Source organism: Apodemus sylvaticus, chromosome 21 (assembly GCF_947179515.1).
Source record: "Apodemus sylvaticus chromosome 21, mApoSyl1.1, whole genome shotgun sequence".
Lineage (NCBI taxonomy): Eukaryota > Metazoa > Chordata > Mammalia > Rodentia > Muridae > Apodemus > Apodemus sylvaticus.
Window position 1 is genome coordinate 55682761 of NC_067492.1, and position 142781 is coordinate 55825541.

The 142781-nt window shown below is 46.9% G+C and overlaps 3 protein-coding genes across 7 annotated transcripts; all 3 read right to left on the minus strand.

The window, feature by feature from the left end:
* Positions 1–7329: 7329 nt before the first annotated feature.
* Positions 7330–14831, minus strand: Hmox1 (heme oxygenase 1). Its single transcript, XM_052166695.1, has 5 exons — positions 14662–14831; positions 12416–12536; positions 11084–11575; positions 9295–9394; positions 7330–8052 (listed from the first exon to the last, which is right to left on the minus strand). The coding sequence occupies exons 1-5, from the start codon at positions 14682–14684 to the stop codon at positions 7919–7921; spliced, it is 870 nt and encodes a 289-aa protein (XP_052022655.1). The 5' UTR covers positions 14685–14831; the 3' UTR covers positions 7330–7918.
* Positions 14832–39407: 24576 nt separating this feature from the next.
* Tom1 (target of myb1 membrane trafficking protein) lies at positions 39408–74367 on the minus strand. Of its 3 annotated transcripts, none has more exons than XM_052166418.1 (15): positions 74223–74367; positions 59156–59240; positions 56973–57051; positions 55832–55963; positions 55412–55546; positions 55174–55320; positions 52804–52920; positions 49980–50113; positions 48873–48906; positions 48451–48544; positions 46135–46255; positions 43099–43174; positions 40821–40880; positions 40373–40412; positions 39408–40248 (listed from the first exon to the last, which is right to left on the minus strand). In XM_052166418.1, the coding sequence occupies exons 1-15, from the start codon at positions 74272–74274 to the stop codon at positions 40094–40096; spliced, it is 1461 nt and encodes a 486-aa protein (XP_052022378.1). In that variant the 5' UTR covers positions 74275–74367; the 3' UTR covers positions 39408–40093. The 3 variants fall into 3 exon arrangements, with proteins under 3 accessions (XP_052022378.1, XP_052022377.1, XP_052022379.1); XM_052166417.1 differs by having other exon boundaries at positions 55814–55963; positions 74223–74366; XM_052166419.1 differs by having other exon boundaries at positions 55814–55963; positions 59156–59251; positions 74223–74334.
* A 1880-nt stretch (positions 74368–76247) lies between these two features.
* On the minus strand, positions 76248–115139 carry Hmgxb4 (HMG-box containing 4). 3 transcript variants are annotated; one of them, XM_052166314.1, is made up of 11 exons: positions 115051–115139; positions 109772–109875; positions 109002–109150; positions 108819–108897; positions 107132–108066; positions 86987–87068; positions 85477–85541; positions 84256–84361; positions 83444–83613; positions 78592–78714; positions 76248–78244 (listed from the first exon to the last, which is right to left on the minus strand). In XM_052166314.1, exons 2-11 carry the CDS (start codon positions 109800–109802, stop codon positions 78200–78202), a joined length of 1785 nt encoding a protein of 594 aa, XP_052022274.1. In that variant the 5' UTR covers positions 109803–109875; positions 115051–115139; the 3' UTR covers positions 76248–78199. The 3 variants fall into 3 exon arrangements, with proteins under 3 accessions (XP_052022274.1, XP_052022277.1, XP_052022275.1); XM_052166317.1 differs by lacking the exon at positions 109772–109875 and having other exon boundaries at positions 115051–115117; XM_052166315.1 differs by lacking the exons at positions 109002–109150; positions 109772–109875; positions 115051–115139 and adding an exon at positions 108597–108711.
* Between the last annotated feature and the right edge of the window lie 27642 nt (positions 115140–142781).

Sequence of the window (142781 nt, forward strand, 5' to 3'; positions counted from 1 at the left end):
AATTATGGAGACTGTAGAACTTTTTTAATTCCTTGGCAATGCTTGGAAATCTTTTTTTTTTTTTATTTGGTTTTTGAGACAGGGTTTCTCTGTGTAGCCCTGGCTGTCCTGGAACTCACTCTGTAATCCAGGCTGGCCTCGAACTCAGAAATCTGCCTGCCTCTGCCTCCCAAGTGCTCGGACTAAAGGTATGTTCTACCACCATCCAGCACAAATGGAAATCTTGGGGGGGGGGGGGAAGACAGATTTAACATAGCAACAGTAGTGTAAATTTTTCTTTGTTGAGGTCCTACCATCCACATGAACAAGTGTAAATCTCTTTCCTGCCACATCCATTCAAGCAAGTATTTACAAAGAATAAAGTTTGAGCATTTGGGCAATTTATAAAAAATATCAAGTGAATCTAAGACTTGATTTTCTCAACATTTCATGGTCATCCCTGTGTGCCAAGACAGGTTTGCTTTATTATCTTCTTGACCAAAATCTAGGCTGTTCTCAACAATTGTCACCAACAGCAGGGCTGTAATTCCGCATTGTTGGCTGGGGCCTCCCCTCAGGTGCAGATGGAATACTGGACTTATTGCACTGAACAGAATTTTAGGTGAAGCAGACTCAGCAAATTCACTGGTTAAAAGACTTAAGATTTATTATGTTTTAACTTCTTTCTTTCTTTCTAGCCACTGGAGACATGGCTAAGCAATTAAGAGCACTGTCTGCTGCTCTTATAGAAAATCAGAGCCAGGCGGTGGTGTGCACGCCTGTAATCCCAGCACTTGGGAGGCAGAGGCAGGCAGATTTCTGAGTTCGAGGCCAGCCTGGTCTACAGAGTGAGTTCCAGGACAGCTAGGGCTATACAGAGAAACCCTGTCTCAAAAAACACCAAAAAAAATTTTTAAAAATTAAAAAAAAAAAAAAAAGAAAGAAAGAAAGAAAAGAAAATCAGTTCTCAGGATATATATGGTGGCTCAGAACCATCTGTAACCCCACTTCAGGAAATCAGATTCCCTCTTCTGGCCTCCATAGGCACCAGGTGTGCATGCAGTGACCATGTGTAGTAGATGCAGCATGCAGTGAACACGTGTAGATGCAGGCCAAACACTTAATTATATCTTTAAACATAAGTAAACTGCCAGCTGTGGCAGCACATGCCTTTGACCCTAGCACTTAGGAAGCAGAGGCCAGCAGATCTCTGTGAGTCTGAGGAGTTCTGTGAAAGCCAGGAATACAAAGAAACCCTATCTGGGGGAAAGAAAGAAAGAAAATAAAACATAATAAATCTTAAAAAGAAATGGACAGATACACTTAAGGAGAGACAAATGAAGGCAGAAATACTTGAGATCCATTAAACAGGCAACTTGGGGACTTGGAGTTGAATGAACCTAAACTAACCTGGTGGGAGAGAAGAATATGTTGGTCTATTTGTTTCCTTAACAAAAGGTTTTCTTAACATGGCAAAAGGGGATTTATTAAACTGGTGAATGGATTTTATTTTATTTTTATTTTTATTTATTTTGTTTTTTTGGTTTTGGTTTTTTCAAGACAGGGTTTCTCTGTGTAGCCCTGGCTGTCCTGGAACTCACTCTGTAGACCAGGGTGGCCTCGAACTCAGAAATCCACCTGCCTCTGCCTCCCAGAGTGCTGGGATTACAGGCGTGCGCCACCACCCGGCTGTGAATGGATTTTATAAATGATGATTTATTTTATAAGGTGATTTACGAGGAAGACAAAAATTTGGTTCAAGGAGGCAGGTGAGGTAGCTCTGAGTTCAGATATGACTACCACACAAAACAGGAAGGAGGCAGATTCAGAAAGGCGTGGGCTGGGCTGCAGCTTGCGTTGCAGATCAGGACAGCCTTGAACCCAGAGAGATCCGTCTGTCTCTGCCTCTAGGATTAAAGGCATTTGACATCAGGCCATGGGCACCACTATGATGTGCAAGTATGTGGTAGAGAGAGGGGAGAGAAAGAGAAGCAGAAAGGTTTGAGCACTATGAAGAAAGACAGAACTGGAGGTGCAAGAGTGATGAGGAACAGCCAGATGTGAGGCCTGCACTGTGAGGCCATGGCGAAGTCCCAGCCTATTCTGACGCTAAGGGCCATGCCTGGGTCTGTGACCATGCAGCAACAGGGGTCTGTGTTAGTGTCCATGGCCCATGTTAGCACCAAAGTCCATGCAGATATCCCTGGTCTGCACTGCCTCCTGGGACCATGTTAATGTCAGGGCAGACCTGTCCCTGCCCCTCGACTGAGAAGCAGGAGTAGAGTTGGCCCCAAGGGTGTGAGAGCTGGCCCAACCGTTTGCCAGCTGTTAAGTGGAAATTTCAAGTTCTTTAGAAAGTTAGTTGTATCAAATGATGTTTTGCAGGAGCACACAGATGAAAGGGTGTCTTGCTAAAGCAAACAAGTGAAAGGCTGTTTTCCTGAAGCAGACACGGGTGAAAGGATGTTTGGATATAGTAGACATGTGAAGGATGATTGACGAAGGAATATAAATATGACCCCACAGACAGTCGGGGATGATCTCTGAACCTTGGCTTGATTTGCTCCACCTTGCTGTTTTTCGCTAAAGACACCCACGTATTCGTTCACCTTACACAAGTTGAGCTCAACTTGTGGTCACGCTGCCATTGAGAGAAACTCGCCTAAGAACTGCTCGTGAGGTCTCTGCAGCAGCTTGCCACTTCTGTGGCCTTGCCTCGGGCTAGTTCGTGAGTGAGCCTGGCAGTTTCTTCAGGATTGAGCTACAGTTGCTGGTTCCTACCGCACGTCTGCTTGCTGGAAAGACAGGACTGTAGCTGCCTGTCCATTCTTGATGTGTGCCTGGTGTCTGCCTGTCTAGAGGACTGGTCTGCAGCTGCTGAATCTTACTTGGTGTTTGCTACAGGACTGAACTGCTGCCAAATAAGATCGAGCTTGCCCCAAAGAACTATCGCTAAATCAGTCCACTTCCCCCATAGCCTTATAACTTTTCCCTTCTACTACCTCTGCTGAGTGCTGGGCTAGAGGAGAGGTTGAACCCTTATAAAAAGTAGGTCGCATAAAATGTATGTTGACAGGCTGGGGCACTTGAGTGAGCTAGCCAGAGCAGTGCTGGAGAGCTGGCACCTGTGGTGTGCTTGTGAGAGTGTTGGCCCAACTGACTTGAGAACAGGAAAACTGGTCTTACCTCTTGCCTGGGCAAAGGAGGGGAACTGGCCCTACTGGCTCAAGTGCAGGAGAACTGGTGGGCTGAGCAACTCAGATACCAACCTAAACCCAAATCCAGGGCTTGAGTTGGCCTCTACCAACATCTACTCCATCTCTGAACTGCTGGAGCTCCTGAAAGGGTCTATCCTGCAGAACCAAAGCTACAGGATCTCCATGACACAGAGCAACAACAGGATATCCAAAAGTAGTCCCAGTGAGGATCCAATATTGATGGTGCAGCAGAGGCCAGAGGCCTTGAACCAGACTCATTGCAATGAACATTTATTTGCAAGAAATGTGGACAAAAGGGTATACTGCGGGACATTCAGTGACATGCCGCAGTTTCCATGCCGAGATGGTTTTTGGGTTTTTCTTTTTTAACTTTTTTTCAGGGGCAGAGGTCAGATAGGAAGGGATGGGGAAATGAGTGGGATTGGGGTACACAATGTGCAATTAACAAAGAATCAGTAAAAAGTTTTAAAAATATGTACATGGATCTATTGACAAACTCTTCTCTGTGTAGCCCAGGTTGTCCTGGAACTCACTCTATAGACCAGGCTGGCCATGAACTCAGAGATCCCCCTGCCTCTACCTTTGGAATGCTGGGAGTAAAGGCGTGCATCATCACCATGCAGATCCATTTTTTTGTTTTTGTTTTTGTTTTTGTTGGTTTTTTTTGTTTTGGTTTTTTTTGTTTGTTTGTTTGTTTTTTGGGTTTCTCTGTATAGCCCTGGCTGTCCAGGAACTCACTCTGTAGACCAGGCTGGCCTCAAACTCAGAAATCCGCCTGCCTCTGCCTCCCAGAGTGCTGGGATTACAGACGTGCGCCACCACCGCTCAGCTTTTGTTTATGTTTTTGGTTTTTGCTTTTTTTTGGATTTGTTTTTTTCAAGACAGGGTTTCTCTGTATAACCCTGACTGTCCTGGAACTCACTCTGTAGACCGGGCTGGCCTCGAACTCAGAAATCTGCCTGCCCCTGCCTCCCAGAGTGCTGGGATTACAGGCGTGGGCTACCAACCACCACCCGGCAGATCTATTTTTTTAAATCAAAATAATTTTTCCATACACAGACAACACAGAGAAGTCAAGGGGTCAGGGAGGAGACTCGTTCAGTCAAACACTTGCTGTGCAAACACGAAGACCTGGCTTTGGTTCCTCTGTGTCACTTAGAAAAGATGGGTCCAGCATTTCCCAGTCTGGAAAACTGGAGACAGAGTGAATCTCCAAGGCTTGCTGGTCAGCTAGTCGAATCAATTGGCAAGTGTTAAATTCAGTAAAAGACCTTGTTCCAAAACTTAGCACAGCGCTGGGAATCTAGATCAGTGGTAGAGTGCCTTCCCAGCATGTGTGAGACCCTGAGTTCACGTCTCACTACTAAAACCAAAATAATTAAAAAACAAAATGGAGAATGACTGAGGAAGACACCCAACATTGACTGTAGCCTGCATAGATTTGTGTGCACCACCCCACACATGTGCACCTATGCATATGTGCACATGCAAGACTTTAGACGCACGATGACTTAAGCATGGGTCACTAGTGTTCTTAATAAACCTGTTGGTGATATTTTTAGGTAGAAATAGTGTCTATGGATGGCGTCAGTCTCCAGTCACACGTGTTGAAGCTGTTTTAATTTAATTCTATTTTATGTGTACAACAGTGTTTTTCCTGCATGACTGCTTGTGCATCGAAAGGTGCGAGAGCCCCTGGACTGGATGCTTGTGAGTCACCATGCGAGTGGGAACTAAACTCAGGGAGTGAGCCATAATCTCCCCAGCCCCTCTGTTGAAACTCTTGCCCAGTAAACTAGAAACATGAGCCGGATCTGGACAGGTGATGGCGGCTGGGCCTTACCTGCCTATCCCTGCGTTGCCTCTCTCTGTAAACACTTGAATAAGCACTAATATTTGGAAAGGCTCAAGGCCAGAGAAAACAAAAGGTGACAAAATCTCAAGTCACTGTTTGCTCCAGTCAACCCTGAGGACAGAACCTGTTGCCTAGTCTCTAAGATTCTCTGAAAGGCTCAGGGCAGGCTGCGATTGTGGCTTTAGTAGAAGAGCACAGATTTGGCATGTGTAAGGGTCCTAGATCTAATCTATAGCACCCCATGTTCTGGAAAGTAAAATGTTCGTTCGCCATCATACAAGTAGATGGTGAGGTGTGGCCCAGTGGTTAGCCTCACCTAACGCGAACAAAGCCCTAGATTTGATTCCCAGCGCTGAAAAGAAAGAAGGGCCCGAGAGTCGGTTCATGCTGGGTTCTTTTTCCTATTAATGTTGTTTGTAAGTCTTTCCAGTTTTAACTAGTCTCTGGCCTTGCTCATCTCTTGACAATTGCCAGTGCATTGCATGTGTGCCTGGTGCCAAAGAGGACAGGAAAGGCCACTAGATCCCCTGGAACTAGAGTTATAAATTGTCACAAGCCACCATGTGGATGCCAGGAATCAAACCAGGGCCTCTGGAAGAGCAGCCAGTGCTTTAAGCACAGAGCCATCTCTTTAACACACACACACACCCAACTTTTTTCACTTTATCTCAACACAGATTTTCACAGATGAGGAAACTGAGCTTGGGGTAGGAGAGCTACCCGTGCTATCTGACATCTATGCTTTGCGTATAGCCATACCCTATCCTTAATTTCATTTTTCTTTCTCCTTAATTTCATAAAGAATGACTTCTGGACCTGGCTGTATGTCTGAGTCTTCTAGAATGCCTTTCCTGTATGGTGACTCTGGGACACCACCTGTGAGCTCTGTAGCAACTGCCTCCATGGAGTTTCTGTTGCGCAGACTAGTATTTTGACATCACTGTATTCCCTCTTCAGCTGTGAGAGACAGATGTATTGCTCATTTTTCCAGTGAGCAAACTGAGATTTGAAGCACTGTGCCCAAGACCTGGTAATAGAGCCAGTGTGGGGGACAAAGATCTCCTGACTCCCAGCCCTCTGGTACTGGTGGGACATAGTAGATTCCTCATCCCGGTTCTGCCTGCAGTGAAGTTTTCACCTTCCCAGAGAGGGAGGTACAACGATCAGAAGACACTAAGCCTTCTGTGCATAAGTGAGCTAGCGGTGATGGGAGGCCTTGGGATTGAACTTGCTTCTTATTGGCTTCTCAAGACACACAGGTGAGGTCAGCAGCATCACTGTATTGTCACAGGTGGCGAATCTGAGGCCCTGAGGGCTTAAGTGACCAACTCCCAAGTGGAGCAGTGGACGGGTCAGCAGGTAAAGTGCTTACTGCCCAAGCCCAAGCTCAGCCTCCAGAAGATGGAAGGAGAGAACGGTCTCCCCACACTGAGCCCTGTGGCTGTGCATACCAATATACCACACTCACAGTAAGTGAAGTTACAGAGGGAAACCATGAAACCAGGCGTTTGCCTCCTCTACGTGTCGGTGCTCAGCGTATCAGCTTTACCCTAGAATCTGCCCATCTCATGCTCATTAAATATGTCTTGGGGCTGAAGAGATAGGTCAGTCAGTAAAGACCTGAGTTGGAGGCCATGTAAAACAGGCATGACGGTGTATGCTTGTAATCCTAGCACTCTAAAAACAAAGTGGACTCACCAGGTGTGGTGGTACATGCCCTTAAACCCAGCACTTGGCAGGGAGAGGCTGGAGGATCTCAGGGAGTTCAAGGCCAGCCTTGTTCTACATAGCAAGTTCCAGGCCAGCCAGGACCACGTAAGAGAGAACCTGTCTCCCACCAAAAACCAAGATGAACTGTCCAGGCGTGGTAGCATACATAAGTAATCTTAGCATGAAGGCAGAGGCAGGCAGATAGTTGTGAGCACAAGGCCAACTGGTCTACATAGTGAGTTCCTCCAACCAGGGTTACACAGTGAGGTCCTGTCTAAATAAAATAAAGGCCAAGGTGGACAGTTCATAAAACACCTCAGGTTGATCTCTGGCCTCCACATGCACACACACACACACACACACACACATCTGTGTACATACAAACACATACCCCCACACCCAGTCAGTAAGATCCGCCCAACTCCTTAAGGCTCACTTCCGAATCTCAATAACTGATCATCGCAGCTACCAATGCCACCTTCACCTGCCTTCCTCCTGCCAGACGCTGAAGGCACAAGAGGAGCAGAGCCCTGCTCAGGGACAGTATAGACATGAATGCTCTTCTAGTGACTTGTTAGATAATGCCATTTATTATTTCAGACAGAAGTTAGAGACCAAGGTTACAACTATTAAATACCTCTTTCCCACCCACCCCTCAAAAGACAGCCCCACTTTGTTAGGAAAAAAAACTAAAAACAAAAACAAAATACCGTTACTCTGGCAGAACTAGGAAAATATTAAAACAAGACAGAAACACAAGACAGAAATGTCTGCACACAGGTATAAAAGTGGTCATGACACAGGTGGAGGTGGGGGTGGGGTGGGGTGGGAAGCAGTCGTGGTCAGTAACCATGGATGCCAACAACCATGGGCACCACGCTCAGACCGCTGCCTCTACAGGCCACAGTTTTCAGGCTCTGTCGCAGGATTTGGGCCGCTGGTTTCAAAGTTCAGGCGACTGGCTGGATGTGCTTTTGGTAGGGAACTGTGTCAGGCATTTCCCTCCATTCCAGAGAGAGAAAGGAAGACACGAGGAGGGGACTCAAACCCCAAAAGCTTTCTTAGAGGCCCAAGAAGAGAGCCAGGCAAGATTCTCCCCTACAGAGAGAAGGCCGCATTGGACAGAGTTCACAGCCCCTGGGGGCCAGCAGTGCATTTACATGGCATAAATGCCCACTGCCACTGTTGCCAAGAGGAAGCTGAGAGTGAGGACCCATCGGAGGAGTGGCGTCTGGGAGGAGCTGGTGCTGATCTGGGGTTTCCCGCGGGGCGTCTCTGCAGGGGTAGTATCTGAAGGAGAAGGAAGGCAAGGTCAGACTCGCACAACCTGGATGTGGTGGATGGCTGTAACATGCACAGAGCAGAGGACACTTCGTGTCTGCTACAGTTCCTGTCCCAGGCCAGAATCTGCTACAGCTCGAGCCCCCAGCCACTGCTTAAGTAACTTCAAAGATAGGAGCTCACTAACCCCCAAGCTGCCCAAGTCTTCTGAGCTCAGCCATGCCACATCAAGTCAAAGCCCCCTGATCCCGACGGGTAGCTAACTCTATCAGGACTGACCACATTTCAGCCCACCAGGAACAGTAGACTAAACAGTGTTGGGGGCCCTGCCTGTAGGGAGAGCCTTGGGCAAAAAGCGGGTCCATTCAAACAGTCAGGCTTCACAGAACTGCCCGCTCAGTGTCCGGCTCAGTGTCCATCAGCCGCACTGTCCCGGGGACAGGCTCAGGGAAGGCGCATTTTGCATCACTTTGGTCTTCTTTGGAACTTTTTTTCCTGCTCCAAAGGTACTGCAGCATGGCACAGGAGAAGGGCTGACACCCAGAGTCAGGTAATTACAAGTCTTCTTTGTGTGCCCTACAAGGTCAGCACTAGAAATAGGTTTCCAAATCCTTGCCTTATATGGGGGCCTGCTTTAGTGGGTCTGAAAAGGTAAACACACCCTAGCTTTTTATGAAGGATCGAAACAGGAGGATTGGGGTTGGAGAGATGGCTCAGCGGTCAAGAGCACCGACTGCTCTTCTGAAAGTCCTGAGTTCAAATACCAGCAACCATATGGTGGCTCACAACCATCTGTAATGAAATCTGATCCCCGATCCCCTCTTCTGAAGACAGCTAGAGTGTACTTACAGATAACAATAAATAAATCTTAAAAAAAAAAAAAAAAGGATTGCTTGACCCCTGGAGTTTGAGGCCAGCCTGGGTAACACAGTGTGACTCTGCCAGGGGTGGGGTGGTGGTGGGGGCAGGAGTGGGAGGAGGGATATAAATGAAAGAATTTCTGTGCCAATAACTTCTACAGGTTTTATATGCACCTCAGCCAATGAGCTACACAGTCCCCAACCTCCTGATTTTCCAATGTGGAGAAACTGACGTAGGAAAATCTTATAGCTCACCCATAGTCACATATTATAGGCCTACCCTGAGATCTTTTGTCTGCACCCTATTTCTAATTTAAAACATTCAGCAAAGAGGAGAGTAAAGAAATTCCAGCTGGGCAAAGGAGACCCAGAAACAAGAGGCCACTTTTACCTTGCACCAGGCTAGCAGGCCTCTGGCGAAGAGACTGCGGCTGTGAGGGACTCTGGTCTTTGTGTTCCTCTGTCAGCAGCACCTGCAGCTCCTCAAACAGCTAGAGGACAAGAGAGAACATACCGCCCGTTAATTACATTCACGGTGTGGGGGACCCCAGCCAAAAGGCAGGACTTGATACATGTTGTGAAATGCTACATACAAATGACACAACTTAAGGAAACTATCACATAGCCACGTATCTCTTTCAGTTACCTCAGGAGAGAAGTGGCAGGTTAGTTGGCTCCCGGCCTGTGCTTCCCCAGGGCTGCCTGTACCCTCACTTGGACCCCACGAGTTAACAGTCCTGAATCGACTTCAGGATCTTACTTGTATCCCAATGAGGAGAACCGGTTTGCTCCTCTGAAATAATGCATGAATGTATGGCTACAGTGCAGCCTACAGCCCGTTCTCTCCTTGACGGTGCGTGGGTGAGCTCCTCCCTGCTAAGTGGTGTACTGTGGAGTTTGTTAGCTTGTTTTTGCAGGTGAGGAAACCACAGCTCCTGGAGTAGGCTTGCTGAGACTGACCAGAGGTCAGGATGGAGACCCAGTTCTCCGCTGGGCTTGTGTCTAATCACTTCTTGGCATTTTGTTTTTGGTTTTTTGTTTTGTTTTGTTTTTTTGGATTTCGTTTTGGTTTTTTCGAGACAGGGTTTCTCTGTGTAGCCCTGGCTGTCCTGGAACTCACTCTGTAGACCAGGCTGGCCTCAAACTCAGAAATCCACCTGCCTCTGCCTCCCAGAGTGCTGGGATTATAGGCATGCGCCACCACCGCCCGGCTTGTTTTGTTTTTTAAGACAGGGTTTCTTTGTGTAGCTTTGGCTGTCCTAGAATTAGCTGTATAGACCAGGCTGACCTGGAACTCAGAGATCCACCTGTCCCTGCCTTCTGAGTGTTGGGATTAAAGGAATGTGCCATCACTTCCCTGTTTCTAAACTCATTCTTTATACCACATCCTCAGATGGATGATCCAGATGTAGTTGTATTTAAGAGATTTGAATGATTACTTTGCTAACAGGTGTTCACTTGGTGGATCTTTGAAAGTATCTCAGGGCTCAAGTGGGAGCCAGAGGTCACATGTTGGAACCTTGACCACCATGGCGCCCACGGTGTCAACAGGACAGTCTACCCCTCCAGCTCTGACTTTCAGGGCCTTGCTCAAAACACTGAGCTAAAAATAGTTCAAAGATTCAGAGCATTAGTTGCTCTCCAGAGGATCCGAGTTCAATTCCCAGTTCCCACATGGCAGCTTCCAGCTGTCTGTAACTCCACCTCCACTAGATCTGACATCAAGCAAATATACACGCAGGCAAAACATCAATGCTCATCAAATAAAAATAAGCAAATGCCACCTGAAGCATTTCAGCCTACGAAACCCGTACAGTGCCAACCTAGCTATGCACAAGTACACAAGCACCTCAGGTCCAGCTACACCACTGTCATAGGATACCATCTCCCTGAGGGTCACAGCCCACAGCTCAGGAGACATCCATCAGGGAGCTATACCGTGGATGACTCCTCCCACAGGGACTGGACCGTGTCCACTTGCTTGCACCTCACACCTTGAAAATGCATGCTATTATTATCCCTAGTTTAGAGATATAGAAACTGAGGATGAAGAGATTTGCTCACAATCATCCAGCTAATAAGCAGCAAAACAGGACCCTGGCCCCAAGTCCTTGTACTGTGACTCCAGGACCCTCACTCCCATGAGCTGGGATGTGGCTTGAAGAAACAGTGGGGCTTACCTCAATGTTGAGCAGGAAGGCAGTCTTAGCCTCTTCTGTCACCCTGTGCTTGACCTCAGGTGTCATCTCCAGAGTGTTCATACGAGCACGATAGAGCTGTTTGAACTTGGTGGGGCTGTCGATGTTCGGGAAGGTGAAAAAGGCCAGGCCCTCCCCAGAGCTTGGCAAGGCCAAGGCCTTCTGTGCAATCTTCTTCAGGACCTGACCCCCTGAGAGGTCACCCAGGTAGCGGGTATATGCGTGGGCCACCAGCAGCTCAGGACAAGTGGACCCCACCTCGTGGAGGCGCTTTACGTAGTGCTGTGTGGCAGGCGTGTAAGGGATGGCTTCCTGCCAGTGGGGCCCATACCAGAAGGCCATGTCCTGCTCCAGGGCAGCCCTCCGGTGCAGCTCCTCAGGGAAGTAGAGGGGGGCGTAGACTGGGTTCTGCTGGTTACGCTCTATCTCCTCTTCCAGAGCCGCATAGATGTGGTACAAGGAAGCCATCACCAGCTGAAAAATAAGAGTCGACTCGTCCCTAGAAGACCCGACATGACTGCCTTCTGAAAGGAAGGCCTCCTGTCCCCACCACCCTCCCCTCCCCACCACAGCCTGTGTACTCCACCCTGTGTCTGAGGTTTGCTACTGGCATCATTTCCGCAACTGGCAGGAAACAGCAAAATCAGAGTCTGTTATATATACTGTGCATTTAAGCCTGGCTGTCAAACCCAATTTCTCAGGCAAGATGGCTCAGGAGGCTAAATGAGGTAGCCAATCTCACTGTGGGGACAGGACACTGCAGGGCTAAGGCAAACTTCTCCTTGGGTGTAGCGGTACATGCCTGTGGTCCAAACAGGAGGCTGATGCAGGAGTATTGAGAGTTCCTGGACTCTGTGGTGAGACCTTGTGTAAAAGCCCAACAGCCTGGATTGTCGGTCAGTGGTAGAGGCCCTAGCCAGCATGTAAGAGGCCCTGGGTTAACCAGGACAAGAGCACAGGTTCTGAAATCAGGCCATCTTTGTTTGGTTTTGGTCTTTTCCACCTAGAGCTGACAGGACGACCTCTTAACCTCTCTGTGCATTCCCCTAAGTACTTCTCAAGGTTGAGATAAGAACGTATGTAAAGTGGCCAACATAGACTGCATGTTCACTTAAACATCTGCTGCATTAGCTCCTCCGCCAGCATCATACATCACGTCCTTTCCTCTCTGAGCTACAGGGTCAAAGTTAGTAAGACGACTTCCTGGACAGGCCTTCACCATTCCCGGCTCCAACCTCCCCATTACATCGTTGGCTTAAGCACTGGGCATACCTGCTACACCCCAATGCTCTGGTCAGCCTACATGTCACATACCTTAAAGCCTTCTCTGGACACCTGACCCTTCTGAAAGTTCCTCATGAACTCAGCATTCTCTGCTTGGATGTGCACCTCCTTGGTGGCCTCCTTCAAGGCCTCAGACAGATCCTGGGGCATGCTGTGGAGGAAGAGAGGAGAATCAGCAGAGGATCATGGGATGCCTGTAAATGATTAGACCTGCAGAATAATAGCTCTAGTCTCCTGTGTAGGACAAGCCATGGTCTTAACCATGCAAACAGATGTCAGCCATTAAATACTATGGGATAGGCCCAAACCACAGGAAGAATTCCTACCCTAGTTACTCCCAGCGAAGGGGAGGCAGACCTGGCCTGGCCACAGGAAGAGCCACACCAGTCCAAGGACCATGCTCAAAGGCAGATTGTTTCTCTGTGTGGCCCTGGCTGTCCTAGAACTCAGAGATTTGCTTAGCTCTGCCTCCTGAGTGCTGGGATTAAAGACATACACCACCACTATCTGCCTAAGGGTACATAATTCGGTGAGCTTTTAGAACCAACCTGAAGACATTTCTTTAAAATTTCAGTTACAGATTTTACAACCAGCGGGGTGTGATGGTACACACTTTATTCCAGCACTCAGGAGGCAGAGGAAGGCAGAGAGTTTGAGGCCAGCCTGGTCTATCTACATAGTGAACGAATTTCAACACACGGCTATATAGGAAGAGTCTCAAAAGAACAACAAAAACCCCACCAAATCCATCTTACACACACACACACACACACACTACTCAAAGTGTCTGCATTAAACACACACACACACACACACACTACTCAAAGTGTCTGCATTAAACAGTCTCTGTAATCCAGCGTCATTCAGAGAGGATCTGCTGCAGGGAAATTTGAGCCCTCCAAACCAGCCCGGACAACTCTAAGTTGGCACTGTCTTTAAATCAAAAAGGTGCTGATACTGTTCCGTAGTGGTAGTGTTTGCCTAGAATGTCTGAAGTCCAAAGTTCAGTCTTTACCGCTAAGTCGGGGTGAGGCTCAGACAGTGTCTGATGGCTCGGCCAGGAAAAGCACATGCCACCATGCCTGATAAGCTAGTCCACATGGAAGACTGAGGCTCTCTTCAAGTCCTCTGACCTCTACATGCTTAACGTGTCACATATGCGGCTACTCTACATGCACAATAAATAAAATGTAACGAGACACTTTTAAATAAAAATATAAAAATAAGATTGGCGAGCTGGAGAGATGGCCCAGGGGTGAAGAGCACTGACTGCTCTTGTAGAGAGGTCCTGAGTTCAATTCCCAGCAACTATATGGTGGCTCACAACCATCTGTAATGGGACCTGACACCTCCTTCTGGCGTGTCTGAAGACAGCTATAGTGTACTCATATACATAAAACAAATAAATCTTTAAAAAAAGAAATGAAACTTTAAAAAAAAAAAGATTGGTTTTATTTAAAAAAAAAAAAGAGCTGGGTGGGTGGAGTGGCGTATGCCTGTAATCTCAATCTCGGCACTAGGGAGACAGAGGCAGGCAGATCTCTGAGTTCTAGACCAGCCTGAACTACAGAGTGAATTCCAAGACAGTCAGGGCTACAAAGAGGAACCCTGTCTCAAAAAGTCAAACAAAGAAGAGGAGGAGGAGGAGGAGGAGGAGGAGGAAGGGGAGGGGGAGGGGGAGGGGGAGGAGGAGGAAACGTTGGAGGAGGAGGAAGAGAAAGAGGAAGAGAAGGAAGAGGAGGAAGACAAGCGGTGGTGGTGGTGGTGGAGTGAACTGGAGTTCAACGCCAACCTGATCTACATAGGGAGTTGCAGAGTTCCAGGACTACACAGACCCTGTCTCAAAAACAAAACAAAACAAACGAACAAATAAAAACCCCTCCTTTCCCGCTCCCCAAACAAAAACAACCCCAACCTCAACACCCTCTAGCTCTGCTACTGCTGCTGCCTCCCTGCATCTTACAAATCGTCTGAGGTTGGAAACTGATGTGACCGCTCCGCGCCAAGAGCCAAGCTCTCCACCCACTAGAATGGTGAGTCCAGGATCCAGGACTCACCAGTGTGTTCATCATCCCTCAAACCTGGATACTTAACAAGACACTCCCATCCCGTCACCTCCAACGTGTCAGAGGGGTGAATCACATTCTCTCCCTCCAGATGCCCATGGCTACAGGTAGGCTGGGCGGTAACTCGTCCCCCTGACCCGGCAGTCTGCATTCCCAGGCAGGACAAGGGACGCCGCTCGTCACAGTTCCCGTCCCCACGCAGTCGCTTGCCTATCAGGCTGTGGACGCTCCATCTCCGGGCTGAGCTAGTTCAGGCTGGCGCTGCTCGATTCAGGCTCCGGGCTGTGTTCGAGATGGCTCTGCTCCGGCGGGCTCCACTCGCTGCTTGCTTGTGTGCGGAGACTCTGGAGGCGACCGGCGACCGTGAGCGAGCAGCTGCCCGCGCCAGCCCTTTAAGTACGCGGCGGGTCACGTGGTGGCTGCCCAGCTGAGCCGGCGGCGTTCTCGCTGCGGTTGCAACATCCTGCCCCGCGGCGGGCTGGCCTGCAAGGGAATCAATCATATGACTCTGGCAAGTCTGCTACAAAAAAAAAAAAAAAGGAAAGAAAAAGACATCTGAGTGAGCTGCTGCCTTTTGGGTCCTTTCCAGAACCCTCTACTCTACTCAGAGACAGAGTGACAGGAAGACCGGAGTAGCCCTTCAGGAATCTGGAAGGTTCCAGAACTAGAAGATAATCCTAGATGTGAGATGCTGGTGGGCAAACCCAGGGATTGACCCACCCCAGCTCTGGGTCTACCAGCCTTCCCAGAACTCTAAGGAGAGAGAGCTGGTTTTCTCAGTCCTTTATAAGGTACACAGCCCTACCTGGTTTGTTAACACCTGCCTTGGCTAACTTTTCCATGGTTCACCCCTATGTATCAGGGTTTGGGGGATAGAGGCTCCAGTTTTACCAGGGGGTAGGGGTGGGGGTGGGGGGTGGGAATCTGAACTGGAGGATGAAGTGCTCCTCCCGAGGTCGCAGAGTGCAGCACTGGTGTCTGGTTGCCTCCTCAACGCTCTCCCAGACCCTGGTCCACACTGTGACCTCCTGAAGCCTTAGGTAAGGAGACTGTGAAGTCGTCGGAACACATCACTCTGACACATCTATCACCGCAGATACTCACTGAAGCCTAGCAAGGGAGGGCTTGGATAGTCACCTGAGCTGGACCCTTCAGTACAGGACAGAGGTTACACAAACATACTGGGTGGTTCTTCAAAGCCTCCATAGTTCTATATGTCCTTTTTGTTGTTGTTAAAAGTATTTACTTAGCCGGGTGGTGGTGGCACACGCCTGTAATCTCAGCACTCTGGGAGGCAGAGGCAGGTGGATTTCTGAGTTTGAGGCCAGCCTGGTCTACAGAGTGAGTTCCAGGACAGCCAGGGCTACACAGAGAAACTCTGTCTCGAAAAAACTAAATCCAAAAACCAAACTAAACCAAAACAAAGCAAAAAGTATTTACTGAGGCTGGTGAGATGGCTCAGTGGTTAAGAGCACTGACTGCTCTCCCGAAGGTCCTGAGTTCAAATCCCAGCAACCACATGGTGGCTCAGATCTGATGTAGTCTTCTGATGTGTCTAAAGATGGCTGCAGTATACTTACATATAATCATAAATAAATCTTTAAAAAAAGTATTTACTATTTGCCAGGTAGTGATGGCACATGTCTTTAATTCTAGCACCCAGGAGACATAGGCAGGCAGATCTCTGTGAGTTTGGAGCCAGCGTGGTCTACAGAGTGAGCTCCAGGACAGCAGAGGCTACACAGAGAAACCTTGTCTGGAAAAGACAACAACAACAAAAATATTATTTATTTTCTGTGTGTGTATAGGCCCCAGTATATGTATGTATGCATTCATGCCACATGCATAGAGATGTCTGAGAAGGCCAGAAGAGGGCATTGGATCCCCTAGAACTGGGAGTTACAGGTGGTAGTGAGCTGCCCATGTAGGTCCTTGGAACTGAATTCAGGTCCTCTGTAAGAGCAGCAAGTACTGTCAAACATGGGCCATCTCTCCAGCCCCAAAATGACTTTTGATATCAACAAAGTTTTCGGGTTTTGTTTCTTTGTTTTGTTAATCCTGAGATGCTCCAGAAAAACCAACTCCAACATTTTGGGCCAAATTAGAAGCAAGCTTTAGCCGGGCAGTGGTGGTGCCACCTTTAATCCCAGCACTTGGGAAGCAGAGGCAGGCGGATTTCTGAGTTCGAGGCCAGCCTGGTCTACAGAGTGAGTTCCAGGACAGCCAGGGTTATACAGAGAAACCCTGTCTCGAAAAAGAAAAAAATAGAAAAAGAAGCAAGCTTTAAATATTAAATACTAACCAAGGGATGGACTTTAGCCTGGTACATTCTCTGGGATTTCCCAGCTAAAAATGGCCTTGAGAATCACGTTGTAGAGGTTACAAGGACAAACATGTAGGCCCCATACCTTCCCATGAGGCTTTGTTATTTTCTCATGAACTACAAACTCCCAGCATTCCCGTAGTTACCTCTGGTGTTCCTGGGCGGGTGGGATTTACAGGTTAATTTGGGGACATTACATTCTCTCTTTCTCTCTCTCTCTCTCTTTATTTCTTCCCTCCCCGAAACAGGGTTTCTCTGTGTAACCCTAGCTGTCCTGGAACTCACTTTGTAGACCAGGCTAACCTCAAACTCAGAAGACCAGGCAAGGCTCAAACTCAGAGACCTACCTGCCTCCCAAATGCAGGATTAAAAGCCTGTGCTACCACGACTCGCCCTTCTTCTGTTTTTAAGGCTGAAATGAAATGGTGTTTGTAAGTCCTTGGTTCATCAAGGGTTGACGCCCCACAGAGGAGAATGGGATGGCCAAGTCTCACCTGCATGTACCCAAGAATCTGTGGCACGTGGTGAAGGCAGCTGCGTGGCTCTGCCACAGGAAGCAATGACAACAGAACAGCAGTAACTGGAGACCCCCCACCCCCCCGCATGAAGACAACTCATTTCACTCAGCAACTCCACCAAAGAAGTACAGGTATTAACTGACTTTACAAACCAAGAAACTGACGCTTAAGATAAGGAATTCACTGTAACAGGAGGACTGTCACATTCCCTGGAAAGCAGGTGGCACCTCTTCTGCCTTCGGATGGTGTGGGCAAGAAAAGCAGCTATGACCACTGCCGACAAGCAGGTGCTTCTCTGGGTCTCTGGGCAGGACCATCTTCTCGGGGTGACCTGGAAAGCAGGTCCATTTTGCTTTGTAAATCCCCAGGGCTGGACCTGTGCCTGGCAGGTGGCTGGCACTTAAAAATAACTGCCAGGATGAGCAGGCGCATCAGGTCTCCCGTGGGAATGGGGATGCCACTGAGCAGCCAGGAAGGGCTGAAGCCACGCTATGATCGGGAAGTGCAATCCCAGCAACCTTTGCACCTGGAGCCCTTGCTGTATGCCGAAGCTCTCCTAGCCCTGACAGCAGCCCACAGGGTCTGTGCAACTGCCCTTATCATCTCTGTTGAGTCTGATGAGGAATATTGTCACACAGCAATATTGATGGCAGAACTAGAACTCCAGTCCTGGTAACAGAAAGCCAGATCTCCCCCAGTCACCCTGTCCTATGCTCTTTCCCAAAGGGTCCAGGACTTTAGGGGGATAATGAAAAGTCTGTAGCTCTAGAGTCTATCATTCCAAAGTCCCCAGGAAATGAAACTTGCAACATGAGTCCCCCTTTTCACATGGGGAGCTGGGGCACTAACCCAGGCTGTGCACCTCTCACACATGTTTGCTGATCCTGGGTTTCTGACTCCTGGTGTCTGGCGTGTTCTCTGGGAGCCCCAGACGTAGCTAGAAGATAAACTACACAGGATTCGGGGACTGAAGCAGCCATGCTGAGCTGTTGTGATCCCCTCCCCTGTGCACACACAGACTTGGCTTCTGGACTCCTTTGCCTCCCGCACCAGAAAGATTCCCCCACCCAGGCCCTTCTTCCTCCTGCAGTGGTTGGCTCAATACCCCACCACACCCTGACAGTCAGGACCACAGAGAGATTCTGAAGATAGTCAGAAGGTCCTGCAGATGTGATACTGTCCTGGATTCAGGATCATCACAAAGTGCATGATGGGTTTAGACATGGTTGATACGGCTGGAGAGATGGCTCAGCAGGTAAGAGCACTGACTGTTCTTCTGAAGGTCCTGACTTCAAATCCCAGCACCCACATGGTGGCTCACAACCATCCATAAAGAGACCCGATGCCCTTTTCTGGTGCATCTGAACACACCTACAGTGTACTCACATATAATAATAAATAAATCGTTAAAAATATTTTTAAAAAAGATTCCAGGACATAGACATGGTTTATGTCTAACGATAACCCTGTCTCCTCCAGATGGGGACACAGACACAAGTTGAAATGTACTGGTAGCCTCAGGAAGCTAGAAAGTGCCCAACACTACCCACACCCCTGAGCCCATCTCACAGCCCCCCATGGTGTATTTCAGAATAGGACAGACCTAAGAGAGGAGTCAGTCATAACTCCGAAGCTTTCCATTAGACAGGTGGAATTGCCAGCCTCTGTAACTGAGAGGCACAGGGGAATAGCAGCAACTCTGTGTGTGTGTGTGTGTACACGCGTGCACGCACCAGTTCGAAGTGTTTCAGATAGGGCTTTGAAAACAATTTAAAACCAAACAAGAAGCCTCTGTAACGTTCTAGAACTTCCACTTCCTTCTGCCTGACTTTAAAGCAGTCCCCTTTTACCAACAGAGGAGGCAGCGGAAACAGAGGATGACTCAGCAAAATCTGCCTTCCCTTTGTCTGCTAATCACCCCTCCCAACCATGACACAGCAGAAAAGCAGCTTGGGGCGGTGAAGAAATCACAACTCAGCATTCCAGCCGCAGCTGTGAAAAACAAGGTCCCGCTCCAGTGGGGGCTGGAATCCTGGGCGGGGATGGCGGGCGCTCTCTGTGACTTTTGTCCCAATTAGATGGCTGTGAGGGAATCTGTGAGGTGTCTTCTGGCAGGGATCCTCATAGACAGCAAGCATACTGACTACACTCTGCCTGAGACAGACCGGGAGGGGGACATGTCCCTAGCCCTGGAAGGCAGGGGGGTTCCAGGGGGGCTTGCAGCCTACTGTACACTGTGTGTCGACAGGGCAGACAGTCCAAGGCTGAGAAAATACCCAATAACTGATCTGAAGACATGGAATCCCTCTAACAGAAGCATCTGTGAGTAAGGTAGAACCGCTCTGACAGGCAGACAGATCTGTACTGCCACACATGTAGGAGAGAAAAGGAGAATGCCTAATAAAGCAGCTGCCCAAATGACAGCTGCCCTGTTAGTCTAACAGACAGCAGCTGGACAGGTGGAGCCCCTGCTCGGCTCCATTTTCTCGTCCTCCTGCCCAGTGACTCAGAGGACAGTAACAGAGGGAGCTGCCCACCCCTGGTCAACATCTTTCAACTGCTCTTGGCTGCCCCTTAGGTAAAGTGTCTTTATCCTGGCACACCTGGCCCAGCTTCCTCTATTGCAGAAAGAGGGTCCTCACTCCATCCCCTCCCCACCCCTACCAAGTGTGCCAGACTCACAGGAGAACCTTCCAGCCCTGAACCAGGAAGACTCTTATCCTCAGCCTTTGCTAGCCTCCTCTAGAATACTTTTGTACAGACTCCTGTAAGTGCATGTTTGTAAACCAGCCCATAGGAGATGGACGCAGGAGGAACCGGGAGACATAGGATTACCCCCAGATACACACTAGGATGAGAAAGAACTCTGTGAAATGCAAATTCAGACCACAGGGAGATTCCCTCACACTCATTAGAAGGGCTTAATTAAAGCGCTGGGCACTGGAAGCACCCATCTTTAATCTCCACACTCAGGAGACAGAGGCATGTGGATCGCCAGCCTGCTCTACAGAGTTCAAAAAAAAAAAAAAAAGAATTAGCACAGAATTATTTTGAACTGAAGAAAATGAGCCCTCCCCCCTTTGCCCTCCCTTCCTCCTTTCCTTTTTCCCTCCCTCCCTCCCTTTTTCCCTCCCCCTCCCTCATATGCCCTGAAGCAGACTTAGTATTGTCATAGTTTATAGAAATATTAGATCTTTCCAAACCCAGAGAAAGATCCTTTATTTCTTTTTAAAGATATATTTATTTATTATATGTAAGGTCACTGTAGTTGTCTTCAGACACACCAGAAGAAGGTGTCAGATCTTGTAACAGATGGTTGTGAGCCACCATGTGGTTGCTGAGATTCGAACTCAGGACCTTTGGAAGAGCAGTCGGTGCTCTTAACCACTGAGCCATCTCTCCAGCCCTTTCTTTCTTTCCTTTTCTTTTCTAAGATTTACCAGAGAAAGATCCTAAGGAATCTTAGGTGTTTGGGTGTTTTACTTACACGTATGTTGGTGTACCATATTAGTACCCGGTCTCCAAGGAGGCTAGAGGAGGCTATTAGATCCCCTAGAACTGGAGTTAGAGATGATTGTAAACTGACATGTGGGTGCTGGGAATGGAACCTAGATCCTCTGCCTTCTGAGTGCTGAGATTAAAGTCATACTTTGCCAGGCACAGCTTCATTTGTTTTATTGTTGTTGCTTTATTGTCAGCCAGGGAGCCTAGGAGGCAAAGGGAAACAATGGGTTCTAGACCAAACCACTCTGATAGTTTCTTTAAGCACTAATCATACCCCTGCCAAGCAAACAGGGACTCAGCTTGTGAAGACTGTGCAGGGATGTTCATGGCATCTTTATCTGCCACAGTCTCACAGTTCAATAATATATATATTCCTCAGCAGGTCGCTGGGTCAACATGACTACTGTAAACAGAAAGGACTAGCCGGGCGGTGGTGGTGCACGCCTGTAATCCCAGCACTTAGGAGGCAGAGGCGGGCAGATTTCTGAATTCAAGGCCAGCCTGGTCTACAGAGTGAGTTCTAGGACAGCCAGGGCTATACAGAGAAACCCTGTCTCGAAAAAAAACAAATCCAAAAAACAAACAAATAAAAAAAAAAAAAGGAAAAGAAAAGAAAAAAAAGAAAGGACTACTGACTCACGCATCAACACCCACGTCTTCAAGATAGCTATGCTGGATAAGAACAAAAAGATGTGCTGCTTCTCATCCCAGCATTCTGGCGGCAGAAGCAGACTGGACTTGAATACCAGGGCTTCAAAGAGAGACCCTGTGTCAAAAAATTCCCCAAAGGGGGTACAGAACTTGCTCTATAATTCTATTTAGATAAGAACTGTATGAAATATATAATGAGCATAAGATGACACATATATAACATATAATAAACCAACATAAAAAATCTAGAAAAATGAGCTGAGCGGTGGTGGTGCATGCCTGTAATCCCAGCACTCTGGGAGGCAGAGGAAGGCAGATTTCTAAGGTCGAGGCCAGCCTGGTCTACAGAGTGAGTCCCAGGACAGTCAGGGCTACACAGAGAAACCCTGTCTCGAAAAAACCAAATCAAAAAAAAAAAAAAAAAAATCTAGAAAATGCCAAGTAAGTTAATCAGATAGTGTGTCACCTGGTAGAAGGTGGGACTCACCAAGGTGAGAAAACCTTTAGGAATGACGACCGTGCTCAGGACCTTGGTGGCTAGACGATTTCATAGAGTTTGAACTCTATGAAACTCTGAACTCACCAGGCTTTGTAAATATGTAACATTTGTTACAGCTCAGTTATAGCTCCATGAAGCTACAGACTCAGCTGAGGCCTTCCTGCTTTTTCCTATCTTCAGTGATCTTATGGGGCTTGCCTTCTGGGACCATGTTCCCCAGACACCCTACCCCACCCAGCTGTGAACAATGCAATATTGGGAGCAAGATGGTATGGGCATCACCTTTCGAAGCCAGAGCTTGCTGGTACTACATAGGCATTGTCGGCATACTTAATGTAGGAGGCTTGGAATGTGAGGCTCAACTCCTAGCAGAAGGCCACACACTCACCTAAAATTTGGAGCCAGATGTGGCTGGCATCCTGTGGCATCCTGCATATTCACAGAAACTCACTGAGTCTAAACAGTTATGGATATAGATAGAGCCACACCTTTACAAGTATCATCCAGCCTCCCTCAGCATCACACAGGCTGGAGGTCTGGTGTTTGCATATCCAGACCACAAGGACTATATTGCCATAGGAAAGCCAGCTATAGCTCCATAGTCCTGGGTCTCCTTGGCTGTACTGGAGGGACTCCTAGGACAATGCAAACTGGTTAACAAAAGGGACCTCAAGCAACGGTTTGCCACTCAAAGCGAGATCCCAACAAATAACCATGTGCACTTGAACCCCCTGAGCCTCTACTTCCTCATTTGACAAAATGTGGATTAAAAACAGCATCCACACAGGACATGTGCAGAGGGCTGGAGCAGTTAGGACCTGTAAGACTTGGAAGTGGGCGTGGCTCAGGGGAAGAGCAAAGGAAGTGCCCATCATGACTTGTGGTCAGAGAGTCAGTTCCCCTTTCATCCTTCCCCTTTCACCCTTCCAGCCAGTGCTTCTCAAATGTAGAATTTCCAAAGGGTTCTGTACTCGGGTGAAGCAGTCACAGTGTCTGGCACTGCTTTGTCCTCCACCACAGTTATGAATATTAGCTTCGTTCTGTCTTTTTTCTTGAGTTTACCTGGAAAGATGTCTCAGTGGGTAAAGAGCAAGCCCGATTACTGAGTTTGTTCTCTGGAACCCATGCAAAGATGGAAGGAGAGAAGCAACTCCATAGAGTTACCCTCTGACCTTCCCGTGTGTTGGGAGGGATCTACCAGAGAAAACTATGACATACGTCTAAACCAATAAAAAGTCTTTATTAGCTGGTCAGTGACTACACTGGTGTTCAGAATCCCAGGGTAACCGTTCTTAGGCTGAGCTTTTAAGCACAAAGACCATGTTCTAGGTTGGTACACTAAAGTGAACAAGACTGTTAGCCAGAAGCAGAGCTACGGAAACTAAAAAGCAAGGTTAGTCCATGAAGAGACTTTCACAGACCTATGGGCTTTGGTGGCTTAGGTCTTTTTGTTTTGACCGGTGGTGCTTGTTATCTCCGTGCTCAGTTTCCAACATGGACTCAGTTGTGTTAAGGCCTGAGGGCCTCTTATACATCTATCCTACACAGAAAAGCAAACCTTTCTTGGGAAGTGATTTCAAATGTCCAGAAAAGCATCAAGAAAACAAAAAGAAACGAACAAACACCACCACCAAGGAATTTCTGTACACCTTTCTATAGGTAGAGTTTTTTTTCCTGTTTGTTTCTGTTTCCCCTTGCCTCAGCCCTTCACCAAAGAGTAAAGTGCAGACCACTTAAATTCTCTACCCAGTCATGCCCAGATGACAGTTTCCTTGTAGTCCTTCCTGTACAACTGCAAACAACAGGAGAGTCAACTGGTATGGTTCATTATATTGTAAGTGGAGGCAAAGTGTCCTGGGAACAGACCTTTCAGCCGTGTCTGGGAGTTAACTGATAGGATTGACTAGCAGGGCGAAAGTATGCAAGTGTATGTAAAATGAACATACACATGAGTACGCGTGAATGAGTGCGGCAAAGGAGCAGTCAGGGAAGCAGAGACAGGACCCTCTTGGAGCTAGGCATGATTATGCTGAGTTAGGCTAAGAGGTAAGGAAATCCATAACCAGACAAGGAGGAGGGTCAGGAAGAAAGAGTCCATGCACCAGAACCCGGAGATAATAGTGTATCCGTAACTCCTACTTCCTGACCTCCAGGAGCCCACTGCTGTCCTCCTGGCCTGTGAGTGGTTTCCACCACATGGAAGCTGGATTTCCTGCCTTTGTTGTTTTGTGGTTTGTTTTGATATATACAGTTTTGAAAGTGGTCCTTGACATGCAGTCCTGGCTGGCTCAGTTCTTCTCTCTAACCCAAGCCTAGTCTTGAACTAGCTCAACCGCCTTCTGCCTTGACTGCAGACTCCCAAGCACTGTGAGTACAGCTGTAAGCCAAAAGGCCCTGCCTTGGTGTTTTGTTTTGTTTTTCTTTTTTTATTTTCTTTTATTTGCCTTTGTGTTTTTTAACTAAGGTTTTTATTCATTTGGAAGGTGTCTTTAATCCCAGTGCACAGGAGGCAGAGATAGCTGAGTCCTAGGCTTGCAAAGGCTACATAATGAGAGCCTATCTTTTTTTTTTCTTTAAGCCTTTAGTACTAAATAATCTTTATGCCAAGGGCCTGGGAAGATGGTTCACTAGCGTTAAGTGCTTGTAGTATAAACCTGAGCACCTGAGGTCAACTTCTGGAATTCTCGAAAAGGTAGAAAGAGTAAACTGACTTCACAAAGTCATCCTCTGACCGTCATTCAATCGTCCTCCAGCACGAGCGCACACACAGACAACGCATGTTTGTAATGAAGAAAAGGCATACTTGGGGATGGTTTGTTTCAAACTAACTTATTAATTTAAAGGCAAAGGTCTCCGGTAGCTTCGACCTGATCCTCTTACAGCTGCCCTTTTTAAAGATTCTGTATATATACATTATATAAACTAGCTGTTTGCTTGATGTCCCTCTATAGTTCCCTGCCTTTCAGTGCTGGATCCGAGCCTGGACTCCTTGTCCCTGGCCCACAGGGAGGACGTGTTAGGCCAGCACGTCCGCTCTGCTTCTCGCCAGGACTCCGCCCCTAGGGTTTCCGCTGAGCAAAGGGAACTGTGACTCAGCGAAAACAGACCTCGGGACCGTGACTCAGCATCACACAGCCCGGAGCTTGACTCAGCAGAAAAGGCACAGCTCCGGATTGCTGAAGCCTGCAGATCTGGAGCAGCTGGCCGGCTGTGCACCCTGGCCGCCGCTCCTCCCCTTTCGGCTCCCCTGGAGGCGCGTTTGGGAGAAGTTATCTGGCGGACCCTGCCTACAGCTTCAGGACTGTGGGAACCAGATGCTGGCACCACTGAAAATTCAACACACACACTTGTTTTCCGTAAAACTGTTAACAGCTGCTCATAGTGGCACTTGCCGTTAATCCCAGTACTTTTGAGTTCAAAGCCAACCCGGTCTACAAAGTGACCAGGACAGCTAGGAAGGACTACACAGAGAAACTTTGTCTGGAAAAACACCCTGCTAGACTAACACCCTGCTCAGAAGCTGAAGAGAGGGCTCAGCAGTTGAGAGCACTGGCTGCTCTTCCAGAGGACACTGGTTCAATTCCCAGCACCCTCGTGGCAGCTCACAGTTGTCTGTAACCCCTGTTTCAGAGTTATGACACCCTCGCACAGACATACATGCAGTCACATCACCACTGTACACAAAAATAAAAATAAATACATCATTAAAAAGAAAGCCCTACCTAACGGGGAGGGGTCTGCAGATAGCATTTAGAAATAGCACCTGGAAAAGAGAAGGGAGACTAAGGCACCAGCACCCAAGAGCCTGAGGAGAGAGTGTATTTGGTGTATTTGGTGATACCTTTGTCCGTGTGATAGATTTCTGGCAACGAAAGTAAAGACTGATCTAGGTGAGTCCTCTCGACATGTGGCCCTGTGGCTGCCCGGGTGCAAGGAGCTGGGCATCACTGCCCTGTATATCAAACTCCGGCCACAAGAGGCGAAGCAGGACCACGACCTGGAGCAGAGTCAGTCCTCAGAGCTCTTGCTCACTCAGGGATGAAGATGGGGCAAATTGAGGATGTCACCCCATCCCCTCCGAAAGGAAGGGGGGTCATTGAGGTTGAACAGGACTTCTCACGTTGTTTTCTGTTAATAATTTGCTTTATGAGGTGCTAGAGAGATGGCTCAGCGGTTAAGAGCACTGACTGCTCTTCCAGAAGTCCTGAGTTCAAATCCCAGCAACCACACGGTGGCTCACAGCCATCTGTAACAAGATCTGACGCCCTCTTCTGGAGTGTCTGAAGATAGCTACAATGTACTCACAGATGATAAATAAATCTTTAAAAAAATTGCTTTATGTAAAGTAAAATAAAAAAAAAACTGCTCAACGAAGACTGTTTTCCTTCCACTCAACTCTAACCTTGGCTTTTACAAAAAAAAATTATAAGTACATGCACGAAGTCCATGCTCCATCTCTAGTAGAACAAAAAGGAAAACATTCAAACAAACAAAAACCATTTCAGACCCACTAGTTGTGAAAATGTGATACTTGATGGGGTTCAGGAGTTGGCTCGTGGGTCAGATCTACAGGAATGCTAGGACTGAAGGTGTGCGCCACCACACCCAGCCTCTTATCTTGACTTCTTATCTTTATTCCCCGCCTCTCTGTTCTCACCAGAGAAGCCTCTTTTTTTGTAGGAGATGGAGATTAACACAGAGAGTAAGGACAGGTCACTGAGCAGAGTAAAAGATTATATGGGCAAAGAAGGAAACAGTGAAGGCTTTTGGAGCAGGAGACAGAGACAGTGAGTTAGGCACATCTACACAGCAGGATCTTGTCTCAACCAGATAAATCGCACACCAGATGGAAGAAACAACCCTACGCCTGGCTTTGCGCCCATTCGTAATAGATCATGGGGTTAAACAGGACTTCCTGGGCTGGAGAGATGGCTCAGCGACTAAGACCCCTGGCTGCTCTTCCAAAAGGACGCATGTTCAAGTCTCAGCACCCACATGGCAGTTCACAACTGTGTGTAATTCCAGTTCCAGGGGATCTGACACCATCACATAGACATACAGGGCGGCAGAACACTAACGTCATTAAAAACAACAACAACAAAACAAAAAGCACAAGACTTCCTTTCCGCTTCAATTTTGTTTTGTTTTGTTCTGTCCCCGCCTTTGCCTCCCTCCCTCCCAGACAGGGTTTCTCTGTGTAGCCCCAGCTGTCCTGGAACTCCTCTGTAGACCAAACAACTCAGCGATCAGCCTGGCTCTGCCTCTGGAGTGCTGGCCTAGTTGCCACCACCGCTTGCTCCTCTTCTTACAGTATATTTGTTTATTTGTTGGGTGGTGCAGTGGCATGCATGTGGAGGTCAGAGGACAACCTGCTGGAGTTGGCTCTCCTTTTCTTCCTCATGTGTTCTGGGGACTGAAGTCATGTGAGATCAGTGGCAAGCACCTTTACCTGCCAGCCCATCTTCCTCCTCTGGTGCCACAACTAGAAACCAGACTCGGCTTGGGATCAGCAGGGGCTTCAGCAGCCCAGAGTCCCACACCCTCTCCAGCCAGCCCCTGACAGACACAGACACAGGTGTATTCAAAAAGCAAACCATGCTGTCTCCTGAGCCCTGTCCAGCCCTCCCCACACACCCTTCAGCTTCCAGGCAAACATGTCAAGAGTTCTTGCTATCGTAAGCACCATGTTCACAGCAGAGCCATTAGGCTCTTAAAGCAGGGGCAGAACTGGGGTCAGGATCAATCGCGGGTGGTGTGAATGGGGTCGTGTGGTGGTGGTGAGAGGCGCGGCTATGGGGATTATTATGGGGGGAGAGTTGGTGTTGTCCCCTCCTGTTTCCTAGGGGCCTCTGCTGGCTTCCCTGCACAGGTGAGCCCACCTTAATGCCCATTAGACTCCTGGGAGATGTTGGGAGGATTTGAGTGGGTGTTGGGTGCCCCCATACAGACTCTAGATCTTTCTGTTCCCAAATGAGTTACTTACTTCTAAGTTATTTCTCTGTTGGTGAAATAAGTCAATTCAAGCCAGATTAAAGTGTATATATATATATATATATATATATATATATATATATATACACACACACACACACACACACACACATACGCAAGTTTATTGGGAAACTGCTCTTGGGTGGGCAACTTCATTTGACCCCAAGGAAGGGAGCCAAGGAAATTGCCATGGGAAGGGAGGCAGAGGGCAGGGGAAAGAGAAAGAGAGAAAACACTAGTGCAGAGAGAAGGAAAAAGGGACAGAGAGCCCAAAATGTTTGGATTCTATAGGGAAGAGCTTCTCAGGGAAGGGCAGCCCAGTCCCATGACTGGAAAGTTCAGGGCAGTGGACTTGGTTGGCTAGCTAGAGACTTAGGGATGCTGAGGGAATCTAGGAAAACCCAGGTCTGCTCTGGGATGTAACATATGTACTTTAGTTCTTTGTCCAGGGTCTGAAACGCCGCACTTGCTATCTGCGTGGCCTTGGGAAAGCTGTTTACTCATTAAACACGTTGGTGGTACCAGAATGTTAGATTAGAATTCAGGGGACACAGGGAGAACAGGCTATGTGACTGACAGGTATTGATGTGCAGGGACTGTGGCCTTAGGGAAAACAACGACCCTCGATTCATAAGATGAGTATTGGAGACTCAGCAGCAAAATCGAAGCAGAGTTTTTCAACTTTGCAAGTCAGATGTCAGCCTAAAGAAAAGGCAAAAAATTCCTAGGACTTGAGAGGCAATCAGATTTCTGAGTTGATGCCAATTTGGTTTTCAGAGGGAGTTCCCTCTGGATATATAATAAAAAGAAGACTAAAAAAATTAAAATAACAGAGGGAGGGAGGGAGGGAGGGAGAGAGAGAGAGAGAGAGAGAGAGAGAGAGAGAGAGAGAGAGAGAGAAGGCAAAATGCCTGACAGCAAGTTAGCACAAAACAGTATGTAGTTTTTGTCTTTGTTTTTTGTTTTGTTTTGTTTTTTCTTGATACAGGGTTTCTCCATGTAGCCCCGGCTATCCTATACTTACTCTGTAGACCAGGCTAGCTTTGAACTCATAGAGATCCTTATGATTTTGCTTCCCAAGTCTGGGATTAAAGGCATGCACCTCCATTGCTCTCAAAATAGTGATTTTTTTAAAATAGTTCCAAATCGCAAAACATCTTTCCCCCCTTTCCCCCATAAACTGACATTCCAGACGGTGAGTGACAGTCTCTCCTGCTCATCACCCAGCACACTCCCCACCTGAAATCCCCCATCTTCCTGGGGCCCCACTTCCCTACCTTCTTCCTAAAGGACTCAGTTGTGTAGCTGACTAACTTTTCAACTCTAACCAAGGCAAACAGCTTCCAGCTGCTGGGGATGCTAGGGCTCTTATGCCCCCAGCTTGCGTTACTCATTGATGAACTGTAAATTTACACCACACTGGAAATCAGAACACTTTGTTTCCTACACCCTGATGGAACTCACATGCCTCTATCAAAAAAGTGGCTGGACTTCAGCTCCAACCGATTCTTGCCAAGGTCTCATGAGGCCCAGCTGGCCTTGAGTTTCTTCCAATCTCTATCAAAGCCAGGTCTACTTCCCTAGTCCCTATTTACAATCTCTAATAAAAAATTAGAAATCTTTCACATAAGATATACAATAGATTAAACTAAAGAATGAAACAAAACAGGCTGGTGAGATAGATCAGCAGGTAAGAGCACTGACTGCTCTCCTGAAGGTCCTGAGTTCAAATCCCAGCAACCACAGGGTGGCTCACAACCATCTGTAATGAGATTGGTGTGATCTGGTGGGTCTAAAGACAGCTACAGTGTACTTACATATAATAATAAATAAATCTTTAAAAAATGAAACAAAACAAAACAAAAACCAAGTCAGTTGGTGGTGACATACACATTTATTTATTTATTTATTTATTTATTTATTTATTTATTTATTATCTTTTGGTTTTTCGAGACAGGATTTCTCTGTATAGTGCTGGCTGTCCTGGAACTCACTCTGTAGAGTAGGCTGGCGTCGAACTCAGAAATCCTCCTGCCTCTGCCTCCCAAGTGCTGGGATTAAAGATGTGTGTTGTCAGGCAGTGGTGGTACACTCCTTTAATCCCAGCACTCAGGAAGCAGAGACAGGCAGATCTCTCTGAGTTCAAGGCCAACCTGATATACAGGACAGCCAGGGCTACATGGAGAACCCTGTCTTGGAAAAGAGAGAAAGAGAGAGAAAGAGAGACAAGGAGAGAGAGAAAGAGAGAGAGACAGAGAGAGAGAAAGAGAGAGAGACAAAAAAGAAAGAGACGGGGGGGGGAGAGAGAGAGAGAGAGAGAGAGAGAGAGAGAGAGAGAGAGAGAGAGAGAGAATGAATATCTTCTAAAGGCTGGTAGTGTGAGGTTTGAGGCTCTGGACTAGCCTGTACCTTATGTTCTCTAGTTGGCTATGCCCATGGGGTGTGGATCCTGAAGTGGTGATGGCTTCAGTCACTTACAACTCTAGCCCCCTCCCCTCTTCTTTCGCATATGCTGCTCTGTCACCTGACATTCCCTAGAGACCAATACAGCGTGGGGCTCATATCATCCTGTGCTTTTGCTGTCTAGGTGGGCAGGCAGGCCACCAGGGCCAATATCCAGCAGGTCAGCAGATTAGCTGGCCTGCGTGGGGATAGGAGCCCTCAGTTTCTATAAATCCATTTACTAGTTCCACTTACTTGTCTCCTGGCTGTCCCCGTGTCTATAGGGTCAAGGACTGTGACTCTTTTGTGGGTACATTCCCAGCACCCATCTTGGGATCACAGCACAGGAGGGTGATGGCAGGACAGCCCCTGGGGCAGGTAATAGAGACACGATTGTAGCTGTTGTGAACATAGACGGCAGGGCTGAGAACAGAGAAGAGGTGGGACAGGTCTGCACTGAGTTAGCTCTCTTTGCTCACTACCTGTAGTGCTGGCGATGGAACCAAGGCCTTGCCTCTCCTGCTTGCAAGCAAGGCAAACCCTGCTCTTCCGAGCCACATCCCCCACCTTCTGTCATCGCAGAGCCTTCATTTCTTCTCCAGCTTTCCATGTGGACAAGAGATCCAGGGATGGTGACAGAGTCACACATATCCAAGGTGGTGTAAGCTAACTGCCTTATGTTCTCCCTATTCATCTTGTTATTATAATGACAGAGAATTCCATGATGGGTGAACGTCAGGTCAGGACGGCAGGAATGACGTGAGTGGAGGAGGTGACACACTGAAGAACAGGTGAGATAATTTGTGGGAGGAGCATAGTGAGAACAGCAAACATCTTGTACAGAGGCTATAGAGTCAGACCACAGGACTCTGAGGGATGTGTATGTGTGTGTGTGTGTGTGTGTGTGTGTTGTAAAAACAGGCTGTATTCTGGGTGTTTCTGGGGACAGACCCAGGAGCTTTGGCCAGGCCAGAAAGTGAGTCTTTAACTTGGGTGAAGGATTTGATTTTGTTAAGGTTTGAGGATGCTAGTTATCTTAAAACTGTGACCACACAGTCAGTGAGATGGCTCAGCTTGTAAAAGGGCCTGCTGCGAAGCTTGAGGACTTGAAGTAACCTGAATTTGATCTCTGGGATTCACACAGTGGAAGGAGAGAACTGAGAACTGTCCTCTGACCTCCCCTAGCAGGCGTGCACACATACACACATGTAGACAGACAAACAAATGTAATTTTAAAACTAAAAACTCATCCAGGGGTTGAAGAGATAGCTCAGCTATTATAAGAAATCACCCTGTGCTCCCAGAGGGCATAGTTTGGTTCCCAGTATCTTGATCCAACATCAGGTGGCTCACAACCACCTGTAACTCTAGTTCCAGGAAGTCTAATGCCCTCTTCAAACATGCACTATGCTCACATGCACATATCTGTACACATTTTTATTTAATTAAAAAATTAAAATAAGGGACCAGAGAGATGGTTCAGAGCACTGACTGCTCTTCTAGAGGTCCTGAGTTTAATTCCCAGCAATCACATGGTGGCTCACAACCATCTGTTTTTTTTGTTTGTTTTTTGTTGTTGTTGTTTTTTGTTTTTTCGAGACAGGGTTTCTCTGTGTAGCCCTGGCGGTCCTGGAACTCACTCTGTAGACCAGGCTGGCCTCGAACTCAAAAAACTCACCTGCCTTTGCCTCCCAAGTGCTGGGATCAAAGGCGTGCTCTACCACTGCCCATCGCACACAACCATGTAATGTGATACAATGTCCTCTTCTTGTGTGCCTGAAGACAGAACACTCATATAAATAAATACATAAATTAGTATTTTAAAAAATTAAAATAAATATGTGCCAATAAAATATTTGTAAGAGCATTCTTGCTGTGTGGAAACTCCCATCTTGCGGAGGGCAGTGCCCGGGCTCTGTGCTTTGGTCTACAAACCCTAACAGCAGTTCTTAGTCCAAAGACCTCCAGGCGGGTTGGAAGGCTGGGGTGGGGCACTTCTGCCCTCACTGTGGAGCCCAGGGGCCTCCACCCTTCACAGGCCTTCCTGCTCGGTGCTGTGCTCTCTCAGGCAAGAAGTGTTACTCCTTCTCCAGCTCCACGAAGCACCACTCTTGGCAAATATTTATAGGCAGAGCATGTGGGTCCCTGGGAAGGTTGACAGTGAACTGCCGGGGAAGCAGAGTGACATGGGACCTTAGGTTCCTTTGGATGGCTTTGTTCCATCGGTCAGTTCCTGAGCCTTGAGACGATTTGTCTGATCTTAGCTCCCTGGTCTCTCCTAGGATAGATAGTGTGGACATTGCCCCTTTCCTGGCAAGAGCGTCCGCTCTTCCCGCTTTGAGCTTAAAGATCCTATAGCAAGATTCACAACTTGAGTTGACTTGCTTCTAGTCTTCTAGTCACTTCCTGGACATGGCCAGGCTCTCCGAGCCTTTGCGTGTGTTTTGTTACAGCTCAGACAATGCCACTCACTTTCCTGTCCCTATGCAGGAAAGGGTCTAGCCTCAGCCTTACAAGATAGTACACGTCTGTGAACCAGTTTAGGCGTTAGAGGAGAAAGGATCAAGAGTTTAGACCAGAGTTAGCTACACAGTCATTTGAGGCAGCTTTTGCTACATGAGATCATGTCTCAAAAAAAAAAAAAAAAGCCAGGAAGTCTCTGGACTCACACGGTGGACAGAGAGAACCGACTCCTGTAAGTTCTTTTCTGACCTCACATGCTCACATGTGGCACATGTGCACACTCTCAGATTGTGTGTGTGTGTACTTGAAAGCGTTTAATGTGCATAATAATAATAACAATAACAATAATAACACTGTTAAAAAAAGATACGGGGGGGAGGGGGCTGGAGAGATGGCTCAGTGGTTAAGAGCACCGACTGCTCTTCCAAAGGTCCTGAGTTCAAATCCCAGCAACCACATGGTGGCTTACAACCATTCGTAATGAGATCTGACTCCCTCTTCTGGATGGAGTGTCTGAAGACAGCTACAGTGTACTCACATATAATTAATTAATTAATTAATTAAAAGAATATTTAAAAAAAGATACAGGGGCAGGAGAGATAGCTCAACTGTTAAGAGCACTGGCTGCTCATCAAGAGGACCAGAGTTCAGTTCTAGGCAGCTCCCAGCCATGTGTAAGCTACTCCCAGGACAGATGCTAACTTCTGGCTGCCATGGGCACTGTATGCAAGTAGTGCATAGACATTCATCAGGAAAAACCACCCATACACATAAAAAAATAAATGGCTTTTTAACAAATTCAGCTTCTAGGGTGGAGAGATGGCTGAAAAGTATCTTTTTTTTTTAAAAAAGATTTATTTATTTATTATTATATGAAGTACACTGTACTTCACACACACCAGAAGAAGGTGTCAGGTCTCATTACAGATGGTTGTGAGCCACCATGTGGTTGCTGGGATTTGAACTCAGGACCTTTGGGAGAGCAGTCAGTGCTCTTAACCACTGAGCCATCTCACCAGTCCCAGTATCTTTTTTTTTTTAAGATTTTTTTTTATTCATTTATTATATGTGAGTACACTGTAGCTGTCCTCAGACACTCCAGAAGAGGGGTCAGATCTCATTACAGATGGTGGTGAGCCACCATGTAGTTGCTGGGATTTGAACTCAGGGCCTTCAGAAGGAAGAACAGTCAGTGCTCTTAACCGCTGAGCCATCTCTCCAGCCCCATGAAAAGTATCTTTTGCTCTTACAGAAGACCCAGGTTGAGCTCCCAGCACCCACACCAGTGGCTCGCCAACACCTGCAAAGTCAGTCCCAGGAGTTTCAATGTACACATGTGGTACACATGAACTCACAAAGGCACCCATACACACACATAAATAGAAATAATAAAATCTTCTTTTGCTAGTTGCTTTTTGTTTTTCAAGACAGTTTATCTGTGTAGCCGTGGCTGTATTGGATTTGCTTTGTAGACAAGGCTGGCAATCAGATTCACAGAGATCCACCTGCCTCTGCCTCCCTAGTGCTGGGTTCAAAGGTGTGTGCCACCATGCCTGGCTGGAGATAATCTCAAAAATGTAAAATCTCAGGTCTCATGAGTGCCCTCTTCCTGTGCTCATAGCACCTTAGGCTATGCCAAGAGGACTCCAGCTGGCTGGAGGTGTGAGGGCCGCTGGGTCTGTGCACTGCATGTGATGGCAGTCACTGTGATGTGTCACTGCATGTGACGGCAGTATGCCAAACGGACCAAGGCTGAGCAGAGAGGAGCCTGTACCGAAGAGGAGGGCGGGACGCATCACCGATCCTCAGGTGCAGTCTGTCTCCTCCAGGTCTTTGCTGTTTGACGAAGTGCAGATGCTTGCTCCTGCTAGCTGGTGGACTAGAGGTTAGGTTCTTGGCACAACAGTGACTGAGGAAGGGGTCAAGGCATGGTTTCCAGGAGGGGACAGCCGGGACAGTGACAGAAAAGTGAGAAGTGAAAGTACTAGCTCAGCACTCTGCAAAGCCAGGAGCAAAGCTTTCAAGGAGAGAGCAGGAAGAGAATTTCCTGACTAAACGCGTTCATGAGGCTGGGGCCAAAGTCAGCAGGAGTGTTTCAGAGCCTGTAGCCCCGTGAGGCTGGTTATCCTCACCTTCTGTCCTTTCGGGTCAGGGGGTCTGCCTCAACCAGCAGCAGGCCTTCATAGATGGAAGCTGGCCGGCTAGAGTGTCTTCAGTGGGGAACACTGGACCCAGTCTGATTACTGATGTGCCAAAAGGGAGAAATAGGAAATGCTTAGCATATTGCAAAGTATGATGTAGACAAAAACACAGAAGGGAGTATGTATACACACATATCAATATCAATGCACCCACAAAGTGCTGTTCCCAGCCTCCATGCAGCCCTGGTGCTAAGTCTGGGTGGGAGTTGCCCCTTCCCAAAGCCAGGTTGAGAGTGGTTTAGGTAGAAAACTGAGTTCAGAGGTTGCCTGACTCCTGATTTTTGTATAGCCCCCCCCCCTCTCCAAAGATTGTACCAAAGACACATAGTTAGAAATAAAAATAGAGACCAGTTATTAAGAAAGGACAAATAGCCGGGCAGTGGTGGCGCACGCCTGTAATCCCAGCTCTTGAGAGGCAGAGGAAGGTGGATTTCTGAGTTCGAGGCCAGCCTGGTCTACAGCGTGAGTTCCAGGACAGCCAGGGCTAGTGAGCAAGTGAAGAGATCTGATCCAACGGGACTACAAGGCCCCTCAGCACAGCGGCCTGAGCAGGCCCCACTTAGTCATGAAACCTAGGCAGGGAATGTTTCCAGTCTTTGTCACCTGTTTTTCTGCTATGTTAATGTTTTTTAAAAATTATTTTATATGTATGTGTTTTGTTTGTATTATGTCTGGGTACCATGTACCCACAGAGGCCCAAAGAAAGCTCCAGATTCCCTGGAACTGGAACGTGCAACTGTGGGGACTGAGGCGTAGGGTGGCCTCTGGCAGTGGCAGAATACAGATAGGCTACGCTGGGGAGGGGGCGGGGGCTTGCTCGCTGCTGCTACTCGGTGCAGTTCTTTTTTTTTTTTTTCCCGAGACAGGGTTTCTCTGTGTAGCCCTGGCTGTCCTGGAACTCACTCTGTAGACCAGGCTGGCCTCGAACTCAGAAATCCACCTGCCTCTGCCTCCCAGAGTGCTGGGATTACAGGTGTGCGCCACCACCGCCCGGCTCGGTGCAGTTCTGAAGTGGGTAGGGAGTCCTAGGGAACAGCTAGAAGCCCCAGACAGACTCCCCCAATCCGAGTCCTTTCTCTCTCTTGTTCTGCTCTGACCTCATGGCTGGCTCTTGGTGGAGTCCCATGTCTCTGGAGATGGTCTAAGTATGATCTGTCAGTCATTGCAAATCTCCATGAGGATTGGTGGAGGCGGGTATTATATGCCCCTGCCCTGAACGGTGGAAGGAATCTGTGTGTGGTAGCCACGGGCAGGATATGTCTTTCCAAATGTATATGTTGAAGTCCTTAGGACCTCACAGTGTGACTGTTTTTGGAGACAGTAACTCTAAAGAGGTGACTAAGGTACAGTGTGGTCATTAGACGAGGGGCTAATCCAGTATAACTGCTGCCTTTCTAAGAGAGGAAGTCGGGGTGAAGATTCGTGGCCAGTCACAACACAGGGTGAAGATGGCCATGTGCAAACCAAGAACATTCCTGCCACACCTGGATCTTAGACTCCCAGTTCCTGGTGTGAACAACTGTGTGTTGTTCGGCCAGCTATGGCCCTTTGCTGGGAACTGTGCAGGGGAAGGCATGGACCAAGGACTTCATGGGGCTCTCTGATGTTGGAGGTGGGGAGGCTTCGTCCAGGGACAAATCCCAGAACTCCCGGATGGACAGTAGGATGAGGAAGTCACTCTACCTGCCTCTCCCCTTCCCTCCCTGTCCCAAAGCTGTAAGGTGAGTGGCAGAATGGCCACTGTCAGTGAGGGGGACTGCAGCAGGCCAGAGGGGTTCAGGAGCTTGAGTTGAGGGAAGACTGGTGTTTGGTCAGGGTCATGGGGTCCAGCAGAAGACGGCCTGGAAAACATCAGATGGGGACAGCAAGGAAGGTGGTGATGGGACGGAGCAGGAATCAGTAAGAGTGGAGCAAGCCAGGTGTGGGGATGACGCTAGAGGCTACAGCACCTGGGGTTTGAGGAGGCAGGTTAGGGAGTCTGCTTGCTCAAAAAGAAACAAAAACAAACAAACAAACAAAAAATAAGCTAGGCAGTAATGGCATATGATGCAGGGGCAGGTGGATCTCTGAGTTCGAGGCCAGCCTGGTTCAGAACAGCCAGGGCTACACAGAGAAACTGTACCTACCTCAAAAAGAAACACAAACCAAACAACCCAACAACAACAGAAAGCACAGTGGGGCTGTTTCAGTGCTGGAGAAGAGAACAGCACAGGAAGCTGGGATCTGAGAACTGGGCTGGGCTGGACTCGGTGCCGTGGTGCAGTCCCGACTTCTTGCACCTAGCAGCGGTTCAGCTGTATGCTTGGCAGGAGCCTGCCGGACTGCATACCAGGCTGTCAGGACGACCAGGAGATGGGTGCTACCTGTCTGAAGCTCCACAGTCTGTTGCTAGCTCTGGTGTGGCTTTTCTTTTTTCCTTTTTCTCTTTTCTTTTCTTTTCTTTCTTTTCTTTTCTCTTCTCTTCTCTTCTCTTCTCTTCTCTTCTCTTCTTTTCTTTTCTTTTCTTTTCTTTCGAGACAGGGTTTCTCTGTGTAGCCCTGGCTGTCCTGGAACTCACTCTGTAGCCGAGGCTGGCCTCGAACTCAGAAACCTGCCTGCCTCTGCCTCCCAAGTACTGGGATTAAAGGCGTGCGCCACCACTGCCTGGCTGGTGTGGCTTTTCTATACAATTCACAAGTTAGGTAGAGTGAGGGCTGAAGTGAGGGTAGGGATAGGGAGTGTGTGTGTGTGTGTGCCTGTGACACGTACTTGAAGGGAAAGGTGCATTTCCTCGAATGCAGCGCTGCTGCCACCTTGTGGTCACAATGGGACCTGAAGCCAGGCCCACAGAGCAGGATAGCCTTGCTTGGAAGGTTTCATGAAGTGCTGGCCTCGGCAGAACTAGAGCCAAGACCTATGGCCAGTCCCTGCTTCACTCCCATTGCTGGGATCCAATCTGCGGGCATCTTTGCACAGGCACCCAAGGCGGGGCGGAGACTAGTGCTGCCTTCGAGGTCTCCAGCAGTTGTCCTGAATGGACACACTGGGAGTTGGGAAGCAACAGTACATGCTGAGCTGAGGAACCAGGGCTTACTACTGGGGTCTGCAGCCAGTGCCTAGTTTCCCACCAGCTTTGTCTCGTGAGGGCAAGCCTTGATTGATCGCTCCGCTCTGTCTTGGTGGAAATCTGGGGGACTGATCACTTAATCCCAGCTTCAGTAAGCCCAGTGCCCCCCTATCTCAGCTCTGGTCGGCATTGCCCCTTCCTTTCTACAAGTCCTCAGGCAGGCACATTTGTCACATCCCTATTCGTATCACCTGCACTACACACCATGTCTGCCGCACAACTATCAGCCACAATATCAACCTTGGGTAACACACAACCTGGTAGTGTAGCTATTGGAAGGACTCTAGGCTTCTGGAGTGGTCATGGAAACTTCCCTATACTTTCTAGCTTACACAGGAAAGTAACAGCCTTGCCTTGAACATTTACAGAGTCAATTTCTCTAACGGACTTTAGATATGGAGAGAATAAAGGAAGTAGGTAGGTGGTGGGGGGGGGGTACCCCTCTTCTCCATTCCTTGTTAATCAGATAAGGCCTTGCTTATCCACATGTAAAGGATAACCACACCGTGGATGCTGTGGCATTAGGCCAGGGGTGGACAGGCCTGACTTGGACATGCACTCTCTGCCCTTCTCCTGCTTGAAGATGGAATATCCCAGGTCTATGCAGACTGCCCCTAATCTGCTTCCTTTACCCAAGTGTCCTTGGAGAGCTGGGCTAGGCCTCAGAGCACAGGTACCAGATCCTGTGTGTGACCACTGCTTCCTGACTTTGGAGAAGACAGTGTCTCTAGCATTCTGCTCACTTGTTGCTAAGGGCTGGGTCAGCAGGTGCCTGTATAAGGCCTCTTGAGGGCTGTAAAGAACCAGGGAAGGTCTGGGTGTCCACAACGATTTTCATGGCCCAGTGTGCCCAGGGCTGTGTGCCGAGGCAGCCATGAGTTCCAGTCAGCAGCATGCAGGGCTGACAGTGCAGTTACCTAGGCCATGGCTGGCACCAGCACACCCCCTTTGGCCTCCTGCCCCAGTGCCATCATTGTCTACCAACACTAGGCTCCCTCTCTTGACCAACATGCTACTGTTGTAGGATGGGCAAAAGCCAGCTGCTAGGGGTTGTGGTATATGAAGGAACACAAACAGGCAGATGGCTCTCTTGTGCAGAGCAGAGCAGAGGGAGGCTGGATTTGTGTGATGAAGCAGGGATTGTAACTGTAAGTACAGCTGTAGATGCCCACCACTCAGATGGCCTTTAGGTCAAAGCAGATGCCCTGCCCCCAGCGAGGTCAAAATGCTTTCTGCCAGAGCAAATCATGCTGACAAATGGTTTTCTACTTTTATTTGGGGATACAAAAGGCACCTCTCCCTGTACTTGAGGACCAATCAACAGGTGAGCCCCAGGTGGGCGGAGCCCTGCTGGAGGAACAAAGCAAGGATAGGGGAAAGGCAGCAGAGGAACTGGGGGGTTCTGGGTACCCAGAATCTCTGAGGTCTCATCTTGACACCTGGGCAGTGAGGTCTTTCCTCACTGGGTGCAGCTTCGTACCAGGACAGTGGGCAGCTCAGCAGGAGTCACCATGGCCCATCCCAACAGCCACTAAAGCCTTCTGCAGGCCCCACTCTGCAGGGGTGGGATAGGGAGGCTGTGGTAGTCTCCTCTATTGCCTAGACTGGTAGTGTAGATTCTGGAGAGCTCCTGTGGGCTTCTCTGGGGAAGAGACCAGGGGAATTTCATGGAAGCAGCCTTATTCCAGGTCAATCAGGTCAGCTTGTCTGGGGCCCCAGGTCTCCGTAAAATCATAGTCGTTAGCAGGATGGGAAGAAGGCAGGACCAGTCAGGATACCAGCGGAGGGCTGACTTGTTCCTTCAGTTCACCCACTGCTGCCCAGGCTCTGGGAGAAGAGAAGCGGGGTAACAAAACACCCCAAGCAGCCTTAATACCAAGGGAGGGAGGGACTCCAGTGGGTGTGAGAGTGTCAGGCCCTGGGCTGCAGGGTGCCCGACTGCATTCATAAGGCAAACAGCATGTCATCGTCCTTCTCCTGGGCCTTCCTCCGAGGGGCGGTTCCAGGAGCCGGTCTGGGGGGCCCTTCGGCTGCAGGGCTGGCCAGGTTGGGAAGCCGGTCGGCAGCTTTGGCTCGTTCTTCCAGGAATTTGTCAAATTCTAGAGGGAAACAGGAGGCTTGTAGGCTAGAGCTCAGGGAGAGGGTGGGGGGCAAAGGGGAGGGAAGGGGACAGGGGCAGGAGTCACTTTCAGGGGAGGAGAAGGCAGATGGGTGGGTGGTTACCTTCACTGGTAACACCAGACGGTTCCTCAGCACTGTCCCCCTGAGAATGCAGAGGGAGGAAATGGAGGTTATCAATGCTGGCCACCCAGTGGGCTGGCAAGGGCTGGGGCTGGAGGTCCAGTTCAGGAGTGCCATCTGCTGGTCACACCCCTTTGGAAAGTGGTGGTTGTGAGCTGGGCCCCTGGCAGTTACCAGGCTTTTTGATGGGAATGGGACAATGATGATACCTGCCTTTGAGGGCCTACTGTGGGGAGTTTAGTAACCCCGCCCCTGGTCTATAAGCAATGACATCAGTGCTGACTGATATGCACAGGGAGGCTGTTGCATGGGAGAGGATGGTGGGTGACTAGATGAAGACAATACTTCCCTCTCCTCCAGTCACTTACAAGGCCCTTCTACAAGACAAATGGATCCCTGCTTGGCAGGAAAGGCGCAAGCTTTAACTTACCACATCGGTGGACAGCCATTGTTCAATGTCCTCCATGATGCGGGCCTGGGTGGCCGGGATCTGGAAGGCAGGCAGCAGGGAGGCAGGGAGGCAGTGGGTGAGTGACAGGAAGGAAGCTGAGCATTCCTCAGTCACTCCTCCACCCTGATCTGAGTTCTCCTGTGTCCTACTGGGGTGCAGATCCTGGGGTTACCTCTTCCAGCTGCATGGGACCATTCTGCCTAGGAGCTGGAGCAGGCCGAGGGGTAAACAGGAGCCATTCCCCACATGGAGAAAATATATGTCTGGTCCCAACACTGAGAACTGTGGGGAGGTGTTCCAGCTGGACAAGGGTTCTAGGTCATGGTCCAGGGCAAGGACGAGCCTGGTCACAGGGGCTCAGAGCAAACAGGGAGACTCAGTTAATGGCAGACATAGGAATGTAAGAGGAGGGAGGCCCCAAGGGTTCCAGAAAGTCCAGGCTGGCGGTCACAGAGGCAGCTTTCTAGATGGGAGTATTTGACTCTGGGCTCAAACACATGGGCTCTCCCATGGTGGCTTCTAAAAGGAGCAGGGCTGGGGGTTTCCTCTGGGACAGTTTCAACAGTGTCACTCTGGCACGAGCATAGCCATGCCCTGCTCTGGACCTCCAGGGACTCCTGGCATCTTACATAGGTCCTCGTGCTTGTCGCCCTCACCTGGCATTATGACTGCCATCCAGAGCGCTGCCAGGAGGCGGTCAGGCCAGCAGGGCCTGTATAGAGGAAGGCTGGCAGCTTACGTTCTGAGCTAGAGTCTCTGACCACAGCAGGTCAAGCGTATCACCTAAGCCAGCCAGGTGCCTCACTCTGGGTGGGTCATAATGGCACGCCCTTTCTGACAGACTGGGCACAACTCTTTTAAATGTCCCCAGAGGGAGGCCAGCCAGCCAGGCAGGTGGAAGGCCACGGCTGGAGGGCTGTGGCTGGTCCCTGGCTGCTGGGAGATGGGACAGGGAAGAGCTGTGTGCTGTGACTGACGATTGTGCTCAGAAGCTTCCGGGTTGGGGCAACGTGGAGAGCAAAGTAAACAAAACAAAAACAAAACACTCCCCACATTCCTGTGGGACCCCAGAGGGTGGCCCCCACACTCTAAGCTGAAGACTAACACCTAAATGGCTTATCTTCAGAAATTACACCCAACAGGTGGCTGCCCAAATAAAGGGTGTGGGGAGTGAATGCACATGGGCAGTTCTACATGTGTTGTCCACTGTGGGCTCCTGCATGGTGCTGTGTGAACCTGGAAACTCAACACTGCTCCTCCTCTCAGCTGCTGTTAGTCCCGGGAAGATATCTCTGTCTCTGTGTGGCAGCAGGAATGACCTGTGCGGTGATTCCCACAAGAGGAACATGAGGGCAAACACAGAGAATAGGCTCAAGAAGTGATAGCTGAAAAAGCATGTAGAGGCAGAGCGGTCCGGAGCATGTGTGCTGAAGCACCCAACAGAGGCTCTTGGACTCCATGAAGCCCTACTGCCCAAAACTGTTCTGTGCCTGTTCTGCTCTGAAAGGGACCCCAGGCCAAGAGCTAGGAGGTATAGGAGCACGGATGGGGAGTTCCTGGGAGTCATCAGATCCTGCCCTGTGTGAGCAGGACCTCAATGCTCAAGGCTTTCAAATAGTGTCTACCTCACCTAGGACAGTGTCCACGGTCCCAGACACCTCCTAGACCTCTTCCACCTCTCAGGCCTCTCTAGCTTCTGAGAGGAGTGTGCTGTATCTGGCTTGTCACTCCCAGTGCCTTGGCTCACTATGGATGATGCTTGGAATCTTGCCACTGGAAGGATAGCCTAGAGGGCTCAGTTCTGGGCATGTGGCTGTCACTCAATACACAGTCAAGGAATTAGCTGGACTTAAAAGAGTGTGTAGGAATTCTGACTGTTGTTCTAGAGTCGCCTTTGCTCCCCTTTGCCCATCCTCCTATTAGGGAAAGGTATCTGGAAAGGCAGCGACGGGGAACAATGACAGGCTGCTGTGCATGTCCACTGCTGTTAAGCGTTCCAGGTAAAGATGATAAAACTGGTGACCCTTAGCTGTCAGGTGATGAAGCAGGATGGGAACCCAGGACCACACTGGACACCAGCTCCCGAAGCAGGACTGGGTCACTTGTTGGGCAGTGCCTCCTTGGCTCTCAACTGGGAATAATCACACTAGCCACAAAGGACCAACTGAGAGCCAAATGGAAGAGAGCTGGGCCAAGACGGTGCTGTAAGGCTCTCCTTTTTGGAAGGCTCTGGGTAGAACAGGTCCTCTCTGCTTACCGCTCCGGTGCTCTGCTGCCGGGCATCCAGGGCCCCAGCCAGGCCATCGGTGGTTTGGGGAGCTTCATATTTGACCCTGAAAGACAGAGCAGTATGACGTTAGACGCTGCTTGACCACATTAGCCCTGATAGGCAGCATAAGGCCTGAGGCTGTCAGGTGAGCCTGACTTGGGTTGGCCTGGGCAGGAATGGCTTAGGTCATAGAAGGCCTGGTCTGATGCTCCTCCTCTCCAAGTGTGGGGCAGGAAGAAGAGGCTCCATTTTTTTTTTTGCTAATGAAGACTATGTTCAGATATGTGCCCCATAATGACATACATCAATGAAGCGTAAGACTCTAGAGACAACATGTGATCAAAGACCAGAAACAAGCTCACACATGGCTGTGACTACAATGGACCAAGTTGAAGGACTAGGAGATAGATTGTGACTCCCACGCTCATGGATGATTTTTATAGGCTCCTTTTTGAGCAGTTCCCATCTGAATTCCATCAACTGTGGTTCTATGTAAGGATGTATTTGAATAGGGGAGTTCCTTCTACCACCAAGATGAGTGTGCAAGCAGGCCAGGGCTGGGAGGGCTGCTGGCAGATGAGGGCAGGGAAGGAATATGTGGTATGGTTGAAAATAGCCTCAGGGGAGTGAGAGGTCATCCTCAAGTGGGAGGGAGGCTGGGCCTCATCTGTCCTGGTCGTCTGAGCCTGGAGGTGATGAAGGCAGACACTGGGTTTCTATCCTAAGGGGAAGACAGGCACTGTTAAGAGTGGAGAGGAGTTCCTTTCCTGGGACCCCCGTTACTCTGCTAGGGCCAAAGACTTCAGGAATAGAGGCCACATCACAGTGAGCATGTGCAGTGCTGATGTCTGTTTCTGGGGGCTGTGTAGGCTGTTGTTAGGAGGCTCTTTGAATAAAAGACCCAACTCCTAGGCAGCCATTCCAGGCACAATGTTCTCACGCCCTTCCCAGGAGGCCCGCCTATCACAAACAGGACTGGCTGGCTCGTTTCTCTTGGCCACACAGTTCCTGATCACATGAACAGCAGGCAGCTGATTGTCCTGAGCCAGGACAGCCAGCAAGAAGGCACCCATGCCAGAGACTGTGCCCATTTTCCTGATGACTCCTGATCACCACTTCCCTGCTCTCAGTCTAGTAGTGGAAACTCAGCTATTTGAAAGGCCTAGTATGTGCCTCTGGAAAGCCTAACTTGACCTTTGTGGGCTACAGATCCTGGGCTAGGGGTTGACCATCCCATGCCTAGGCAGGAAAAAGGGAGTCTCTACCCAGGTTGTCTCTATTGGTTGCTAGGCAGGGCTGGTTTTCAGGGCACCTGGGACAGTACTTGTCTAAGTGCTTCTGAAGAGACTGCTGGGCAGACATCACCGAGGAAGGGTAACCTGCTTCTAAGGAGCGCAGGGAGGACGGAAGGGAGGAGCATGCTGATGGAATGGATGGAAGTGGGAGCACCTTCTTGTGCTCCAAGAAGGGCCTGTTTGGGAGGCTGTGGTGTTGGATTTGGTGGCAGCCGAAATGAAAACAGGGGTGGTGACAAGAAGCTGTCTTTCCTGTGAGCCTGGAAGAGCCAGCTGCAGGCTGGCGTGGAATGGGGAAGCCGGGAGGGCAAGGAAACTATCTGGGCAAAAAAGTCTGCCAGGCAACCAGAATGGGAGGATCTATTACAGCAATGAAGGTGGGTTAGGTAGGCACAGGGAATAAAGGAACAGGGACCTCAGAGCTGGGGCCCACTTCTGCCTCTGTGGGTGCATTCTGTAGGGTGGGGACCAATACACAGTGAGTGGTCCATGAAACCGAAGGCCTAAGGGGGAACAGCGAAGCTAGACCTTGCCGCTGAGCCTTTGCATCGCCTGCTCCTAGAACCTGAAATGCTTCCTAAAGCCCAGTCTGGGTTGAGCCCTCTGAAGGGAACCTGCTCTTCCATACAGGAATGGCCATGCACACCAGCACATGTGTGTGCTGTTCCTGTGGAGGCATGCTGGTGGAGCAGTGCACCCCAGCCATGCTGTCAGACCAGTTAAACACTAGGGACTCTCCAGTGTGCCCAGCTGTTCTGCACACTGGGGCCGATGTGGACACACCACCCTCCTGAGTGTGGGCCCCACGGGACCCATTAGCTTTCATCTGCACAGCAGCCTCAGCAGCGCCCTTAACACCATGGCTACTGCGAGCTGCTGGGCCTCAGGCCTCTGGGCTGGGGAGCACAGACTGTGGAGGGTGGAGCCAAGCCTGGTTTACAGCTTAGTGTGGCAATGGCTGGCCCGAGACTGTCAGATTGTACCTGAATCTGTAGTGTGAACAGAGAATCCTCTCTGGCCAGTGTCTGCTGTCCAATGACCAAGTTGTCAAAGAAAGATCAGGTACTAAGATGCCAAGTGGGAGCAGCTAGGAGGCTCTTTTAATCTAGAACTTTCCCTGGCTGTACAAGCCACGGCCTCCCATAGCTCATCCCACAGGATTTAAGCAAAGGGATGAGAAACACTGGCTAAGCTACTTCCTTTGATGGGCACGCGTGGAGCCAGTGTAAGATGTGTCAGAGCAGGGGTGCCGCTGGAGACCTGCTCCACTACAGGGTCTGACTGATGACAGCATCTTTCTGAAAATGGACAGCTCACATGGAGGGACATACCCCAGTGCAGCCAGAGCCTCCTCTGGGGATGAAGGATGGCTATGAGACAACAGTCAAGACCTAGACGTCATGAAGGCTTTCTTAGGGGCCTTCCTTGTCCCTAGGGGCTTGGTACTGGCTACACATTATGTAAGATGGTGGGCCAGCCAGACAAAATGTTACGTAGAAGTGGTCAGAGGCTCCCAACCTTCCGGCCCCTCAGAGGCTTGCTTCTGGTTCTGTTCAGGTGTTGGTATCCCTTCCTGTCCCTGTACTGCAGTGTTATCCAGGCCATGCTAGACTGTGTGTCTTTTCTCCTGGCCTGTCTATTTCCATTCCAGATTCAGGGATCCCGAGAGATGCTCTTGACAACAGGAAGCGCTCATCTGCAGGCGAGCAGGCTGGAACAGGTAACTCACCCTTTCCGCTGCTCAGCCAGTGAGTTGCCCCGAGTCAGAGCAAACATGTCAAAGTCATCTTCCAGGTGTCCTGAGGTCTCCAGAGACTGCAGGCCGGCCCTCACACTGCTGGAGCCAAGGTCTGCAGAGACAGAAAGGCCAGGCGAGCGGCCTGCTGTTCCAGTTGCTGTTCCATGTCCCACCTGGGCCTAGGGGCTGTTTGCTTAAAGAGCATTAGGGGTTCGATGGTAGGCCTTGCACGGGAAGCTGCCCACTGCCTGTGAGCAGCAGGAAGCACTTCCTTTCTGCTGAGCGTGCACACTTCTACGGTGGCACCACAACGACCTCCTCCTGCTGTGGTGAGGATTAGAAAATAGGAAAACACTGCCTGTGACACCTGCGAGAGCAGTGGTTCTCAACCCAGGGGTCGAATGACCCTTTCACGGGGTTGCATATCAGACATTTACATTACAATTCATAACACTAGCAAAATTACAGCTAGGAAGTAGCAAAGAAAATAATTTTATAGTTAGGAGGTCACCACAGCCTGAGAAGCTATTAAAGCATTAGGAAGGTTGAGAGCGACTGAGCTAACAGAAGAGCCTAAGCAGGAGAAGAGTGATCAGATCCGACTGTTCACAAGTGTAGTGAGTTATTCAAAGTGGGAGCAGAATGCATTTCTGGGGTTCGGCATGGAGCAGGCAGTCAATATTAAACCCAATCCTAAGCAGACTTGGTGGTGCTGGTCTGTGATCCCAGCGCCAGGGGAGACTGAGTACAGTCTGGGGCACTAAGCCCATTCAAGGACAGTTTGGGGAAATCTGTGAGGCCCTGTCTCAAAATTAAAGGGCTGGGATATAATTCCGTGGTAAAGCACTGGCTTAGCATGCTTGAGGCTTAACTCCCAGCAAAAAACAAAACACCAAAAGTAAACAGCAGCAGCAGCAGCAGTGACAGCAGCCCAGGAACAGCAAAAAGGATAATGACAGCTAACACTTATCAAGAGTACAGCCAGGTACACCTACCTGTAATCTCGGCTTTTGGGAGACTGAGGCAGGAGGGTGGAGAAAGTTTGAGGCCTACCTAGATTGGCTACTAAGTTCTTAGCAAGAACCTGGATCAAAAGCCAGCAAAATCAAATAAAACCTACTTTTCTTAGAACAAAGCACCAAAGGAAGCCAAGCTGGAGTTGAGCTCAGAGGCATATTGTCTAGCATGGGCAAGGCCGGAGCTCTACCCTGCAGTGTCACCACAACAGGATGCCTTCTGGCCAGCCCTGATAGAAGCTGCTTTCTGAGCAGTCTGGCGGTTCCTCAGAAAACTGGGCACCTCACTTCCAGAAGATCCTGCTATACCACTCCTGGGCATATACCCAGAGGATTCCCCACCATGTAATAAGGATACATGCTCTACTATGTTCATAGCAGCCCTATTTATAATTGCCAGATGCTGGAAAGAACCCAGGTATCCCTCAACAGAAGAGTGGATGCAAAAAATGTGGTATATCTACACAATGGAGTACTATTCAGCCATTAGAAACAATGAATTCATGAAATTCTTAGGCAAATGGATGGAGCTAGAGAACATCATACTAAGTGAGGTAACCCAGACTCAAAAGGTGAATCATGGTATGCACTCACTAATAAGTGGTTATTAACCTAGAAAACTGGAATACCCAAAACATAATCCACACATCAAATGAGATACAAGAAGAAAGCAGGAGTGGTCCCTGGTTCTGGAAAGACTCAGTGAAACAGTATTTGGCAAAACCAGAACGGGGAACTGGGAAGGGGTGGGTGGGAGGACAGGGGAAGAGAAGGGGGCTTACGGGACTTTCGGGGAGTGGGGGGGGCTAGAAAAGGGGAAATCATTTGAAATGTAAATAAATTATATCGAATAAAAAAAATAACAATAAAAAAAAAAAAAAAAAAAGAAGCTGCTTTCTGGCAGTTTCTTGTTCCATTCTTCCAACCTTGAAGAGGGGTCCATTCCTTCATTCCTTCTTCATGTAGGAACTGATTACTGAGCTGAGCAGTAGACTGTCTGATGGTCCCCAGGTTGTTCAGGTGGGGTGGGGGTGGGGTGGGGAATCAGGGCAGAGGGATGGTCAGAGTGCAGTGAGGTTTATATCCAAGGGGCTCAGGGGGCAGTGGTACTCCAGGGCATTCCCACAAGTTTTGCTCAACCCTAGCAAGATTTGGCTTGGGATCCCAGCAAAGTAAGATATGGACCAATGTTCTGCTGTTGGTGTTTGCAAGCACAAGAAAGCACCCCCAGAACTTTGAGGTTACCCAGACACTGTAACATACTCTGGGCTGGAGCCCTCAGCATACTTACTCATTCCTGCCAGTTGGGACGAGAGGTTGCTTGTAGCTGCGGAGTCTGGACCCATGTCGATCAGGTCAGCGGATAGCTCGGCTTCACTGGAGGCCTGAGGGGAGGGGAGACCTTTCAGGACGCAGTGATCTGCCTCCAGGCCCCAACATGTTTGAATGGGAGCTGGGGAATTTCTCCTCCTCCACCTGGGCTCCAGATCTGCTATACCCCTGGGAGGCTGGGAGGCCCTGAGGTACACGCTGGTGGTGGCAGAGCCTTATTTCCCTTAAAGGGATAGTGGTGTAAGAAGTGAGAGACTCCCCTATGAACCTAAAAAGAAGCACCGGTGCCCTGTACAAGGAAGGCATCAGGGAGAGGGTGAGAACTGCCCTCTCACTTTTATCAATAAAGCATGACATAGTTCCAGAAGAGATGCCTCTTACCTTGGCAGTCTGCCCTGTTCGGAAGCGTTCAAACCTACAAGACAGAGAATATCCAAATCAAAAGAACAGATGGACACAGTCCCCAGAGGACCCCAGATCACTACCAGGATGAGGAGGTAACTGGTCTACCCTCACAGATGCAGTACATACTTGCTGTTCCCATACTATTACTAGCAGAGTTTCACTTGCATAGGGCTGGGAAGTATATGATCACTTATAGGACCACCTTGCAACAATCAGTAAGAAACAAGGTGACAGGAACACAATAGAAAGGGACATTCAGCAAGCAGAGTTGAACACTGCTTTGTCAACTGTCTAGTTATCTACTCTACACTTCAGAATGTGTGGGTGGCTCTCAAAGGTGGCCACTTGTCTCTAACCCTGTCTACTTAGGGGCCCGGGGGGGGCTAGGGAGAGGGATGGGGAAGACCTTAGTACAGCCTGTTGGAGTTCTGGCCTGGCATAAAGGACATCCCTTCTGAATTCACCTTCTGTTCTAATGTCTTTGGGCACCTGCCTGCTCTGAGTTGAGATACTCAGTAGCCGTTGGCTGGCACTGGAACAAACTGGTGAATTAGGGACCTGATGCTAGGGTACTGGGGGACTACCACACAGTGCACCTCAAGATGGCAAGGAGGACCTGCATTCTTTGGGCTAGTCCAGCTGTTGCCCTCAGGGGCCCAGGCCCTCTTTTTTTGGGGGGGGGGTGTTTTTTTTTTTTTTTTCAAGACAGGGTTTCTTTGTGTAGCTTTGGCTGTCTTGGAACTCACTCTGTAGAGTTGAGCTCTGGCTTCAAACTCAGCCTCCCAAGTGCTGGGATTAAAGGCATGCGCCACCACCGCCTGGCAGCCCAGGCCCTCTCAATTGATTGCAAACCACACAGCAAGTGAAACACATAAGAGACACAAGGAGTGGGAGGTGGCTAGATGATAACCCGTCTCTAGAGGCAGAGCACTTTGTTTCCTGCCTTTATGACTGCCCACTACCCAGGTAGCTCAGTAGTGGGTAGAGAGCCGGAGGCTCTGGTAGCTTGCTCATGTCTGACAAAAGCACAGGGAAAATGACTGTGGAGCAGCCAGGGCCAGGGCCCAGGTGTGGGCGGACTACCGTTCATGGCGCAGAAACACGTTGTTGAGGTTGTCATTGATCATGAGCAGTTCCTCTGTCAGCTGCTCATTGCAGATGCGCGGGATGAGCTCCAGGAGCCGCTGCTGCATGGCGCGGCAAGTGCGGTTGAGCTCCTAGAGGGAGGGGGAGACACTGAGGTCACACGCAGGGCAAGGCTGCTCCTCATGAACAGTGGTCAGGCCTGGAGGAGGGAGGGGTCTTCATGGAATCACAGAACAGCTCTTGGAGCTGTACAAGCCTGTTTTCAAGATCACGGCTCAGGTGCTGCAGTGTAACTGCAGTCTTGAATTGTGAGATGGACTCACACTGTGTCGCCTAGGCTGCTGTGGAGCGCTTGGTCTCAAGTGACCCACAGCTTCCGGAGTAGCCGCAACTGTTAGGCTTCACACTAACATTTAAAGTACTGGAATGCACCACGATAATGATTCTGATGCTTTACTAGGACTGCATGCAGACTGCAGAGTCAAGTTTTAGCCACCATGTTTGCTTACTTAGAAAAACCTCAGCCTCCTGGACCAGCTAGTCTGGCCCATGTGGTAAAGCAGCACAAACAAGAGAGACACTACCTCAAAGAGTTGCAGGAGAGAGCTGGCTCCCTAAGGTTGTTCTCTGACTTCTATATGCAAGCTGTACTAGTGACATGTCACACACACACACACACACACCATAGACACCAATGCACACCTAAGGGAAAAACAAGGGAGGGTGAGGAGGGTGAGGAGGATGAGGATGGTGAGGAGGGTGAGGAGGATGAGGATGGTGAGGAGGATGAGGATGGTGAGGAGGGTGAGGAGGATGAGGATGGTGAGGAGGAAGAGGATGGTGAGGAGGGTGAGGAGGGTGAGGATGGTGAGGAGGAAGAGGATGGTGAGGAGGGTGAGGATGGTGAGGAGGAAGAGGATGGTGAGGAGGGTGAGGAGGGTGAGGATGGTGTGGAGGGTGAGGAGGGTGAGGAGGGTGATGGGCCTGAGGATGGGGTGGGGTGTGAACAAGTTGTAACTTCTCTGACTGTTACCTCGCACAGCCGGACTTGCCTCACTGTTCTCATGGCCTGTTTTTTTCTCTTCTGATAAACTTATCTTGGAACAGTTTTTCAGACTTACTGAAGAGCTGCAGTACAGCACAGAGGCGCACGGGTGCCTTCACCCAGGCTGACATCTGTCAGAACCAAGGCGTCAACACTGGTATTAACTAAACTACTTTTTCTGTGAATATCTTTTTGTTTCCTGTTTCTAGATCCTATAATGTATTTAGTCACCATGCTACTGATTGGGTTTTAATCACAGTTAAACTTGTTTAGGAAAAAAGATAAAAATTAAGAGATTAGGTGTGATGCTATGCACCTGTAACCCTAGTAGTTAGGGGCTCAAGCAGGAGGATGGAGAACGTGCAGGACCAGGCTTGGCTGCATCATGAGACCTTGATTCATAAGGAAGGAAGTAAAATAATGTCCTTTGGTCTACAGGAAGGCAGGAAGGCAGGTTCCATTTTGCCCAGCACCTGGCGTGGGTATGCCAGCTCGTTTTCTCTTGTAGGGTCAAAGATGAGGCCCTGCACTGATCTCTGGCTTCCTGTGAACCCTGTTCCTCACCCACCCCACCCAGGCCTCTGCTCAGGGCGACTCTCACCATCCCTGGGTTCCCCGCTCTTCCTCCTGTGATGAAGTATAACTGACATGAGCCTCTGCTTCCCCGTCGAGCCCTCTAGACAGGAGAAGAGCCTAGACTGAAGTCACTGCTCCAAGTCACAGATCCTGGACTTGCTACCTACCTACCAGCCACAATGACCTAGGCATGTAACACAGCCTCTCTTTGCCTTAGTTTCCTGATCTGGAGGATGGGTTTGTTTAGGGCTATGAATGATGTATATCAAGCACCTACGTTGAGCATGACACAGAGTATTCATCATGTGGGCAGTGACTCTGTGTCACCTTGCCAGCTGGCTCCAGCCTTCTGCGTATCCCAGACTACTCATATCTGCATGGACTTGGCTTGGGACATATAACATTATAATAACTCTTAATCAACCTCCTTTCTTCATCTAGTTCTCACACTCAAGAGTCCACTGAGCTAAGACACTCCTACTTTATTCCCCCACCCCCAAATATAAGGATCTCTGAGCAGTCACAGGGGCATAAAGACCTGGCTTCAGAACTGCTCTCTGTGGGTTGGTGGGAGAGCTATACAGATAAGATACCGAGCGTTCTGCACACAAAGCATCTGTCCCTCTACATTCTGGAGGCTGGCTTTGTCGGTTCCTGACTTTCTCACTGCCTTCCCTAGGGTCCCCTACAGAAATGCTGCTTAAACCCCCAAGTCCTGGGCTCCACCCCATATGAAGGTGAGCATCATATGACACCCAGGACTGGATGGTCACTCCTCTCAAAGCCCACATTGCTTTGTCCCTCCTGCTTGCTTCCGCCAACAAGGGGAAGGGTGGGAATCGGCCCTTCTGGCTTTTCCCTGCTGTCTGTGCTCATCAGCACTGGGTAGAGGAGATGTTTCACATGTACGATCTCATTTAACTCTCATGTCCCATTTGTATCAAAGCAGCCACATAGATGGAGAAAATGAGAGGCTGTTTTGTTCAAGTCTGAAAGCAGTAAAATTAAGATGTGAATTCCTGTCTGATGTGAATCCAAGGTTCCTGGTTGTAATGCTTTCTACGGCTTCACAGAGTGCCCAGCAAAAACAAAAGACTGCAACGTAGACAGAGTGGCCACACTTCCCTGGTGTGTGCTGTGGATGTGCACAGATCACCTGGGGGCGGGGGGATTTGAACCTGGGGCGGGCTGTTTGCTCACCTGCAGTAGCTCCAGGTCTGCAGGCTCGACCTGCGTGGGCACCAGCTCCGTCAGCATCTCTGACATCACTCGCACGTTTCCGCTCACCATCTCCAGCTCACTGCGCAGCTTCCCAATCTGAAATGCACCATTGTAAGGAAGAGAAAAGGGAGCATCTAGAGCCCAGGCCACCTCCACAGTCGTGTGGCCCAGGAACTACCCAGCCAACACTTTCTCCACACAGCTTCCCTCCTGATTCCTGCGGGTAACTCTGTACTCAAGAGCCTGCAGACGGTTCCTCCCACTTCACAGCCCCTCAGAGGTGCTACCAACCGCTGCCATCTCCCAACCAGGAACCAGGAACAGAGGCAAGCTGAAAGCAGTGTGACAATCGGAGGGGAATAAGCCAGTGAGGTGGTTGGAAGAGCGCCAACATTTCTTGGGGCTGAGACGCCAAATAATGAGGCCCTAGGGATGGTGGCTCTCCTACAGAGTAGGGAGGCAGGCTGCAGTTCCCTCCCTATGCCCGGGAGGACGGGAGGACGGGAGGACGGGAGGACGAAGGAGGTTGGGTCTGTGTCTTTCCCTCCCCCCTAAGAGAATTGGGATTCTTTAGGGCCTAGGCTTATCCAAACGTAAGCTGTCAGGCCTGCTACCCATGTGAACATGCAACTCAGACCCAGTACCTGAACCAGTGATCAAGACGAGCCAAGGTTCCAGGCTTGGGGACACATAACAATGAGGGTGGTAGTGTCCTCAAAGAGATGAGGTTGTGAGGGTCACTGTGCAGTGTCTTTTGTGAACTCTGAGGGACTTCATATGCCCATGGACAGACACTGTGTTTATTTTGAATACTGAAAAGCAGACGAAGCTTCCCCCCGCCCCCCCAATGTACCTGGCTGAAGAATCCAATTGTAATGGGATGGCTCGTGAATCTAGTGGCTAGAGACTATGTTTGGGGAAATACTGGTATATTCTAAATTCTGTGACTGAGTGACAATTAACTTCAGAGTTTGATTTCATGACTGTGACAGCAGCTACCACTTACTAACGAGCGCCAAGCACTGCACACATGTCATCACAGGTGGGCTCTGGATGAAGAAACAGGCATGCAGAGACAAGTACCATGTCCACTGAAGGTGACCAACAGCACACCCCACAGTGTCAGGCAGAATGACTTGTTTAATCAGTCATCACCAGCTTGCCATCCAAACCCAAAGGGATCTGACCACAGAGGACCGTAGGAATTACATCACCACACCACAGCCTCCTAACATGCCCCAAGAGGCAAAAAGGGCTATGAAATCAAACAAAAACACTCAGTTCTACTTAGCAAGATCCTTCTAGTACTAATCAGTCTTAATATACAGACTTTAGAAAAACTAGCTAAAATCAGAAACAAGGTAGGTAATTGTTTTGGATTTCAGAGTCATTTCACAATTTTGTAGGCTTTAACTACGTTCTCAGTGAGCCAGCCTTCTCTAGTCATGTTTGTGGTGGTGCATAGTTTCATAACATGGTATGAGGGAGCACTAAGTTTCTCTTTTTGGGGCTGAGACTGCACTGCATACAAGTGGCCAGGGAACAGTTCTTTGTAGTGAAGTGTCTTTCACTTGTATCACATTTGTGAATCTTTACCTCCAGCACACTCAGCAGCTAAGTCTTCATAGTTCACTGGTGATGATCTATGATCTGTGAAGGCCTCAAGCCCAGCCCAGTACCACATCTCAAATGACCGATAACCTAGATCACAGCCTGCTGGTCTGAAGTAGGCAATACTCTGAGCTAGCCACAGGCTGGGGAAGCTTCCCCAGGACCTCATGCTAAGCTTCTAAACTTCCTCATGTGCAGCTGTGGGAGACCTCAGTGCAGGACCAATGCAATTTCTCATTTTGTGAAGATGCAGATCTCTCTCTCCCTCTCCCACCTTCTTTCTATGACAGGGCTTCACTATGCAGCCCTAGCTAGCCTAGAAGTTTCCATCTTTTAAGGTTGTCTTTAACATGAATCTCAATTCAGATGAAACTCTATGTAAGCCTATTAGCACACAGATAAAGTGGAGAGGCCCAAGTGGAAAGGAACCTGCCTGTTGGCCATTTCCTCTCCATGGTGCTGCACAGAGGGCTCCATGGAGGGAAAACTTTGGAAAAAGACAGTAGCACTCGACTGCACTCCAGAAGTCAGAGAGACTGGAACTTGAATCTCAGCAGATTCTGATGAGCTATGTGATTCTGAGTTGGTGGATTTGCCGTTCTAAGCCTTATCCGGAACACAGGCTGAACGTACACGTCTATGAGCTGCTGAGAGGACAAAGGAGTTTCCACAATGCTTAGGGACCATCTCTGACACCTCCCTGGAACTTCTGGTTCTGCCATGGGCTTGTCTGTTTACCTGCTCAGGAGTCGGTGTGATGGGTGAATCACCTGGGAGAACAGCTGGAGAGGGCACAGGAGTGGCATGCTGGCTCAGGTCTCTGCGCTGACTGGTGTTGGAGCCCACAGAGTTCTGTCCGGATGGTGTCTCTGAGTTGAATACCGTCTAGGGCGCAAAGACAGGGTGAGTGAGGCCTCCTGGAAAGGCACTACAGCCCCCTCAGAATAACTTCCACCCCACCCAAACTTCTCCTTACTCTCTGGGGTGTGTGGATGGGTGACAGCATGTCCAGGTCAGTCATGGGAAATTCTAGGCCCTTCCTTCGCAGGTCCTCGTAGACAGCAACAACACCTGTCAAATCAGGCGAGCTGCGGAACGCGTCAGCCCAGGACTGAGAGGGGACAAGGGACATGGCCGGTAACCACCACTCACCTTCTTTTCTGTGAGCCTGCCTGACCCTGGCACCTAGACAGAGGACAGAGTGCTTCCCTCCTCTTCCTCCTGGCGCCTGGTCCTCTAACCCTGTGTGCCAGGCTCAGCACACAGTCATAAGTCCTGCTGCACATGTAAGCAGTTCACTAGCAGAGCAGAAGACTAGCTCCGGCATTCCCCCACCCCTTGAGGCCACTGAGACACCCTACCCTGCCAAAGAGCACACCTGGATGAGGTTCAACACCTTGTCATGCACAATGGTGGGTGGATTGTTCTTCGGCAGGATGGTCCTCACCAGCACATTCTCTACGAAGTCCTGGCTGGCCACCAGTACATGGAAGCGGTGCCCGCAGTTCTTAACACATGTTTCCAAGACCTGTAGGTCAAGATGCCCAAGAGATTGCCCCATCAGAGAAGGGAAGTGGCCTACTCCACGAGACTCCTGTTCTACCCTTGAGGGAAGCCCATTACAAGACAGGAGGCTTCCAGAGAGGAGTCCCCAGGACATAAGAATGGCAGCAGTGCTGGACTGGATGCTGGCCTCCTAGGGGACTGGGACATGATGGGACGGACAAGACTCCCTTCCTACTAGGCTAGGGCCTACTATAACCCTTTGACACAGTTCCTCATGTGGTAGTGACCTCTCAATCATACAATTATTTTTGTTGCTATTTCATAACTATAATTTTGCTACTGTTATGAATCTTAATGTAAATATCTGATATGCAGGATATCTGATATGTTACCCCTGTAAAAGAGTCATATGACCCCCCCCCCCAAAGGGGTTGCAACCCATAGGTTGTAAAACACTAGTATGGAAGCTTAGAGGTTCAGGAGGAATCAGATACAACTTAGGTTGTAACATTGTGACCAAGGACCACGCCCTGAGCTCCTCTTCCCATGGCCTGGCAGAAGCTGCTTGTGCTTTGCAGGGTAGCAGGACCATCTGGATCTAAGCACTACCATGTAGAGCTGGGATAGGGTTTCCTCCTGACCACTTTCCAGCCAGGTTGTCCTGAAGACAGAATGTACAGTGCTTGGCCCATGCTGAGGTCAACACCATTCTGAGACACAGCATTTGTTTCATGTTCATTTTTTAGGGTGCAGCTTTAGAGGGAAGTGGTCCCAGTGTATCTACTCCTCATGTTAAGGCTGGAAATTCCTTTCCAGTTCCCTTGCTTTGTCATCCACCTTCACCAACAGTGTGGATGGGGAAACAATTTGCCCATTGTCCTTTTCTTCTGAGTTTTCAGGTGAGAAACCCAAGCATGGATGGGAGACCCGCTGGACCTAACTAAGGAGAAGCAGCTTTCAGCAGACCATGGTCCAGCCATGGAAGAGATCATGGAGAGATGGACAGACACGACAGGTAGCAGGATATTCACCGTAAGGGCCAGCATGACCTCATGGAAATTCTTATTCCCCACAATTCGCTTCTTCACTGCTCGGAAGGCATCTTTGGGGCTGGCAAAAGGGACAAAAGGAAGGAAGGACTTAGGCATAGAAACCTCTTCCTCAGCATAGAAGGCCAAGGGCCCAAGGTCTGGAGAGTGAGCACAGCCTGCACTCAGAGCACCTTGGACAGCTCCGTGTCTTTCCTAGGCCAGTTCCTGCAGCAGTTCTTGGTGTCAGTACCGTTATACTGTTTAGACCCTGAATGTCCGGACCCCAAAGATTCAGATATTTAAAAAATATTTTCACCATCACAGAGGCACCATTCAGACACTTTGAGGTGGGGCTCAGGTTGAGGCTATAGTTCAATGGCACTGTTTGTCTAGCATGTGCAATGCCCTGGATTGGGGTGGGGTCAGGAGAAGAGCTGGAACCTGCAGGGTGGTCTTTGTCATTAGAGTAGTGACTTTGAAGGGAACCATGGAACCCTGGTCCCTGTCACTTTTTTGTCCCCTGGCCATGTGGTGACTGAGTTCCTCACACACATTCCACATTATGACTGAGACAAAATAAAAACATCTGCTTCAGCGCCACAGACCAACCAAACCAAAAGTGAGATAAAAAATTTCTCTTTATAAGCAAATCCTCTCAAGGGCATTGTTACAGTCTGTCACAAAGCTGACTGGCTTGTGGACCACTTTAGTGTCTGAAAGGGACTGAAGTGGCCTGGAGAAAAGGGGACAGCACTGGCAGTAGACTATATACTGCACAGACACAGACAAAGTATATGGCAATGGTATGATTCTGCCAAAGACAGAAATTTAGGTGAGGTTGCTGAAGCCAAGGGTCGTGCCTGTCATTGCCTATGGCTGGCTCCTCCAGGCTGTGGGCAGTGCTCAAACGAACTCTGTGCTTCCCAAGATCAACATGGAGACAGGAGACTGTCTCCAAAGCTGCTGCAGTGACTTACTGGCCCTAGCGGAGGCTCAGTAGGCTTTTCCCTGCGGTCCTGCCATCTGTCCACTTGCACCTTACTCTCACTATGAGTCCAGATGCAGATGTGTAGGAACGAACCACACAGCGCAGCTGAGGGGGGCTTTGGTTGGGGCCTGGAGTTACCATCCTCTCCTAGCCTAAGATGGCCACAGTCTCTGAAATTCAGGCTGCACTCCCTGCCTCCTGCTCCTCTGTGCCAATCTGCACTGAACTGGGGGTGGGGGGTGTTCTAATTCACAGGAGCAGAGGCTTCATCCAGCTGCCCTCCCTGCCTGCCTGCCGGCCATCCACACCCACCTCACTCTGCTTTCTGCCCCACTCACGGACTCAAGCTAGAGTATAGGCAGGGTTTAACAGAGCTCTTTTGAGGAAAAGGTCCTGGAGAGGTGTCAACGTGTGTTCTTGCTCTAATGGTAGAGAAAAGCTGCCGTTGGACTCTGTTTTCACACCCAGAAAGGCACCATGAGTCCCCAGCTGGTTCTGTCCCAGGGAGGTGATGCACCAAGGGTAGAGCTCTGAAGCTGTGTGACATCTGGCCTGCTGTTCAGAGACACTGTGTGGGTCACAGCTAGTGACCCTAGTGGCCAGCTGCACACAAACTGCAATGTTTTTAGAGACAGGGTTTCTCTGTGTAGCCCTGGTTGTCCTAGAACTCTTTTTGTTTTGTTTTGTTTTATTTTTTGAGACACGGTTTCTCTGTCCCGAAACTCACTCTGTAGACCAGGCTGGCCTCGAACTCAGAAATCTGCCTGTTTCTGCTTCCCAAGTGCTGGGATTAAAGGTGTGCACCACCACTGCCCGGCATGTCCTAGAATTTTTGATGTAGATCAGGTGGGCCTTGAACTCAGAGATCCCCCTGCCTCTGCTTCCTGGGTACTGGGATAAAGGCGTGCGCCACCACCAACGGTCTCAGTGTCTCTGAACTTTGCACCTCTGAGCTTCTCATGCACTTGATGGAGGTACTATACTGGATCATGGTCCAAAGACGTTTAAAGTGCCATGCTGCTGTCTAAGATGGAGTCAGGATACTACTGTACCGCAGGGTTAGACTTTGTGATTACAGCAGTGGGGGACTATGGAGGATCATCTGGTGGGATATAGGCAGGAGTCAATGCTGGTGTGTATTGCTATAGTTGGCTGTCAGCCTGCATCCCCACCCCTCACCCCAAGAGTCCCTTACCCTTCCTCGGTCTCGTTGATGATGTCACAGATCTCCATGTTGAGTGCCCAGTCCTCGCTCTGCAGGGAGCCATCTGTAGCTTTCTCTGTGAAGAAACTGTAAGTCACAAAGGTATGGAGAACCCTGGGTGGTCAGGCTCAGACAGTGGAGTGAGAAGGGACTAGATAAAGCAGAAGGTCACAGACGCTTCTGGGCACCCAGGCTTATATGCTGTCCCACTTGTCACTGGATCATGACAGCCATGAGGCCAGAAGTGTCCTTGCTCTTTCATAGATAAGGAAACTGGCTAAGAACTGAGGCAGGCCTGGCCTCAGAGGGCTAGTTTATGAAAAGGTAGCTTTATCTGTATAGGTTATCCTCCTCTTTTTATTTTTATATATTTTTTAAAAGATTTATTTATTTATTTTATGTATGTGAGTACACTGTCACTGTCCTCAAACACACCAGAAGAGGGCATCAGATCCCATTACAGATGGTTGTGAGCCACCATATGGTTGCTGGGAATTGAACTCAGGACCCCTGGAAGAGCACCGACTGGTACTCTTAACCACTGAGCCATCTCTCCCACGGTTAAGCTCTTCTTTACTTCCTATTATCCTTTGGGATGGAAGTAGTCACATGGTTCAAAACAAAAAACTTCCAAAGATAGCTGGGCGGTGGTGGCTCACGCTTGTAATCCCAGCACTCTGGGCGGCAGAGGCAGGTGGATCTCTGAATTCGAGGCCAGCCTGGTCTACAGAGTGAGTTCCAGGACAGCCAGGACTACACAGAGAAACCCTGTCTCAGAAGAAAAAAAAAAAAAAAAAAAAACCTTCCAAAGAAGTATTCAATGGGGAGCAACTATCTCTGTCCCCGTCCCAGGCTCTCATTTCTTATAGGCCCCATTGTAATTGGTTTCTTCTTTAAGGGACTTGGCCTTCCATGCCCTTCTGAGGCACAGTTTCTCTCCATAGGTTGTGTCAATGAAAGGTCAGCCTCCAGAGTGGCCAGTGTTCACGTGGCACTCACAGAATGGCTGTGCAGTGAATGCTGGGCATTCCTGTTTTCCTTTCCTGGCACTGGGGCTTGAAGGCAGGATCCCATGCACGGCAGGCAAGTGCTGTGCCACGGAGCTACTTCCTAGCCCAGTTCTTCCCTTTAAACGAACACAAGTCATAAACAAAGCCCTCTTTGACTGTGTCATCACCTGGTCCGTCATAACGCTATAGAACCACTTTCATCCTTAGGGTAAGATATCTGAGCTATCTCATATAGGGAGGGAAGCATGGTGGCACACACACATAATCCCAGTACTTAGAAGGCAGGGGCAGGGGACTAAGAGTTCCAGACCACCCTGGTGCTGTACACCAAATCCAAATTCAGTCTTACACAATAAGACCCCATTGCCAAGGGCATCAATGGGAGTTATGTGAATGATGAATCTAGACTCAGAAAATGTGAGCCCTTCACCAACCCCCCCCATACACATGGACTACCACGTCTTCGGTTCACACATAACACTCAACTTTGTTCCACCTCCCTTCTGTCATGTCCTGGCAGTCATGGCAAACATATGTATTTTTTTTTTTACCACATGTAAGCATGTGACAGGCTAGCATTTCATTTTCAGAGGGTGAGATACGTGGTGTTCTGCTCAGCTGCCATGCTGTTTCCTCTGGCTTTCAGACTCTGACTGAAGATGTCGTGTACACACACACACACACACACACACACACACACACACACACACACACACACACACACACACACACACACCTGTTTATCAGCCAATTTGGCTGCTAGTGCCACTTGTCACACAAGAAAGACAGTCTTTATAGCTGGGTGGTACTGATGGCTTACCACTACACAGCTCTTTGTAAGCCAGGCCCATTCCAGGCACTGAGATGCCTGGTGGACAGATACAGGTCTTGCTCCATGGTGTCTGGAACAGGCCTCACAGCACGGCACACTCTTAGCAGGACTAGGAGAGGAGAGGGTGATCTTCATGTGACTGGGTGGGGCTCTGTCTCTTCCAACCTGCTGCAATGCCCCTGCTGGGCTGGTCAGGCAGCTGGCTCTCTAATTGGCATGCCTTCCAGTCCACCCTGGCTTCCTGCAGCCAGACATGTGCTACTGTGTCCCAAACACAAGACAGGAGGCTGAGACAGAGGGCGGATGCCATGTCACTGGCTTATGGCCAGGGGAGGAGGCCATGAAGGTGTCTCTTTAGAAGGGATGGGAGACAAGGCATGTTCTTTGCACAAATATCTACTGAGTGTGGCTTCTGTCACCACTCCTTATGTTAAGGTCAAGAGTCCCTTTGAGCAGGTTATGACTTGCTATAGAGTGTCTGCAGGTAGGAGCTGCTTAACCATGAAAAGCTGCTCCTTCGCAGGCTGCCCCCAGCCAGATGGCCAGTGTTGAGTTGTCCTTGAGCTTAGACCTGTGTCTGACAGTCCCAGTGCCATGGCCACCCCACCTCACAATCTGCACTGTGTTCATTCTCTTCTCTTCTCTCTCTCTCCCTATATCCCTCCCATCCCCATTCTTCATGTTGCTGAGAATGGCCATTTTCTTCCTGAGATTCACAACCTTCCAGGGTTCCTGAGTCTCTGCCTAGCTGACACACTCTTCTGCAATAGTTGAAGCTCTTAAGCTATACATTATATAACCACCAGTGTAATTAGCTAGTTACAATAAACATGAGATTTGTCACTTCAAGAAGTGTATATTACCACTTCCACCTCACTAATGAGGAAACCCAGACAGAGGGGTCAGCACCTCAAAACGGCCAGTCATAGTGATGCATGCCTTTAATCTCAGCACTTGGGAGGCAGAGGCAGCCTGATCTTTGTGAGTTAGAGGTGAACCTAGTCACCATAACAAGGCCATCCAAACCTACAAGGTCAGAGCCCATGTCAAACCAAACCAAACCAAACCAAATCAAACCAAACCAAACCAAACCAAACCAAACCAAACCAAACCAAACCAAACCAAACCAAACCAAAAAACAAACTGACCAAGCAACCAACCAACCAACCAACCAGCCAGAACTCATAACAAAACAAAACACCAGCATCCTATGGTGAGGGGTGGCTGGTCCTTTGCAATAAACTTCTCATGCCTGCCTTGCTGTCCTGCTCTCACTGGGGTCAAGGCATTGCAAAGCATCTTTCTAATCTTCCTCAGGTTGTGTACTCTGCCCCCAACTCCAGGAGCCCAAGGGCCTCTTAGCCCTGTCATTGGTGCTGCTGACAGAAAACCCTGGTAACTGAGCACCGTCTCCTCCTGGGGAGAGAGCTGAAGGTTCAGAAGGGGCTACAGTCATGTGGAAAAGCCAGTGACTGCAGAGGGAGAGCTGTGGGATGGGGAAGGTGCAGAAGAAGTCTAATTAGTCTTTCAAGGTTGCCAACAGAGATGGATAGGTGGATGACAAGCAGATAGGAGGAGGACTGTGACCTAAACAGGAAAAGGAAGAAAAAGAGGAGGTGGTGGCAAAGGTAAGATCATCTAAGCAGCTGATGAAATGAAATGAAGACTCTTCTGACTTGCCCTGAGATGCGGCCATGTAAGTGTGGAATTTGAGAACAGGATTGTCATGTTTTGTTTTTCAACATGAAATTAACTTGCTATTTTAAGAAGGGAATAATAACCCTTACCAGCTTCCCAGAGCATAACTGAGTCCTCCACCTTTAGCTGCTGGCAGTGACTTTCAAGGTAGTGGCTCTTGTCTCCCAGTTCCCTCAGGTCTCTGTCGTCAATTCAAGCTAACTAATGCTCAAGAATAAAAGTCCTGGGATCAGCAGCTAATTCTGTGTTGGACTGGATGCAGGTGTGTTCTGCCCAGAGGTAACTTAGTGACTTGCTCTGGGCAGTGGCTCCAGCCTGCTGGCCATACCTCCAAACTCAAGCATGTTCAGTTATGGGTCATGCCTTTGTGTGTTAATCAGGTTGAGCCTGCCTTCTTCATAGCATAGCATAGCATAGCATAGCATAGCATAGCATAGCATAGCATAGCATAGCAGTGTGGCTTCTCAACAATCAACTGTCTGAAGGCATGTGAAGGCTGTGAGGAACATCTTAGGACAACAGGAAGGAATGAACCTTGGGTAGTTGCTGGGTGCTTGTGCCCGACCTGTTCATTTTCAGTGGTGACCCAGAATCCCTGGCAGGATATTTGCCCTTGTGCTCTCCTGTTCCTTGGAATCATTCTGTGGGTGCTCAGTGAAGTACAGACAACATTGCAACTATGACAAACTACTTTCCTGTTGCCATATTAGCTGTCTCCTCACCTGCACAGGCCAGAAGCTGCTAGGTCTCTTGTGACAGGGCTAATTCTGGACTAGTGCCATCACCTGCCCAAGCCAAACTGTGACCCCATTCCCTTCTCTTCAGTGCAATTCTAACTAGCACTCTTTTCTGTTGAGAAGTTATCTGTAGCCCATGCTACCAAGAGTCAGGACCCGAATTCTTCAGTGAAGGAACAGTCGATAATGAGTCTTTCCTCCTTCTGAACCCTTTTTCTTTCACATCCCTGAGTGCTGCCTGGAAGGTCATCCTTCACGCAGCCAGAGACTCGGTTCACATACATGCTCACTGGGCACAGTACGAGACGATCACAGGACTACAGTGCTCCTCACTCTCCTCAAAACAGGCGAGAATTGGGGGAGAACAGAGGGCTCGGACTTGGACTTGCCCACAGCTACAGGGTTGGTAAACTGCAAAGCAGAGTCACTCTCCAAAAAGTCTGCTTTTCAAACCCACTCACTATTTTATTTATTTATTTTTTATATTTATTTATTTATTTATCTGTGTAGTTCTGTTTTGTTTTTTTTTTTTTGGGGGGGGGGGGGATCTTGCTTTATTATTACTCTCCTGATCTGGAACTTCTGTAGACAAGGCTGGCCTAAAGCTTACTCTGTAGATATGGCTATCCTGGGACTTCCTACGTAAAAGACTGGCTTGAGACTTACTGTTGTAGATAGGACTGGCTTGGGACTTACTGTGTAGACAAGGCTTATAGATAAGGCTGGCCTGGAGCTTACTCTGTGGGCAGGGCTAGCCAAGAACTTACTCTGTAGGCAGACAGGGCTAGCCTGGGATTAGCATTGATTCTCCTGCCTTTGCTTCCCACCTGGATTATAGGCTCAAACAGACCTGTAGCCATGGTTTCACAGCTCCCAAATGCCTTGAAACATGTCCAGACTCTGGGGAGACACTGGGGAGCAAAGTCAACAAGGCCCTACCATCAGCAAGTGTTCAGCCTGATGGAGGCTATAGCAGATGTGGAGAGAGGGAGGCTGAGTCAGCACATGAGTTTGCTGGAGGGCAAGGATCCAGAAGAGGAAATGAGTGTGTGGATCCACACTCCACCCTTAACTCACCCACGTGCATCCTTAACCATCGCCTCGCCAGCCGCCTCCAGCACCATGAGATCACCAGAAAACAAGGATCAAACAACCAGCACTCGGGCTGGAGAGATGGCTCAGTGGTTAAGAACACTGACTGTTCTTCCAGAGGTCCTGAGTTCAATTCCCAGCAACCACATGGTGGCTCACAACCATCTATAATGGGATCCTATACCCTCTCCTGGTGTGTCTGAAGAGAGCAATTGTGTACTCATACAGAAAATAAATAAATAATTAAAAAAAAAAACAAAACAACCAGCACTCACAGAGCTCTCCTGTCACCTGGCTGACGTGTTAGCCAATGCTGAAGAGCGTCTACCGCAGAGTGCTGGCCACTTTGCACTGCCTGCTGAAGGCCACCTCTCCCTGCCCAGCTCATAATCCTCCCAGGCCCACACTCTGGGTGGTAGACAGGAGACCCTTTTGTAGCTGTACAATAGTGCACTGAGTCTCCAGGTGTGCAGTTCAGCTCTATGGCCTGGGCCTCGTTCATCTCCCAAGTATTCTTTGTTATACTCACTCCTCTGCCTCCATGCTCGCAACAAGGAAGACCCGTGGGAAGGGTATTATTGAGCTGGCAGCCTGTGGAAAGCTGCATCTTTCCAAATTGCTTAATAGGTAAATGTGTGCAAGGCTTAGCCTCTATTGGTCAGGTTTCCTGTTGCCAGTGGCTCAAAGCAGGGCAAGCTGTCCAGGTGTTCACTCTCAGGCCTCACTGGCTGGCTTTCCTACAGGGTGGCTGTGCTGTGGTACCCACAGTATGAATCTGGTGTTCTAGGTGTCTTGGAGTTTGGCGGTCAGGCCCAAGTGCTGTGATGCGGCTCAACCTTAGCTCAGCTTCCTGCCGGCAACAGGATGGCCTGATGGCCCACACTCGGGCTTCTGTACTTCTGAACGTGCACACTTTTTCTGGGATAGCACCCTTGTCTCTTAACTCAGCTCCTAGCCCAGCAATAAGGTCAGATTACTTTCCGGGTACCCTGAGTTCTCCCTGCCTGCTCCAGCACCAGCATTTTGCATAGAATGCAATTCTTAGCTCTGTCTAGTAGACTCCTCGGAACATGGTACAGTGTTGGTTTCTTTGTCTGTCTGTCTGCCCTTTCCATTAGGGTGAGAGCAGATCTGAGGGCACCGGCTTCTGAGTCTTCAGGTTCTCTACACTGGATGAAGCCTGCAGGACCTGTTTGCTAAGTGACTGAGTGATGCTGCTGCTGAATTCTTAGCATGGTCACCTGGACAGCACTGTGGTTAGAAGCACCTCCCGGGCATTCCTTGATCCAATAGTTACTGGATAAAATTCCAACCTGTCAGAAAATTCCAAGTTCTTTTGCTTGTCCTTCCTTCCTTCCTTCCTTCCTTCCTTCCTTCCTTCCTTCCTTCCCTCCCGTGGGAGACCAAACTCTGGGAAACCAGACCCTCAACAGCTCTCACCTTGAGAATTCACTGACCTTGCAGTTTACAGCTGAACCACCCCCTTCTTCACACAAGGCTGATCAACTGGTTCTCATCCTGACCAAACACCTGGGGTTGTCTAGGCGGAACCAGCATTCCAGAAATGCTGCTGGATGCCACGTCCAACATCCGTCCAACATCCGACGATCTTTCCTCCTTCTGTGCTTTTAGCATCCACTTCAGCCCCTCCCTACTTCCTCTTACGGAGTGTTCAAAACCAGGCGTTCTGCTTTTCATTGGAGAGGCTTAGACAAGACCCCCCTTTTGTTTGGCCTCGCTCCTTTTTCCTGCCTGTTTCTCTCTTTCAGGCTTGGGTTTCCCTTGGCTCCCTGAATAAATAAGTCCCATGAGTCGGGACACCTCCCTCCCTCCCTCCCTCTTTTCCTTCCTTCCTTCCTTCCCTCCCTTTCTTCCTTCTCTCTTTCTTTTTCAAAACAAAGTTTGTCTGTGTAACAACCCTGGCTATCTTGGAATTCACTCTGTAGACCAGGGTGGCTTCAAACTCACAAAGATCCACCTCCCTCTGCCTCCCAAGTGCTGGGATTAAAGGCGTGTCTACCACCACACCTGGTCCAGGTTCCTTAATCTGCCTTCTAACCTGACATCCTTTTTCCCAATGAGAGTCAATTGTGGACATGATCCTCCCAGCCAGCGCCACCGAGTGCCCTGCCCGACCTCTGGGATGCAGACTAGCTGTGCAGCTGGAAGTGCAGCGTGGGAATCCACAACGACTGCAGCTCTGCCCACAACAGACACTAGGGTTCTGTGGACGCCTGTCCCATGACATCATGAACACCATGCTGGCCTGTGTGAGGTGACTAGACTACCTCCCCAGGCTCACACTGTTTTGCATTCCTAGTCCCTTTCCACTCATTCCTAGCTGCTTGAACACAAGAGGGAGTCCCTGGAGGTACCTGTAGGCTCTGTTCTCCTGGTAAAGAGATCCACGCTGCTGGTGCCCTCTGTAGAGCTCCCTGCCCTGAGGAGGACATTGGTATGGAAGATGTAGGAATACAACAGGAACCACTAGTGCACACATCACTCTAGATGAATACCCTGTGACTCACAGAGAAGGCCAGAGTCAGTCCCTTTTAGTCCTGCAGGACAGTGATGGGGAGGGAAACTAGAAACATGGAATGTGAATATACAGTTTACAGTGTAGGCCCTGACTTCAGCAGCCAGTGGCTGTGTGACCCTGAGCGAATGCCTTAGCCTCTCTGAACCTCATTCCTCCTTTGCAGAATAGGGTACCTAAAGTACCCACTTTCCAAGGGTTGTGTGAAGGAGATGAAAGTGTACAGGTTATGTATGTTGTGCCCACTGACTACAGCATCAGCACCAAAACAAATGTTACTCACCACAAAAATATCAGCTACAAATCAGTCCAAAATTTCAAGCCTTCCCATAGAAAATACTCTAAAGTCATTTAGAGTAGCCACTTTTATGTTTCGTCTTTTTAGTCAGTAACTTGTCACGAAGCCTACTTTCCAAATGAACAATTCTTTCCAGATCCAGCCTGGAAACTTCTATCAGTTTCTTAAGTTACTGAAATGTCCTCTCTTAAAACCCTGGCTGTCTCTCTCTCCCCTGTCATTTTTTTAAACCACAGGCCACAAGAGAAAGCTTAAAATACCTTATGGAGGGTATTGTTTCCTCAGTCCACAGTTTTCAAGCTGATGTAACAAACTATAAGTCCTCGCTGAAGAAACTTGTGGTTAGACAAAGGAGAGTTTCTTAAACTGTTCAGGCAGGAGGGACCAAGCCCATGCAAGGGCTGACTGTTGGTGGCCTTCTCTACTCCACCCATGGGTGAGCAAGATGAGAGGACAGCCTGGGCGTGGAGGTGGAGAGAGCTCTGAGATATGTTAGCGTTCAAAGAAATGGACAAACAGCCAAGGAGACAGCCTGGTGGCTAAGTGCTTGCTGTGTAACAGAGTGCCGTGGTTTCCCGTCCTCAGCACTACATAAGAAGCTAGGTGTCTCGGTGTGTACTGGAAAGGCAGAGGCAGGGGAATACCAGGAGCTACTGGACAGGTAGTCTGCAGAATTGGAGTGCTCCAGACTCAATGAGACAGCCACTCTCAAAAAAGGTGAAGAGCAATGGAGGAAGACATTTAACACTGATGTCTGACTTCCATACGCACATGCACACAAATACACACGAAATTGAACACACACATGTGCGTTCATATATGATGCAACACACACACAATAAAAATAAAAGAGAAATGGAAGACTGAGAGAGTACAAGAGAGAGAAAAGGGATGGAGGGATGGAGGGAGGGAGAGAGGGAGGGAGAGAGAGAGAGAGAGAGAGAGAGAGAGAGAGAGAGACAGACAGACAGACAGACAGAGAGAGGTGGGGGAGGAGGAGAAACAGGCATACAAATACCAGCGGGCTCATTGATTTTAACTTTAAGGAATGCACTCACATGATTGCAGAGCCTTGGCAAGTCCAAAATCTCAAGCCAAGAGAGTCAAATGTGTCGGCTGGCAGAGCTTCCCTTGCTCTGGGGATGTCAATCTTTCCAGGAAAAGTCTTCAACTGATTAAGGATCATCCACATTATGGAGGGCGATCTGCTCTAGTCAGAGTCTACTACTTCATTATTAATCTCATCTAGAATCGACCTTCACCAGGCTGGTGAGTGGGGAAGGCTCAGTGGGGAAGGGTGCCCGCTGCCCTGACATCACGGACATAATGATTATGAAGGAAGGGACTAAAGGAGTGTAAACAAGGCAGTTGAAGGAAAGCACCATGGAAGTAATAGTAAAGGAGGCCCACAGATATACAGTGGGGGGAAGGCGGCAGAGGAACGTGGCAGTTTGAGAGCACTGGCCTAGATCAGAACCTCATCAGAGGGCTAGAGTTAATTAGTGTACTGAATTCCAGTGTCCTTATGGAGTGAGTGGTAGCCCCAAGTTAGCTACATACTGAGGGTTTTTAGTTCAGCTGCCTGGACGCCACCCCCAAGACCAGAATTTAGGACTTTACTCTTATTTCTCAGTGTTCCATGTGGGAACAAAACCTATTCACTGGCTCAATCCACAGTCAGGCTGAGCCTTCAATCCCCAGGAGAACTGGCTCCACCCCACTGCCTGAAACCTGACCTGCCTGTGAATGTGCAGCCACCCAGCCAGTGACTGCTCAGATCTCAAAGACACAAAGGCTAAAACAAGAGCTGTACTGGAGGCTGGGTCCTGCATTGTTACCTTAGCTCTGCCACTAAGTGTGCCCTAGGAACAGTGACACCTCCTACAAGAAACCCCAGGGCTAACAGCTGTGGATGCCTCCGGTCTGGCAGGCACAAGCCAAGTGCTTCAAATGCCACATGCTGTATAGACAGCAACCCCGCCTGACAGGTGCTATTATTAGCCTCCTTTTACAAAGGAGGAACCAGAGATAGTGAGGTTAATAACCTACTCCGAGTAACAAAGCTCGCGCTCCGACTCAAGGTCACCTTGGGCATTACTAGTATTTGTCCAGCCAAGGTCCTATGTAGACACTGTTTTGAGATAGGGTCTCACTATTGCAGACCAGGCTGGCCTGGATCAGCCTGCCTCTGCCTCTGCCTCCTGAGTACTGGGATCAGAGACATGTAGCACCACACCCAAGAAGAATAATGTTTAATGACACATGGCAATGATATGAATTCAAACATGTGGCCATATAGTTTTATTGGAGCATGGCCACACCCATTCTTTTACCTATTGTCTTTGGCTCTCTACAACAATGAGCTTTTTGAGTATTTCAACAGAGACCAGAAGGCCTCTAAAGCCTTGAGGTTTTATTGTGTGGCCCTTTGGAGAGTAAGCCTGGTATACACCCTGACAGCCACGTGAGAATCCTCTGAAGTTCTCTCCTTTGACTCCTACCTGGCCAGTCTCTTACAGGTCCAGGGCTGCCACATAGCCTCTCTGCCATGCAGCACCAACACTTCCCCATTCCCATTGCCCTTCAGCTGCTGTTCACCAGTCCTTTGGGAAGGAGAGGGAGTGGGGGTGCCCCTGTGTTCCATTATAGATGGGGATGGAAGATAAGGCTGCCACAGGCAGGAGCAGACAGGATTGAGAGCACCCCTCCTGAGCCAGCCCAACAGCTGCCACACAGCCCAGTCTGTGGTTTCCCAGCCTCTGCCCTAAAGGAACCTTAGGACCCTGATGCTGCTCATTCATTTGATTCCTGTCTATGGGCCTGAGTAGGTTTTGGGGACCCGAGGACATCTCTACCTGTATGTGCACGTGTGTGTGTGTGTGTGTGTGTGTGTGTGTGCACTTTGAAAACACAAGTTTTCTCTGTAGCTCAAGCTGGCCTCAAACTTCTGGCAATTGATTTGTCTCCATCTCCTGAGTACTGGGATTTCAGGTGGATGCTAATAAGCCAGGCACAGCTCTTTATCTTGCCCTCCTCTCCCAGGCCTGGCCTCAGGCTCTGAGCTCCAGTGTCCTAACTCCCTAGGACTGGTACCCAGGAACGGCCCATATTCTGTGGGGACATCTGTAGCTGGCTTCTAAGCATCACCTGACAGCCAGAAAAGGAAAACAGGAATCTCTCCCACAGTAAGATCTGTCCTTGGACACACATCGTAACACATTTGAAAAAGGACTCTGCTACCACCTGGTATAAGTCACCAGGCCCTTGGGTCCGTAGCTGCTGCCGCTCTGGTGGGCTCTCCTGGAGTTGGGCTGAGTGATGTGGAGGTGGGGGAAAACTCATCATTATCTCTAATCTGTGAGAGATTAATACCACAGATTAGTCTGGCAGGGTTTTGCTAATATAGATTCAAACAAGGACCTGAGTAGATTGCTGTGTTCAGGGGCAAGAGAGAACACTGGGTCTTAAGTGTGACCCTGAGTAGCTAGCTAGGCTTCTTTCCCTCCTGTCAAGTCTCAAACCTGGAACAAATAAAAAGGCCCGAGGTGCCCATTTAACATATCCAAGCCGACTTGGCAGCCAGGTTCTCCCAGCATCCCTCAGTCCCCACCTGTTGCAGGGTCCTCCTGTCTGGCACACCCCAACCCCTGCCCTAAACGTCTCCAGCGCGGGTATTAGCCTAGCCCCCTGACCCCTACAGCTCCCTTTCCCTATATAATCTAGTAATTTTGGCTTCTGGCCTTTTTTCATCTACCTTTTACCTTCCAGGCCTCTTGGTCTGGCTCTGTCCTCTCCCTGCTCTGCACAGGGTCTAGCTCAGTCTAGTCACATTCGCGCTTGATTCTCCCAGAGGTCTTTGCCTCTGGTTATGTTCTCTCTTTTATTTACAATAAACTTTCTCCTCCACCATATTCAAAACCAGCTATGCCATCCGTTCTTTCTTCTCTCTCTCTCTCTCCCTCTCTCTCTCTCTCCCTCCCTCCCTCCCTCCCTCTCTCTCTCTCTCTTTCTTCACTGCCTTCTAGGTCTGAGGTATCAGGAAATGGAGGGATAGCTCCTGATCTCAACTCAAGCCAGGCTGAGGACAGACTTGCAGGGACAGTGATATATCAGTGTGAAGGAGGTAGACAAAGAACATGAGATGGCAGGAGCTGTCTCCCATACCCTCTCACTGCACAGACACTTGCTGAGGGACTGGCTTTTTCTTATAACTTCTCTCAAGCAAGAGAGTTCAACTTTACAAACTGAAAACAGGAAAGCTACACCCGTGTTAAAGAAGTTAGAAGGTTGATTACAACTTTGTGATTGTGGAGCGTTGGAATGCTGTAGACCTTGAGACAAATTACCTTGCTGTAGATCATTTAGTAACTACTTATTGCTCATCTCTGTGTCTGACCTAACATTTCTGTGACTACCAGGTAACACCTTTTGGAATAAGTTAATGGAAAACTAGTATCCACCAACCCAAGAGTTAGGAATGTCATCAGCTAGCACCTGAGACATATAGCATACATTTCCACGCTTATGCCATAACCCGAGTGTGTGATTTATGGCTTGCTTTTGTTCTCTGCAGCTACAAAAACATCCTGAAACCATTTCCACATTGGACCATGTTATTTGGGGTGATGTGATTCTGTGTTCTTGGGTCACAGCATTTCATATTTGATCCAGAGATGGGATGAAGTATCTCTGATTTCTCTTGAAGTGAGAGCTGTTTTGTGCCTACAGTAAGCAGATTGAGGACAGAACAAAAGAGCAGAGATTGGATCAGGAGTTGGGAAACGGCCTCAGGGAGGAGGTAATGGTGCCCAGTGCTTCCAGGAATGAGCCCAGCTCCTCACAGCAGTAGACACTCCAGGCAGTGAAACAAACAAATATCAAGGTGTATGTGACTTGTGAGGCCAGTGACACTGGGCCCTGCTTTGCACCACTTAATGACTGCTATCTTCTAGGATGCCAGTTCTTTAAGATTTCGCTGTCAGGGAAGGAAATCAGCAGACCTGAGAAGATACCATTTTACTCCTGCATCAAAGAGGGGCTTGGATTATAAGAATACAAGCATCTAAAACCATCAATCATCATAGCCAGTCAGGTCTTCTCTACTTGGAAGCTGATGGGGGACAACCTCTTGAGTCCTGAAGTTCCCGACCAACCTGGTCAACACTGAGAGACCCCGTCTCAAGAAACAAATGCAGACTCAATCTCCAGTGCTTCTATCTCTATACACGGAAGAGTATGGAACACTGATATTGTTGTTCTTCAAGGTAGGGTCTCTCTATGTAGCCCAGGCTGGACTTGAACTCCAAATCTTCCTGCTTCGGCCTCCTGAGTGCTGGGATTAGACTCCCACTACACCTGGCTCTTTCACAGCCTTGCTATCTGATCTCAATTCACCTGGTTTGGGGTCTTACTCTGCAGCTGATGCTACCCTGCAACTAATTCCAGAATCCAGCTAGCCTGGGACTTTGTGGCAATCCTCCTGTCTCAGTCTCCTGGGTGTAGGATTACAGATGAGAGCCACTGCTTCTGATGGGAGGTTTCAAAACATGTTCTCTCTCAGCCAGTTGCAAAGAGCACTCCTGGGAACCCGACTCCTGTCCATCTGAGTCATCTAGGTCCAACCTCTTCTGACATGAACTCCAAGGCAGAGAGGGTCCAGTAGTGCGATTTAGTCCGTGTTCCAAGGTACTGATGTAGCAGCACTCTAACCCAAGAAATATTTCTTGCCCAAGGCAGACAAACTTTCAGGGCAGGAAGAGCTGCTGAGCTTTGAACTGATAAGCATCCTGAATCCTAAAGACTTTATCCAGAAAGTCTCAGGATTTTGAGGCTGGCTTTGAAGGCTAGACTAATTTGCCCTTTTTACATAGGAAATCTGCGAAGAGGGCTGTCTTCTTTTTCCAGGTCTTAAGTAACGATTTGTGGTGGGATTTTGGTGAAGCACCAGAGCTCCCCTGCAGAGAACTGATGAGAACCTCAAAAGAGCCACCAACAACTGCACTGGTGGTTACAACACAGACCTGTGCTAACGACTTCAGGGGAAGCCTTGGCTTTCAGATCCTGCCTTCCCAATTTCACAATGCCGTCCAGACCCTTCAGGTAAGGGGGATGTGTGTCACACTCAGGCCATCCATTCCCGGGGAAAGGTCGCCGCCTAGCCTTTGCCCAAAAGTAGGTGCTGGGAGCTGGCACCTTCCTATGGGCTCCAGCCCCAGTAGGTGGTAAGACGTTGACAATGACAAGCATTAGCTATGTGCCAGGAAACATCCTCAGTGCCTCGCTCTTATTATGCATTTAATGATCAAACAAGTCCAGGAAGACCGGGCCACGGTCCTTTAACTACGGGCGAGAACCATCAAGGGGGCAACGTCATATAAACCCGAGTCTCCCGACCATAGGGACAGAGGCGCGGCCGAACCTAGACACCCCGGCGTCTCCGAATGTGGGGGGCGGTGACGCGGCGAATGACCCAGGCACCGCCAGCCCGGGAGGGACTCTTAGCCTGCGCGCGCCGGGCGGTGGCGAGGCCCAACGCCTTCTCACCACAGCAGTCCCTTTAACCCAAACTTTCTCCCTATACTCTGGACCCCAGCACGCACACATTGGCTGAACCACATCCTCCCAGGACCGCCTCCTTCCCCTACCTATTGGTTACATCAAACATCAATACCCATATGAGACCTCTGATTGGCCCGTGCTCTTGTCAATCAGGTGGGGGGCGGAGCTCAGAGCGCCGCGCCAGCCTCGCCACCTAGCTTCCCTCCTCCCTGACCAGACTGTGGACTCCGACAGGTCCCAGGGCCGAGGCCAGAGCAGCACACAAGGGCGGGGCTGCGCGAGGCTCTCGGGACTCACCGATCCGCTGTCCCACCGGAGAGCTGAACGGATTTCCCAGGAGAAAGTCCATTGCCGCGGCTACTGCTGCCACCAGCTCCCAGAATCAGGTGACAGCAACCGCCGGCGCCGCCGACCCGTCACGTGACCCGCTGGCCAGCCCGCGGGGAGGTGCCGGCAGGCGGGGGCTCTGGAGCGCAGCCACGAGGTCCCGCCCCCTACTGGGCTGCCCCTCAACCTGGGCTGACGCCACACCAGGGCGGGGCCTGGGAGGGCCGGTTTCTAAGCCACGCCCCCGAGGGGGGGGAGTCTAGATGTCTTAAAGTCCGGAAACTAGGTCTCTCTGGTCAGGTTACGCATACTCAACCGGGTTTAGTGTCTTAGCCTTTAGTCCTGGGGACCAAGCCCTGAGGATAGCAGCCTCCTTGCTCAAGTCGGACTCTATTTCTATTTGATGTCTCCCTGCTCCAAGAGCCAGTCGATTGTGGCCCAGAGGAGGCAAAGGTCTGGGTTTGTGCTCCCTTGAGACAGAGAATGAACTGCCTGTACTGTGTGTGGCAAATGCCTTTACCCGGTAAGCCACCGCATCCGCCTTGGCGGATAAAGTGCTTTTTCTTTATATGTTCCCCTCAGCTGTAAATACCTATAATGTAATGCTTTCAGAGTATTGAGATGACATGAAAATCACTCTACTGAGTAGGCATTCCGTGATGGTTGCTTCTTGCTGTATCTTCTGTAAGGCATTATGTTTTAGACTTGTAATTACTTTTTTAACTCTATGTGTGTGTGTGCCATGGTGCATAGTGGTCAGACCTAAAACTTGGAGGATTTGTTTCTTTTACCACATTTAATTTCTGAGATTAAACAAGTACCATGGGCCATCTCACTTCCTCCTCCTTCATTTTTGGCAGAGCTGGGGCTCACACTTAGGACTTTGCCACACTAAAAGCCAGTGCTCTGCAGCCCCCTCCCCTGTTTTTATTTTTTTTTTTGACATTCTCCCTCGGCTGGTCTCAAACTCAGATCCCTGGGATGTTGGAATTAAAGGAGTATGTACATCATAACGTGCAGCCTTTTTGTTCTTTTTTTTTTGCTACTTATGACTTTCAACATCTTGTATTTCCATTAACTTTTTCCTTAAATATGAAAGGTCAAATTTCCCTATTTAAATGTTCATAGTATTAGCACAGATTCACTTCAGGCCATGTAGCTGTAGACTCAGAGACAAGGAGGTGACATCACATTTTTTGTTTGTTTTTGTTTTTTGAGACAGGGTTTGTCTGTAGAGCCCTGGCTGTCCTGGAACTCACTCTGTAGACCAGGCTGGCCTGGAACTCAGAAATCCACCTGCCTCTGCCTCCCAGAGCGCTGGGATTATAGGCGTGTGCCACCACTGCCCTGCTTCTTCTTCTTCTTTTTTTTTTTTTAAATAGACAAGACTCCAGAAAGCTCCTGGGATATGAACTGTCTAGTGTTTTGGCATAGGATTTTCAGGCAACCCTGACCAAACCAAAGATTGATGGATACTTCTTGATTTAGGCCAATAACATATTGTACATGGTTTCACTTGCTATGCATTAGAGCCATAACTATCAGATTCTCTCCTTTTATAATATATGCAAATGATATTTGAGAGCCTTTACATATAAGGTATGTTCAACCTGAGACCCAAGGGCTGTACAGCCCAGGATAGATAGGAACATGGTAACTTGACCTTTACTTCAGGTTTTGGTTTTAAATTTTTAAATTTTAATTATGTGTGTGTGTGTTCCTCTGTGAGTATATGCACTTGTGTGCTGGTGCCCAAGGAGGCTACAGAGGGTGACTGAACCTCTGCAACGGGAGCTACATTCAGATGGATGAGTGCTGGAATCTCACTTGGGTCCTTTTCAAGGGCAGGGAATATATTCTCAACCAGTGAACCATCACTTCAGCCCCGACTCCCTTGCAGAGAAATGTTAGGGTAGAGTAGAATGAAGGACAGGTTTTATAATTTTATAGCAACTATGACTAGCCCAATTAGGGAAAAGACAGCTAAGACTGGACTATAAATATTAAAAATGAGATCTTTAATGTAAGTACAAAATTTTGTTTCTTTATACAACTGTAATAGGATTTGGATCAAACCACTAGGATTTATTTAAAAAACAAAATAAAACAATGATATAAAAACAGCAAGAAGGCCTGAATCCAAAGTTTTTCCTCTAATAGTACCAAATATGACAAGGTACAGATTATTATACAAATGTGTACAAATCTTTAATACAAATACAACAGGGCTAGGCTTCAGAGGAAAACAAACCCGAGAAAGCCAGTTCTCCTTAGGAGTTCACTACTGTCTGGAGCACGGGCAACGGAGGACTGGCTGCTTCCTGTACGATGCACGTCTTCCCTGGCCTCTCCTTGATACCCTGTTTCTCACAGGAAACTTCTGCAGGTTCAAATGAGGTTCTGATATGTTTAAATTTCTGCTCTGCTTGATTTCAGTTCCCACATATTCCTGTTCCTTTCCCCACTTCTCAGATTAAATCTCAAAACTGCTCTGAGCTGACATCGGGACACGGTTTCCGGAACTCCTGTGACGGCAGTCGGGCCACAGGAAGGGTCACCTAGGACGCCAGCTGGCTCCATGGTCCCCAAAGGTTTCCTGTGATGCCGCCCTGTTCTATCCAGGCCGGAGGAAGAAGGCATGGTTATTAACTCAGCTTGGGTTTGGCAGGGAAGGGAATCTCTCACCAAGTTCCCAAGCAACCCTGGAGTCCTGTCAGCCATCTTCTCTCTAAGGGGGAAGCAGGTCTGGTTCTTTGGGAATAAGGGCAGTTAGGAATGGTGACATTCCTTTCTATTTCACTTTCCTAACATTATTGAGGTCCATGAAGTTTCTTTCTGAGTCACAACACGGTAACATATGGACGGCTGGGAGCTTTTAGACAGACATTAAGAAATGACAAATCTCTATGCTCCACATGCTCCTGCTGGTGGAGGCTTGTTATTAAATTATATATACAGAAATTTACAGGATAAATTAAAAATCTAAGAAATTCTAAAGTGTTAAATACACATAATTAAAATATACACTCACACACACACACATAGATAACCCTCCTGAGAACCCAGGACTTGTTTGTGACCCAGCTCTGTGTGGGATGCCGAGCACAGTGTACCCCAGGGGAGCCAGAGCCGAGCCAAGAACTGCCAAGCAGCTAAGCCGCAGAACCTCTCTGGATTTGGTGGGCAAGCAATGCTGCGAGGGAAAGATGGCAGCTTTGGTTTGTATTCACCAAGCCTTGCTGGCCAGACAAGCAGGTTCAACAGGTGGCACCGACAGCTTTGGTTTCTCCAAGGTATTTATTTCTCTGCTGTCAAGAATCACACAACTGAGGCTATAGATGGTACCGATGACTCTGTGGTACCGTGGTTACAATAAATCTGGAGACACAGACACCTCTTTAGTAGGAATTGGAATGAGTCCCCTACTCAGTCCACCTAAGCTCCGCCTCCCTCCAGGCTACTCCAGTGTTGAAAAGTTTGTAGTCAGCTGGCTTCCTCCCATGATCTTTACTAGATTTCTGATTATAAGACAGGTAAGGCAAATGGTCAGTGATGGGTCTGGAGGTAAACCCAAGCTTGGGGAAAAAAACAAAATCACCATTTTAGCAGTCTATAAGGAGATACACATGGCACCCAGAATAAGCCCCTAGTCCCCAAATTACACTGATTTTTAAGGCAGATTTTTTTTTTGACAAAAAAAAAAAATAATAATAAATCCAAGCCCACATTCATGCTAAAGTTTCCTTTTAGCTAAACCTTTGCCATTTCATAAAATTATTAAAAGCAAAGTAGTTATAATCCTATGTATATACTGTACATTATATTCGTATATATAGATATAAAAATTTAAAACCTACACCCAGAGGTCAGTGGAGGATCTGCAACAGTCATATATACATAAACTATCGAAGGGGTAGACAAGTCTTCTGTCCCACGCTTCTTGCAGGTCACAGTCCAGGCATGATGTATGCAATGTTGTCCAGCGTGTTTGCCTGTAAATAAGGAGAAAGGGCTCAACTGAGGCACACCTCTCTGCAGTCCCCGAGACACGCATGTTCAGAGGAGAGATGGGAAAGGAGTGGACAAGACACAGCAGCCGCAGCTCCTCAGGGCTAAGCTGGACTGCTGTGGAAAAGGGCATGGTCTCTGGGGTCACTGAAATCATCCCATGCAGTTGATAACAGTGTCATCTTCTGTGGACAGTATGTAATAGGAGTGCCACGTGCCTCACAAGTAGTGCTTGGCCGTGCTCACTGAGGTAGGGCTCTCTGGCTCCCAAAGGCTCCAGCCCTCAAAAGTTAAGGAAAAACACCACCACCATCACAACAAAACAACTCACCAAGACCTGTTTAGGACAGCCATTCAGTTCAGGTAGTTGTGTGGTCAGGCATGCCAAAGGGCCAAGAGCACAGAGAATGGAATCTAGGAGCACTGACAAGCTTCCGGACACTGCTACCATGCCCTGCAAGAAAAGCAGATAATGAATCACAGTCTCAGCTGCTCCTTCTGTTTAACTCTCTTTTATGTCCTCTCAGTAACACAATAACAGACGGCAGTGTATGGGGAGACAGCAGAGAGGCTGGACCCACAGGCTACGGGATTCACCCCCACGTAATCAAGCAAGACCTCAATAACCACGCATGCGTCTCTGTCACTTGTACACTGCCTTGCTGCTGCACCTTCTTCCCAGTGCTGGTCTCTTTCAATCACTCTCTAAGATAGATGTTCTCAGAAGACCAATAGGAACCCTAATTACACCCGCCTTACTCAGAAACTCCCCTGCAAAACAGGAGCTGCAAATACCTCAGTGTCTACCAAGACACTTGGCTTGGATGCCTTCTCTTCCTACCTTATGTGCTGCATTCCTGTGCCTTCACAGTTAACCTGGAAGACTCTTCTTAAGACCTGTTTAAAGTAGGGCCGGGAGCCTAAAGCCTCAATGGACTTCTGCAAAAGACTCCAGGGTAACAGGTATGTACTAACTTCCGTTTGCAACGTCTCTCTCTCCAGTTATCTACCCAACCCCCTTCTACTAGGCCTTTGGCTTCCCTAACCTGGCACACTGCTTTTTTTCTCTTACTTTTTAGCTCAGGCTGGCCTAGAAGTCACTATTTTGGAAACTTTCAGCAGTCTTCCTAAGTTAGATTCCTAGCAGTAGCACTGTTGTCTAAGTGTTGTAATTGCTAACAGCAGCACAGGAGAGCTGTGAGGAGGGGAAGGACAGTTGCGCTCTATTTTTGGTACTGACAGTTGTGTAAATTTGTGATAACAGGCTCAGATGCCCACTGTCTACACTGATGAATTATGTAAATCAGTATTCCTGAAAGTGTGGTATATATATGTTAGGTGACATATATGAGTTTCAACTTTCTTTTTTGTTTGTTTTTGTTTTGTTTTTTTGTTTTTTTGAGACAGAATTTCTCTGTGTAGCTCTGGCTGTCCTGGAACTCACTCCATAGACCAGGCTGGCCTCGAACTCAGAAACCTGCCTGCTTCTGCTTCCCGAGTGCTGGGATTAAAGGTGTGTGCCACCCCTGCCCAGCGAACTTCAACTATTTTAATAGTTACATATCCACTAGACTGTGTATTAGATAAAAGTCATGGGACTGGAGAGATGGTTCAGGAGTTAAGAGCACAGGCTGCTCTTCTAGAAGATTTGGGCTCAATTCCCAGCCCCCACATGGTAGCTCCTACCTAACTACCTGAAAACTGTTACAAAAGATGAGTGCTAACGGAGTGGGAACTCTTTCCCTATCTGGCTATGGCACTCACCCTTACATTCAGTTTCTCTTTCTAACGGTTGCAGCTGCTCAGGATTTTGTGGCTGGAAGGGGCCTGCTACTGTTTGTTCTTATGTACTGCTGCTGGTTTCAAATCTGTGATCCTCCTGCCTTCCCCTCTTCCCCCTGGGTTACAAGTGTGCTCACCACTCAGCTTCCATTCCCAATTCTAACCTGCACATACGCTGCTGTGCATGTAGCATGATGTAATCTCTGTCCATGCTGCACGGGCGATCTGCTTGTTAGTTCTAGTGGCCACCTAGTCACCCATCATGGCATCACTCTTCCTGAATAGGCGTGTGGTTTTAGGCATGCAGCGGAGTGTCTGGAGCCTATGGTGTATATGCAAACCCTCAAAGCAGCTCTTACATGTGTAAGCTGTTAATCACATAAAATTGTCTTTCTAATTAGACTGTAAGCATCCTAAGACAGCAAATAAGACATTTAGATTTTTCTACTCTGTAAGTTCTTGGAATAACCTAAGAACTCAAAACCTTTGTCAAATAAAAAAAGAACTATTTGGAAAATCTGGACAATGAATGGTACATAAAACCATTTAATTTTCAACTTCTAATGTGAAAATACAATAAAGATCACAGGATATTTTATTCTGGAAATACTCTTACCTATCTAGGTAATTTGAGTATGTATAAGAATGCACACATTATTTTCAAAACCTGCTGACTTTTTAGAAACTAGCCAAAGAACTCAGATACAGATTCAACATCTGTGGCTTTTACCATTTTGTTTGTTGACCGATAATTTAGCTTGTGCATAAAAACAAGTCATTAGCTTTTATATTTCTACACTAACTTAAACATGTCTTTCAGTAGCACATAATAATTTCTTTGCTGAAATGTCGCCGAGCTGAAAACTAAACTGCCACACTACTGAGTTAGCTGAGGGGCAGTAGAGTTAGAAACTAAATCTCAGAAGTCTTCTGTCAGGCACACAACACCGCACAAACTAAATGTACACTATAGCTCCATTTGTCGTCGACACTCTTTTCTTCCTTTAACTTTAATCAAACAACACCAAAAGACTGTATGTCTGTGTACCATGTTTGTGCTTGGATAAAGACTGTATGTCTGTGTACCATGTTTGTGCTTGGATAAAGAGGGTGCTTGGATCACCTGGAACTGGTGTTACGGACCCTCGTGGGCACATGGGTGCTGGGAATTAAACCTGTGTCTGCTGGAGAACAGGTCCAGCCCATTTTCTTTTTTGTTTTTAGTTTTTTGAAATTCTATGTAGCCTGGCTGCCCTAGAATTATGTAGAAGCTGGCCTAAAACTCAAGAGATATGTCTGCCTCTGTCTCCCAAGTCCTGGGATTTAAGATGAGCATACATCTTTCATTTTTTTGAGGTCACCATTTCCCCTTCTCCTTTCCTCCCCCCAAATCCTTCCATGTTCCCCTCCCTGCTCTCTTTCAAATTCATAGCCTTTAAAAAAGTCATTAACTATTAAAATGCATATGGGGGTGCATGTGTGTATTTGAGCATGATTGTTGAGTTTGTGTGTTGCTGGTCTGTTTTCAGAGCTGGCCCTTTGGTACTGGATATCCGACTGGTGTGCTCTTCCCTGAGGAAGACCATGTCTTCCGCTCTCAGCAGTCCTCAGTTGCCTGTGGTTCTCTGTATAGGGTTGGTCCCTGTGAGCGTTTCCCTAGCACCTTTTTTAAAGGTTGGGTCTCACTATATCCCCAGTTGGTCTCACACTTGAGATCATCCTCTAACCTCTGGCTTCTGAACGCTATGATTTTCAGACAAAGTTTGGAACTCTTCTCCCTATATAATCTTGTCTGACCATTCAAACTACAGAAAGGGCACTGAACAACCCTGCTCGTAGAATTACCAGGGTGTCCGCTAAGCTTCTCACTACATTTTATTCACTTGGGCTTCTTTATTTATTATCTTTGAAACAGCATTTCAGTCTGTAGTCCAGGCTGATCCTGAATCTGCAGGTATTCTGCTTCAGCCTCCCAAGTTCTGGGATTAGGGGACCTAGCTTCTACTTAATTTAGACAGGGTTTCTCTGTGTAGCCCTGGCTGCCCTGGAACTTACTCCACAGACCAAGCTGGCCTCGAACTCAGAAATCCGCCCACCTCTGCCTCTCAAGCGCTGGGATTAAAGGTGTGTGCCACCACTGCCTGGCTTACTTTAATTGTTTTTAAACACTAATTTGTAGGTCTTTTAAAAACTTTTTACAAAGACTTTATACATATACATATATGTATGTATATATATGTGAGTACACTGTCACTCTCTTCAGACTCACTAAAGGAGGACATCCAATTCCATTACAGATGGTTGTGAGCCACCATGGAAACTGAACTCAGGACCTCTGGAGGAGCAGTCATTGCTCTTAACCACTAAGCCATCTCGCCAACCTCCACTTAATTTTCTTAAGAATTATTTTATATAAGCCAGGTGGCAGTGGTGATTCTTGCCTTTAATCCCAGCACTCAGGAGGCACAGGTAGGTGGATCTCTGAGTTCAAGACCAGTCTGGTCTACAGAATGAGTTCCAGGACAGCCAAAGCTACGAAGAGAAACTCTAAAGACAAAACCAACCAAACAAGTTTATATGTCTGGGTGCTTTCTTTGCCTGCATGTTTGTCGGCACACCACATGCATGTAGTGCCTAAGTAGGCCTGAAGAAGACACCAGATCAGAGTTGGTTGAGAGCTTCCTCATGGTGGCTGATATTTGAATCTTTGTCTTTGGGAAGAGCAACCAGTGCTTTAAACAGCAGAGCCATTTCTCTAGCACTTCTACTGAACTTTTTTTTTTTTTTTTTGGATTTGGCTTTTTTGAGACAGGGTTTCTCTGTGTAGCCCTGGCTGTCCTGGAACTCACTCTGTAGACCAGGCTGGCCTTGAACTCAGAGCTCGCTTGCCTCTGCCTCCCAGAGTGCTGGGATTTCAGGCGTGCGTCACCACCGCCCGGCTCTACTGAACTTTTAAAGACTAGAACCTAGCTACAGGTATCTTGACTTCTTTTAGCAACACTGCTTCTACAGGATGGTATAACTGTAAACTCTGAGAGTGGAGAGGCAAACTTCCAAATCTTTAGAAATTTTCACCCCACTGTGGGTTCCATGGCACAATTTTGCATAAAGTAGTTGCTCATTAAATAAACATATAGTTCTAACTAGTATAAGAAACAGGAATCTTGCTGGGCAGTGGTGGCGCATGCCTTTAATCCCAACACTTGGGAGGCAGAGGCAGGCGGATTTCTGAGTTCGATGCCAGCCTGGTCTACAGAGTGAGTTCCAGGACAGCCAGGGCTACACAGAGAAACCCTGTCTCAAAAAAACAAACAAAAACCCCAAAAAACAAAAAACCAAAACCAAACAAACAAACAAACAAACACCAAAACAGGAATCTTGCTGATGAGTGCAGTGCTTACCTCTGTCTCCTGCAGGCGGTGTCCAATGAGGCTGAGGGACTCTCCCAACAACTGGAGATGAGCAGCGACATCAATGGGCTCTGTTTCAGGGGCTTTGGCTGGTGAGGCTGGCAAAAGCATTGTGGTGGGTGGGGACTTCTTTTGGGGTGACAGTATTCCCATGGAGGAAGCTGAGAAGAGGACGATGAAAGTTTGCCTATGGCCTTCAATGTCACAATAATGACTGTTTTCCCTCTTGAAATCTATGTACTAGGCATTAGCCAACCTATCCACATGTGTGCAGTGCCCACAGAGACCAGAAGAGGGCATTGTAGCCCCAGGAACTGGAGCTATAGCCTGCTGTGAGCAAGTCAGAGGCTGGGATTTGAACTCTAGTCCTTTGCAAGAACAGCTGGTGCTCTCAACCATAGGGGACATTTCTCCAGTCCCTAGCTGTATACATTACAGGGTTGTAAGGAAAACGAAACACACATGCATGTGTGGCACACAAAGGTTATAACATTCATTTTCTGGATCCTTCTTATTTTTAAAGACAGGGTCTCAGTGTAGTCCAACTTGTCTACTACAATTGCTGTGTTGCTCAGGCCTTCTTGAACTTGCCGTTCTCCTGCTGGCTGCATTACAAGGAGGCAGAAGGTCTGATCCCTGGCACACGTTCTGGATCTTTACAGCGAAGTCTGTGACTTCTTACAGTTTCTAACTTTGAACTACTTTACGCAGCCGGTCATACTTAGGTATCAAGGCCTACTTCTGTCCTAAGTTATTTGCTCTCCCAATGCCCTAGCAAAGCAGAAGAGAGCCGTGCTTGCTACCTCTGACTTTCATGGACCCTTCTGCACTGGATGCTTTTCTCTTCACAGTTGTGGCTTCCGCTTTGTTCTGTTTGTGCTGCAGGTACAGAGCCTTTTGCTTCCAGATCTGCAACAGATCACCCACATAGAAGGCAAATGAGGAAACAGAAAGGGAGCAAGGGGTTAGAAGAAGGTGGAGGGGGGCAAATAGTAACTTTGGATCTTAAGTCACTAAGTTGCTTCAAGGCTGATGAGCTGATAACTAAAATGGAGGACTAGAAGCATTCACTCTTCAGTGCCAAGGGTTACGTCTCAGTACTGTTAACACACTTTAAGGTTAAATGTAGGTCATAAATGTAGGTCACTCTAACCATGTCCTGTGGCTATCCACATCCTCGAACTTGCCTGGCAATGGTAAACTGCAAGCTATAAAGAATCATCTCGGTGTAAAAAGAGTTATTTTATCTAAAAAAGCCATTCTTCAAAGTAAGGATGATGGTTCTTGCTCCTGTATGTGGTACTTTGAATATGCTTGGCCCATGGGAAGTAGCACTACTAAGGCAGTGTGGCCTTACTGGAGGCAGTGCGTTACTGTACAGGTGGGCTCTGAAGTCTTCTAGTGTTTAAGTCCCACCCAGTGTGGAAGATGGTCTCCTAACTGCTTTCAGATCAAGACATAGGACTCCTGGCTGCTCCAACACTATGTCTGCCAGCTGCCAGCTTTCTGACATGGTAATAATGGGCTAAACCCCAAACCGCAAGCCAGCCCCAATTGAATGTCTGCCTTTAAAGAGTTGCCTTAGTCATGGTGTCTCTTCACAGCAATGAAACCCTAAGACACCATGACTACCACTCACACTGATTGGGATGTGACTACACGAATCAGACATAACTGTTAATGTCTTCAGTGACTATCACTATCTGCTACTTTTCTTCTTGGTTGTCAGTCCCTAAGACTATGACTGACTGGCACTTGCAGTAGGGCACTCTAACTTTAGATTTTCTTTTAGAAATATTTTAATCAACCAGGGGAGGGGGATCTTTTTATTTTATTTAAAACTGGCTTGGGGACAAAACGTAGACACCAGTAGAAAAAGTCAGTTTCCTTATAGCAAGAACAGCCTGACAGCAGCAGTGGCCATGTCCCCTGCTAACCACCGCTACTGCTTCTTCCTCGCTGACTTACGGTTGTGTGGCTGGCAGGTAAAACATAATGAAAACTACGTAATAAAATATACTTACCAGTTTGTCTTTTTCTGGCAACTGCTTCCATACTTCAGCCAATTTTTTACTAAGTTCCCCAAAATCTGATATAAAAAAGTTGAAAAAACAAAAACACAGAACTGTAAGAAAACAAAAGTCTGGGGAAGCAGACACTAGAAAAGGATTCGTGGAACAGATGTCTGCTTTTTATTCCTACTGAGACAGGGTTTCTCTGTATAGCCCTGGCTGGCCTCAAACTCAAGAGATCCACAAGCCTCTACTTCCTAGTGCTGGCATTAAAAGGCATGTCACACTATGCCTGGCAATGTCTAATTTCTCAGAGCACTTCTGTAGAGTGGAAAGCCACTTTCTACATAAGCTCAAGGAGATTGTGACATTAAGTGAACTGTGTAAGGTCAGGCTGGTGTCTGCTCATCTAAGTGTTAGCACAGACCAGAATCAACACCACAGTATATATACAAGGGAATTCAAGGAAAAGTCTATGCTCTTGGAAATAAAATGCCTATTTTGCATATTTAGGTGCAATGACACATGTGTTCTTTTATTTGTTTCTTTTGAGACAAGATCTTGCTATATAGCCCAGGTTGGTCTGAAACCTGTGATCTTATTAGGTTAGCCTTCCCATCCCAGAAGCTATAGACATGGGCCTGGCTCTTAAATCTGTTTAATTTATACTTTCCTCATTTATTGGTTAAGAAATACATACTAGAAAGATGGCTCTATGGGTATAGTACTTGTCATATAACCCTGACAGCCTGAATCCAGATTCCCCAAAACTATAAACGTAAAATTTTACAAGAATTTAAAAGTTGTGGCAGGGAATGTCTAGAATCTTAGCACTGCAGAAATACAAGGACCTTGGAGTTCACTAGCCCTCTAGCCTAGCAGAATAGATGAGTTCTAGGCTAAATGACAGGGCCCTGCCTCAACAAGTAGGAGAGGCAGCGGCAGAGGCTCTGAGAGTAAAGACACTCACTAGCTCCATCTCACACATGGTTCGGAGACCTGACTCCTACAAATCATCCTCTGGTCTCCACTGACATGATGCGTACATGTACACACAAATAATACATAAAATTCAATAGAAACTAGGGAAGAGCTGGGCATAGTGGTGTACCTTTGATCCTAGGCAGGTGGTTCTGTGAGTTCAAGAACAGACTGATCTACATAGGGAGTTAGTTCTAGAATGGTCAGAGCTATATAATAGAAAGCAAAAACAAACAAAATACTAATAATAAATAAAAATGAGGTGGAGAGCAATGGATGGACGTATCTGATATCATCAATCTCTGGTATACACACCCCTTTAATATGCAGGGTAAATGAAAGGATTTGCAGAACTGAGGGAATACGTTTCTCTTTTGTTGAGAGAGGGCACGTGCTGTAACCTAGGCTATGGCTGCTGCTTCGGCCTTCCTGGCATACGGACCGCTGCAGCTGGTTTCAGTTTGTATTCCAGTGCTGTAGGGGAAGCTGCCTAGTGATCAAATTAATTAAATGCACTGCTTCAGAGAATACAGGTTCTTACCTATACCTGGATGGTCGGCCACAATGGTTACCCTGTACTCCTTACAGAACACCTGGTAGGCAGACATGTTCTTCTTTTTCGGCTAGTGCCATAAAGAAAACAGAACAGGGCAAAAATGGATTAGGACTCAAGTAGTATATGTTTGCCACTCCCCCACCACAGCAGAGTCCACCTATGAACCAGCCTCCCCTCCCCCCACCACAGCAGAGTCCACCTATGAACCAGCCTCCCCACCACAGCAGAGTCCACCTATGAACCAGCCTCCCCTACCACAGCAGAGTCCACCTATGAACCAGCCTCCCCTGTCACAGCAGAGTCCACCTATGAACCAGCCTCCCCACCACAGCAGAGTCCACCTATGAACCAGCCTCCCCACCACAGCAGAGTCCACCTATGAACCAGCCTCCCCACCACAGCAGAGTCCACCTATGAACCAGCCTCCCCTGTCACAGCAGAGTCCACCTATGAACCAGCCTCCCCCGTCACAGCAGAGTCCACCTATGAACCAGCCTCCCCCATCACAGTAGAGTCCACCTATGAACCAGCCTCCCCTACCACAGCAGAGTCCACCTATGAACCAGCCTCCCTGAAGAGGAAAACTTAACTTTTCATCATGTTACTCATTGTTCAGAGGTTACTATCGGATTTGACTTTGGAGGTAAAAGTCACATGGTAAACTTCTACGAATACTTTCATTCTTATGTAAAAATTTCATGTTGCGTATTTCTTTAAGTATCAGTACTAACAAAATAAGCCTGCCATCCTCTTTGGAGGAGACTAATTCTCCCATGCTGGAGAATCAGAGTCACATGACTTCCTTTTCTTTATTTCTTTTCTTTTCTTTTTCTGCTTTCCCAGACAAGGTTTCTTTGTGTATTCCTGGCTGTCCTGGAACTGTATAGACCAGGCTGGCTTCCATTTCAGAAGGCTCTACCTGCCTCTGCCCCCGCAGTGCTGAGATTACAGGGTGTGCTACCACTGCCCAAAGTTTTCAATCTGGCTTTTCTCAATAAACACCAATGGATACCCGAGCCAGAGAAGTTCAAAACCAAATGAAAAAACAGGGAAAAGCAACCAATCAAAACCCTCTCTACTTCATGTAGAAGCTTCAAAATATGATCTCCTGAGAGCCTTTTTTATAGATAGTGTAATGACCAACATAAACCAACAATGGATACTTTCAAAGCTATGGGCTTTGCTATAAGAGTCAGATTTGTGACTAAAACCAAGTAATAATATGCCCCTTGTGTCACTCCACAGAGCTGCTGGTTTGAGCAAGGAAAGCTTTCTTTACTGCCTTGCTCATCAACACTTAACTGAATTTAATAGTGTGTTTGCACAAGTCTATCTTCACCTATTTGCATGCTAACCTATCTGCAGGCCTAACTCCTCCCCAACCCAAATAATTTGTACTTTTCCAGATCTGTCCCTCCTGCATTGCTAAATACTGAGATATTAGGAAGACTATGCATATGAAAGTCTTCTATCTCATTTGGCCAAACCACAGGCCTTGTAATAGGGTTTGTAACAATGCTGTCTAAACACAGGTCAATAGTTACTTTCCCTCCCTCCTTGCCTCAAAGACAGTTAGAGTTTAACATAAAGTACCTCCATAAAACTAATCATAACTTTTGGTCAACGTTCAAAGTCACATACTGAATTCCCTTGTTATAGAGGACTTTATTCATTATAAATAGCAAACAAACTGGTGTTTACCAAATAATTATACTGGGTAATGGTGTGGTAGAATGAGCTTGAATCTCAGACCTTTCAGGAAGCAAATCAACTGTGGGGACTTTGCCTTTAAAGGCCCACCACTCCTACCCAGCTATGCCACATGGTTGATCTTGAGTAAGCACACAAAAAATTGACAGCTTTTCTTACATGCTACAAGAAAAGTGTTTAAACCAGGGTGGGGTGATTCACATTTATAACCCAAGGACTCAGCAGATTTCGCTCTCCAGGATAGAAGTAAACATTTTACACATCCAAGCAGACCTGGCCTCCAGGTTCTCCCAGCATTCCTCAGTCCCTATCTGGCATAACATGCCCCCAACCTTGAACTTTTCAGCACAGGGGCTGGCTACCCTTTCCCCACAGGTTCTTCCCTAGATAATCCAGACCTTTTGGGCTCTCCCTCCATCACTCTATTCTTCCCTTCCCTTCCTCTTTCTCTGCATATGCACCCTTTCTTCCCCCACCCCAACAGGGACTTCCCTGGCCTCCATCCTTGGGGCCAGTGAACTCACTCAAAAGCAGCTTCCTAATAAAACCTGCTGCCTACATATAGTTCGGTTTCTGACTCAGGGAATGTATATTTTATATACCAAAGCAGACCAGGCCTCCGGGTTCTCCCAGGATCCCTCATTCCCTACTTTGCATACCCTGCCCCTAGCCCTGAACTTTCTAGCCCAGGTACTGGGCTGCCTCCTCCAGAGACTCCTCCCTATAGAATCCAGACATTCTGGTCTCTCTCCTCCCCCTCTTCTCTCTCTACACACCCCTTTCTCTTTCCCCCTCCCCCACTCCACCTTTCCCCAAGGGGACTACGTTGGTCTTGGTCCAGTGAGACCAAGCCAGCCGGAGAGCGGCTTCCCAAAAACCTGCCTGTAATCTAATCCAATCTGGTTTAAATTGGTTCATTTTACCAAGGGCAGAGAAATAACCAACCGAATATAATCTAATCTGGCTTGAACTGGCTCATTTTACTGGCACAGAAATAACCAATTGGCCAGGCGTGGTGGTGCACACCTGTAATCCCAGCACTGGGGAGGCAGAGGCAGAGGCAGGAGGATTTCTGAGTTCAAGGCCAGCCTGGTCTACAGAGTGAGTTCCAGGACAGCCAGGGCTACACAGAGAAACCCTGTCTCAAACAAACAAACAAAAACAAACGACACACAAGAAACAAAAAACAAAACAAAAACAACAAAACAACAACAACAAAAAAACCCTATCAATAAGATATATATTTGACACGATAATGCTGAATTTGAAAGTCAGAGGTAGCTCAAGCCTTTAGTTCCTTTCAGCACTGGGAGGCAGAAGTTGGGGGGGTCTCCAAGTTGAGACTACAGAGTGACAGCCAGGGATACACGGAAAAACCCTGTCTTGAAACACCAAAATGGCCGGGTGGTGGTGATGCACACCTTTAGTCCCAGCACTCTGGGAGGCAGAGGTAGGCAAATTTCTGAGTTCGAGGCCAGCCTGGTCTACAGAGTGAGTTCCAGGACAGCCAGGGCTATACAGAGAAACAGTCTTGAAAAAACCAAATCCATATATAAAAAAAAAAAAAAAAAAGAAAGAAAGAAAGAAAGAAAGAAAGAAAGACCAAAACAATTGACAGAATTTGGAGACTAACAGGATCTAAACAAAGCAAACACCAGGTACACAAATGGCTTCATGTTCCTGAGTTTTAGTCTCTTTAAATAAAATGTAGACGTTTGCGGTGATTGCCCAATGGCACAGCACTGGCCTAGCATGCAAAGATATCTTGTACTATACCATAACTCAAAGGCGGGGTTAGTCAAATGGTCCACATTTCAACAAATGCTCAGTGATGTCTTTTTTGTGGTAGGAAGAATTTCAAGATGTCTTCCAAGACTGCTTCCTGGTGTGCCCGTCTTGTTCTTTTGTGAACAAGGTGCTAAGTAAGAATGGTAATGGTGCAGGACGGTGGTGGCGCACACCTTTAATCCCAGCACTTGGGAATCAGAGGCAGGCAGATTTCTGAGTTTGAGGCCAGCCTGGTCTAGAGAGTTGAGTTCCAGGACAGCTCCTGTATGTTACAGGGCAGAGATTTTTGCAGACATAATTAGAGCTGGATCTAAGTCAATCAAAAGGAAGGTTTTCCTGAATAAGGCCTGCTTTCTTGGCCAGCCCTTAAAACACTCTGGAGGCAGAGGAAAGCAGATCTCTGTTCTAAGTCCCAGCCAGGCCAAAGGCCAGTCAGAGCTACACAGTGAGATTTGGTCTCAAAACCTCAAAACAAAAACAAGACAAACCTACCAAGTTATTTAGTAGCTAAGACAAACTGCATCTAAGTTTGTATACAGAGGTAAAAGACCCAGAAGAAAGATCACGGTAATAAAAGAGTACCCAATGGGCATCACTTACCACACTACTGGCTGGCACAAGAACACACACGCATACAGCAGGGCGCCCAGAAATACAGCAACACATGCCCTCAAAAGATCTTTGACAAAGGAACAAAGGGACCACAACAGAGAAGATGCTATTTAAATGGAACAACTAACTAGATAGCCACAAGGTGGGGGGGGGGAAGTCATCACTACAACAGAAAGACCTTGACACAAACTTTATACCCTTCAAGATAATTATCTCCAAATAGGCCGGCAAGATGGCTAGGGGCGGGGTGAAGGTGCGTGTGTGCCGCCAAACCTACCTGCCTGAGTTTGATCTTGGGGCCCACGTGGTGGGAGGAAAGAACCATTTCCTGCAAGTTGTCCTCACACATACACACCCTACAAACAAATGCAACACGTTCCCAACAAAAAATACCTATAGAACTAAAAATATAACATAGCAGAAAATCTCTATGACCTGAGATATTTTAGGTAAAATGCTAAAGGCTTAAACCCCAGCAGAAAGAACTTCTATGTGGGACTTCCTTAACATAAAAATTAAGCTCTCTCATCGCTCTTGCCTCTTGGCACTTTCACCTCTCTGCCCCTCTTGGGCTCTCCTCCCCTCCCCCACCTCCCCACGTGGTCATGACCGGCCTCCACTCCTCCTCTACTCTCTTTCTGCCTCCACTTCCCATTAACTCCCATCCTCTGCCCCTGAATAAACTCTACTCTATACCAAAAAAATAAATTAATAAAAACAAAAAACAAAAATCTGGATACATACGGTACGTGCCTGAATTCAAACTTGTGCAGCAAAAGGCAGAAAGATCAGGAGTTCAAGGCCAGCTTCACGCCTGCAATCCCAGCACTCTGGGAGGCAGAGGCAGGTGGATTTCTGAGTTCGAGGCCAGCCTGGTCTACAGAGTGAGTTCCAGGACAGCCAGGACTATACAGAGAAGCCCTGTCTCAAAAAACCAAAAACAAAAAAGAAAAAAAAAAAGAAAAAAAAAAAGAGACTGATTGGCTCTGCAAATTGTTAGAATAGTTAGAATAATGAGTCCACAGACTAGGAAATAGTTAGAATAATGAGTCCACAGACTAGGAAAAGCACTTGCATAAGACCTACCGGACGAGGTACTGTTACCCAAAGTGCACAAAGAATCCCTAAAAAATCAACAGGAAAAAAATATAAACTGGCCCAAAAGCTAAAAGACACCTTGCCAGGAAAGATAAGCTGATCGTAAACAAACGCAGAAGAAACAATTGTCTTCAGAACAGAACACTGAGATACCATTCAGACAACAGGCCACACGCGCAGCGCAGCTCGGAGGGTGAGGAAGACAGTAGCTCTCAGCTGATGGATGTTTGAAATAATCTTCTCTGGTTCCATAGAGGTGATCAGTCCTTTAACAACCCTGGCCACTACAATGGAGGAAGCTGGGACAAAAGAGCCCAGAACCAGGGAGCCGCCTTACAGACAGGAGGGGGGAGAACGGGGGAGGGGTCTGTTAGCATAATAGTAAAGTCTGGCTTTTCTATTGCCCCACCCTGCCTGCCTCTAGGCTCTAGAACTTCAGCTAATTAGGGCGGGTGCTGGACGGATTTAAACTGGCAGACCTCCTCTCACAGAGTCATCAATGTATGCTGGGAATGTAGAATAGGGTAGCCATTTTGAAGACAGTAAAGTTCTCATAAACTAAACACACTTCATTATGCACTCCTTCATGCCTCTTGGTATTTACTTCACTGGAGCTGAGAACATCTCTCTACATAAAACAGACGCATGGATGTCTGTGGAAGCTCAATTCTCAACTGCACAATCTTAAAAGCAGCCCTGGCAGCCTGCAGGTCGTGAACAAGTGAACTGTGGATCAACCAGACAACAGAGCACTGTCTACAGCAGAGAGGACTTCTGAATGAAAATGCCACCTACAAATGATTCCATGTGGCATTCTTAAAGTCAAAAATATGGAGAAAAAAAAAAGTAAGGTGAACAGGTGAAGAATGGAGGTTTTTAGGATAGTTTAAAAGACCTTGTGATACTAGAGTATCACACTTGTAGAATGGGTAACACTAACTGCAAACCTACGTGTGCTATATATAGACTTGGAGAGAGGAAGATGTGTCAGCCTGAGTCTGGGTCCTTCAGCTGTAGCAGGTATATTAGTGGGGTGTTGACAGTGGAGGAGGCCATGCATGTGTGAGACAGACAGACAGACAGGGAATATATGGTAAATGCCTGCATTTTCTTCTCAATTTTGCTGTGACTCAAAAAAAAAAAAAAAAAAAAAAGGTTTTGGCAGGCCTGGAACTCGAATTAATCCACCTGCCTCTGCCTCCAGAGGGCTGGTGCATCACTATGCTTTGCTTAAAACTTTAAAAATTTTGCTCTACAAAAATAGTTGAAAAGTTTCTTCCCTCATGTGATGACTGCTTACTTAGAAGGCCCTAGCACAAGTAATGCTGGTTCAAGGCCAGCCTAAGCCACAAAGGGACTATCTCAAAGAGACTAAGAGAAAAACAAAGTTTAAAAAACCCACAAAACCAAGGCAAAATATCAGATGTAAAGAGAAAACAGAAGCCGGGTGGTGACACATACCTTTAATTCCAGCACTTGCGAGGCAGAGATAGGCAGATTTTTGAGCCTGGTCTACAGAGTGAGTTCCAGGACAGCCAGGGCTATACAGAGAAACCCTGTCTTGAAAAACCAACCAACCAACCAACCAACCAACCAACCAACCAAAAGAGAGAGAGAGAGAGAGAGAGAGAGAGAGAGAGAGAGAGAGAGAGAGAGAGAGAGAGAGAGAATCGAAGTCCTATGGATTCTACAGCTACAGGAAACTGAATGCCAACAACTGAAATAAGCCTCAGACCAGAAAGCCTCAGCTGAGCATTCAACGTGAGTCTCCCAATTCCAATCAATCTTTTTGATTGTAATCTTTGGGAAGATTACAATCTTCCCAAACCCAGATGCCAGCATAAAAATACAGTAACAGTCAGGACTATCTAAATTAATAAAATCAGAAATTAAAAGGACACAGCAACAGACACAGAGAAAATCTAGAGAATCAGAAGAACATACTTTAAAAACATGCAACCTAATTGCCCATACCTAATTGGAAAATCTAACACAGATGAATAATTTTATTGATATATACCATTTAACAAATTGAAATCAAGATTAGAAAATCAACTTAAATAGACATATAACTCCTAGTGTAGTAGAAGCAGTCATTAAAAGTCTCCCAACTGCTGGGATCTTTAATCCCAGCACTTGGGAGGCAAAGGTAGGCCTCTTCAAGACCAGTCTGGTCTACAAAGCAAGATCCAGGACAGCCTGAGCCGTTCCACAGAGAAACTCTGTTTCAAAAATCAAAACAAAACAATTCTCTCACTCAAAAAAGCCCAGAGTCAGATGGTTTTAGCCAATATAAAACAAATTGTAAATTCCATATAAACAAATTGGAAAAACAAAAGCCATATGATCATATCATAGATGCAGAAAAGGCCTTTAACAAAATCTACTACCCCATTCATGACAAGAGTCCTGGAGAGATTAGGGAAATAGAGGATGTACCTCAATATAATAAAGGCAGTTTACTGCAAGTCCATAGCCAACATTAACTGAAATGGAGAAAAACTCAAAGCAATTCCACTAAAATCAGGAACAAGACAAGGCTGTCCACTTTCTCCAAATCTATTTAATATAGTACTTAAAGTTTTAGCTACAACAATAAGACAACCTAAGAAGATCAAAGGGAAATACATTGGAAAGGAAGAAGTCAAAATATCTTTTATTAGCAGATGATATGATAGTATACATAAGTGACCCTAAAAATCCCACTGGTGATCCTCTAGTGGGATTTAAAAAAAATTTCAGCAATGTGGCTGGATGCAAATAATACTGGTCTGTAGAGGGAAAACAGTTATATAAAGTACCGCCCCGCCAGGTCTCTGCACCAAGTCCCTCAGGTCAGCTCTCACCACTGAGCCAATCTCTTCCAGCTAACTCTCACAGTATCCCAGCTGTGTTTCCTCTCCTCCATAGACTCTGTAAATGGCGGAGTCCCACGCTTCTGCCCAGCACCCACTCCTTCCAAGTATCTGGTAAAGCATGACTCTTAAACTTGAATAATTAACCAAATATATTTATGTGTATAAAACTCCCAATTACATAAATGCCAATTTACAATGATAAAGTCTTATCCCAATATGTCTAACCTCTCCAAAACACCAGAAATACGTCTGAAGCCATCTGGATATCTGCATCCAACCTCCCCCTGCTTGTCTCCCTCCCCTGCCCTCCTTCCCTCTCTCCCCTTCCCCTCCCCTACTTCTCTTAGCTCCTCCTCCTCTCTCCCCTCCAATCACTGGCCCCTCACTGCCTCAATGTGAATGGATAGGAAATATCTTGCAACACTGGTCAAACTGGCAGCTGCATGTGGAAGAACCCAGCAGATCTAACTTATCACTCTGCACAAAACGCCACGTCCACCAAAGACCTCAACATAAACCCAGGTGGACGGAGCCTGGTAGGAGAGAAAGTGGGGAACGGCCTGGTATACACTGGTCTTGAAGAAGACGTTCTGAACAGAAACAAAGCACAAACACTAAAGTCAACAACTAATAAGTGGGACCTTACCAAACTGAGACGCTTCTATATGGGAAAAGGTATCTATCCCCTTTCTGACAGAGGCAGCACCCAAAATGGGAAAAAATGTTTATTAACTATACATCCAACAGACAGCGAATATCCAAGAAAACAAATAACCCAATTTAAAAATGGAATACAGATCTAAACAAGAAATCTTTTTTTTTTTTTTTTTTTGGATTTTGGTTTTTTCGAGACAGGGTTTCTCAGTACAGCCCTGGCTGTCCTGAAACTCACTCTGTAGAGCAGGCTGGCCTCAAACTCAGAAATCTGCCTGCCTCTGCCTCCCTGAGTACTGGGATTACTGGCGTGCGGCACCACCACCCGGTTTAACGAGAATTCTTAATAGAGGAAACACAAATAGCTGAAAAACACTTAAAAAATGTTCAATCAATATCCTTAGCCATCAGAAAAATGCAAATCAAAAGTACTTTTAGATTTCATCTTATACCTGTCAGAATGGCTAAAATCAATAAAACAAGTGACAGTTCACGCTGGTGATGATGTGGAATAAGGGGACACCCATACATGGCTGGTGGGAGTGAAACTTGTACAAAAACAAGGGAATTATTTATTTTATTGTTAAATTATTATTGTACAAAGCATTGGAAATATGTGCTGGGGTTCAGTTTTTTTGGTTTTTTTTTTTTTTTAAAGATTATGCAACATAACCCTTTTTGAAAAAACGAGAATTACGGGGAGGTGGGGCTGGGGAGATAGCTAGGCCTGAGCCATCTCTCCAGCCCTTAGGATGTATTTTCAATACAAAGAAAAAAGGAGCAAGCATGCATACAACAAGTAAGAAAACAAACAAAATTTAAAATAAATAATAAAGGTCTGGTTAGCAAACTGGCTCAGCAGTTTGAGGTGCCTGCTGTCAGCCCTGATGACCAGTTCAATCCCTGGCGCCCGTGCTGTAAACAGAGAACCATGTAGGCCTTGTGGCACTACATGATACACATGTAGCAGCATGTACACCAACATAAATGCTAAGTAACAAGCAAAGAGTAAAGGTCCCGTATCTAGCATCTTTCTAGGGACCTAATCCCGTCTAGAGATGTTACAGAGGAGCTGTGACTTCTTTACTCAGCAACAGGTTTATAGCCCTGAATTAGGAAAAGATTTATTTTGTTTTAAATATTTTGTGTGTGTGTGTGTGTTTGTGTGTGTGTGTGTGTGTGTGTGTGTATTCAGCAAGCATTCATCCAAGTGCATGCCTATATGGGAAGCTCTGTGGAGGATAAAAGTGTCTGCTCTCCTGAAATTGGAGTTACAGGCCCTTCTGGGAGCAGAATTCAAGTCCTCTGCAGAACAGTGGATGTTCTTAACCGCTGTGCAGTTCTCAAGCCTCATTCCTAAATATATCTTAACTATGACCCTTCTTTTCAAATGCTTTTATAGGGACCAAGATAGAACAGCATCCTCCCCAGGCACTATCAGTACCGTTACACAGGTGATATCGTGATATACAGAGTTGGGGAGAAGAGTCTTGTGACATCTTGCCTGTCACTCATTCTACCCTGAGAATCTATACATTTGAGTAAGTGTGACGGGGTGGGGGGTTAAATTTATAAATCTGCCTTCCTTAGATAGTTCCTATATGTCTCCTTCACTATCAAAGTAGCATTCTGATGTTCTGTTAAAAAAAAAAAAAGATTACGCAACATAACTCTTTTTTAAAAAATAGAATTAGCCGGGCCGTGGTGACGCACGCCTGTAAGCACTCTGGAAGGCAGAGGCAGGCAAATTTCTGAGTTCGAGGCCAGTCTGAGTTCCAGGACAGCCAGGGCTATACAGAGAAACCCTGTCTGGTGTGTGTGTGTGTGTGTGATTACGGGGAGGTGGGGCTAGAGAGATAGCTAAGGCATTAAAAACACTGCAGCTCGGCCAGAGGAGCCTGATCAGGTTCCTAGCACCTGTATGGACGCTCACAACCAACCATCTGTAACGCCAGCTCTAGGGTATCAATCAGATACTCGATTCTGGCCCCTGGAGACAGCAGGGATCCAAGTGACGCATTTGCATGGCAGGAAACTACCCATACCCATAAGTAAAAACAAAAGAAAACTATGTCCTGAGCCTACGCCAATGATATAATATGGCACTAGAGAGAAAAAGCAGGCTACACCAAGAGATACTCTGTTGGGAGGACTCTGTTCCACTTCAAAGTGAAGCCTTCCCAAAGAGTTTTGACAGGAATGTGTTGACCTTGGAGCCTAGCCACTGTATAACAAGAACATTTAATCTGTAGACCTAGAGTTCAGATTTCAAAGTGAAAGGTTAAACATTTTCTATAGCACAGGCAATTAAATGCAGGAAAGGAGGATATTCACTCAAGCAAAATGACTACAATGAGATCCAAATACAAAGGCAGTCAATCCTCCCAGAGGCTGCTAACAAAGCAAGTTTTAAGAGAGACCCAACAGGGGCTGGAGAGATGGCTCAGCAGTTAAGAGCACCGACTGCTCTTCTGAAGGTCCTGAGTTCAAATCCCAGCAACCACACGGTGACTCACAACCATATGTAATGAGATCTGACACCATCTTCTGGTTTGTCAATCTTTGGGCCAGAGCGAGCAGAGGTCCTGAATTCAATTCCCAGCACCACATGATGGCTCACAACCATCTATCTGTACAGCTAGCTACAGTGGACTCACACATAAAATAAATAAATAAATAAATTCTACAAAAACAAAAAAGGAGGGGGTCAACAAATTAGAGGTGGATATAAGGACTGGGTCCATAAAATGGTAATGTTGCCAAATTTTGGAATATTAACTTACCAGAAACAAAGTACTTATAACAAGTAGATTCACTAAATGTGCTTGGATAAAATGTTACAGGTAGATGTGGTTACCACTTTTGATGAAGTAAATTATAATAGTATGTTTTAAAAAAACAACTGTTGATAATCTTATTAAGCAATCCTGTTGAACTTTTTTGGATCAGAGAACCAAAAAGGCAATGAAAATGACTCTTCAGGATGGTAATTTAAGATGTAGTATGAATCTTAAAATTGGGAGTTTGACGAGTAGCTCAGAGTACTTGCTAAGCAAATGAGATGCGAGAGTTCAACTTCTAGCACACACTCACATGCACAGGTACACACATGCATACACACATGTACACATGGACAGCATACACATATGCAGAGTAGGTTTTCTTCTATCAGGAAGAAGAAGTAGGAGTCAAATCCTTTCAGTTTCCCTACAGTAAAAGGTGTGGACTCAGTATCCTAATATGAAAGCTGTTGACGCTGACTGTGTGGATGTGGTTTATTATTTATATTATGTTAAGGGGGTTCCCAAATTACACAGGATTCACATGTCTGCATGTAAGATACTGCAGATCCCCTGTTTCTAGTTGGTTCTAACTGATAGATAAAGTTGCTGGCAGCAAGTGGGTGTGCAGGGTGACTGAGGCCGGACTTTAGAGAACCTAGGGAAGGAGGTTTTAAAACCTCCATGCCTAGGAAGCAGAAGAATCAGGCCTGAGAGCTGGAGAAATACGAGCATACAACCATGTAAGAGCCAGGGTAGAGCGGCCTCAAGAGCCGCCCCCCCCCCCCCCACTTTGGGTCTAGAATAGCAAAGATGGAATATAGATTTCAGGAGTATTGGAAGGGGAAGCGTTAGCAACATGGAACCTGGGAGTGGCCCAGCCACTGTGCTGTTTAAAGCATAGTAAATATAAGGCTGTGTGTGAGTGTGAGTGTGAGTGTGTGTCTTTTGGAAATCTGGAACACTGGGCGGGTGGTGAGGAACACACACTGCTTATGGTGGGGTTGCATAAGTAGTGTTAATAATTAATTCAACAGTAGGGCGGTGGTGGCACACACCTGTAATCCCAGCACTTGGGAGGCAGAGGCAGGCGGATTTCTGAGTTCGAGGTCAGCTTGGTCTACAGAGTGAGTTCCAGGACACCCGGAGCTACACAGAGAAACTTAAAACAGTTATACCTATTTAAGCTTTGCTGAACTGAGGTAAATTTTATGCTGGAAAGGAAAAGATTGAGAGGTAGAGTACCAGACCAGGGCCAGCGGGGTAGCACACTAAGGCTGTGGTCGAACTCTTCTAGTACTTTCAACTCTTTCTCATCGTGAAAGCTGGGGGAGCAGACACTGTCTTACCCCTCTCTGTCTTTGGCATCTATATAGTTCTGAACACATCTGAATGTATTAACTGAATACATTAAGGAACAGCAGAGTCTCAGCAGTATATGGAAGAGGCCAGAGAGTGCAGAGAGTATCCCACCAGATGTCCGGGAGTGAGGACAGAGGTGCCAGGTCTACTTTAACTATGTAGGGATAGGAGAGGGTCCTAGGACCTCTCACTCCTTCTGCTGACCAGGACTCTCTCACGGACTCCTGTGACCTCCTGGAATAGTTATAACACCTACTCTTTTGCTTCTCAGCTACCCTTCTTCCCCCCACCCCCACCCAAACAACCCACGGCAGACCTTGGTTCCCTCCAACGCTAGGTATTAGATACATAAAAGCAGTGCCCTGGGACCAGGCTGTCTCAGCAGGTCTGACACCTAGAGTTCCATACCCATGGTGGATGGAAAGAACTACGTCCTGAAAGCTGTCCTCTGACCTCCACATGTGTGCCATGGCACATGTACCTACATATGTGTGTGTTACACATCTCTGTGCTTAATCTGTGAAATGAGTGTCTAAAGTTTTAAAAGCTGTTTTCATGTAGATTATAGTTTTTGCATCTCTTTATACTTTGGCTCTTTTTTTTTTTTTTTTTGACAGGGTTTCCCTGTATAGCCCTGGCTGTCCTGGAACTCACTCTGTAGACCAGGCTGGCCTCGAACTCAGAAATCCGCCTGCCTCTGCCTCCCAGGGTGCTGGGATTACAGGCATGCGCCACTATGCCCGGCTACATTTTGGTTCTTTTTTTTTTTTTTTTTAATTTTTTTTTAATTAGTATATGTAAGTACACTGTAGCTGTCTTCAGACACCAGAAGAGGGCATCAAATCTCTTTATGGATGGTTGTGAGCCACCATATGGGTGCTGGGATTTGAACTCATGACCTTTGGAAGAGCAGTTGGTGCTCTTTCCCACTGAGCCATCTCTCCAGCCCCTACATTTTGGTTCTTATATTAAAAAAAATATTACACTTCTCAAGAGAGCATCTGCAATACCAGGATGCTCAACTGCCCAACACTGAAGGTTTGGTTATATAGCTAAGTGTGGTCTCAAACCTGTGCTCTTCTTGCTTCAGACTAAGTACCAGGATTACAGACATGTGCCACCATGATCAGGTCTGACATGTAAGACATGTAAGTGTGGTCTCGAACCTGTGCTCTTCTTGCTTCAGACTAAGTACCAGGATTACAGACATGTGCCACCATGATCAGGTCTGACATTTTGTTTTCTTGGATTTAGAAAATACTTTTAGCTTTGTCAAATGTGAACTATGGAACAGACATAGTGGTACATGCCTGTAGCACTTTGAAGGTTGAGGCAGGAGGATCATAAGTTCAAGGCCAGCTTGGGCAGTATATTTAAAACCAACCAACCAAACAAAAAATAAAACAAAACAAAAACCCAAAGATTGGGGATGTGTGTCAGTGGTAGAACATTTGTCCTACACATAAAGCCTTAGGCTTTGTTCCCCAGCACAAGGAAACAACAGAACCCAACCCCAAAACTACCACGGTGCTCTGCAGCCATGTATAAAAGCTTATGTCCAGTGGGAAGATTATAGGTACAGAGACGTAAGGGATCTGTGCTGAAGTCTGGCTCCACACCGCTTCCTGCTTCCCAGCTTTCTACCTTTGTTAAATGAAGTACTGATCAATTATGATTGATGAATGATGGATAAAATGCCTTGGGAAGCCTGACACAGGCAAGAACTCAACAGATACTAATTCTTACCGTTTATTCTTGTTTTTCAGCCTCGGTTTAGCCAGAGGGAGAACTCACACAGCACTGTCCTGGGTCTAACTGTATCGTAGAGTTTACTTTTTCAGTAAATAAACAAGAAGTGCCTAAGGATGCTGATAACCCCCTATACACATTACTCCCCTAAAAGCAGTCCCCTGGGAACAAGTTGTCTCAGCAGATCTCACACGCACGCACAAACAAATAAATAACCATAATAAAAGTTTTTAAAGGAAAACTTCTATCCCAATGGTGGGATTAACGTTAGGTGGAAATCAAGATATTATTATATAATTTATCTATTTCAGAGAAAGCAGGTCTCAAAGTCAGCCATAATTCCCCCTCTTCTTTCTGGTGCATTAAGTACTAAGCAGGTTCACGGCACCTCCTCTGAGTGGGAACTCAGACATTTTACTTACTGCACAAATATCATCCAGTTTTTACTCTAGTTTCAACTAGTCTCCCAAATTCTGGGTTATATAGATCACTCCCTGACTAGGTGATGATTTTAACAACTACCATTTATTGAAAGCTACGTAAAACTAAAACAAAAACAAAATTCCCAAAGGTTCCTAGTTCTCAGTGTGTCTTTCACAATGCTTGGAACTGAATCAGAAGTTTTGGGAATGAAACATGTGACACGGGCAGGGGTGGCACACGCCTGTAATCCCAGCACTCTGGGAGACAGAGGCAGGTGGATTTCTGAGTTCGAGGCCAGCCTGGTCTACAGAGTGAGTTCCAGGACAGCCAGGGCTACACAGAGAGACCCTGTCTCCAAAAACAAAAACAAAAACAAACAAACAAAAAGAAACATGTGACACTTATTTTGATTTTTAAATGGCCTTGAGAGAGTCGTTCCTAAGGCACCACACAGTTGTCAGGCTGCTTCCCTATAAACACCTACAACACGCAGCCGTGGCTGAGGCAGGCCCTAAATGAGCTCACATGCATTTAACCCTCAACAGCCCTGGGCTGAATACTGATGTTACCCTGGCAAGTTCTACAAGTTGTCTAACATACAGAGCTTCTGCTAAATAAAAAATTTAAATTATACTTATTTATTTGTTAGGGGGAGAACACACATGTCCTGCCGTGCATATGGAAGTCAGAAGACAACTTGTGTGTCAGTTCTCTCCTTCCACAACATGGGAACCCCAGCAACTCAGGTGGAACTCAGTTGCCGGGTTCCTCCAGAAGCACCCATACCAGCTGAGCCATCGCCGGTCCAGCCCACTTCTAATCTGGGGAAGCCCAGGATTCACACTCCATGGTCTTGGCCCCTCAGCCCACACCCTCAACTCTCTTACCTACGTTAAGCATTGTGATGCTTGTTTCTCAGGAATTTCAATGAAATTTACCATCTGCCAAAACAGCTATTCTTCTCATCTTTACTTTTTCCATCACAAGATCTAGGGTGAAGTGGGCCACTGAAGCTTTAGCGCTCCTACCTGGTGCCCATGCGGTCGGGATCCATCCATGCCAGACTGAGGGAGTGTCCAAGCACTCTTCCTGTTTCTTGATGAACTTTTTCCATTGAGTTTTTTTTTTTTTAAATGTGTATGTGCGTGTGCAGTTACACAAAGTCACCAGAAGATGTCGTCAGATCATCCAGTGCTGGAGTTACAAGCAGTTGGAGTTAGAGGCCAAATGTGAATGCTGGGAGCCAAATTCCTGTTCTCTGCAAGAGATCCCTGTGAGCTAACAGCTGAGCCATCTCTCCAGCCTCCCTCCTGATTTAATCATTTATTTCTTGAGCATGTGTGTGTGTGTGTGTGTGTGTGTGAGTGTCACAGTGGAGAGGTCACAGGACAACTTGTAGGAGTCAGTTCTCTCCCACCGCATGGGACTCAGACATCAGACTCAGGTTGTTAGACTTGGTGACAAGTGCCTTTCTTGACATTCTGTCCCAAGAGTTACTTTTTATTTAAAATCTCAGGAAAAGATACATTTTGCTCTTCATAGGGAATTATTTTTATGTCTAGGTCAGGTTAAGAAGCATTATATATCACTATGAGTATCTGTTGAGTAAGTGATTAGATTTAAAATAAGACTATTTTACCCTTTATACTTGAGCTATTTCCAGCTTCCCAGGTGTTAGCTCTTACTCCCGTTTCCTTCAGTCTCCTGGGGTTCTTTCTCCCAGGGTTCTGTCCATGTCCTTGGCACTACTGCAAGCCTAACCAGCTAGCTGGTCTGTTGTACTCTACCAGTCCTTCTACAGCTCTGTCACTCCATTTTCTTTTTTTTTTCTTTTGGTTTTTTGGATTTGGTTTTTTCTCCTTCTTCCTTCTTCTTCCTTCTTCCTCCTTCTTCTCCTTCTTCTTCGGTTTTTCGAGACAGGGTTTCTCTGTGTAGCCCTGGCTATCCTGCAACTCACTCTGTAGACCAGGCTGGCCTCAAACTCAGAAATCCGCTTGCCTCTGCCTCCCAGAGTGCTGGGATTACAGGTGTGCGCCAGCACTGCCTGGCTATCATTCCATTTTCACATTGCCACTGGGAACACACCAAAATATGCCTTAGAATCCATGGTCAAGAGCTTTATTTTTCATTTAAGAGGTTCTCTACAGTATGATACTGTTTGTATTTCCAAAACTATTACATCTGTGTACCCACTCATCTGACATACTGACAAAAGACAGTCACCAAAAAGGGCTGTCAGGCGTAACGCAGAGAAGAGGAAAATGTAAAAGTCAGCTCTAGGCTAGGAGTGAACAGTGGGGTAAGGGGACTCTGTGGAATGAGGGTAATGTCTAGCTTCAAGGTGTGGTTACACAGGCCATGTGTAGTTGCCAAAAATCATTAGATGGCTTATGGACCAAATGAGCATTTTGTCCTATGTAAGTTTTGTCTGAAAATAAATAAACAAAAAGTCCATAGGTGTACTGGCTGGTTTGTGTGTCAACTTGACACAGGCTGGAGTTATCACAGAGAAAGGAGTTTCAGTTGGGGAAGTGCCTCCATGAGATCCAGCTGTGGGACATTTTCTCAATTAGTGATCAAGTGAGGAGGGCCCCTTGTGGGTGGTACCTCCTTTGGGCTGGTATTCTTGGGTTCTATAAGAGAGCAGGCTGAGCAAGCCAGGGGAAGCAAGCCAGTAAGAAACATCCCTCCATGGCCTCTGCATCAGCTCCTGTTTCCTGACCTGCTTGAGTTCCAGTCCTGACTTCCTTTAGTGATGAACTACAATGTGGAAGTGTAAGCTCAATAAACCCTTTCCTCCCCAACTTGCTTCTTGGTCATGATGTTTGTGCAGGAATAGAAACCCTGACTAAGACAATAGGTAATAATCTTATTAAGGTACCTTCTTGCAATGCACTTCAATAAATTTATTATAGCAAAAGAAAGAAAGGAATGAATGAATAAATAAATAGTCTTAAAAACGAGTGTTTGACTCAAGTTAATAAACACCAAGTTGAAGCTGGCCATGATGGTGCACACCTATAACCCTAGCACTATTGAGGGAGAGGGAGAACCATCTCAAGTGCAAGGCCAGCTACAGATGCACGGCCTGATCCTGTTTTGAAATCCCAAAACAAAACAAAAAAGTCAAATGTCAACTGAGAACTCTTAAACGAGGACTTATAATGCTCAGTATAAATTCCTTTAATTCTTGCCCAACACATTTCATAAAATACTGAGAAACAAGTATTTAGTTTTGAATTTGGACTGACTGGGAATACAGAGAGAAACGGAAGAGATGTGTATCTTGGAAGATGAACTAGTGACACAAAGATCTGAAGCACCCAGGGGGCCCAGGAGAAATACCAGAGGTAGAATGATAGTGGTTACTTCCTGTGCTGCTTAAACATCTCTGTGCCCGTGTCTTCTGTTAGCCTCTCTCTCCCCAAGCGTCTTCTGATTACCCTGCCCTCCCATGCTTAGCCCTGGGATTCACAGTGTTATCGGCCACTCCTGTCATAAGCAGTGCTCAGACTCACACACAGAGTATCCACCCAGATTTCATGAAACAATTTGCAAATGAACACATGTAAACCTGCCATATCCAAATGTTGTCTGTGCTTACAATGACTCTTGTATCCAAGGTACAGCTTCTACACCCACACCCATATACTTACAGGCACGTTGTATGGTGGAGGAAATAACTTGCAACCTGCCCTTTATAAGCCAAGATGAAATTTTCATTCCCAAATTATTTTCATTTTATTTTAAATTCTGAGACAGAGTCTTGCTAGCCTTGAACCTGATTCCACTGATTCTGTTTCCCAAGGGCCTGCTAGCACATCTGCCTTTTCTGTTTTTTTCTTTTCTTTTTGACACAGAGCCTTACTATGTAGCCGACAGTGGGCATGAACTGTAATTCCCCTTCCTCAGCTTCCTAGAGTCTGGGGTTCCAGGCTTATACTACATGTAATACCCAAATTCTAAATACAGTTGGTTATCGTTTTTCTTAGTAGCTTTTCTTTCAGATTTTATGTATTTTACTTTGTAGAAATATAAACAAAGGAAGAGAATGGAATGGCTGGTTTTACACAACAAAATTATTTGTATTTTCTAATATTGAAAAAAAATCATAAATTTTTCCTTTAGGGCTCTAGTAATTCATTCATGGAATACATTTATAAGACTTCCTTGTTTTATTTCTGAGTTTATACATTTCTTTTTTCTTCTTTCAAATGGAGTCTTACTTACACTGGTTTTAAAATTCTCCTCCTCCTACCTCAGTCTCCTGAGTGGTGGAGTGTCCCGAATGGGCCCCCCTCCCCCAGCTCTGAGGTTATAAATTTCCAATAAAAATGGGTATCATTTTGGCAACAGGGTCAGACTGTCTTTACCTGACCCTAAAATCCATCTGCTGGAGCCCTCCCACGTGGTGAGGTGACTGGCCTCTCACTCCTCTGTCTCCATGGACATGGAGCTCCCTAAGGTCAAGAACTGTGTTGTGTCTTTGGGCTAGACTGGCGCTCAGCCAGTGAGAACACAGGCGGCTCTCACAAAGGGCACAGGGTCAGCTCCTAGTATCCATGGCAGCTCACAACCATGGGGGATTTCAGTTCCAGAGGCTGATGCTTTCTTCTGACACACACAACTCAAGGACATGAGAGTACACAGAAATAAAAAAGAAGCATCCCTTGTTGATCTTTGAACCTCATCACATAGTAAGCACTCCAAACAGTGACAGGGTAAATTAGACACAAAAAGAAGATGAAGGGATGTCTTAACCCACACCACTTAAGGCAGAGTTGTGAGCTCATCTAGTTAACCTGACCACTTACTACTAGGTTAAAACATTTCCTCCAAGATGACCCAAAGGAGATCTTTCCCGTGATTTCTAAGAGTCATGGTGTTCTTAAGCCTTTGATCAACAGCTAGAATAGCTCGATTAAGAGAAGCCAGGAATGATTAAATTGCTGACACTTTTTCCTAGACAAACCTGGCCACTGGCAATACTTTATGCCTTGTGCTATCTCATCAGTTTGATGGTGGCTGTCAAGGCCTTGGCTCAAGGCTACTTCCTCCTCAGAAAGAACCTGTCCCATCAGACCCCTTCTCCTTACCTTTTCTCCCCTCTCTCTCTCTCTGTCCTTCTCTTCCCTTTTCTTTTTCTTCTCCCCATGTCCGTCTGTGTGTAGAGTAGGAAGTGGCAGGGTGGGGACACTGGAGGCAGGGCAGGGTATCAGTCCGTGCTCCCGAGCAGCGCCATGCTCTCTGGCGGAGCTCCTCTTGGTCCGGGAGTGCCGCTTCTCCTTGTGTCTCTCCTTGTCCTTCTTCTTCTTGCTCTTTTTTGACTTCTTCTTCTTCTTGATCTCCCTGTAAGAGTCGTCTATCACCAGCTCCCCGGCCTCCAGCTCCCCGGCTGAGGACGACTCCGACTCGACGAGAACTGGCTCAAGCCCTGTGATCTCGAGATTGGCACTGTGGGGTTCTGGAAGCTGGGATGCATCTGACCCACAGCCTTCTGGGCCAGGAGAGGAGTGTGAGTCTGAGGATGACTTGTGCTTCTTCCGGGCCGTTTTCAGGAGGCTCTGGAGTTCGTGTCCTAGGAGTAAAGCACCTTGCTCGTCCCGAGCTAGTTTCTTAGAGGGCTTCTTCAGAGAAGCCTGTTGGGCAGGGTACTGAAAAGCCTCCTCTTCCACTGAGCTGCTTCCCTTCTCCTTTGGCGACAGAATAAGTTTCATCTTTAAGCCATCGGGCTCACGAAGAGTCAGTGTCTCTGTGTTCACATAGAGCGGCTTCATTTTTTTGGGTTTGTGGGCATTGCTGTCATCCAGGGAGTGCTCCCCACTGCTGCCACTGCCCTTCTTCTTGTGGTGCTCCTTTCTGCTCTCTGAATGGCTTGAGGAACTGGAGGACTTCTCCCCTGCCTTCTTAGAGGACTTGGCACCTGCTGCCAGCGGGGAGGTGATAGCTTTCAACAGGTCCATTGCTGTGTCAGGAGACTGCGGGCTAGATTTCTTCTTTTTCTTCTGTGATGATTCCAAAGTCGAAATGTCTAGAAAGAACGGAGAAGTACTGTCACTAGGACAGGAAGTAACTTGTAGCAAGTGCTCCCTCTCACCAAGCCCCAACTGCCACGAGGAACAAGCTACCAGGAGTGATTCTGAGGGGCAGACTTTGGTCCCTAACATCAGAGAACCCCCGTGTATGTCTCGGCTTGGCAGACCCGGCCTCTGGCCGGCAGACCATTCTTGCCCCCTAGAGCTGATTCACTAGCTTGAGTCTTCACAAGAGACAAAGGACATACTCAGGACAGAGCCGTGGGTTAAGGGTAGCTCCGATCTAGATTAGACTGCAGACAGAGCGTCACTGGTTCTTGTGCTGAGGACACACTCGTTCTAGTGAAGTTAGTCTCATCAGCTCCACATAGAGCATAGCTAAGAAAACAGGTTTTGTGAGTAGTTGTATGCTGGCTGAGAAACGCCCCACAGATACGTTGAGGGCCCAAGGGCTGCATCTGGCAAAGGGATGCTAAGTAGCAACGGCACAGATAAGTGGATGGTGGGGGGAGAAGGAACCTGGTACCTTGTGTATCACAAATGAAGACTGTTCTTCTATGCTGAATCCTCCAAAATACCAGCCCTCCACCTCTCTCCTCCTTCACACTGGGTTATCGGCACTCAGAACAAGAACCACTGTCCTGTTAAATAGGCCACTGAGTCAGCAATATCTGGGATCCCTTCCCCTACCCCGACTCCAAGAACCAGAGCTGTGCATATCCCTCCTGCAGTCCAGTCCCTTGCTTACCTCCATAGTAGTAATCATCAGGGGAGTGTTTCCTCTTCTTCTTGTGTGTGTCCGTCCCCAAGAAGAACAAATCACTGTCCTGTGGTTAAAGAGGGAGAACAATTGGCGAGTAATAAGATGGCGAGGGAACGGTTTGGAGCCATTCTTCTGGGATCCCGGCTTTGACAGACATCTGGAACTGACCTTTGACTTCTTCTTGGAAGAACTCCTGACCTGCGCAGCAACTTCTTCCTCTTCCCTTAAGAAATCTTTGTAAGACCGCTTCTTTTCTCGTTGGCTTCGGCCAGCTGCAAGTCCTATGTCCTCAAAGCTGTGATCACCATCAAAGCAATCTGGGAAGCACAGGTTCATTTAGGGATGGAAATGACAAAAGTACATAACAACCAAAGGCCAACAGTCCCATTTCCAAGTTAAAGTTACGTCTCAGTGCATCCACTGAAATGCAGGGCTAAACCCAGAGGGCCAAGAAGACTTCTGATGACCTGGCTGCAAACACAAGACTCAAACCTGAATACACAATGCTTCCATGCTATCCAAATGCCCAGTGTGCATCCTCAGACATGGTTTCTTAGTAGTGATCTGGCAGGAAGATACAGACTTGCGAGGGAAAGCTGAAAAGGGTTAGGATTCATGTGCTGTGCTGCTCTGTGGGAGTCCAATGTTAGATTCCTAGTCCCAGACTCCTGCACACTGGAGCTGGCAAGGACTACGAGTGCTGCGGGGATCACCCCCAAAAATTAAGATTCTTATTTCAGACTCTTGTGTAGGAACCCTGTCCTGGTTTTCATGTCCATGGGCCCAGTCTGGGGATGATGTGGAGGCTGTGTCTCACACAGTCCTCTGGAGCATCACTTGGTCTAGGCTGTGGTGCCCAGTCTTGGTCTCTACATCCATGGACTGCAGGGATGAATGAGGTTATGCCCTTTGGAATGCTTCTGAGTAAGGGGTCATACCTTCTTTCTTCATGGAGTCATCATAAGCCATGGTGGTCCTGCAGGGCCTTTGAGAATGTGTTGTGTCACTGTGTCCAGGCTCCTTCCCGTCTACAGGACCAGGTCTGAGAAACAAACAAGGAAAACCTTCCTGTAATGTGAAATCACTGTGGAGAAGCAACCTTCCAGGTGGAAATTCCAAGTAATCCAAGGGCTGACTGGAACACAGGAGTGTCTTGTCAGCTCCTCCCTCTGTCTGTGTATATACTGGAGTTGAACTTGCAGGGAGGATGCTAAGCTTAACTGCAGTTAATTCATGTCTTAAAGTTGACATTTGAAGAAATACAAAATACTTCTCAATTAAAAAAAAAAAAACTTCCAAAATTAATAAGAATTTCTGGAACGCCAACAGGAGTCATGGCACCGAGACAGGGTGTAAACTGACATTAAGTCAGAGGCATGGGTTCAACCATAGTCACAGGATGTACAGATAAAGCCAGATGCAGAGGAGGACAGAGGACACCAGTAGTGGAAGACCACAGAGTCCTACTGATGAGCTCGTAAGTTAAACAGCACATAGACAGATATGAATCATCTTAAAGCTTTCCATTCTGTTGGGCTTTATGAACTTAATCAAATTAATCATGAATATGGGCATACTTCTCAAATGTGTTGGCTATATGGAAATTTCCAACACTAACAAGCCCTTTTTAAAGGCTAGTAAGAAATAATGGAAGATTGCCATTTATGCACTGGTGATAAAATTTATGATTTTAAGATTGTTTTTGGGCTGGAGAGATGGCTCAGCAGTTAAGAGCACTGACTGCTCTGCTGAAGGTCCTGAGTTCAGATCCCAGCAACCACATGGTGGCTCACAACCGTCCGTAATGAGCTCTCTTCTGATGTGTCTGAAGACAGCTACAATGTACTTACATATAATAAATAAATAAATCTTTAAAAAAAGATTGTTTTCATTAATTTATAAGTAGTCTAATTTAAAAGTTCTAAGTATAGGGTTTTGTCTTTTGAGGCAGAGTCTCCTAGACCAGAGTGGTCTAGAATTTACAGAGATCTACCTACATCTGCCTCCTGAACACTGGGATTAAAAAACATTCATCACCTTACATAGTTGTAAATTAATTACTGTTTAACGCATTGGCCCTCAACCTGTAGGTCAGGCAATCCCTTTGGAGGGGGAGGGTGTCAAACGATCCTTTCACAGAGGTTGCCTAAGACCATCAGAAAACACAGATGATCAGTCATAACAGTAGCAAAATTGCAGCTATAAAGAAGAAAGAAAAGTAATTTTATAGTTGGGGGTCACTGAACCATGAGGAACTCTTAGAGGTGGTTGAGAAGCACTAGGAGGTGCTTAGGAAACATTAGGAAGGTTGAGAACCACTGATTTAAAGCTTTTGTGGCATTCAAGGTCAGATGTCCATACTGACTTTGAAGATGATAAAGTTATATATTGCACTCTAAAGTAAATCCTAAAAGTACCTTAAGCACAGGAAAAAAATGTATAAATTTTCTTTCTCGAGACAGGGTCTCACTATGTAGCAGCTCCGGCTAGCTTAGAACTCACTACTTTGTAGGCTCCGGCTAGCTTGGAACTCACTACTTTGTAGGCTCCGGCTAGCTTGGAACTCACTACTTTGTAGGCTCCGGCTAGCTTGGAACTCACTACTTTGTAGGCTATTTAAATAACTATTTTGAAAATGTTCTCATTCAGTCAAGTGCATAGATGCTAATCTAATGGGTAATTTAATTTTATTTTACCTTCATTATAATACGTGGCTTTAGATTATTGAAGAACAGTTCTGTGACACGATCAAGCCCTTTAGATAGGTATGGAGAAACAAAAGCACAGATTTTGTGGGAGAAAGGACATGAGCTGGATTAAGGGAACGTTTCATGCTTTGACAGTTAGGAGTTTTTATTTAGTGAGGTTTGGTGGTGAATACCCTTAATCCCAACATATAGGAGTCAGCAGGGACATGTGGTTCTCAGTAAATTCCATGCCAGTCTGGTCTACATGAATTCCAGGCCAGCTAGGGCTCCAAAGTGAGACCCTGTCTCAAAACAAAACAACAAAAAAATGTTTGTTTAAAAGCCACATAAATACAATGCACAGGTAGGCCAACGTTGACAATACAAAGAAAAGCATTGCCGTGATTTTCAAAGTCTAAGAAATACAAAATGTGAAAGGAAGGGTTTGCTCACAGCAAGGGAGGCCGGAGTGAGGTGCGCATGCTGCGGGCAGATTCTTTAAAGAGCTGGCATCCTGGCTGCTCATGGGGATTTTTTATGAAATGAAGAGAATGTAGGATCAGGCCTCATATAAGAATGTAAGGGAGGCAAGAGAGACATGGCCAGTTTTTCCTCTTCTAGTGTTTAATTACTAAACTTTCTAAGAAACTGTTTTTTATTTCCAACCCATTGGTGTTAACTTAAAAGGGAGTGAAGGTGGGCCACTGAAAATGATGCTAATTCATTTAAAGACAATTTTTGCAAAGTGGCACACACCTTTAATTCCAGTACTTGGAAGGCAGAAACAAGTGGCTATCTTGTGAGTTCAAGGCCAGCCTGATCTACATAATGAATCCCAGGGCTATTTAGAGAGACTCTCTCACACAAACAAAACAATGGCAAAAGTCTCACTAGTTCAAAAATGATGAGTTTATTAGAAAGCCATACAGCTCACCGAGGCTTTCACAGGCTGACACTACGTAAAATAACTTTAAAGTTTCAGGCTTTTCATGCCAGATGAATTTTGGCATAGAATTCCTGAGAAATAATGCACTTCCCCTCCCCGGTCCAACAACATCATTATTTAGTCTTATAATACAGCCATCAGTCCCTGGTCAAACACCAATACACTTTTAAACGTAAGTAAATGCAGGCCCAGAGACTCAAACAGGTTTTCCCCCTTGTGAACATTAAAACTAATATAAAATAGAATTAAGAAATGTCTTATTGGGGTGGGAGCCTGAAGATATGAAGCTATTTCCTGACTGCTGTGAAAAACTAGTATATTTTAAAAAGGTTTGGGTAAACTTAGGTCCTGAAGACAGGTCAACACAGATGTGCTCTGGCTTTTGTGTTAGGATTACACCTGCTACTACAGGAACTTTTTTACAACAAAGACCAGATGCTTGTATGAAAAGTGAGCAAACCCTGAACACAAGGCCGATCAATCTCTGGGCAGTCCAGAGATTAAGAAGTAATTATGGACTACTCCCAGGCCGAGCAGACTGACCAGCCTTAAATGGTGGCTCAGGGTTCCGAGGTGCTGACTCATAGGAAAAAAGACTGAGTGTGTGTGTGTGTGTGTGTGTGCGCGCACACGCACACGCGTGTGCTCTCACAGTGGTGGTTCAAGCAGCAGAGTGAAGGAAAGCACAGATCAGGAGCATTTACACAAGAGCAGATGAACCCCACCTCAAATTAAGTTCGGGGGCTCAGGGATAGGAAGTAAACTGGGAAGATGAAAACTTTAGGTTTGCTTTTCACATCAGAAAACTACTACATCAAATGTTGGCACACATAAAACAGGTACCAAAGCCCATTCTCTTGAATTCCATAATTTTGGAGTTTACAAAATTCGATGTTGTCAACTTCTTGGGGCAGGATAATTGTACAGTTAGTGTTTGTCTTAGTGTCTAGACATGACAGCATAGAAAAGCTCATTGATTGTTTAATACTGTTTATGCCATTATAGAAAGCGAATGCTTAGAAAACGTGAACACTGCGGCTTGGCTCTTCCAAGGCTTTTCTTCAGGGTATGAGAAAAGAGAAGCAGGCTGTTAATTCCACTTGAAAGTAAAATTGCAGGTCAACCTTCAGCACAGGCTTTTGGGATAACCAAGTAATTATGAAAAAAGTTACAATCTTCAAAGGTAGAATTTTGTTATTTTGGAAATTCAAAGTTTTAACTATAAAAAAAAGTTTCAGAAACTAATTTTTTGGAAGTAATCTCAGTTCCAGCAATGGCTAACCAGTATCAGCATCCCAGAACAGATCGCAGAATTGAAAAAGCAAATCCACCCAGTAAACTGGGCAAGGAAGGTCTGTCTCCTTCTGATGGGAGTTTCCTCCGAGGCTGTTTTTAGGAACTCAGATTGCCAGTCCACGCAAAGGAAGAAACACATCCAGCTGTTGGCAGATTCTGACATTTTGTTGCTACGTCTAGGATAGCACAGGTGAATTCTTATTTCAGTGGGTTTCCTTCCTTCTCGGATCTCTTGGAGTTCTTGCCACACCCTTTTCCAAGGATCTACCTATGCAGCACTCCAGCCCTGCCAGCTTCGGAACTTGCAGAGATCTCCACAGCCAGAAATGCGCACTGATCTTCTCATTGCAATGCTAATAATTGGAACCACGACCACTGCACAGATTGGCTTAGAACACACTCGGTTCCATGAGTTCAGCGATCCAAATTTTGACAAGCCACGCGTAATCAACAGGCTTTACTTTGGATGCAGTTTTTAAATATTTTGCTACGAGGGACTAGAATCGGCCAGTACTAGAAACAAGGGTAAGGGTGGGTGGTAGACATATCTTGTCTGCTATGATAAAAACTAAAGTGAATCTACAAGTAGTGGTTGTGGAGGGGAAAAATGGGCCTGTATGGAGATGACTTCCATTAAGAAGGCATGTTCAAACTGAGTCGCACGCAAAGAACACACACAATACGAGATTGTTTATCCATACAGTCCCCGGGACCACCGTTCCCGGGGTCCCCGCTGTGATAACCTCGGCAGGTCTGCTGTAACCGCTAGTTCAACAAAGCTCTGCGCAGCGCGGGGAGCTCCGGGCATCCTCTCCCGCTCGCCGCGCGCCCAGCCCTCCCGCCCGCCGGCCCGGGACCTCTCCTCCTGACAGCCCCAGGTAGCCCGCGCCCCGGGTCCCCAGCAGCGCTCCGCCTGACCCGTGTTCCCGCGTCCCGTCAGCCTCCGGCGCCCCGGAGCGCCCAGACGGCGGCGCAGGGGGAGGGGCGGCGCGGGCCGCGGGTCCCTGGGGCGGCCGCACGCCCCCTCCCGGCCCCGCAGCTTTCCCGCCTTCCCCGTTTGAACAGCTCCCGCCGCCTTCCTCCTGCGGCCCGCTCCAGCCCCTTCCCCGGGGCGGCTGCGGCCGCTACTCCAGTTCCCGGCTTGGCCCCAGAGCTAGGCCGCGGCGGGCCTGAAGCGCCTCCGGGACGGTGTCGGGGGGCCGGAGCGGTGGGCGGAGGCCGGGCGGGGCCGTTGCCGCCCCGGGGTGGGGGTCCGGCCGGGTCTGGTGGGGGCTCCGCTCTCCGCTACCTTCACTCGGCTCGCTCGGATCCCGCCTCAGCGCCGCCGACGGCCGCCATCTTGGAGAAGGAGAGAAAAGCGCGAGCACCTAGGGAGCCTCAGTCGAGCCCAGAGCGCAGACTCTTACTGCAGCGGGGCTACCGCGCCGGCGAAAGAGCGTCGAGCGCATCGAATAAAACCCGCTTTGCGGAGCGCGGTCGTTTGAGAATACACCACTCCGTTCCAGATTTAGTCTAGAAATCTTTTCTCGACCGAAACAAATAATTTCCCAAGTCTTCTGATTATTCTTCAATAAAAATGTCTTTCTGCAAAGAAATTGCGAATAAAATCTATCAGGCAATTAGATTAATGTAGCCAAATACCTGCCCCAACCTAAAGTCTTTAGAGCTCTGTGAACTTCTATGCAATTAGAACAGCCGTTCTGAAGCTATGGAGCTTCGCTTTGGATTTTATATGTTCACTGCCAGTTACAGTTCTATGTGCTTATCTACCATGTACACATACAAACTCCGAAAGTCCCATGACAGACTTAAAATTAGAAAAACAACTAGCTTTGTATTGTCTTTTATGAACTCATGGGTTCGTACTCTGCATTCTCCCTCCCTCCTTTCTGGTCACCTAATAGTAGCCCTTCTTGTTCTCTTTTTACCCCTAAATCTCCTGTATTTAAGGGCAGAATGTTACGCTGTTTATTTCAAGACAGTCTGTTCTTTACCGGACTCAGAGCGATGAGCATTAATAGCAGTATTTATTTGTAATTTAGAAAATACATCTGGATAGTATCCTCGGTGATTAAGATACGCTGTTTTCTCACCAAATCATTACATTTCCACTGCTCACACCAATTTTTGTTTAGGTGTTAAGAGGACTGGCGAATTGGTTCAGAGGTTTAAAAATATTTTACAGCAAATATCTGGGTATGTGCTTGACACCGGAAGCCTACATGGTGGAAAGAGGACTGATTCATGCAAATTTGACTGCCACAGCAATGCCCCCTAAAAATACACAACATGGAAATAAATAAAAGTTACTCTTCCTCTAAGAAACAGGAGGAAACACAGTTCCTTCTGATTTACTGAGGAGAACTTAGACTAATAAGCATTTACAATGTCCAGAGCCTGGTTTAATATAAAGACCCTGTTTTGTAGCATAGTGTAAGTATATAATAGCCTTTCATGTGAACAGTGCACATTCTGTGAGGGCAACCAGAAGCTGGTGCCCTTGTTACTGAAAAGACCCAGCCTTCATCCATATTGCTAACAGTACTGCTCTGTGTGTGTGTGGGGGGAGTTCTTTTCTCTTTTGCTTTGTTAAAGTCACAAGAGGTAGGCATTTTGGGGGGTGGGTGGAGGAAGGGACATCCCTGGCTGTCCTGGAACTCATTATGTAGACAAGGCTTGCTTGAAATTCACAGAAATCCTCCTGCCCCTGCCTCCTGAACACTGAGATTAAAAGCGTGCATGCACTATTATTCTTTTTTAAAAATATAATTAAATCATGTTCCCTCTTTTCAACCCTTTCCATTTATTTCTCTCAAATTCATGGCTTCTATTTCTTTAACTGTTCGTGTGTGTGTGTGTGTGTGTGTGTGTGTATGTGTTTGTGTGTGTTCACACACACATACTCATGGAAGCCAAAGCGCTATCCCAGACTTCCTGGAGCTGGATTATAGATAGCCATGAACTGCCCAGTGTGAATGCCGGGAACCAAGCGTGGGTCTGTTGGAAGAGGAGTATTCATTTCACCTTGCAGCACTCTCCCTTTAGCTTCACAGCCTCCACAGCCTGCTCCTGACCACAGTACTGTCTGTCTCAGACTGGACAGTTCTGAAACAGTCCTCAGGGAAAGCACATCGAAAGCACTCACAAGAGCACAAAGTCAAGGGTAGGTGAGCCTCAGCAGCTTATACTCTGCCTTGGCTGGGAGTGGGGCAGCAGAAAACAGTGAAGCCATGGTGTAGTGGGTGGTGCTGTGTTGGTGGGGGAAGAGCAGGACTGGATGCAGGTAAGGGTGGAAAGGCCTGTTCTTTAAAATGGCTTGGGTGCTTCTTGTGTGGAGATGCCGGCTGGCGCTTGCTTTGCGGGAAGTGGAATCGGTGCTGGGATCCCAGAGGTCAAGGCACTTTGCATTAGGTTCATGCTCCTCCTCGGAATTTTGGCGGGCGAAGTTTCACTGGGAGCATCCTAGCATGGCTCTCTTGAATCTCAATAGAAGCTGGAAGGCGAGACCTGACCCCACAGAGTTCTCCTTTGACTTTACAGGACATAAAGAACATTCATTATATTGATTGTAGTTGTTGGTTGGGGTTGACATAAATCAAAACTCTACCAAACCTCATGCTTTAATACATGACATTTTGAAATATTTCAGTTGTTCATCAATAAAGCTATCAAAATATCACAGAGAGACACAAATCCAATTTCTAGAAATGAAAGCTATAATGCCTGGGATACCTTGATAAAATGAACAGCCAATAAGATGACAAAGAGGAGATCTCTTTAAGACCCAGCAAAGATACCACCTAAATGAAATATACAGAGAAAAAGCTCCCAAATAAGGTTTCAATGACTATGGAATAACTTTGAACTTAAGATAAAAGCAATCCGAGAAGCTGAGAAAAGAAAGAGAATGAATTATTTTATTATTGTTGTTGTTAAAATTAGAGAGCTACAGTGGTTAAGAACAAGGGCTGCAGCCAGGCGTGGTGGCCGTGTGCCACCACGCCTGTACTCCCAGCACTCTGGGAGGCAGAGGCAGGTGGATTTCTGAATTTGAGGCCAGCCTGGTCTACAGAGTGAGTTCTAGGACAGTCAGGGCTATACAAAGAAACCCTGTCTCGAAACAAACAAACAAACAAACAAACAAACAGACAAACAAACAAACAGAACGTGGGCTGCTCTTCCAGAGGACCTGAGTTTAGTTCCTAGCACCACCCATAACTCACAATTTCTGTAATTTTGGTTCCAGGGGGAGAATCCAATGCCCTCTTCTGGTCTCTGAAGACACCGCATTCAGGTGGTATACAAATCTGTATGTAGGCAAAGCATACATAGACATAAAATAAAAAAAAATTTAGAGAGCTAGGTATAGTGGTATATACCTGTAGCTACTTTGGATGCTGAGGCAGGAGGATTTTCTTGAGCCCAGACTTTGAGGCCAGTCTGGGCAACCTACAGAGAGAAACTTTTACTTCTAAACCGACAGCATTGGAAAAAGGTCAGCAAAAAGTCTCTGTGGGTAAAGGCAAACCTGACGGCCTGAGTTCTATCCAGGAACCTGCCTGTAAGGAAAGAATGGACTTCTGAAATTTATCCTCTGACTTCCACATATGCATCCAGGCACACACAAGTGCTCCTCCCAGCATCATCATTCTCATAAATTAAAAAAAAAAAAGAAGAAGAAAGAATAAGAAAGAAAAAAATCAAAGAAGTGAGAGAAACTTCCCAAATTTAAAACTTTGGCCAAGAGGCATCATCACAAGCTAGGTGAACAAACAGTAATCATAAGACAATGTTAAAATAAAAGTAACCAGAAGAAAAAGCTATACATGTGGGGAAACATTTAACATGGCCTGCTGACTGTTGTCCTTATTTATTTTTTAGTGTTTATTTTTTTGGTTTATCGAGACAGGGTTTCTCTGTATAGTCCTGGCTGTCCTGGAACTCACTCTGTAGACCAGGCTGGACTTGAACTTAGAAATCCACCTGCCTCTGCCTCCCAGAGTGCTGGGATTAAAGGCGTGTGCCACCACCGCCCACTCTTAATAAGACTGTTGTCCTTATTAAGGTCTGCCTGTAGGTTTAGATATTGACCATAGGCTCTGGACACCTGAAGTTTGGGAGGCAGGTTTAGTTATCTTGCCCTTCTGACTGAAGGTTGACAATTCTGGCTCATGACCCCAAAGTGCTCTCTGTTTCCTGAATGCACACACAGCTGTAAATACTTTGCTTAAACAGCAACTGCTCAGAGTCCTCTGTGTAGAGGGCTCAGCTTCTGCTAGGCCTTTCCAGATTGTTCCAGGTGCCTGTATATACCATTTAGCTTCTATTACATCTCTTTTCATCCAATACCCTCTCTAGCTACTTCATGCCCTTCAGAAGATCTGCAGTGACAAGGGGCAGAAGATCTGCCGTGACAAGGCTCCCCGGGCTGAGCTCTGCCTCCCCACCTTCCCCTTCTGTGCTTGGGTCCAGGAGCCATGAAGAAAAGGATCTCATCCCCACGTGGGTAGCAATGAGATCCCTAAGGAGGATCCATGCTTTGTCCTCAAGGAATGAGTTCAGTGCTGGATAGTTGGACTGTCATAGCATGGACACAAATCTCAGGGCTGAGTCTAGGTCACTGGTCCAGAGATCAATTTAATACCCTTTAATTTCCACTATTCCATCTCAGAGCAAAATACCCACCTTTTCCATAAATCAGGCCAGAGCTGAGATTATTCCCGTCTACAAGATGTATTTTGGTGACTTGAAGCATCAGAGGGAAGATAAGAGTTCCCTTTTCCTTTTTTCTCAGGAGCAGTTCTCTTATGTAAAAAGTACCTACAAATAACAAGTGGGCAGTATGCCAGCAGAGGGCTGCCCTCCCACTGCTTTCCTTTTGGCCTGTGGTAGCAAATTCTGTGACATTAAAAGGTAGTTAGTCTGGGTTGGAACGATGTCTCAGTGGTTAAGAGCGTGTGCTGCTCTTCCAGGGGACCGGAGCTCACTTCCCAGTGTTCACAATGGGTGGTCCATAACCTGCTGTACCTTCAGCTCCATGAGGATCCAGTGCCTCCTGCTTCCTCAGATAAGAGATGCATGTAATTAAAAAAATAATAAAAATAAATCTTAAAAATTAAAGCATTCAGTAGACTAAAGATGTAGCACACACACATTTTTTTCTCACTTAATATTTTCAAATTAAGGTTGTTTCAGGGTATCTGCGACCACAGGAATGGAAATCTTGTTTAATGAAGACTTATGTACTAGCAGTGAATTAAGTGGGCGTGACTGAGCCTGCTAACTAAGGAAGCCAATGACGGTGAGACTGGAAGATGCTGAGGAGACAATCAGGCCAGGTAGGGCTGGGAACTCAAGGCTGTTTTGGGAGGAATGTTCTTGCTTTCTTGCTAAATCTTCTCCTAAATGATCACCTCTTCCTGGAGTCTGAACTGAGTATATGAATGAAACTGAGAGGAGGCACCTGCACACCTTGTGCTTTGGCCAACTGGACTGACCATCTCACCCCTCCCTCTCTGTGCCACACCCAGTTTCTGCCATAACTCCATCAGAAAGACCCTGTGATAGAGCTTGATGGTGCCTCATTTCCTGGGACTCCTTCCTGCTATATGGGAGTTTTCCCTTCTAGCCTGTGTCCACCTGTGAATAAGAATGGTCCTGGTTTAGCCCCATATTTGAATGCTTACTTACTAGGGGGTGGCACTATTTGAAAGGATTAGAAGGATTAGGCGCTGTGGTCTTATTGGAGGAAGTGTGTCACTGGGGTGGGCTTTGACTGCAGGTCAGGATGTGGCTCTCTGCTACTTCTCCAACTCCATGCCTGCCACTCTGTTCTCTGTTCTTCAAACTCAGGAAAACAGAACCCTTCTACCCTATCTCCTGATTTAAAGTCTTCCTCAGAGGAGAGGAAGGCCTCCTTGAAACTCAGACACTCCAATATTCTTGTATCACTGCTTCCTTAATGAATAAATCCAACTAATAAATGAATAAAAATGATGGGAGTAATCAAGCACCTTTTGTCAACCATACTAATCTACTCAAGTGGGAATGGTCAAAGATACTGTACGGGCTGGTTTTGTGTGCCAACTTGACACAGGCTGGAGTTATGACAGGGAAAGGTGCTTCAGTTGGAGAAGTGCCTCCATGAGATCCAGCTGTGGGTCATTTTCTCAATTAGTGGTCAAGGGGGGAGGGCTCCTTGTGGGTGGTGCCATCCCTGGGCTGGTAGTCTTGGGTTCTATAAGAGAGCAGGCTGAGCAAGCCAGGGGAAGCAAGCCAGCAAGGAATATCCCTCCATGGCCTCTGCATCAGCTCCTGCTTCCTGACCTGCTTGAGTTCCAGTCCTGACTTCCTTTGGTGATGAACAGCAATGTGGAAGTGTAATCTGAATAAACCTTTTGTCCCCAACTTTCTTCTTGGTCATGATGTTTGTGCAGGAATGGAAACTCCGACTAAGACTGACCTAACGCCCCTGAATGTACACTGGAAGAGTAACAGATACATAATTTCACATTGGTTCTCAACAAGATACATCTTAACTGAAAAATAAAAGAAGTGTAATAATGAATCAACTGGAAGATGTTAGTTTTTTTTTTTTTTTTTTTTGAGACAGGTTTTTATTACATAGTTCTGACCTGTCTAGAACTCTCTATGCTGACCAGATTGGCCCTGAACTTGCAGGATACTGGTAGCTGATAAAGGCATTAGCCACAACACCACCTGGCTTGAAGATCAACAAAAATATTTATTTTATTTATGTGTGGCTGTGTGAGTTTCTATACATCATGTGCAGGCAGATACCCATGTAGGCCAGAAGAGGGCTTTGTATCTTCTGGAACTGGAGTTCCAGATGGTTAGAGTTTCTATGTTAGTGCTAGGAACTGAATTCAAGTCTTCTCTGCAGGAAGAGTACGTACTCTTAATCACTGGCCTGTCCCTTCGGACTCCCTAAAAGATGCTTCTTTATCCAAAGTATTAACACCATCAGTAACAGGGTAAATTGATAGCATATTCTTCTTGGTATGATGCTGTGAGAAGAGCCATCTCTTCTGTGGCATCTTATCAAACGTGGGAAATCCAAATCCTCCTCAAACTAAGTACACCCTACAGCGTACCCGGCCTGACACTTAAAAAGTGTCATGTCCTGAAGTGTGCATATACAGTCATATAAAACTGAAGGGATGGGACACATCTGTGTACTCTCTGGCACAACTGATATTACAAAGTGTAAATAAGGTTTGAAGAGTAGATAAAAGCATTGGATTTATGTTGATTTTGATTTGGCAATCAAAATGTGGTTATGTAAGATTAATTTAAAAATTAGTGTGTGTGTGTGTGAATATAGGTATCCTTTGAGGCCAGAAGTGGATACAAATCTCCTGGAACTGGAGTTACAAGTTGTGAGGCTGTGATGGTCTGACTATGCTTGGTTCAAGGAGTGTCACTACTAGGAGGTGTGATCTTGTTCGAGTGGGTGTGACCTTATTGGAGGAACTGTGGCTTTAAGACCTTGGTCCTAGCTGTCTGGAAGTCAGTTTTCTCCTGTTTGTGTTTGGAACAAGAAGTAGAACTCTCAGCTCCTCCTGCATTATGCCTGCCTGGATACTGCCATGCTCCTGCCTTGTTGAAAGTGGACTTAACCTCTGAACCTGTAAGCCAGCCCCAATTAAATGTTGTCCTTTATAAGAGTTGCCTTGGTCATGGTGTCTGTTCACAGCAGTAAAACCCTAACTAAGACAGAGGCACTTGACATAGGTTTTAGGAACTAAATTTTAGTCTTCTGCAAGAGCAGTGTGCACTCTTAGCCATTGAGCCGTCTCTCTAGCCCTGAGATGTTTATTTTGAGACCAGTTTTCATGCAACACAGGCTGGCCTTTAATTTGTTTCATAGCTAAAGATGACCTCAAACTACTTATTACATACTGAGGTTGCCATCAACCTCACTGCCTCCATTCATAAGCGCTGGGTTTACAGGCATGTATTCCCATGCTTGGCAACGGAATACTCTTTAAAAAGAGTCACATTTAATTATTTATTTTATATGTGGGGATGGAGGGGTATCTAATTTGGCTTGACGATGAGTGGTTGAGTCTGGCTTCTTAAGGCTGTCAGAGCTTAGGCTCTGACCTTAATCCCCTAATTAAAAAGGACGTCCTTTTGGTCCCATGTGCCTTACATCTGTGTTGGGCCTGTTCAAGTTTGTTTTCAATTGCCGTCATAAAATACTGACCAAAGCCATCTCAGGAAGGAAATGTTTGTTTGTTTGTTTATTTGTATGTCCTGGCTACAGTTCATCTTTAAGGAATGCCAAAGCAGGGACTCACAAAGTCAGGAACCTGAAGTCAGGAGCTGAAGCAGAGGTCATGGAGAAACAATGCTTACTGTGTTCGGTGGTGGCAGCTTTGTCTGCTAGAGGCCAGAGATGCCACAGTATTCATTCTGGTCTGGCCAGAGGTCAGGGATGACAGATAGGGGAGCCCATTTTATCCATATCTCTTTTCCCCGACAGGAGCACTACTACCTGGGAACTATTTATGAGGATCTGATGGAAATAGCGGGACATCTGGACACTGCATGAATAAAAGCTGGACTGAGCAGTACAGCTCCTTACAGCCAGACTTCGGTGACTTTTTTCCTACTAATTTCCTCCTCTTCCTCCTCTTCCTCCTCCTCCTCCTCCTCCTTCTCCTCTTCCTCCTCCTTCTCCTCTTCCTCCTCCTCCTCTTCCTCCTCCTCCTCTTCCTCCTCCTCCTCCTTTTCTTCTTCGCTCATGACTGCTTAACAAACTGTGACCACTACCAACAAACAGCAACCAACCAACAGCCAACAACCCACCTATCAGGGCTCTAGCACTTATATACCCTCTGAAAAGTTCCCAGAATTCCAAATGCCACACAACTCACAGAAACTACTTTCAGTTGGAAAAATCACACTTCAGCCTAGAGCATGAGGCAAATCATAGTCAACCGCTGTGGACAAACTGAAGCAGCCCCATATCCCACACCTGGGATTAAACAAAAACATAGTCTCATAATATTTCTGTTTTTCAAAGAAACCAAAATTCCAAAATTGTCACTGTACCCCTCATGCCTTATTAACTGCGCCCAGTAACCCACTTCTGTGTCCCACTTCTGCGGCTGCTTTCCTGTGCAGGAAGTCTGCCTTCTTTCTCTGGAGCTCTCACCTGGGAATCCATTTCTTTTTAAAACTCACCACCTGCAGCCGCACATATGGTGCATGCCTTTAATCCCAGCACTCAGGAGGTAAAGGCAGGTAGATCTCTGCATTTGGGCTGGCCTAATTTACAAAGCAAGCTCCAAGACAGCTAGGGATACACAGAGATACCTTGTCTCCAAAATCAAATCAAAACAGACAAACAAACAAGCAAGCAAACATAATACTCCCAAGCAAACAAACCAAAAACCCAAACCTGACCCCCTGTGATATGTGAATTTCATTGACTGTGTGAGGCAAGGCTGGATGCTGCTGGCTCAGGGTAAGTTTCGTGTGACCGTGTGACCGTGAGTGTCTGGCAGCCCAACTCCTATTCGAAAGCCCGCCCAGGAGCTGATCAGGTCTCCATTGCTCTTACAGGTCACTCAAAATTACCACGTCGTTTGTAGGAGCCCATGAGCCAGGAGGAGGGGTGTACTGAAGGCCCATGGAGAAACAAACTTCTTTATTCTTTGGGGTATGTGGAGCTTTGCAGGAGATAGATAGTCCTCTACCTCCTGCACAGTGAAATTGGGGCTTCAGTGGTCCTTTATGAAAACATAGTATCTGTGCAAACACAGCTCTTACCTCAAAGCAAAGAAGAGATTATTCTGAGCCAGATGCCAGGGACTACGGCCTAGGAACACAGATTCAGGCTGACTGAATTGCCAATGTGAAAGCAATTACATAAACATTTTTTTTTTTGAGTTCTATGTTCAATTTACTAAAATCTGTCTAGAGTACCAAAGTATTTCTTTTTTTTAATTCCATATATTCTTTGTTTACATTTCAAATGATTTCCCTTTTCCTGGCTCCCCACTCCCCGAAAGTTCCATAAGCCCTCTTTCCTCCCCCCTATAAACTTTTTAAAGTTACAGAACAAAAGGAAGTCATGAATCAAAGCATTTACCACATATATTGGTAAAAACATCAGACAAATAGGCTACATGAAACTCTGCAGTAGGTCTCAGATGCTATTGAAATGACTAAGAAAGCCATTTTGTGACTTCATTTTCTGTTTGCTTACACAGTTCTCAGCCCTTTACCCCCTTCCCCTACTGGTCACATCTCCCTTGGCAACACATTTGAGATTTCCATGGTCTTGACTATGTCCAGATATATTAACAAAAATAATCGGCAAGTTATATCTAAAACAGCTACTATGCTGTGCCAGAAACGAACATTTCAAATTTACTTTGATCCTCATCTAACTGTAATGTAACAGTCATGGTTTCTTTTCTTTCTTTCTTTCTTTCTTTCTTTCTTTCTTTCTTTCTTTCTTTCTTTCTTTCTTTCTTTCTTTCTTTCTTTCTAGACAGGGTTTCTCTGTATAGCCCTGGCTGTCCTGGAACTCACTCTGTAGACCAGGCTGGCCTCGAACTCAGAAATCTGCCTGCCTCTGCCTCCCAAGTGCTGGGATTACAGGTGTGTGCCACCATGCCCTGCCATGGTTTCTGCCTTTTAAAACTGCGTATCTCTGAACTTAGGCAGAAAGAGACTTTCTGGAGCACGCTCTTGGTCTGGCTATCGATAAAAATGGACTTAAAGCTTTTAATTAGCTTAATTAGGCTGGCTGTCAACAGCTATCCGATGTGGATTATTGCACTATCTAATGGCATGCCTAGCTTTCGGGGTTGGTCGAAGCTAGTGGTCTCTTAAGTTTCATAATGCATTCTAAACGATTTTACCTGACAGTCAGAAGGATGTTAGGTTTGATGCAGAGATGTGAAAAGCTGATGGATGTTACAGAGACTAAAAGTAGCCCAAGGTCGTTTGACTACACATTTACTATATCCCCTCCCCACTGCAGTCACGAGTTCTAATCAGCCAGTCTTGTAGCAGTTCTAACGTGTGTCTTTTCTTGGTTGTTTAGTTTTGACGCAGGGTCTTCTTGTGTGGACGGAGCTGCCCTTGAGCTCACAGAGATCTGCTTGCCTCAAGAGGGCTGGGATTAAGGGTATGTGCTAGCAGGCCAGCAGCTTTTTTTCTCCTTGGGAACTTTAGTTCTCAGTAGCAAGACTCTCTTTCTTCAGAAGAGTTGCCTCAAAAGCAGAAAAAGAAGGTAGCATGAGTAAGTTTCCATACATTATAATACACCAATGGAAGCACCATCTCCATCCTTTCAGCACCTTCTGGAGTACGGATGCATTTAGTTTTAACAAGATACTGTTTCTGGGCCAGTGCCCTGAGCAGACCTTGGGCGCAAACTCAACAACACCCAGAGGAAGCTCCACTCCCAGGTGCTTTTACATGCACAGGATCACTGGATCACAGGATCACAAGAGCTTGGCCACACCAGGATCTCAGGGTCCCAGAGGCAGCTTGACTCTCAGGAGCTCAGATACACCCAGGATCTCAGGATCCCAGGATCCCAGAGACAGCTTGACTCTGAGGAGTTCTGATACAACCGGGGTCACAGGAAGGACAGGCTCCAGTCAGATATAGTGAGGGCAGGTAGCCCTAGAGATAACCAGATGGCGGGAGGCAAGCATAAGAACATAAGCAACAGAAACCAAGGTTACTTCGTGTACTGGCTGGTTTTGTGTCAACTTGACACAGGCTGGAGTTATCACAGAGAAAGGAGTTTCAGTTGGGGAAGTGCCTCCATGAGATCCAGCTGTAGGGCATTTTCTCAATTAGTGATCAAGTGTGGAGGGCCGCTGGTGGGTGGTACCACCTTTGGGCTGGTGCTCTTGGGTTCTATGAGAGAGCAGGCCGAGCAAGCCAGGGGAAGCAAGCCAGTAAGAAACATCCCTCCATGGCCTCTGCAATCAGCTCCTGCTTCCTGACCTGCTTGAGTTCCAGTCCTGACTTCCTTTAGTGATGAACAGCAATGTGGAAGTGTAAGCTCAATAAACCCTTTCCTCCCCAACTTGCTTCTTGGACATGACGTTTATGCAGGAATAGAAACCCTGACTAAGACACTTGGCATCATCAGAACCCAATTCTCCCACCCTAGCAAGTCCTGGATATACCATCACACCAGAAAAGCAAGATTTGGATCTAAAATCACTTCTCATGATGATGATAGAGGACTTTAAGAAATAACTTCCTTAAAGAAATACAGGAGAACATAGGAAAACAGCTAGAAGCCCTTAAAGAGGAAACACAAAAATCCCTTAAAAATTACAGGAAAACATAATCAAACAGATGAAGGAAATGAACAAAACCATCCAGGATCTTAAAATGGAAATAGAAACAATAAAAAAATCACAAAGTGAGACAACCCTGGAGCTAGAAAACCTAGGAAAGAGATCAGGAGCCATAGATGCAAGTATCACCACAGAATATAAGAGATAAAAGAGAGAATCTCAGGTGTAGAAGATACCATGGAAAACATTGACACAACAGTCAAGAAAATGCAAAATGCAAAAAGCTCATAACCCAAAACATCCAGGAAATACAGGACACAATGAGAAGACCAAACCTAAGGATAATAGGTATAGAAGATTCCCAGCTTAAAGGGCCAGTAAATATCTTCAACAAAATTATAGAAGAAAACCTCCCTAACCTAAAGAAAGAGATTCTCATGAACATACAAGAAGACTACAGAATTCCAAATAGACTGGACTAGAAAAGAAATTCCTCCTGTCACATAATAATCAAAACACTAAATGCACTAAACAAAGGAAGAATATTAAAAGCAGTAAGGGAAAAAGGTCAAGTAACATGTAAAGGTAGGTCTATCAGAATTACACCAGATTTCTCACCAGAGACTGTGAAAGCTAGAAGATCCTGGGCAGATGTCATACAGACCCTAAGAGAACACAAATGCCAACCCAGGCTACTATACCCAGAAAAACTCTCAATTACCATAGATGGCGATAACAAGATATTCCGTGACAAAACCAAATTTATACAATATCTTTCCACAAATCCAGCCCTACAAAGGATAATAGATGGAAAACACCAACACAAGGAGGGAAACTACACCCTAGAAAAATCAGGAAAGTAATTTTTCAACAAACCCACACAAGCATAATTCACCTATAAAAAAATAGCAGGAATAACAAAAAACCAAAAATAAGTAACAATTGCTTTTCCTTAATATCTCTTAATCTGAAAATCAATATTACCAACATATCCTAAGAGATTGAAATTCAAAAATATGAGGAATTAGAAATTTGTTGGCTCTCACCCAGTGGTTTCTCTAATTTGGTAACTGGAGAAATATGTTCAATATTGTACAATCCATATAGACTTTCTGCTTGTTTGTAGGTGACAGTGTCTTGCTGTGTACCACATAATGGTCTTGAAATCTGCTTCTCCTATCTCAGCCTCTCTATTAGTATGATTGTTTATTTGATGTTTTTACACTATACTATGTTTTTCAGAAGTTTACATATTTCAAAATTATGCATACAGCAAAAGTAATGTAGATAAATTAGTTTGGGAGGTGGCTTGTAAGAGAACAACAAAGAGTGAGACTGAATGTTTTGCTTGATATTCATAATTATTGTATCAGTTTTGAAGAAGATAACCTTATAAGTTACTCTTTTTCTGAGACGAATGCTTTTCAAAAATCATCACAGCCAATAAAACAGATTCTTACCCTCACCTAATGTCTGTGCCACCCTCCAAGCAGAATCATTGTTCATCGAAACAGTTGATGAATGAATTCATGGATAGACCATCTTAACACATATGCCATTTCTTAAATGTATGTAACCTGTTCTCTGTGGGCTGAGAATGATGACAATCACTCAAGTCAAATAGCTTTGACTATAGCAGGAAATCTGTATCCAAATAATTGTGCCTACAATTCATTCCATTGTGCAGCAGAACTGTTAACTCTATTTATTTATTAATTATATGTAAGTACACTGTAGCTATCTTCAGACACACTAGAAGAGGGCGTCAGATCTCATTACAGATCTTTGTGAGCCACCATGTGGTTGCTGAGAATTGAACTCAGGACCTTTGGAAGAGTAGTTAGTGCTCTTAACTGCTGAGCTATCTCTCCAGCCCCAGAACTTTCAACTCTAAGCTTAGCTATTATGGAGGTAAAATCCTTTGGTGATGTGAGGGACATTGAAGTACAGCTTTATCACAATGAACTCCAACGTCTAAAATCTGTTCTTATTTTGGGTTTGTACCACAATAGGATCCAAGATTTTAAGCTCTACCAAAAAGAAAAGACAATCAGAAAGACGTTATTTCTTTATGTTCATTTAATAACATGTCCATCATTTTTATGATTTGTGTGTAAATATATATTGTGTTGAATATAATAAAAATGAAAATTAAGAAAAAAAGATACCATTAATTTACAGACAGCATATGGAAGTTCCGAGGGATACAGTAAGTAACTATCTAGCTGGAAGTAACTATCTGTATGCTGATGTGTGGGCCGCTAACACCACACAGCTGGATCCACCCGATTAGGAACATAGCTAATGAGACCAGTTCTAGAAAGCTCTCGCTAGCCTTTTTGGAGTAGTGAATATGTTGGACCAGAGAATGTGTTCCTGGTAGTCTAGCTCCCTGAGTCCTTCCTCCAAGAAGCCACTAGAGGGCGCAGCTAGCCCAGTTCAGTGTGGTCCTGAGCCTGAATTAGCTTGCTATAAATAAAACTAAAACCCTTCAGTTTCCTGGACCCTCCTCTGCACGGACCCCTTCTATTTTTGCATTCAATTTTACATTTATCATTCTGCATTATTTTTTCCACAAAGAAGTCTCCTGGAACAAATCTTAGTCTCTCAAATCTGAATGCAGAATATTGCTTGCTCAAGGTTGGGGTATTTGAGCGTCCTGTGGTCTGAGCAGTTTGGCGAGACTTCCTGTGGTCTGCCTGTGTCTGACTCCAGGTTCCTCTGGACAACTTGAGCCTCTCTCTGCTTGAACCTTGTCTTTCCCTCCAAGCTCAGTCATTTGCAAACGAATAGTGAAAGTGTAAGAAGAGGTGAAGGACCCACCAGAGCACTGAAGTCACTTTTGTCTCCTCTTTGAGGCTCATTTCTAAGTTAAAAGTTCGGGTGCTTTGGGTGGGACTTCATGTCTAAGTCTCTTCCTATTGAATCTGGAGGTCTAACAAGCCAGTTCTGCCGCCGGAAGAAATCAGGAGGCAGAGATTGGTGGGAAAGGATAGTTTTATACATTTCAAAGGCTTATCTGTTAATAACAGGATGTTGGGTAAGACACAGAGGGCAAAGAAGGGCTGTTTGGGTGAGTTCAGATAGCTTAAGGTGATAAATTGCAATTAGGCTTGCCATCTGCAACATCTAGTCTCCACACAGTGATCAAAATTCCATTGATTGACTTGCCTAAAGGTCAGTGACAGGTCAAGTCCCTTTCTGTAAAGTTCTTCTGCACAGATTCCTGGCCTGCCACAAAACCAGATTCTTTTCTCTGTAACCATCCTTTTTGTTTGTTTTGTCTTTGTTTTTGAGATATGTAGAGAGGTGAGCTTCAAACTTAAACACTAACTCGTGAGCTCCTGGCCAATCTTCAGGAGGTAGATGGTAGTATTCCCCAGGTTGGCATCATAGGTTGTCCTATGGCCACCACAAGCATGTGAACATATACTAAACAAACAAACGAGTGAACACACCAACAATCCCCTAATTCTGCTCTTATAACTGGAACAGCCCCCCCCCCCCAGACCATAGTAGATCCCAGACCTTAGCACAACTGACTCCATGATGGAAGAAGTATCATTCACACTGTAAAACTCAGCACAGGGATAGCACCACCTGCCAAAACTAAAGGTCCTGATCCATCAAAGTCCACAGTTCTAGGAACGTCTCTAAATGTACTAACCTTGCTTTTTGGCTTCTATAGTTCTACTTCTGGCTAACTGTTCTTGCTAAATGAAGTATGGCAACAAGGAATATGGTTTTTGTATCTGAAAGGTCTCTGAGGAAGCTCAGTGCTACACTGGGTCCTGAATATCCAGTGTAGTTGCTGGGCAAATAATAAAGACTTTATTTTGGCTTAAACCCATGTCTGAGTAGTCTTCTCTGGTAGATAACCCACATCACACCGCCACCCCATTTGGCAAAACTGGAAATAAATCTTATTTATTTATTCATTTATTTATTGTTGTTTTTAAAATAAAACTTCTCTGTGTAACAGACCCCTGACTGTCTTGGACTTGCTTTGTAGACCAGGCAGGCCTTATCTCCAGTTCCTCTAATTTTCTTTAAAATACAGAGAAGCTTTGCTGTCTCACCACAGGTTCCAAGACAGATGTAGTCACGGACCTAAACTTCCAAGATTTTGAACCAAAATAAGAGGCTCTCTGTGAGCAGATTAACCCAGGTTGTTTATCATAGTAAGGGAAATCTGGAGCTGCCATGGCAGGTATGCAGATACTGTAGAGATAATTTTGTGCTCCCCCTTTGACTATCAGACCCCTCAGACGATGGACACTAAGGAACTGGAATTTCTCCAGCAGCTGGAAGAAGGAAAATGCTGAAGTCTGGTGGGAAAAATATGTTACAAACTTTTGATGACTTTGGCAGATCGATCCTTGCTGGGTGAGGATGGGTGGCACCACATCTAGCAGTTATCCACATCCCCTGCCTCCTCCTCCTCCTCCTCTTCCTCCTCCTCCTCCTCCTCCACCCCTTCTTTTTGGTTTATTCGAGACAGGATTTTTCTGTGTAGTTCTGGCTCCTGGAACTTGCTCTGTAGAACAGGCTGGCTGAGAACTCAAAGAGATTCACTTGCCTTTGCCTCCTGAATGCTGGGATTAAAAGTATGTGCCTCTATTGCCTGGTCTCTTGCCTTTTTTAAATTAATTAATTACCTTTAAATATCTATCTATCATCTATCTATCTATCTATCTATCTATCTATCTATCTATCTATCTATCTATCTATCTAATGTATATGACAGCTCTGTTGCATGCACACCAGCATGCCAGTAGAGGGCATCAGATCCCTTTAAAGGTGGTCATGAGTACCGTGTGTGTGTGTGTGTGTGTGTGTGTGTGTGTGTGTGTGGTGTATGTTGGGAATTGAATTCAAGACTAGCAGTGTTCTTAACTGCTGAGACAGCATCTCTCCCACCTCCTTGCCTTCCTTTTAAACCTAAACCTCATGTCAGGACTCTGAAAATTGACTGGTGAAGAAGAGACACAGGGTTTCTTTGTTCCTCTACTCAATGGCTACATTGGGAAATCTTTCTCTGCTGTTTTTTTCTTTGCTTCTCTATGTTACTTGTCTGCTAAGTTGGCCTACCAAGGGCAGGTGACTGCGCCTAGGTGGGCTGCCAGGGTTCAGATTCTGACTCTAACACTCTGGTAATGAAGCTGATGAATACACAAAGCTGTGAACACTTCTGTCAGTGTATGGAGGCTATAATGTGACTGACAATTTAAACAGGCCATGGGAGTCAGTGTACGGGGCTATAATGTGACTGGCAATTTTAACAGGCCATGGTAGTAGAATTGCCACTGTTGGGGTCCAGGAATCACTCCACAAACCACACACACACTAATCTCAGTCAGGCAGAGATAGTTGATCAATCAGGGCCGTAGCTGAGAATTTGGGGCTGAGGTTATGACGGCAAATATTTCTCAGGGGTGGCTCATAAAGGAAAAAACACAATGAGCAGGAAGTGCTGCCCGGTGGTCAGCTCTGATTCAAGCTATTTTGGTTAGCTAGACAGAATAGTTCTAACTGACCTTTATTGTAATGGGTTCTAAGTGGAGCTTACCATTGTAGAATTTCTTAAGATTAACAAGCCTCAGAACATACAGAACAGAACAAGGTATGCGGTCAGCATGACCCTGCTCTGAAAGTTATTTTTCTGTCATTGACTGGCAGGCATATTACAGCAACAATAGGAAATTAGCAGGCAGGCATGGAACAAAATGGCTACAGTTACGCTAGGGGGTGGGGTAGGCCTCAACAGTTATCAACTCTGAATCACTGCAGACTGTTGCCCTCAACCCCAGTGTTTCTTTGTCTCCCAGGCTCTGGTCCCTGGCCACACTCATGCACCTTTGTGCACTGTGTTTTCCATTTTCTAGAATTCCATAGAAATGGAATCTGCCTTAGTTACCTTTCTATTGCTCTGAAGAGACACCATGACCACCACAACTTATAGAAGAAAAGGTTTATCTGGGAGCATGCTTATAGTTCAGAGGGTTGGGGAGCACGGCAGCATGCAGGCATGCAGGCATGCAGGCATGCAGACATGGTGCAGAAACAGGGCTTAGATCCTGTTTCGGGGGTAGGTCTTGTGTGCTGTGTATTCAGATGCCGAGTTCAGGTTACAGTCTGGACATGGGCATTGACCAGTGTGCTATAAAGAATGCTCTTCAATAATCTGTGATTGGCTAATAAAAGGCTAGAGCCTGTGACTGGGCAGGGGAGAGAGAGAGAGAGAGAGAGAGAGAGAGAGAGAGAGAGAGAGAGAGAGAGAGAGAGAGAGAGAGAGAGAGAGGAGATCAAATAGGAGGTCTCAGGTAGGGACCTTGAGGGAAGGAGAGAGGAAGAAGGAGACCAGATGGACCATGAGGATATAGTCAAGAAAAGCTCACCCTGTGGACACATATTGAGCATTGCCAACCTGACAAGACTCAAACAGCAAATAACATGAGGCATATGGCTGGGATGTAGGTTAGAGTAACTCAGGACCTACCCAGCACAGTGCCAACGGGTTGGTTTCCATGTATTTTATTTGGGAGCTATGCAGGCTAAAATTGGGCAGAACTGCCCCCCCCCCCCCCATAAAATTACTACTATATCTTGCTACGTAAGCATGAGGCAGAAAGCGCTAAAAATTTTATGGTGTGACGGCTATTCTTGGTTGTTATCTTGACTACATCTTTAACTAAAACTAAAAGTGGGTGGGTGTGGGAGACCAAACTCTAGAAAACCAAACTTTCAACAGCCCTCACCTTGAGAGTTCACTGACCTTGCAGTTTACAGTTGAACCACTGCCTTCTTCATACAAAGCTGATCAACTGGTTCTCATCCTGGACGAACACCTGGGGTTGTCTAGGTGGAACCAGCATTCCAGGAACGCTGCTGGATGCCACAGCCTGCATCTGTCCCGGATGACCTTTCCTCCTTCTGTGCTTTTAGCATCCCCCTCAGCCCCTCCCTACTTCCTCTTACACGGAGTGTTCAAAACCAGGCGTTTTGCTTTTCACTAAAGAGGCTTTGACAAAGACACCCCGTTTGCTTGGCCTCACTCCCTTTTCCTGCCCATTTCTCTCTTTCAGGCTTGGGTTCCCCTCAGCTCCCCGAATAACTACCTGTGGCACACCTGTGAGATATTTTTGCTTAATGAAATCATTTGAAATTTGAAGACCCACTTATCAGAATCTCTGAGGTAGTAAGACACACCTTTAAACCATTTGAGGCCACACCTTCTCCTGTCAGACCATTTAAAGGATGTGGAAGAGGAAAGCTAATCCATTCCTTCACTGGCATTACAGCCTACTTTTTCAGGATTCTGATGTATGCTAAAGACCAGCTGAGACAAGACATCCAGCCTCAGTGGAGTTAACCACTTCTGAATTCTTGGACCTGCCATTGGTAGACAGTCACTGTTAGGCTACATGGACCACAGCCTGTAAGCAATTCGCAATTCTAATGAATTGCATCTATCTATCTATCTATCTATCTATCTATCTATGATCTATCTATCTATCTATCTATTGATATCAGTATAGATATATCTCTAGAGAACCATGATTAATACTTTGGATATCTCCAAGTTCACCACCAGTGACACACCTCCTCCAACAAAGTCTCAACTCCTGACAGTTCTACAACCTGGGGACCAAGCATTCAGAAATGAATCAATGGAGGTCATTCTCAGTCAGACCGCAGCAGATTCTTACAGAATGTGGTGTTTTGCATTAGTCTCCTTCTATTTGGATGTCTCACATTCATCAGCAATTCCTTCTAAGCGTTGTTCTGAATGGAAAGACTCAGTGAAACAGTATTCAGCAAAACCAGAACAGGGAAGTGGGAAGGGGTGGATGGGAGGACAGGGGAAGAGAAGGGGGCTTACGGGACTTTCGGGGAGTGGGGGGGGCTAGAAAAGGGGAAATCATTTGAAATGTAAATAAATTATATCGAATAAAAAAAAAAGAAAAAGCATTGTTCTGAATGAACAGATCATCTCGTCTCAACTATGAGTGGCAGGACAAGAAGACAGAAAACTCCGGGGTTTATGGGAAAGGAAAGGAGCTTCTCATTCTGGACTCTGATTCAAGTCTCTCACTCACCGAGAGGCAAGAACTCCACCACAATAAACAAATAGAGGCAATATCCTTTTACTGAGAGATTTCAAATAGGAAGAATAGGTTAAAGTGGCAATGAATCCAGCCTAAGATCCATACATATATGACCAAATATGGAAAAAAAAAACCTGTGCTTTCTTGAGAATCTAATCAGCTAGACTAAGTTCCATTTATGGTAAAACATGTGCTTTACTCCCTTTGAGTGATCTACTTGTTCTATGATTTCACGTTTTAATTCTACCTAAAGCACCTTTAAATTACCCTGTCTTCTCATTTACCTAAAAAACAGGAAAAAGAAAAGTTCCTTAGAGAATTTTGAAGAACGTTGTAATTTAGAAGAAATGAGAATCACATACTATTTTTTTAAAGATTTACTTTTATTTATAGAGTACATTGTCATTGTCTTCAGACACACTAGAACAGGGCATCAGATCCCATTAGAGATGGTTGTGAGCCATGTGGTTGCTGGGAATTGAACTCAGGACCCCTGGAAGAGCAATCAGTGCTCTTAACCACTGAGCCATCTCTCCAGCCTGGGAATCACATACTATTAAGATGCTGAAACATGACTCTCCCTTGAGCCCATGCCCACACTGGGTATGTACTCCCCCTCCCCCATCCCACATTTGTGGATCTGTATTAAAATCTTTTATATTCCCACACCAAGGACGGCTCTGGGACTGTGAAGCTGAAGGGGCACCAGTGCCCACGGAGGCTCCCTGCACCTTTCGGAGCGGAGCACCTACAAGTCTCAGGATGGGCACACAGGTCAGGGAGCAGGGAGTGTCCTGTTACCATGCCTATTATGTCCAGGAGATTTTCTACTGTCCGAACTAGCTCTTCTGGTAATCAATGCCTCCTGCAATGGTTTGTATATGCTCCACCCAGGTGGTAGCCCTATTAGAAGGTGTGGCCCTGTTGCAGTAGGTGTGGCCTTGTTGGAGTAAGCATATAATTGTGGGTGTGGGCTTTAAGACCCTCATCCTAGCTGCCTGGAAGTCAGTATTCTGTTAGCAGCCTTCAGATGAAGATGTAGAACTCTCAGCTCTGACTACACCATGCCTGCCTGGATGCTGCCATGCTCCCACCATGGTGATAATGGACTGAACCTCTGAACCTTTAAGCCAGTACCAATTAAATGTTGTCTTTATAAGAGTTGCCTTGGTTATAGTGTCTACTAACAGCAGTAAAAACCAACTAAGACACCTCCAAACACCTCCTGCTTGTCTGAACCAAGTGTTCCGTACCCCACATTTCCCTCTAAAGGCAAAGGATTGCCACAGATCCCAGAAGGGTGCACAGAGTGTCTTTGTCTGAGGCCACCACCAGCACCCCTATTCTCCTACCAGTCATCACAACTCATCACCATCCAAATAAACTTCAACGTACACATTGTGTATTTCCGTAGTGTTGTCAGTTGCCCATAGAGCACCGAGAATATATTTCCTCGAGTTAGAGTACTGGTAACTCAGTCTATAGCGATTTATTCCACAAAAGAAGGAAGTAGCTCGAATGTGAAAGGAGGGAGAAAGATCATCCTGCTCACCTACTACTGTTCCTCAGCGTTGGCAATCAAAACGCTGATACACGGAACAGATTTCTCCAAGGAATAGGCTCGGCTGGCAGCTGTGTGCGCCGAGTTAAATGCCTTTTGAGTAAATCTCAGCGTGAGTTATCTGCTTGCTTGGATAGACAGGCATTAAGAGTGCAGAGCTGTGTGGACACAGAGTGCATGCTTATAACTTTCAGTATCCTATATTGGAATTCTTTATTAAGAAGTTAAGGACACCATGTGTTTTGGGGTCACTATGATAGATAGCTAACGACATACTATTGAGCCATTCGTCTCTCTCTCCCTCTCTCTCCTTGCTGTATAAGTATGAAGACCTAAGTTCAGATCCACAGCTCCCACCTAAAAAGCTTGCAATTCCGGTAGCGGGGAGGCAGAGTCCTGCAGCTCCTTACAGCTCATTGGTTGGTCGGCTTCACGCAAGAGTCTTCAGTTTCCTAGCAACTGTTTACTGCTTTTATAGCTTCAGAGAGGGGCCTTGTGAGTTGAGTAAGTTTCCTTAGTAGGAAAATTGCATTTCAAATGAGACCTGCTACACCTTGGTGTCAGGTCCCAAAGAAACCCGGGCTCTGCTCGCTCTGTACGCGTGGCTCCTTCCAGTACCTCTCGCCCCGCCCCCTACCCTACGCCTCTCCAACCCAGGGGCCAGCCTTCAGTTTCCTTCCCCAGTTTCTGGTTCCTATAGAACCCCAGTCACTTTGGCCATACACTCTCTTGGTTCGTTCTTTCTTAGTTACCTGCGCTCTCTTGGCCTCTTGCCCACCACCTTCCTCTTCCTCTTTCTCTTCTCATTGAGGGTTTATTCCCAACTCTTACAGATGCCTCTAGCTGTTCTCTCCCTTATACCTTCAGTAAAGTCCTTCTCCTCAACCATTCCTCGGAGTGGTCGTGTCCTCATTTTTCACTCAAATGGTTTCCTTAGCAGCCTTAGAGTGGATGAGATACCAATGGAGATCCTTATGAGATCTTAAGGCGCCATGATTGTGAGTCTTTCCTCAAAACTTACTCCTTTCCCTTCAAACCCTGTGCCCTCCCCCGCCCCGCCTCTTCCTTCAAAGCTGCTCACCGGGTTTTTCCTGAGTCAGTACTGGTGTGAGAGCCTCTCGGACCTGCGGACTTGCGACCCTGATAGGAAAAATAGTATAACTCGGCTCCTAGCTAGCATACTTCCTTCCTTCCCTCTCCCTATGCCCAACGGTTCTTTGTCTGTTTTGTGAGTTTTTAGGGAACAGTCCTGGACCTTGAGCTGAGCTGAGCTGAGCTGAGGAGTTGGGGGGTAAGAGAACCACTCAGGTGGGAAAGCGAAGGAAGCAGTGGGTGGGGTGCGGTGGGTGGGGTCTGGTGGGTGGGGAGAGTTCACTGGAGGGGATTTGACCAGAAAGAACACATCTGGAAGTGGAAGGAAAAGGGTCACATTGAAGTGTAGTGACAAGTGTTTGAAGGAGAGTTTTATTTATGGTGTGTGTCTCTGTGAGGGTATGCCACATACTCAAAAACATCCCACAAAAATGACCACGAAAGTCCTGCTCAGGCAGACAGCCAGTCAGCGTTCCAGATAGAGAGAGCCCCAGCCAGAGCAGAGGGGCCCTTGGGTAGGGCTTTCAAGTAAAAGAAGAAGTGACAGCAGGAAGTTAAGGTCATCTAACTGAGGGCCCTAAACGTCCTGCAGAAACTGACAGCGCAGCCACGGAAGCAGGCAGCTGCAGCCCCCTGTGGAGAGGCTCAGGTAGCGTAGTGTGTCCTCAGGTGTGGCGTCCAAGAGGACAGTGGTAGATAGAACTTTCTTTTCTTGTTTGGGCTTCTGGTGTCTGTCTGGGCTTTCCTTGGCTGGGCTCCCAGACTCACACTGCAGGCTCTTACAATGGAAACATCTGTTGGAAATGCTTGATCTTCTAGCCCTTCAAAAGAGCATGCTATTTTTTTTAAACAATATTTATTTTATATATGTGAGCACACTGTTGCTGTCTTCAGACACACCAGAAGAGGGCATCTGATCCCATTACAGATGGTTGTGAGCCACCTTGTGGTTGCTGGGAATTGAACTCATGACCTCTGGAAGAGCAATCAGTGCTCTTAACCACTGAGCCATCTCTCCAGGCCAAGGGCATGATATTTTTAACTCGAGGACTGTTTTGCTGTTCTTTGCCCTCCCTATCACAGAGTTAGGGAGGGAAGTCCACCCCTAGAAAACAACACTGAGATGGAGCATGCTTGGGCCTGACATGGGGGTGGGGGGAACACTGCTTCCAGAGCAGCCTCTCCGCTCAAACAGTGCCCAACAATCCGCCAATATAATATGCATTATATGGTCTGTGGAGAGGGACAGAATGCTCTTCATGCTACCCAGGGTAGTGCTGGGCTGCAACTTGCTGCCACCACTGACAGGCCTGCACTGGGTCTTCAAGGCATCTCATAGGGCCACCATGTTCGTGGCAATTCTATGTGTTACATACCCATGCAATGTAGGAATCCCCGGGATTCCTCAGGTCAGTGTGCTGGGAAGCCGTGGCTACCTATCTCACTCTTCTGCTCATGGAGAAACTGAGTCTCACAGGAACTTGAGGGCCTCAGAGTCTGTCTTCCTACACCCAGTCCTGCCATCCTCTGTCTGGGTGATAGGGTGAGGCTGAGGTTGATGTGTGGTGGTTCCAAAGTGATCATTCCCAACCATCTTCCTTCTGGGGTCCTGATGGGCACCGAGCTCTCTAGGTGTTCTCTGTTTAGGTTTTATTATTTTTAAACAGTTTATAATTTGTGCATGTATTAGTTACCTTTGTATAGTCATGACAAAACATCATGACCAAGGCAAGTTATATTTAAAAAGCACATAATTTGAGGCTCATGATTCTAGAAGGTTAGCATCCATGACCACCGTGGCAGGGATGCAAGGTAGCAGGGGGCAGTCATGGTGCTGGAACAGTAGCTGAGGTTACATCTGATTCACAAGCAGTAGGCAGAGGGAGCTAGCCTGGACGCCATGGGCTTTGAAACCTCCATGCCCAGCTAGCTCTCTCTGGAGAGAGAGCCCCGGCCTTCCTTAGCCACTGCCATCAAAACGCTGTGGAACTGCAAGGACAAAGGCCATTCTGAGGAGTGCTCCCATGGAAGGAGGAGCAGGTCGCTTCAGGAACGTCATTCCAAGCTGTGATGACAGAATGTTCAGTGACCAGTTCCTACCAGGGCTGTTGCCCGATAGCAGGCTAACAGTTGCAGATACTCCTTGCTTAACAGTGGGCTCTGGGCACGGGAGATTATAGTTATTAGCCCTCCCTAGCCTCCTAAGCTCCCAGGAGCCAATAGTGAGACTTAATTCTTCGCTCTTCTCCAGTGTGCTTGTCTGCAGCTCAGAGTTGGGAGAGGGGACAAGGGGGTGGCGTGGCAGGTGGGCAGAGAGAAACAGCAGCTCAGGCACCATACATGGGTCATGTGACACATTATAAATTACTTCTACACGTATCCTGAATATAACCAATGTCCTGTCTGCTTTCCTCCCTGTACATGTGCTTTTAAAAGTAATTAAAAATAACACACATTTCTTTATTCTCTCTGTGTGTAGGGGTGGGGTGCATGCATGCTGCTATGTATGTGTATGTGTGTGTGTGTGTGTGTGTGTGTGTGTGTGTGTGCAGGGCAGAGGACAAGTTTTGAGAGTCTGTTTTCTTTACCACATGGGTCCTGGGGATAAAGCTCAGGTGTCTGGCCTTGGCAGTAAACACTTTTCCCACAGAACTATCTCATCTAACAGCTTTTGGGACTCCATCACAGAAGGGAGGACACATCCTTGCTAAGAGAGGGGACAGGAAGATTGAGCTTCTGAGGCCCGGAGTTGCTTTCTCTCACACACCCCCATTTGATCAAGTGTGAATAAATTTATTAAACAGCTGTGATTGGGGAACCTCTCTATCTCTCATATCTGGACCCTCCCTGGCTTAAATGTTCCCAGAGATGGGCCTCTCAGCATCTCCTTTAGTAGTTCTCAAGGGTCCGCTAGCCCTACTTCCCCTGCCTTCCCTCCCTCCCTCTCTCTTTCCTTTCCTCTTCTCTCTTTCTCCCTTCCCCTCTCCATTCTTTCTTCCTCTCTCTCCCCTCTCTCCTCCCACCTCTCCTGTGTGTGTGTGGTGTGTGTGTGTGTGTGTGTGTGTTTGTAGGTGTACTGGCTGGTTTTGTATGTGGACTTGACACAAGCTAGAGTCATCAGAGAGGAAGGAGCCTCAGTTTAGGAAATGTCTCCACATGATCTAGTTATGAGGCATTTTCTCAATTAGTGATCAATGTGGGAAGGTTCAGCCCATTATTGGTGATGCCATCCGTGGGTTGGTGGTCCTGGGTTCTGTAAGAAAGCAGGATGACAGCAAGCCAGTAAGCAGCACCCTTTATGGCCTCTGCATCAGCTCCTGCCTCCAGGTTTCTGCCCTACTTGAGTTCTTGTCCTGAGTCCTTTCCTCCCCATCCTGCTTTTTGATCATGACATTTTGCTGCAGTAGAAAACATAACCAAGACAGTGGGTAGATGTGCCTGTGCACACCAGAGGTCAACCTGGAGTGCTGTTCCTTAGAAACTGTTCACCTTTTTGGTTTTTGTCCTTTGTTTTTTATTTGAGAGAGGGTCTCTCATCGGAACCTAGGGCTTGCTGGCTGGGTGAGAATAGCTGGTGAGTGAGCATGGGGTCTTCCTGTCTCTGCCTTCCCAGAGCTGAGATTGCAGATGTGCAGCACTGTGCCTGGCTCTTCCAGGTGCCAGTGGGGAATCAACTCCAGACCTGATGCCTGTGCAGCAGGCCCCTTACCCACTGGGCCGTTGCCCAGCACCCATTGTCTTTGCTGTCCTCTGCAGACTTAGTTAGGTCGGTTTAGGTTAGGAAAGGTAGCCCCCTCCAGTGCCACATGCAGTATGATGCATGCTCCAGCACACGTCAAACCATTGTGGGTGGTATGTGTGTAGTTGTTACCTGTACTGCTGGGGATGATCAAAAGTCTTCATACTGGGGAGGTGGAGAGGATCTAGGAGGAGTTGGGGAAGGGGAAGTTGTGATCAGATTTACATGTATGAAAAAAGTATTTTCAATAAAAATATATATAAAGAAGTCTTCATATAACTAGTATAGTCTTCTCCTCTTCCTCTTCTTCCTCCTTGCTCTTCTTCACTTTTAAAAAATTTATTCCAGGGCCAGAGGCATGGCTCAGTGAGTAACAGTACTTACAGCCAAGCCTGAGGAGCTGAATTTGATCCCCAGGACTCCTACAACAGGAGAGGCTCTTGTAAATTGTACCTTGGCTTCCATATGCACACTCTAAAGTGGAAAATAAAACCAAGCCTTAAGAATCAAATGTATTGTTCTACATTTTCACACATGTATACACTATATCTTGATGATATCCACACACCCACTCCCTCTCCTTATGGACTCTTAACTCATGGCCTTCCCAACGTCATGCCTCCTATTTTGTAACCTAAGGTGTCTAATTACTTGGCCACACCCCTGAAGTAAAACCTGCTCAGTATCCATCAGTTACCAACAGCTTCTTAGGTGGGAATGGAGCCTCAAGAACCTATCCTGTACCCATGGTTCAACTATTGATTTACCTGATCTTGCAAAAGTGAGTCTGATATATCCTATGAGTTTATGACCACAGTGGCCGAATTATGTCCAGAAAACAACATTTTCCAGCACTCCACTCCATCTTCTGGCTTTAACATTTTTGTGTCCTCTCACCAGTCATGATCCCTGAGACTTACAGGAGTTGACTTAGATGTTCTATTTAGGGCTGAACACTCACAGTCACATGTTCTCAGCATTTTGACCAATTATGAGACTGTGCAAAAAAATTAAAGCAAAACAAAACAAAAACAATAAGAAGAAACCAAACAAACATGAACAATTTCAAACTTTAGTGAGTAAAGCTGAGAGCATCACGGATGCATAGGAATGCACATTCATATTTAGAAGGTATTTTGACAACATGCCTGTCTTAGTCAGGGTTTCCACTCCTGCACAAAACATCATGACCAAGAAGCAAGTTGGGGTAGAAAG

Coding starts and splice junctions, on each gene's coding strand:
- Hmox1 (XM_052166695.1), bottom strand. CDS start 14,684: ATGGAGCGTCCACAGCCTGATAG. Junction 11,576..12,415: donor TGTCCAGAGAAGGCTTTAAG/GTATGTGACATG, acceptor CTTATTTTTCAG/CTGGTGATGGCTTCCTTGTA. Junction 9,395..11,083: donor CCTTCCTGCTCAACATTGAG/GTAAGCCCCACT, acceptor CTTGTCCTCTAG/CTGTTTGAGGAGCTGCAGGT.
- Tom1 (XM_052166417.1), bottom strand. CDS start 74,274: ATGGACTTTCTCCTGGGAAATCCGTTCAGCTCTCCGGTGGGACAGCGG. Junction 40,413..40,820: donor AATGGCTGTCCACCGATGTG/GTAAGTTAAAGC, acceptor CTGCATTCTCAG/GGGGACAGTGCTGAGGAACC. Junction 40,249..40,372: donor GTCTGGTGTTACCAGTGAAG/GTAACCACCCAC, acceptor GTTTCCCTCTAG/AATTTGACAAATTCCTGGAA.
- Hmgxb4 (XM_052166314.1), bottom strand. CDS start 109,802: ATGGCTTATGATGACTCCATGAAGAAAGAAG. Junction 85,542..86,986: donor GGCCGACCATCCAGGTATAG/GTAAGAACCTGT, acceptor TTTTTATATCAG/ATTTTGGGGAACTTAGTAAA. Junction 78,715..83,443: donor ACCGCCTGCAGGAGACAGAG/GTAAGCACTGCA, acceptor CTTTTCTTGCAG/GGCATGGTAGCAGTGTCCGG.